This window comes from Alosa sapidissima, chromosome 11 (genome assembly GCF_018492685.1).
Source record: "Alosa sapidissima isolate fAloSap1 chromosome 11, fAloSap1.pri, whole genome shotgun sequence".
Taxonomy (NCBI): domain Eukaryota; kingdom Metazoa; phylum Chordata; class Actinopteri; order Clupeiformes; family Clupeidae; genus Alosa; species Alosa sapidissima.
In genome coordinates this window covers 25,944,513-26,088,691 of record NC_055967.1, presented here as the reverse complement: position 1 = coordinate 26,088,691, position 144,179 = coordinate 25,944,513, and the positions used below count along the sequence as shown (strand labels likewise).

The 144,179-nt window shown below is 40.4% G+C and overlaps 1 protein-coding gene across 3 annotated transcripts; it reads right to left on the bottom strand.

Moving 5' to 3' along the window:
* Window positions 1–48,819: 48,819 nt before the first annotated feature.
* Window positions 48,820–123,526, bottom strand: lingo1a (leucine rich repeat and Ig domain containing 1a). 3 transcript variants are annotated; one of them, XM_042111184.1, is made up of 3 exons: window positions 123,188–123,526; window positions 89,698–89,833; window positions 48,820–52,395 (listed from the first exon to the last, which is right to left on the bottom strand). In XM_042111184.1, exon 3 carries the CDS (start codon window positions 52,381–52,383, stop codon window positions 50,539–50,541), a length of 1,845 nt encoding a protein of 614 aa, XP_041967118.1. In that variant the 5' UTR covers window positions 52,384–52,395; window positions 89,698–89,833; window positions 123,188–123,526; the 3' UTR covers window positions 48,820–50,538. The 3 variants fall into 3 exon arrangements, with proteins under 3 accessions (XP_041967118.1, XP_041967119.1, XP_041967120.1); XM_042111185.1 differs by lacking the exons at window positions 89,698–89,833; window positions 123,188–123,526 and adding an exon at window positions 70,056–70,883; XM_042111186.1 differs by lacking the exons at window positions 89,698–89,833; window positions 123,188–123,526 and adding an exon at window positions 70,488–70,883.
* Between the last annotated feature and the right edge of the window lie 20,653 nt (window positions 123,527–144,179).

Genomic DNA, 144,179 nt, shown 5'->3' with positions numbered 1-144,179 from the left:
GCTGTTGGTAGCATCGGCTAACTAGCACCAGATTTTGGAGTGCAGGGGACAAGCCGAAATGGGCTATGAGACATACGTTCACACTCGGTATCATGTTTCAATACACTTTAGGTCAATATCACACCGGAATTCTCCTTTAACTAGTGGGCATTTGTGTCTTCACTAGTTAACTAGTGAGCAGTTCTGCCTTCACTAGTTTACAAGTTTACTAGTTAAAGTTCCTTTGGCCAGCATGTTAACCTGTGTCCCACATGCAAATGTTGTGGGTGGGATTTTGTGAAATTCTGCGCTGTGATTGGTTGTCATGTTCTATTTGGACATAGGGAGCCAATAGAAAGCCTCAATTTCCAGAGTTCTCCGCCTCCTAATTTTAATTCTGCGCCACTAGCTAACTAGTGTGAATTTAGGCTTCAACTAGTTTACTAGTATACATTTATGACCTCACTAGTTAACTAGTTTGGACAAAGGATGCATCAACTAGTTAACAAGTGAGCCTGCTGCCATCATAAGCCATTTATGGTTCACTAGCTAACTAGTGACATTGACCTACTCCAACTAGTTAACTAGTGAGGAGTTTTGCCTTCACTAGTAAACATGTGCACATTTTTGGCTGTCACTAGTTAACTAGTGAGACCCAAAAGCCTTCAACTAGCTGACTGGTATGCATTTTGGCCTTTACTAGTTAACTAGTGGACATTTTCTGGCTCACACTAGTTAACTAGTGAAGCTAATATGTGTTCACTAGTTAACTAGTGGGTATTTATGCTGTCACTAGTTAACTAGTTGACAAAAATGGCTTGCATGTTGGCCTGCTATCAAGATATCAGAATAAATGCTCAAGCGGCTGGCCAAATTACATAGAAGTTAACAAGTGGGAATTTGACATTCAGTAGTCAGCTAGTAAACATTTTTATACCTTACTAGTTGACTAGTAAAATATAGAAGTATTTAAACTAGTTAACTAGTGCACATTTCAGTGTCCACTAGTTAACTAGTGAACATGCCGAGCATTACTAGTTAACTAGTAAGATATGAAACATATGAACTAGTTAACTAGAGAGAATTTGGGCCTTATTAGTTAACTAGTTAGCATTTTGGCTGTCACTAGTTAACTAGTTCACACAGAAATGGCTCACTAGTTAACTAGTGGACAGAAATGGCTTGCATGTACATGACAATTATGCCTGATATCAAGATATCTGAATAAATGCTCAATCGGCTTGCCATACCGTAGGGCCTAGGAGGACCAACTTTCGTTCATGGGGGGCCATACAATAAATGAATTTATGTGTACATTTAGTGACGGTACACCAACAGTTTTCTGTGAATATCTTGAGAACCGTAGGGCCTAGGATAACCAATTTTTCGTGTATGTTTGCCTCCAGGGGTCATATTAACCCATTCCATATGCACACATGTGCATAAACAGATATTCACACACACACATACATTCACAGTAATCATACGTATGACACATACACACACAGTAGACATATGTACGCATGCATGCACATGCACACACATAGGCACACACACAAGCACATGCACGCACACACACACACACACACACACACATAAATACGTACACGCACACATTTCAAGAATTTCTCAGAATTATGAACAGGCAAGATGGGGGTGGGGTTGTATAAAATGTATTTTACATGTGAAATCTATGAACTATGTTTTGGTACTTGTTGTCTAGCAGATACCAGTGAGAATTGAGTGTGCATAATACAATTCAGTGAGACAGTTAGAATCATATATGCCTTTCACCTTTTGTTTTTAGCCAGCAGCCAGACCAGCAGATACCCTAACTGCTGAATTACTGAAGCTAAGCAGGCTTAGTTAGTACTTGGATAAGAAACCTCCTTGGAAGAGTAGGTTCCTGCTGGAAGTGGTGTTGGTGGCTGGCCAGTAGGTGGCACTCTTCCCTTCCCTTCCCAAACAAATATCAATCCCAATGTCCTATTGCAGTGGCAGGGACACTGTACTGCAGGAGATGTTTTCCTTTGCATGAATGTTAAATTGAGGTCCTGACTCACCATGGTTGTTAAAGATCCCATGGCACTTTGGTGTGATATATATATACATACATGAGAATGTGTGAATTGGGTCATAATTGTATCTTTCCAAGAAATCACTTAAAGCAACCCCAAAGAACTTTCCCTCTGTCACACGCACGCTATTTGTTTATCCAGCACCGGCTTTGCAAATAACAATGTCCACAGACAAGGTAGAATATGTTGCATGATTTATGAAAGTACGATGTATTGCGACATCAAACGCGAGTCAATTTTGTAGTGTAAACATATAATGCTGTAATGCTAAAATGCTAATGCTGTAATGCTATAATGCTAATGCTGAATATATATATATATATATATATATATATATATATATATATATATATATATATATATATTTAAAGCCATAACCTATAAAGACTATTACCTTGTGTCTTGACATGTCATAACATATAAAAGGCGAGCAGGTTGCAGCAGATGAGCGATTCAGTGAGCATGTCCCAGTTATCCATAGTCGTTGCCAGCAGCTGTCACTCATGTTTTTTCCTTTGCTCTAGAATCTGATATCTAGTTTAGACCCAGGCTGCCCGCAGTTGGCTTTGGATCCATGGAGCTGACAGGATGTTGACATGGGCAGCAGAAACAGCTGAGAAACCAACAGCCTGTGAAATGAGCATGGAACAAAGTGCCAATATTTATTTTTCAGTGATGGGAGAAGGGAAAAGGGGGAGGGTGACAGGGGCCCAGGTCTCGGGTGAAGTTAGAGTGTCAAAACTCAAAACAACACGTTGTGTTGGACCTGGTGATGGGCATGCCACTTTGTTTTTCCAGATGCTCAAAACATTTTGAATCACTGCCTTGGTCTCATCTGAACTGGATGGTCCTATTACCCTGAGGCCTTATCCTTTCCATACGTCTCAGAGTCTTTCTGTCAAAACAAGGTCTGAAGTAACAGTGAAAATCACTCTATTCACGTTATTTACATAATTTTGGCATGAAAAAATAACATATTTTCTGTTAGTAATTGTATAGATAGGCATAAAATGTCTCAAAATGTGTAATAGACCACCAATAACTTGTTGAGTAGGCTAATCTTTTTCTATGTAGTAGTAATAATGACAATTATAATAATATTAGCAATATTTGCATACTGATCACCTTGACGATATCTGTCACTGCAACGTAAAAAGCAAGGGGTCAGGTTAAATTCTATGTATCAGAGGAGACAGACATTGATTGTATTTACCCAGTCTATGATTATTGTCCTTACAAAAGCAATTTGGCCATCTGTTGTACAGCTTAATGGTTGATTGTAGAAGAGGACCCAGACCCAACTGGGCAGGAGAAGGACGGTGGGAGGGGAGCGAGAGAAGGAAAGCGAGATCAAGTGGCCAAGGCGAATGGAAGATAGTGAGAGAGAGAGAGAGAGCACAGCTCAGCATGCCTTATGAAGCCTGCGATTGGCACAGAGAACAGCCAAGCATGGCCAAATCACACTTCAAGGTGCAATAGGCCTCATGCCTGTTGGGAACAAAGATGTGAAAAGCCTCAATAAAAGTAAAAAGAAATGATAAGCATAAATCACTCTCTTAGATTGGGCAGCTTGCGATGTGAGCACAAATGACAAACACTGCACTTGTGCTTGAAAAGTTGAGATGTTTGGAATAGGCAAAAGCTTATTTCTAAAACTGATAGTCCCAATCCTTGATTGTGATTGGCTGAATCACGTTTAATGCCATTGTAAAATGCAGCATAAACATACACCTTGACCGCATTTCGTTCTATTTTACTGTGCTACCATAACTTGATACAAAAGTTAAAGTAGCTGCGTAAACTAAAGAGCTGTAAACTGTGTTGTAAGGCTGCGTATAGAAATCCGCTTGGAGGAGCTCCAGTGGAATTTTGATTTGCGACGAGAATTCTCGGTCTAACCGTTCATGTGCCGTGTGAAAGGGCAGAAATAGGCACGCGCCATCCCAGCACTAAACTCCGAGCATGGTAAACAAAATTGGATATTTCAGTCAGTAAAAGCCCCGGTAAGAACCAAACCAGATTTGGTTTAAATCTACACACCTATGGCTAGTGAAAAATGTAAGGTTAATTTATCAAATGTTATTTTGAAGTATTAAAAAACATCGTTGTTTTAGAATTTTCGAACGAAAGGGGCGGTAATTGGTGGTTTTACGGTAGCTAGCTTGAAGCCACTAGAGGACCTGTGGGAGACCAGCTGGGACAACCACTGGTCTGATTTCTCTGATAGTGTCGGTATGTGTAACTTGAGGCAGTTGCTTAAAATGGTCGATTCTGGATTTAAAGGTACATTATGCAAGATATTCACCTTAATATAACCTTTACGAAGCCAATTTGATGGTAAACAAACTTGTAATAGTCGAATCGTTTACCTAGCATAGCTATACAGCATAGACATAGCGAGTCGCTATTGAGAAAACCAGCCATGCAACTTCAAGAACGGTGGCCCAACAAATCTCATGAGAATCATGAAACATTACCTTGTCAGTAGATATAGCTCTTTGGAGAGTTTTTGCCTGTTTTACCTGCCAATATAGGGGGGACAAGTCACAAGACTATTTGCTATTTACAACAGCAGAGTAAAATATGAATATATTGTGACTCTAGAGGGAGCTGTACAGTAGCCAAAAATACCTAAACCTGCATAGTAGACCTTTAACAGCTTTCAGAAATAAACTGAGACTGAAATATATAGGCCTATAATTGTCAGGTTTAGCTGAAAGTCATACATATAAGTCTGTTATATACAGTAACTTACTTGAGTGCTTATTTGTAATTGTAAGGGACGGCACAAGCACTCTTCAGGATGAGAATTGCGTTGGCCATCAAAGGTATAAACGTGTATTAAACATGGACAGACTGGTGATGCAGTGGTAAATATTTCAAGAAACTATGATTAATCTGACTGAAATTAAGAACTTGACCTCAAAAAATTACCAAGTAGTTTATCAACCATAGCAGATAGTGACATGGCATATGAGAAGAAATATATAAATGGTGGGTGAATTAACAGTTTATTACCAGTTAATCACAAAGGTAGATGTGACCAATATTACTAAACATTTAATGTAAGGTAAAACTGAGATATACATTTCAAATATACTATTACAAAATGTGTTGTACTATAGATTTTGGGTTTTGGGTGTGCTCGTACAACCTATAACTAATGTAGAGTAATTCTTTGAGACCATGACAAACTCAAGAAACAACAATTTAGCACAGCGAGGAACAGCACAAGCAATGACATGCTAATTCAAATACTCTTTGGAGTGTGAACGTCTCTAACACAACCCTGCATATTTCAAATGTGTGAACTGAGTGGAATTAAACATTTCTGACACTGACAGCCCTGTATTCATAACACAAAAGAACTATTGGTAGGTTTGGAGGAAGATTCCGCTAACGTTTAAAGAAAGCCTGTACACTGTTGAGGTTATTTGTCATCAAATATCACCCCTATAAGGTTTACGCAAGGGAAATGGATTTGTGTGTTGAATGGGTTGTATTGATTACATATTAGGTTTAACAACTGGATGCTAGTTGTCAGCAGTCTTTTTTATTTCTGGAGAGCAGGCCTGTTGACATCGCCCTGTTTACAAACAGCCAAGGCCTTTTAAGCCAGGCGATGGCAGAAGAGAAGCTTTGATCCGGATATGTTGACTCTCTTTTAAATCCATGAACAGAACCTTTCTCACCAGCAGACATGCGAGATTGTGGCCCACCCACAATCTCAATGCCTGAAGGCTATACATCTGCAGCACAGTGATAAACACTATAATTTTCAACTAAATAAATATTGATAGGCCCATGGCACTAAACAAATGAGAGTGACAGAGGACGCTAGCTCACTCTTATGTTTATATATTTTTTTCATTCCATCTTTTTTTATTCCATTTTCCCCCAATCACCAGAATATGATTTGCTGTTCCAGTTTCAATTCAATATGATTTCCTGTTTCTGTTCAAATTTGAGGCTCATCAAGGCTTTCAAGGATGGGCATCCATCAATGACTTGTAATCCCTTGGGAAATAATCTCTGTGAAATGGTAAGTATTAGAAATAACTGAACAATCCCAAAATGTATTGAGCCTGCTAAAGTAATAAGCTGTAAATGTCTGTAAATAGTTGACAGCACTTCTTTTGTTAATCAACTGTATTCGCATTCTGAAAATGAAGATACTAAATTAAGAAATGCTACCCAACCAGCAGAAAAAAAACAACCACATTAATTTGTGAAAAGGGGAAGACATGTTGTACTCTTCCATATGTAAAAACGGCTCCACTGAATGGTGTTTCTGGTGTGTGATCTGTCTCTCTCCTTCCTCATGTTCTCTCCCTCTCTCTCTCTCGCTCTCTGACTGCTGGCTTGGCAGGTAGCCACAGGCTAGTCAGGTGCTGACCTCTTTTTCCTGTGGCCTATTTTCCTCGGAGGGACGGAGGCTTAAATCCCCGGGTTTGCACAATGCTGGCAACATAGTTCAGCTCAGTGCTTCGGCAGCACACGTTTTTCTGCAGATTTCGTCTATCCCCTGAGTCTGGCGAAGGGCTATTCTGAGGCATCTCGAGTCCCTGAGTACTCCGCAAAACTCCCAGGGGATTATGGCCAGATCTGATTTTATTGATATGAAAATTGGGTCCTTGATCTCTTCATGTCTCATCAACAACCAAGTGAGCCTCTCCTCAAATCTCACTCAGTGTCCGACAATAGAGACATATAGAGACAGATACTGAAAGTCCATCCGATGTATTGCACAGACAAATGAAAGAAGTGTGCATTTTGTAACTGTATTATTCAAATACTTCTGCCTCATTCAATGAAACACAGATGCAGGAAGGTGCCTGCTTGATAACTCCAGTGAAATGCTTTTGAAGGCTGCTCTGTTGATGATGCTGTTTTTTTTTTTTGCGCATGAAAGTTACTTTGTTGGTGATTTTGTTTTGATTGATTTGGTTCTTTGGTTGAGCATTCAGACCACTGGTAGCACATGTGGTAGAGTAAAGGGGTCAGTGAAGATAACACATTGCGCCAGCCAACTGTGCATTGTTGTTCTATCCTGCATCATGTTGTGTCATGTTAAATAGATTTGGTTGTTGATTGGCCACAATGGGAAATCCCCTACCTACACAAGAAAGTTAATCCACCTCCTGTGTGTTTCTATAGGTTTAGTCAGATTTTTTTTTAAAAATCTTTTTCACATGTCCAAATTTCCGTCATGGATTCCCGGGACACTGAAAGACCGGGGTACACGAAACTTGGTGGGCATGTAACCCCATATGGATAGCATGGAACCATCATTTTTCATTTTGATCTGTAGCCCCCCCGCTGGACTGCACCCCCCGAAAGGAGGGTAGGGCAGACACAGTTTTCTGTGAATATCTCGAGAACCGTAAGGTTTAGGAGGACCATTTTTTTTTTGTATGTTGATCTCAAGGGGCCATGTCAACCCATTCCATAACCACTCATTTCATGTATAACGCCACCTAGTTAAACACAAAAAAGTAAAAATGAGGTGTTGTAATCGCAGGTATCTGTGACCTAACATAGTCAAAACTGCACGAAATTGGAAGTGTAGGGTCATTATGACACCCTCTGAATGCACGCCAAGTTTCGTGGAATTCCGTTCATGGGGGGCCACACAATAAATTAATTTATGTTACTATACACCAACTGGCCTGTAGGTGGCCGGAGACAGTTTTCTGTGAATATCTCGAGAACCGTAGGGCCTAGGAGGTCCACCTTTTTTTTGTATGTTGGTCTTAAAGGGGGCATGTCAACCCATCCCATTACCACTTATTTAATGTATAGTGCCACCTAGTTAAAAATTAAAAAGCAAAAAATTAGGTGTTTTCATCACAATATCTCTGGCTGACATGGTCAAAACTGCCCAAAATTGAAAGTGTAGGATCATTATGACACCCTCCGAATGCATGCCAAGTTTTGTGAACTTTTGTTCATGGGGGGCCTTACAATAAAATAATTTATGTGTACATTTAGTGACCGTACACCAACAAGGATTTCCGGGACACTGAAAGACCGGGGTACACGAAACTTGGTGGGCATGTAACCCCACATGGATAGCATGGAACCATCGTTTTTTGTTTTGATCTGTAGCCCCCCCCGCTGTACTGGACCCCCCGAAAGGAGGGTAGGGCAGACACAGTTTTCTGTGAATATCTTGAGAACCGTAGGGCCTAGGATGACCAATTTTTTCCATATGTTTGCCTCCAGGGGTCATGTTAACCCATTCCATGTGCAAACATGTGCATAAACAGATACACATGCACACACATACATTCACAGTAATCATACGTATGACACATACTCACACAGTAGACATATGTACGCATGCATGCACATGCACAAACACACATACGCATGCAAACACACAAGCACGCACACACACACACACACACACACACACACACACACACACATAAACATAAACAAGTACACGCACACAATTCAAGAATTTCTCAGATTTATGAACAGGCAAGATTGGGGTGGGGTTGTATAAAATGAATTTTACATGTGAAATCTATGAACTAATCATGTTTTGGTACTTGTTGTCTAGCAGATACCAGTGAGAATTGAGTGTGGATAATGCAATTTAGTGAGACAGTTAGAATCATATAGGTCTTTCAGCGTGATTTATTTTTGTGGAAAAAATGTGCTGGACTGGGCGGCGGTCATATTTTGTACCGCTCTGCGGTACATCTAGTTATTATTATGTACTTTACCTTTTAAACAATGTGCTATATAAATAAACTTGACTTGGGCTCTATTGGGCTCAATCAATTAGGCTATACGTTCAGGATTCATATTCAGGAGGACATTTTAACTGTTTTGCTTTTGGTCTGCTTTAATATGTGTGTAGGAGACTGTAGGAGAGTTTGTTGTGGGTTACATCACTCCAATTGCATTTGCATAGCCGAGCATAAAAGCAAATCCAAATCCTCTGCCCAATTATAACCTTGTCATCCTACTTAAATCCTAATGATGTCACATTTACATTTGCTTTAAATTGGTGCATACATATTGTGTCTTCTCCGCCTACACACACTGCTGCATTCAACCAGCTCCTCCTTCCGGTATGTTCTCTACCTCCATCAGAGGAGTCCTGAGTAATTTCTAATTACGTGGAACATGCATGACCTATCACTGATGTTCTGCATTTCCGCGACATTTTTTTTGGCACATGCTGTGGAATCAGCCAACTGTAAAGAATCAGTGTGGGGTTAAGACTTCAGCAGTGGTTAAGGCTGTACCTGCTTGTCGTTAAAAGTGAGGAGGAAGGGTTGTCTTACAAATTTCTCAGTTTGCTATTTTTTTGTAACCTATTTTGCATAGAGCTTCACAAAATTTGTGTGGAGTAATTTCCACGGCAAACACCTACACATCCGCTCCAACTTCACATCTCTGTTGCCTTTGCATGATGTGGCTTGGAACATTCCAGGATTTGTTAGTTGTTTTCATGTCTTGAAAATCAAAATTGGTCTGAGTGTTAAGAAAGCTTAGAGGCAGGTCAGTACTTAGCAGTGTAAACCAATACCTCTCCACACACCTCAAAGGATAGCCTACCCATCAAGCTATCCATCACAGGCTTTTAGTCTTGTGGCAAGAGCATCCTGTTTCCGTGCCAAAGGTGCTGCGCTTGAGCCTCGGGGGTGAAGTTATGACATTAGTTACGTAGACGCCCAGAGAGGTTAAATGAGGTGAGGAACACAAGAGGCCAGTTGGGACAGGGCAGTCTGGTGTGTGTACACCCCGCGTCCTGACTCCTCCGTAGGCAGGCGGGCCAATGAGTGTCGTACAGGTCAGAGGTTTTAGTTCACGTGCTAGCACACTGCTGCCCTGCTGTCCTGACATTGTAGACTCAATCTCAGCGCGCAGGGTTGGTCTTTGTAAAAGGCACGTTGTATTGCTGTGATGCATCCAGGGAGTTGGTGTAACGGGGGGAGATTAAGGGAGGCCAGGAGGTCAAGGCAATGCCAAGTTAAAAACCCATGGGGGCACCTGTTTCAATAGAGTCGTACCTCTGGATTTGGAGAGAGATTCAGTGGAGTGATTTGGGTGTGTATACAATGAACTTAAACAAGAGAGCTACTGTACATGAGTTGTATGACAGTTAATTGAGTTGATTCTAAAAGGAAATTAATTATCTGCTGATATGCTGATATTATCTGCTGATGTTCATGAAATATCTTATACTATTATGGGAAATTCAGCATGAGTAGGAGGGGTAAGGCTGTTTTAACCTCCAATATTTGTTGGAAAATCAATCAGACATGAAACATCCTGCAGATGTACTGTAGTCAGTTCAATTACTCCTGTGTTCCAACTGCTGTACTGGACTGTTTGTGTTCAGATGAGCACTGACAGCCCTCTGTTTAGAACAAGATTCAGGCCCAGCAAAAATGGAATACGCTATGAATAGCTTTTGGAAAGTATTTCTGCCTATAGGGCTCGGAGTTTTCTTTAGATAATCCATAAATAATTATATTACCTGACATGTGTACTCCTTTGATGTGACTAGTGTGATCTTTCATCAGATTGTTGACTTTGAGTAGGTAAAAAGAAAAATACCCATTCAAACCAACTACTCTATATCTTATCCTATGGTAGAGGTACCCTATGGTACCTCTACACACACACACACACACACACACACGCACATACTGTATATAGTTCTAACAGGAAATGTTTATACCAAGATTTTCTTTTTTATCCGTTAGGCATTAGCTGTGGAGACCATACAGTATGTTACGTCCATGAAAAGCTACCTCTATCAGCATCTTATCCAGGGTAAAGATATTACTGTGGTCTTGGAGTGCTATATTTTCCTTTCTTTTTTCTCAGGGAAGTAAATAAAATTCACACTGGCTTGTCTGTTTTACTGGCATGGGGCAGAGATGTATTGATGGTGTTCCCTCTTTCATCACAGAGTGAATGCCTGCCTCTGATGGAATGTACTGATTGTATTATTGTCACAAATGCATTAAATCAATTTGCAATCTCTTTTTGCTCCAAGGAGAAATTTGTCATTCTTTCAGAAATGATGGAAGTTTAGTCAGAGTGTTAGAGAAATGGAAACCATATGTGTGTTGCCATACCAAACACCCTGACACCGTTTATACACTAAATGTCAGTTACCAGGAGGCAGGAAATTAATGTGTGTAGTTAGGAAAATAAAATAGATCTTTAAGAGATAGATTTACATAGATTTACAGAAATACTGGCCAGATTTCATGATCTTAGTTAATTTTGTTTGTCTGTTAAAGGTGTTGTCGACCATAAAACCATATGTATACGGCATGATGATGCACTTTTTTACGGTTTGTAAAAGTTTGTGTATATTTCACAGATGACTATTTTTTTGTTTTGATGCCAACATGAGCGCTGGCAAAAAGTGACAACTGCTATTGGAGTAAAACAGATCAGTAGAGCTCGATGTTAAGGCGAGTATGATGGCCCTGGGCTTCTCTGTCTTTTATCTTTTTCTCTGACGACACAAGGCAGTCTGCAGACGGGTCAGTTGAAGTTGGCTGGCACCTCTCTCTCCTGACTTCACTAAAGCAAATGATGAAAGGATGACATGAATTGTGACTGGCCTATGTGCTGCAAACTCCAAAAGCACATTTAGTAATCGGGATATATCTGGATAAGGAACATTTAAATATGCAATTTTATAACTGCCCACTAGTGACTATATTCACTGAAGAAAAGAAAAAAACACTACACAACATAATTACTGGAAAGTTAAAACGCTTAGGAAATCACCTCCTCATTCCATATAATCATCAAATAATATCTTCTTAATGATATCCTATCCTATGTGCAAACTACGTTGACGACTACAACTTCTGTTTTATGTTTAAGAGGATTACAATTTCTTATAAATCCAAATAAAACATCTGAAAACATGTCTAATTAGCTAGTCTGGATTAATACAAATGCATAGGGTCTTTTATAGGCAAACATGTTCAGAATCCTCCTTGGGGGTAAAAAGTTGTCAGTACATCAATGCTCATAGCCTTTCTACATCTGACAAAAATATCAGAAATATAGAAAATATATAGATGAACCAGTTTCGCCTAGTTACGTATACATTTTTTCAGGTCAACACATTTTTTAAATACGATGATTCAACAATCCAAGATGGCTGACAGCATATTAGCAGTGTGTACACAATCCACTATGCATCACCATGCCTGCTGCATTAGGTCAGAGGAGACGGCAAGGGATAATGGTCTCAGTGCAATATCAGGATGCGGATTGTTTACCTCCGGAGATGACAATCCGACTGAAGTCTTCCAAAAATACACTGAAGATGTGCGCGGCGATGGCAGGAGCTGATGGAGTGGGAGGTGTTGATGTATTCTGCGGGGAGCGGTCCGTGTCTGAGTGGGAGGAGGGTGTTTGCAGATCAATGTTCCCCCGGCTGCTCGCGAGGCCCCTGCGTGAGGAGGCACACGGTGGGACGTTAATGGGCACAACCCTCCACACACTCAGTGAGGATCTTACACACACACTCCAGCTCACACACACACTCCAGCTCACACATGTGTGTGTGTGTGTAAGCATGTGTGTGTGTGTAGGTCAGTGTGTGTGTATGTATGTGTGTGTGTGTGTGTGTGTGTGTGTGTGTGTGTGTGTGTGGGGGTGCCGGGCCTGTGCTGGGTTTAATTAAACCAGAGGCAGGGATGTGTGTATGGTGTGACTGGGTTATGATTAAGAATATGAGACTCTTCGTCCTCTTCTCTGTGGCTCTGCCTCCGTGCACCTCTCCTTAGCACTGTGAAATGCATTAGCATGCAAGATTATGCACCACAGGCACAGCTGGGGCAAATTCCCTGTAAATCTCCCAGATTAACAACACCTGTTGTAGTTTGTCTGTTGTGGTTCTGCATCTCCGCAACAGACAGACACCCATTTTTACAGACACCAGACCAGTTCATAATGTCTGCCTTTTGGTGTGATTTGTATAACAGTACAGAGATGCGTGCTGCGAGACAATGATCAGTTGACTCCTCTAAAATAGGTGTCGGATCAACCCGGCCTGCTGTGCCCAATTGGTTGAAAATCACAAGTCTCTTTCAAACTGATGAACAGCAAAGCGTAGAATAAAGCCTCATCAACATCCCATTTTATATTGTACTGCCTCAAATGTGTGTGTGTGTGTGTATAAGTATAGTATATATACTCTTTTGATCCCGTGAGGGAAATTTGTTCTCTGCATTTACCCCAATCCGTGAATTAGTGAAATACACTCAGCACACAGTAAGGTGAAGCACACACTAATCCCGGCGCAGTGAGCTGCCTGCAACAACAGCGGCGCTCGGGGAGCAGTGAGGGGTTAGGTGCCCCGTGTGTGTGTGTGTGTGTACATCTTGATCTTAACATCTGAACATAAAGGAGAGATTGCAGTACATGAATATCACCACAGGATATGACAGGGACCTGGTAAATGAATCTCTAAAGTGATGTAATGGTGTTCCATACACCTTTTCATACTCAATATGGTTAAAAAAGCTTGCATGTCAGGATGATTGGGCTGCTGTGATTGCCTTGATTTCTGCTTGATAAAGGTGACTACTTCTAATGCTAATCAATGTATGAATCACTGTTTTTGATTACATTACTCAATACACAAACAATGTTAAATGAAAAGCTATTAGGAATTCTCTGGTGTAAATGTAATAACCATCTAATCATTTATCATCTAATTAATTGGACCCTCCCTTTCATCTGGGCACTGTTTACCCTGCCAGTAGTCTTTTACTTTAAACACTAAATGCATTGTGGATCCTCGTTTAAACAGTTAAAATCAAAAATTATATTTGACAATGTATTGACCAGTGTGTCATTGTCTCTATTTTGTCTATTATATTTCTCCTAGACATAGGTGAGCTCAATTGAACACCAATTCTTGAACTAGAATAACTATTCTTATTGGTCCTTATTTCTCCTTAGGAGCAGCAGGTGAGATCTCAGTAAGAGCTGATTCGTTACTTAAGAAAACTTCTCTCAACCCTGCTCAAGTCGAGAACTACCGCCCTGTCTCACTTCTGCCTTTCCTATTCAAAGGCATTGAACGAGCAGTCTCCAAACAGGTCTCTGACTTCCTTTCACAGAACAACCTTCTGGACCCAAATCAGATAACATGGGAATCTCCGGTTCTGCTCTCTCCTGGTTTAAATCCTACCTCACAGGATGCTCGTTTAACGTATCATGGCTTGGTCAGCTATCTGCACCTCACTATCTCACCACAGGGATCCCCCAGGGCTCAGTGCTGGGCCCCCTTCTCTTTGCTATCTACACCTCCTTGGGACAGATTTTACGTTTGCATGGCTTCTCATACCACTGCTATGCAGACGACACACAGCTCTATCTGTCCTTTCCACCTGATGACCCCTTGGTTTCAGCACGGTTCTCGGATTGCCTCTCAGACATAGCTACATCGATGAATGCACACCACCTCCAGCTGAACCTCTCAAAGACTGAACTGCTGGTCCTCCCAGCTAAACCTACCATACACCACGACATCAACATCAAATTTGACTGTCTGTTTCACCTACCAGGACTGCAAGAAATCTACAGTAGGAGTTGTTCTCGACAACCAACTAACCTTCTCAGATCATGTTGCCTCAGTCGCCCGGTCATGCTGTTTCGCACTTTACAACATACGGAAAATCAGGACTTACTTGACTCAAGATGCTACTCAACTTCTGGTTCAGGCAATAGTGATCTCACGACTTGACTACTGCAATGCCCTCATGACAGGTCTCCCAGCCTGCGCAGTGAAACCCCTTCAGATGATCCAGAACGCGGCGGCGCGCCTGGTCTACAACCAACCCAAAAGGGCACATGTTACCCAGCTGCTCATCCAGCTACACTGGCTACCTATGGCGGCCCGCATCAAATTCAAGGCTCTTACGCTTGCCTACAAAGTAGTCTCCGGTTCTGCTCCCATCTACTTGAATGCCCTCATACAGACTTACGCTACCTCCAGACCGCTGCGCTCCTCAGACGAACGACGTCTAGCTCTACCACCGGTACGCTCAGGCCAATCCAAACTTTCTCATCTGTTGTACCTCGTTGGTGGAACACACTGCCAGTTCCTACAAGGGCAGGGGCATCCCTCTCCATTTTCAAAAAACTCCTGAAGACCCAGCTCTTTAGAGAACATCTCCTCTCATAGCACCACTTACAACAAGTCTTGCTGATGCTAGCACTTACCAGCCGTCTTGAACTGACACTCAACTGTTTAAAAACAGCACTCACTGATGCACTTATTCTTACTGTATCTACCGTTTTTAAATTGTCCTAATATTGTTGAGAGAATTGCTTTAAAACTGTTACCATGTTGTTAGTCGCTTTGGTTAAAAATGTGTCAGCCAAATGTAATGTAATGTAATGTTTCTAGTGAGACCATGAAACAACAGATTCGACTTTTGCTTTGTGAAGCTTCAAGTCTTGGTCCCTGAAGTTTCCTGGGTTTTAGTTCTAACCGTGTGATGCAGATGGACTGCAACCGCAGGGTGCTACACACACACAGATCAATGTCTTCCCTAAGGAGCCAAATACTGATGTTGTTTGGGTTTCCCCTGACTATAGTCTCAGTGGGAGCTTTACTCCTGTGGACACGGCACTGAAGCTCCCTGTGTAGAGTGCTCTATGTCCATCACAATGCCAGTTATCAGTTGGACACCCATGGATCGGAAGAGGAAACACTGGAAGTTCAGGTATTACAAAACACTGACAAGCATATGCCCCCCCCCGCACGCACACACACATACACACACACACACACACACACTCGCCCCAACCCCACTCTTCAAAGTTTAAAATTTAGTTTGGATTTAAATTCAATCTATGTTGAATTTAATATGTAGTGGTACTCCCTTCCCTCTAAAGCTGTGAATACAAATGTACAAATGTATGCTATTTTAAACTACTACTGTATGACACTAGCCCTAAAAACCAAAGGGATAGTTGTCGTTATATTTGGAAATGGACCACAGCTGGGGGATTGATACCTATATGAGGCACACAAAATGGAACATCTAGTCTAATTTGAGAGCATAACAATCCCTCTCTTCTCCAGGACTTACTCATAGGCCTGGTCTGTACAAATGGGACTAATTGGATCAACAAAGCAAACAGTTGCAGCTGGGAAGGTCTTAAAAGCATTTGTGCTGCAGGGAGTTTTCTTGTACAGGTTCTCTGTTCTTTAAACAGTGAAAGTCTTTGTCCTCATCGAGCACAAACACAAAAGTGAGTCAGTCACAGTACAAGTTCAGAGCGGTCTCTCTGTAATACACCTCTGGCGTGTTTGACATTTTAGCATTGCACATGTTGCCGTGAGCCTAAGGTACGGTACAGATGGTGAGTTCCTTATGCAACATTCTCGCCTCAGGTATGGGGGCTTTAGTGGTGATTAAGTCTCTGTGTCTCTCCTGTTGTCTTTCACATCTTTAACATGCGTTCAGATGTACCAAGGTTTCTCTCAGCGTGCGCCTCGGCTCCCGTGAGCGGATAAATTCATTTGGACTGAAATTCATTCTGGGGTGACATTTATGCGATAAGGCAGGAGTTCTCTTCAGAAGGCGCAATACTTTTTGTTTTTAAGCGTGAGAAGGCCTGGCACATTGATTTCTTTTATGCCTGACTTTCACATAGTATTAGTTTGATAGTTACAATTTGAGAGATTTATCAAAAGAACTGAAGCAAACGGCAGTTAAATTACAGACAAAAATCCTCTCACAATGTTGACAGAGACATACAATGACAATGTTAAAGTTGAATAAAAATGCACTAAAGGAAACAATCATTACTTGTACTCTCAGCTTAAAAAAAACCTCTCTCTCACACACACACACACACACACACACAGATATTGGAACATGAACATGATGGCGTTCAATTTAAATGTGCTTATTTCCTCTGTCTTCAATTCCATTGAATGCCCATGAAACATGTATTTGTGTAAGGCTAAACAAATTGGCAAATCTGAAAAATTTCCATGTTTTCATGTCTGTGACCTGATTCATATCTTTCATCATGGGGTGTCTGTCTAATGATGTGATAACGAAAAGTTACGATGTTTAAATGACTTGATTTTGCAGTTTGACAACTTTTTTTGATGACTTTGGCCATTGTCTTCAGCTGAGTGGCTCCAGATTGCATACAGGATAAACCTTCTTCTCCTTCTGGCTGCTTCACCAACTGTGAGGCATCTTGGCACTGCACAAACTTTCATCCATTGGATGAGATGTGAATATTAGTGGTCACATTATCATCAGCATTTGGTAGAGTTACATTAAAAGTCTGTGTTTAATATCCAAATATAAAACATACCAAAAATAGTAATTTAAAGCAACACTATGGAGTTTTTTTCAACCTTCATAATATATTTCCAAGACCCTTGTGATGGTATTACAATAGGTTGAATGACACATATGCCATAGCCTGACGGGGTCTGTATCGCTTTTACTGGCACTACGGAACTTCTGGTTGCGGGTAGTAACCCGAGCACAAAAAGAACTACAAAATTTGACTGCTCTACGGCATACCTCACCCCCCCCCCCCCCCCCCCCACCCCCATTTCCTCAAATTCGGACATGAGAGAACTAGCGTTTGTTTGCCAGCTGTCACGCATGTATGTTGTTGTCATGGTCGAAGCAGTAACGAAACCGAAGAAGGCATATGTTTTGTCGAAGGAAACTAGGAAGAGAAAGGGAGAGTAACAAAGGCCGGACGAGGATCAATATCAGCGTTTGCTCGCTGGCATGAGCTAAGGAGGAGGAGGCTCCTTAGAGACCTATCTGGTCCTCCATTTATCTTCATGAATCAAATGCTAGTAGACGAGCGAATTATTAATCTGGTAGATAGCATTCTCGTTCTGATTTGAGCATTGCAATCGATGACATGCAAATCGCAAATGTTTGATCTAAAATCGCTAGCATTCTCCTTGTGAATTGAGCATTGCAATCGATGACATGCAAATCGCAAATGTTTGATCTAAAATGTTGTATCCTACAGCCTAATGATGGAGTATTGTTTTATGATGAAGCCCCTTTTTTAGGACAAAAAAAGTCAGAAATAAGCCTATTTATTTTTCTGGTGCAAGTGTCTTGCCTCTGGCTATAATGCAAGCAATTTTTCAACTTTGCAGATTCAACTTTGCAGATTAATCTATGGTAGCTTGATATTATAATATTGACGATATATATATTACCTACCACACAAACATTGAATTGAATTAGCGTATCCATTCTGTAAAACAGTAGCCAATAGGCTACTATAATAATGCTGGCTTGTAAACGTGAGCTACGCGATTTTTTGGCGTTTGAAAAAAATAAAACCCATGAAATTATATTCATATAACATGCTGAAATATATGGCACTGTACCTGGGATGAAGACATTTCACACGCAACGCAGGCAGGGTATCGGCTTGTCAACAAATGCACGTGTATGCCCTGGTGTAACCGCGGCATTACGACAGTACTAGAAGACAATACTGTTTCCCGACTGTAGGGGGACCCCGAGAGCAAAACTTCCATAGTGTTGCTTTAAAGCAACACCAAAGAACCTTTCCTCTGCACGCACGCTATTTGTTTATCCAGCACCGGCTTTGCAAATAACGATGTCCACAGACAAGGTAGGCTTTATGTTGCATGATTTTACGAAAGTACGATGTATTGCGACATCGTGCAAGTCAAATTTGTAGTTTCTTATGTCTCATTCCATTGAACTACAGATCCGCTACCCAATCTGGCAAACTTACATAGTGCGGTTATAGCCGAAAGAGGGCCGCGAAGCGAATGCAGAAGTGCTGTTCACCCTATAACGAGTTGATGAACCACTGAAACAATTTTGGAAACATTATTTTAAGGTACAAAAAACTCTTTGGTGTTGCTTTAATGTTTGATTTACTGTAATAAAATTATTTTTTATTTTAAAGTTCATATTACTGTAATATGTAAGGTGTTTTGTGCCTCATCCAGAGTAGTTCAGTTTTCACTCTACAGGGCATCAAACAATGCTGCATAAACTGAGGTAAATGTATTCAACTCACGTATAGCTCACCACAGGTGTAAAGTTACATTAATGCACTCAATTTGAACTTCAGGCTGAATTAAAGTAGGTTATGGTAACTTCTATATGTATTCTCCAGGGCAGGCACAAAGGCTTGAATTTAAAACATCTGCAAAATACAAGATTATATAGAAGAAGAAAAAAAAGAAGATTCTTGCTTCTTGTCTCACTCTGCGCTCCATTTGTGCATCTCCTTTGGAATTCCACCCCAGGTCCTGTGTGCAGAGTGGTTAGCCATGAGTCTAGAACCAACCCACTGGCCATCACTGGCCCAATAATGAACCTATGGAAAAGCTTTTTAATTCATACCCAAACAGACATTAAAATCCAAATAGAAATACTGTAATATGTTACTGTGAATGGTGCCTCATTGATGACATGAGACAAGATTTGTTTTTTGGCAGTTGATTATTGACCTCAACAGCTTATCAATACAGCCCTCTTTTCTGTATGAAATTCAATCAGTTTGACAAAAAACAAAAATATTGGATTAGAATCACTGACTGTACCTTTAAAGGTTAAAATGGTTAAAAATGTGTCAGCCAAATGTAATGTAATGTAATGTAATGTAAAGGGAAATTAGATTATTTGCCATCTATCCCAGAGTTAGATAATATACTAGCTATAGGCCAGGCCCGGGGAATCGGGAGAATCGGGAGAATTCCCGGTGGGCCGCTTCACTTTTGGGCCGGTCGAAGGAAAAATATTGACATTTGCCACGTTAATCTATCTTCTCTTAAAGTTGGCTACACACGTTCGCATTCTATGCCTAACACTGCAGCCTCTGCATGGGTTGTTCCCTCCCAAGAGTTAATTGGTTGGGTCCATATAGCCCGTCTTTTCTAAAAAGTTTTCTCAGATACCAGCCGGGCCGGCCCTACCGTAGTGATAAGCGTCAGGGAGGATGGATGGTAGAAAGAGGCCATGAGGGACTGAAAAGGCCAGGTAAAAAAGATGAAAAGTATTGGAGGAAAATGCTGCCAAATGTGCCAAGCTTCCAGATTTTTTTTAAGAGGACAGGTGTGGCAACTGGTAAAGAGAGAAGAAGTTTTACTGATGAAACTAAACTCACACAAGATCAGTACATGATATACAGTAGGGATCCTGCACATGTGGAAATCTTTGGCTCAGTTTTACCATCAAATACCACAGAGAGAGAGAGAGATGGGTATGTGGAGGTGGTGAATAGGTGAATTTTCATGATAAAAATGCTCATAGGAAAAGGTTTACAGTTCTAGGTTGTTGGTCTGTGTTGTGTACATTATGTGTGGAGTTTCTTTGTACAGTAGTATCTTATCGCACATAGTGTTTTTCGATGAGAGTCACATTTAGATCTACAGTATATTAGCAGTGACTTTGACCACTCTGCATACTTCAACAAAGCTGAGGAAACCGTTTCAACAGATACTGACTCACATCCTCCATTTTGAATTTGTAAATATGAGCATAGTTTTGGACAAAGCGATAAGCAATGTTTCAGCATTTCCTTCTGCACACTTGGTTGTATATTTTATGATATTAAACACACTCTGTTTAGCATTTTCTAAACTTTGATGGCTGAGCTACAGTCTATGCCATTCAAATCATATGTACATTCCATGAAATATATGAAAAACAATTTCATGAAAAGATACATGCCCCCTGGCAAACTGCTGGTGTGTGTATCATTTTATCAGCGTGCACAAGCTTGCTCTGCCTGTGCCAACGCAAACATTTCTCCAGCAGAAGGAGGTTTGTCTAGCCCTCAGCTCTAAAATGATGCAATCAGGCAGCCAGGCTGTGGGTCTCTTTGAAAGCCCACCTTTCCCCCATGTTAGTTTCCAACAGAGACATATTCTGGCTTTTTCCATGAGCAATGATAGTGGTCAGAATACTGGACGCTGGAGATCCGGAGAGATTTAAACAGTCTGATAGGCTGCTGGAGGAGAAAACAGTGCACGTGTTGCAGTGCTGGTTTGACACAGGTTGTGAACAGCTTTTTGCTAATGCTTGGCTGAGCTGTATGAGAGCTCCATGATCATTTGTAACCAATCCTCACACCTAAAATTCTATTTTTAGTGTCTTTTTTCCCCCATACACACTTTATAATAGACCTACAAAGAGCTGCTGGTGGGCCTGTGGATATTTTTCTAGCTTTTAAGCACATGCGGCTGTCTCATCTGCGGCATATTTATTTTGTGCTAAGCCAGAAATCCTCAGGTATTATGATTTGGTATTAATTGAATTCAGTTCACTATTTCATGAAGACATGAAGTATTCCTGAATAATTCTTGACAGATATTTTGGACCCTGTTCTGTTACTTGATTACCCAAAACAAGACCAGCAGCAAACACAAACACACACAAACACAAACAAGCACAGGCACACACACACACACATATATTATATGTACTAACCTAGTTTTTACATTATCTGAGCTTAAATCACTAAAACACTAATTACTATTAGATTCAGAGCAATTTCACTGGTTAAACATATAATTAAAAAGGGATGTTGGAACTGTTGCATTGCGTGCTCTATTCTTGTGTGCCTCAGTTAATTAGATAATTGCTATTTACTACCTGTAACAGTAAATTAGATAGTTGCTATTTACTATCTGTAACAAGTTCTCAGTATGAGGAATAATGCACTGAACAACAGCAAACTGTCTCTATGGAAACCATACAAGTGGAAGCCACTTCTTCTTCTAACAGTGCCTATATGCATTAACCTCATTCTGCAAACTGCAACACATACCTGTCCTTTAGCTTGAATCAGCAAACCAATATATGCTAAGATATTACACAAACAGCATATTGATACTTCAGAAACTGTTATGTAGGCTAGTATATTATCTTCTGAACCCTCATGCAGGGCTTTGACTTAACTCTCTCTCTCTCTCTCTCTCTCTCCCCTATAGCCTACCACAAATTGTATTTTGAAGTCTCTTACATAAAATAAACAAATCAGTTTTCTGTGGTCATGCATTTCTGGCGTCTTGAGGCACAGCGAGTACATCTCTGTGCCGAGGCGCCATTCGGAAGCTGGAGGGAGGAGTCACGTCACCTACCCCGTCCTTTCCTCCTACCGCCCTGCCTGGCTTCTAAAAGAGCACATGGACGCGTTATTAAATGTAAAATATTGAAATCCAGAAATTTCTGTTTTTCATTCCACTCCTCCGCTCTTAAATTGATTTCACGCTCCACGGCTATCTGCATGGGAAATAATACACTGAATTATTAACTGCAGGGATGAGGAGGAAGAGGCAGAGAGGAGGAGGAGGAGGGCAGAGTTTCTTCTTCACATAATCAGAGATAAAAACCTCCTGTCCATTAAGGGACAGTAACAATAGAGTGCGTATTAAAGGTGGCCTAGTTCGTGGCCTGCAGCCTCGTTCGTGGCACTGCAGCCTCTGAGCTGACAATAGAAACATCAGATCTGCTCCTGTCATTCTGCTTACATAATTAAACCTGTCGGCTGCAGGCTCCGGCAGGCCATTTGGTTCTAATTCAAGCCCAAATGGAACGGCTGGAGTTTAGAGTGTGTCGAGCAACGCGACCGGGACAAAGCACTTCTCTTCCTATTTAAAATCACAACAGAGCTGTATTGCTTAAAAGGGCTATCATCATTTGTGCAACATTAGGATGTTATGTAATATTATCATGTTAAACTTTATCCCAGTTGTAAGTACAACACATACACTAGGAAAGTGAAAAAGTGTCATTTAAAATGATGTCTTTAATATGAAATGAAATCGAATACAACGAATACAACATTAGTGTTACCCTTGGGAGCAGTATATGCTACTGTGTCAGCCACTGTCTCGTGATCATGTCCTCATTTGTAATGTCATCATTACGTCATTACTTGCACTGTTTAGGACTTACTTGAAACATTTCAGTTCTGCGACAGTTCAACTACTGTATGAATATTTTTGGGGACTTTCTGTGTTTCAGCATTGATGATCTAAAGCCTCTCACACAAACAGCACTCACAAACAGACAGCGCAGAGGGATCACCGGCGCGGGGGTTAGTCATGACACAGAGAAGTGCTTTTTAATTTAATGGAGAGCGTTTTATCTCTGAATTAGCACGCTTGTGTAAAAGGCCCTTAATCCCTCCATGCAGTGCAGCGCGGCACAGTGCCACACGGCTCCCGGTAAGAGATGATGTGTCCTGCAGTACAACTCCGAGCAGCCACATCTCAGGAGGCCCCTTGAATTTCAGCAGACAGATGTAGTGTCCAGCTGTCCTCCCACACCGGCTCAGGCCAGCTCTCCCAGGAGGAGTGGGAGGCCCAAGAGTCAGGGCTGAGAGATAGTAGCCCTGACAGGTTCAGAGACAATATCCTTCTGGGATGACAGCCCTGTAATATCAGCCAGGCTTTGATACAGCTGAACACAAGTGCACACCACACACACACACATGGGCACACACACATACAGTACACACACATGCACTCGCACAAGCACCCACGCACACACCCACACACAAACATGCATGTGCGCACGCATGCACACACACACACACACACACACACACACACACACACACACACACACACACACACACGCACTAATGTTAACACCCTTATCAATATGCACACACATGCACAAATCCAGCCGCACCCAACAATAGGTAGATGTATAGGTACAGTAAAAATATAAGTATATACCAAACTGACATAAGATATAATATGAGCATGCATGCATTTATTTGATAATGAAATTAAAGGCCATAAGTAACATACACCATTAGGTGTGCAGGGGTTCTTAAAATGCATGAGAAAATGTTTTTTTGTAAATGACAAAAAAATATCAGCTTCCAATATGATTCCAAGCTTACCAGAGGGTATCATTGTTATGCAAAAGAAATGACAAGAATGAATGAAAGGCTGTAATTGATACCTGCAGCTAGTGAATTGCCATTTTCAGTCCCAGCCCTGATTTCGTAAAACACAATTCCAAGTGATTGGCCTTTAAGTCTATTAATAATTTATGCATTATGTTCATGATCATAATGTTTAAATGTTGAACATACTCACCGGAAATAAATACTGATCATAATTGTAATATTGTTATTTATTAAATTCATTCTGATAGCTTATGGTGTAGGATGTGTCATCCCTGCAAAAGCCTACCAGTGTGGAAAAAGCACTGACACTGAGCAGATGTGTCTGGTTGCCATGAGGACGTGTATTTGTACATAATGGGAAGCCTGCTGTATGATATCTGGCTTATTACACACTCACCAGTCACCATCCTAAGCAAGTCAGCAATCTGACAAAGAACATTAATTAGTTTTCTTTTTAGAAATGAATATCTATAAATTGACACCTGAACACGGTGCTTTGCGGCAGCAACCAGAATGGTGTTCTTTTCTCCAAGCACGTAATGAGACATATGAAGAAAATTGTTGTTGTTGTTGTTGTTGTTGGTGTTGCCAGGTATTGTTTCAGGTACCTCAAGCTACTGTACCGATGGTCATTAACAAAATGCATTTAAAAGGTCTTTGTTCAGTTAGTTTAGCCTTCCAAAACATGTTGACTTGACTATCATGTCCATGCACTAATGCAGCAATTCAACATTATTTTCAAAGTGCATTCATTTAGGATAAGGTTCACCATTCATGCTTTAAAGCCTGCCCATTTAAAGGTGGTGTTTTTAGTATTATTTGAGGGAATGTTTCTCATGACCTTTATGACAGATTGGAGAGTCCTGCCAGGTAAAATACTTTTTTGAGCATCCTGTATCCTAATATTACTTTGAGGCAGAGTGGTGAGACTTGCCTATAAGAACATTGATGGCCCTCATGCCACTCAGATTCGTAAAGCTGAAGTTGGAAATGGAGTGTACTGTAACAGTTAATCTGCCTCCACAAATTGAATTGAATGACAAATAATTTGTCTGATGATCTGAAATGCAGTCAGCCACTCAATCAAACCTTTCACTGATTATGTTACTCAAGGGAAGAAAGAGGAATAATAACTTCCATTAAAGACGAAAATGTAGATATAGACCCTTTCAACAATAACAACAAAAACAATGCTTGAACGTTCTATTTGGGCCCCAATCTACTTCCTCTGCATTAAGATAACATATGGAATGTTAAACCGGAAGTCTTGTGGGGCCAACTATGATGCTGATAATGGAACTCTCTTGAAAGGGTCCATAGGGCTCAGCTATGAAGTGTACACTGCAAAAAACTGCTTATCTAATAAAATCTAACCAAGATTATTAGTCTTATATCAAGATAAAAAATAACTAGTTTGTATTGTTTTCAGTATAAAGAGACTTACCTAGCGCTTTCTCGTGAAATCATTTGACTTAATTTAAGAAAAGTTTGACTTATTTTAAGACATCTCATCCTAAAAACAAGCAAATTTGTCTGCTAGTGCGTTAAGTAAATTTGTCTTGATAAGACTCCTTAAAATAAGTCAAAGTCTTCCTAAATTAAGTCAAAATGATCTTTCGAGAGGGCACTAGGTAAGTCTTTTAATACTAAAAACAATACCAAATAGATTTTTTGATTATATTATAAGATTAATAACACTTGGTTAGATTTCATTTTTTGCAGTGTAGTTTCCTGATAATGTTTTCCATTCTGAGTTCTGAGTTAGTTCTCTGGAGAAATCACACAGGTGCTTTACTGAGTGACTCATAATCTCATAACAACCTAAACTGCATTCTTCACATGCAATGGACAGCCTATTACCCAGCAACAATGGTAGTTGTCTCTTTGGAATGGCTATTGATGCAGGTAACTGATTCCATTGAATGCCCCTTAAAAGGAGTAGCCTATGAAAACCCTGAAAGTGGTTCTCAAGCAACCATTAGTATGTTCTAGCCTGGGGACCAGATAAATCTGAGAGCTCATGTCATTTGCACTGGCACATTTCTGCCGGGCCAATAACAATTGTTGATCTGATATAGGGCGTGCTTTATACAATGACAGACAGATGACCTGTACAATGCCTTCAATGATAAGATAAAAATATTTTTGCTGTATTTCTGACAAGACTCTGTATAAGTTTAATGTACCAACTTAAGTTTAATTTACCAGTTGGTAATGCCCCCTTTCGAAAATCGAAAATGGACTCCTATGGCCCAGAATCAATATCTCAATTGGTCTGGTGTTTTTTCTCCACAAAATTCCACTCTCTCCGGTTCAGTGGTATTTTATTGGTATAGCTGAGCGCTGCTACTTTTCTGTTAAGACAGAACGGACAGAATGCTATTCTTTCTTAGAATGTTTATGTCAGCCATACGACCATGTAACCGGTAGCTTTCTCACTTTAGACACTCCTGATCATACATTTTCACCAATGCCCAGGACACAGAAGCTCACAACAGATTTAGTGTAAAAATACAAAGTTGTATTATTTTAAAAAAATAGTTGCAATAATTAAAGTTAATTAAAAGAAGCACATTATAGTCCACAGTTTTCAAACTTAATCTGAGGTGATCTGGCGTGTGGTAGAGAAGGACAAGTACTGTAGTCTGTAGCTCCCATTTAAACTTCCTGGTAAGGAAACACAGTTGTTGTTACAGGGTTGTTATACAATGCCATTATAATAATGTGACACATATCTGAACATATTTCCCACGATAATGACTGGGAATAATAGTAGAGTGGTGGCTCTCATATAGCAGAAAGCCCCAAATAAAATTTTTACACACTGTATGCTCCATCGCGATGTGGTTGTGGCTAAAATAATTATTAGATTAGCTTAATGTATTTTTACATTTGCCGTAGTATTGTCGATGGGTTTAATTAATAAAACATCAAGGGGGTCCTTGGCCAGAACCTAGTGGTATTTGGGGGGCCTTGTCGTGGAAAAGTTTGGGAACCCCTGTACTAGCAAATACGTAGGAAAAAGATACAGTATCCGCACATTGCCTTTTATGCTCCCAGTTTAATGGTAGGCTAAGCAGTGGTCGAATTGTTGTAGCCTACCATTAAACTGGGAGCATACAAGGCAGTGTGCAGATTTTTTTCCCTAATTTTTCTTGTTTCGTTTTCCCTATCTGTACTTTCATTTCTGTATTAATTTCTGTCTCCTTTGTTGTGTCCTGTGCTTCCTGTTCCTGGTTTCCCCTGTCTCCACCCTTCACTTGATTTGAGTTCAACTCCCTGGTTATTGTTTCAGTGTCTTCACCTGTGTCTTGTTACCCTGTCTATTTAAACCCTCTGTCTTCCCGCAGTCTTTGTTGTGTGTTACACACAGTTTGGTTTGTATAGCTCGGTTTCTTGAACTGACTCACACCCCTGAGGAAGGCCATTTTGGCTGAAACATGTTGGCATAATTTTAATTGATAGCCAAGCTCAATAAAGGCTTTTTACTTACAAATATCCTCGAGTGCCTCAGACTCACTACTAAATTTGAAATTATATTGGATCTCCAAGCTGAAGACCACCAGAGGAGTAGGCCTACTAATTTCTCTACACACAAGCAGAACTCCTGGTGAAACTCGTTTGTGGATTGAAGCTCTGTTGATTACAAGTCTACTTTGTTTGTCCTGCATTTGGGTCCAAACTCATAAGCAAACCATTACAGAAAGACCAACTGTCACCGACACAGGCTCAGACAACAGAGAATCGGGTTCAATGGGTTTATTTCACAAACTGGCAGGGTTTAGTAAGTCCAATGGAAGGCAGGCAAAGGAGAAAACACTCAGGGGGAAAACACTACTGAAGCACTGGAGTTTCAAGGTACAGGAGATTACCAACAGCGAAGAGTCCAAACAATACTCACAAAAGGCCTACAGGAATCAACAAGGTCTCAACAAAGTTCGCATGTAACACTCAGGAGAGCTTCCAGGTAGGAGTCTGAGTCTCTGGGGAAAACTTTTTCACTCCGAACAGGAATGAGGGGTTGCCAAAGACTGAGGGGAGACTGGGGTTTAAGTAGGGAGTGAGGCTGATTGGGAACAGGTGCAGGTCATTAGTAGACTGGGGAGTGTGAATGAGTGAGGGGAGCTTCAGGAGAGTGAGCAGTGGGTGTGGCACCTGGTGTGGCTGTGACACCGACCTAACATGGACCCAGCAGGCAAGTGGTTTGATTTTAATAGTGCTTTGCCCATCCGATGCCCTGGCAGCTGTTTTGGGAGGAAGAGGAGGACGAAGGGGCCAGTGAGGACGACTGGTCTACCGAGGAGGAATGACCAGTTTCAGCTCCGGCTCTAGTCCTGACTCCAGTCCCAACTCTGGCTCCAATCCTGGCTCTGGTCTCAGAGGATGAATGGTCGATGGAGGACGAGGGTTCTCCAGTCCCAGCTCCGGTCCAGGCTCCTCAGCGCTTTCCTGTCTCGGCTCCCCAATGTTCCGCAGGTCAGTCTGCAGTCCTCTCTCCAGTCCTGGCTGCCCGACACTCTGCAGTTCCGTCTGCAATCCCTGCTCCAGTCTTGGCTGCCCGACGTTCCGCATTTCAGTCTGCAGTCCCTGCTCCAGTCTTGGCTGCCCGACGTTCCGCATTTCAGTCTGCAGTCCCGACTCCCTGACGCTCTGCAGTCTCCGATCCTCAGCGCTCTCCAGTTCTGACTCCAATTCTTTTTTCCAGTCTCAGCTCCTCAAAGCAATCCTGCACCAGTGCCTGCCCCGTCTTGGTCCGCCAAATCCGCGCTGGTCCCGGCTTCCACTGACATTTGGTCCCTTCCAGTTCCCCGGCTCCCTGTTCCCAGGGTTCCTTTGCCAGTCCCGGCACGTCCCGGCTCAACCTGCTCCTGTCCAAGCAGCCCAGTCGCCCGACGTGTTGTGTGTTACACGCAGTTTGGTTTGTAAAGCTCAGTTTCTTGACACACAGTGAACGCAATCATAATAAACACAGCGATCTATAGTCAAGTTAATTTGAGCGCTACAATCAGACATCACCCCAAACCAGTGCTTTTCCCACCACCATTCCCAGTAGGCTGACATCTACAGATCTTCTGTAGTCTATTGTTAAGTCCCTATTGAGATCAATATACATTTCATTTAATTTTTAGTCTCTTGCAATGCTAGTTACACATAAATATTTAATTTATTCAAGTGAACGACTTTTGAAAGGAACACTTTTGTAAGGGAATAAAACAACAACAACAATTAGGTAGCGAGGGAAACCCCAAGGTTAACGTTGTGCAACCCACCAAGTTAATAATGTAGTGGTCCCTGTAGTCATGTGTGGACTAGTAGCACATTACACTTCAAAAAAGATATAGCTGTTTATCTCATTAGACGCAATGCGCAGGCAAACGTAAACATTACAAAGGGAGAATGGATGGGGACTTGAGACATTGAAGGCCATTTATAATCTTTAACATGTTTTATTGTATACTTTTACATGTATTGTAAGTAACACCAATTAAATAGTTACTACTAATGTCTAATTTGAGAATTGTGTCTAACATTAGTCTTAAGCTTTTAAAGGCACCTTCACAAAAACAGAAGCCTTTGCATTACTATTACAGTTCAAATGACTGAATTGACCCTTTGGGAGTTTGGCTGAAGGATGTTTTCTGCATGTGAGGAAATACAGTAGCCTATATAGCCTCTAACTATATTCTTTCATTAAAGTGCATCCTGCTGATTGCGGAACAAGCCTGCATGTCGATTACATGTGAAGCATGAAAGTATTTACATACCATTCATTTTGTATGCACGTTTTCGCACCTGAAGCTATTTCTAAAGGCTACATCGCCACTGGTGAAGGTAATGAAAAGATCATGCATTTCTAATAATAAATGACACTAATGGTATTTACAGAACAAGCATATAGCCTAGCCTGTAGCAGCTCAATCTGAGATGAACATTTTTTGAAATTCCTTTACCAGTGATACAAATGCAAATATTAACACTGACAGTGTTGTATAAAGTACTAGAAAGCAATACTTGAGTAAAAGTACAAGTATCGTACTAGAAAAAGACTTTGGTAGAAGTGAAAGTTACCTTTTAGAATATTACTTAAGTAAAAGTCTTAAAGTATCTGATATATACTGTACTTAAGTATCAAAAGTAATTTTCTGATATTTAATGTACTTTGAAGTAAAAGTAAAAAGTAAAAAGCAAGCGGTTTTATTTTGAACTTTTGTGAACTTTATTTTGGCTTTCTTATAGTAAAGCATAAAGCATATTCAGGGTTCCCATATCTTCTTAATCTCACTCATCAAATCAAAATCACATTCTTTTCAAAGACTTTTCAGGCACAATTCTCTTAAGTTCAAAGAACAAACAGCATATTTTTTGAGCTGACATCAAAGAAAAAAACAGAAATGCCACTTTTGTATGAACTTCAGGTAAAAATGAAAAATAAATAACTTATCTAAAAAAAAAGACCTGCTGGTAGGGAGAACATTTTGGTCATGTGGTATGAGCATTTCTGGGGCTTACTCCCCAGGTCACCATCTCACTCTCACACACCCACACACACAGGCCACCTATGTCCAGCAGCTACTAATATGCCAGTCATAGTTGAAACTGAAAAGGTGTCTGTTCATCTTCAAAAGAAGTTTCAGGCACAAGACCGGCCAACGTTTTCCATAGTGGTGGAAATTGGATAAATGAAGCAACATTTCAGCTCTTACTATCCTGTAGTTTTTATTAGTACCATGGTTCAACAAATGTGTACAGTAAAGGTTATATAATAATTCACTTCAACTGAGAAGTTAACAAAAAATATTCCACTATTCCACAAGTTAACAAAGAAAGAAAGAAAGAAAGAAAGCCTTTGAAATGTAGCCTATCCCACGCTTCCACAAAGAGGCATATTGAACTAATATTTAGGCTACATGTTTTTTGCATTGGTAGGCTATATTGTTGTTTGGTGATTTAGCCTACTCCTTTACTACACCCTCTAGCAAACAAGGCATATTTATCATGTAGGGTAATTGCTCTTCCTTACATTAAATAACTTTAATTTATCCTCTCTACTTGTCCCTGTACTCATGGCCTCCTCATCACTAATTTCGGGCTCATCATTTTCAGTGGTCGACTGGTTGATCTGCTGCTCAGTCTTCTGGCCTCTTTCTACCATCCATCCTTCCTGATGCTTGTGTCTACTGTAGGGCCCGCTCGGCTATCCATATCTTTATCATATTTTTGGAAAAGACTGGCTATATGGACCCAACCAACTCTTTTTGGGAGGGGAGAACTCCCTCACGTAGGCTACAACCCATGCAGAGGCATTGCATTGGTGTCATGCACAGAATTCGGAGCGTGTTCTACTGAAAAGATAGACTAACGTGACAAATGTCAATATTTTTTTCTTCGACCGGCCCAAAAGTGAAGCGGCCACCGGAAATTCTCCCGATTACCCACCCCGGGCATGATTCAGTCTTACTCTTCTTGGACCGAAGACAAGTCCTGCGATGCTAAATAGCCTTTCACAGGCCACTGAGGCAGGTAACGGAGTGTTCAGCTCCACAGAATGTACAGAAACATGAAACAGAAACATTTCTTGCAAATAGGCCACGTTATCTTCACCACTACCCTGTTCACCGAGTTCACCACTATCGTCGGGGTGTTCGTCTATGACAGGGGTCGGCAACCTTTTTTGCCTGGAGAGCCACTTTTACCAAATTTAGTATTTTTTTAATCTCAGAAGAGCCACATAAAGACGGTTACAAGCATAAGCGGAGGGAGCAGGGGGGGCGGTCGCTCCGGGCCCACGACCGCAAAGGGGGCCCACTTTTGGCCAAATCTATCTTGATTAATTGTTATATTTACCGATGCTTATTTGTACTGATTGCTGGGGGAAAATAATAATGAAAAATGTTAGGCCTACTAAAGATGCCACTGCGCTCACAATGGGAGTTCGTCTGTCATGCTGCAAATTAAATAGCCCGCACTCTCCCTCTCGCTACACTGTTGCGTTTTAAAAGTGAAACTGATGCCACGACCGGTCTGGGTTTGCCGAAGTAGCCTATGCTACAGGCTGCATTTATTACAGAAAATCAGCGACATACTGTAGCATGTAGGTCTAGTCTACACTGTGCCTATTTAGAGACAGGCGCATAGGCCTAAGCTTGCCGCGACAACAGCAGTCACTATCAGGCACGCCAGTAGGAATGAATGTTAAGCGCACCATCTACCCCTCCACGCGCAACAAAATATTGAAAGGCTTAATAATATTTGTCCGTTTCCCGGTTTTGTTCGTGCATTGGTCACCTAAAAAGTAGCCTAGTACAAAATCCATATGCAATATACAACAACAACGCCTAATAACGACCTATTCATTTGGACAACTTTATACGGCCCTATAAAGGGTAAAGTTATCTTTAGTTTTGTTCTAGTTTACCGTTGTGCATGGCTTTAAACAGCGTTCGCGCTTTAACATCAGTAAACATTATTCAGTATAATCCAGATGTAATGCTAACGTTTTGACAAGCATTTTGCCTACCTTGTTCATCTGAAATAACTCCTCTAGTTTAGCTGCCTCCATCCTTTGCTACCTCCACCCTTTCATTGTTTCCAAAAAACGTTTTATATCCATGATAGCCTTGAAGTCTTGAGTTAGTGAATTAGCTTAACATGTGTGTTGATAACAGGCAACCATAGCAAAAGAAAGTAGCCTTTCCCACAACTTCTGTAATTGCTGCGTGCGTTTGTTAGGCTATTATTCCCTCTTCTGCTCAAACAAAAGGTGCGTACATTAAAGTTGATTTTGACAACGTGTTTACAAATTTTAAAGAAAATTGTAAATAGCCTATTGTCGAGCAGTTAATGGGATACTGCACAATTGTGAAGCAGTTGGGAAGTTATGGTGGGCTGAACTTTGTGTGAACACACACAGGGGAAATTCTCTCTCGTTGAGTTGCCTGATGGTACGCACAGTGCGTACGGCCGTAGGCCTACGCACTGACAACTGATCATGCAGTTCGCATCGTTGCAGGCCTAAGCTGCCCCGATGCACAGACTAAACGGTAGGCTAGGTCATCAGGACATAAACAAAATGCCTCAGCCTCTAATAAGCACAATATGAAGTGGACTAAATAAAAACATGATGTTGGGATAAACACCGACAGTATAGGGGCCCACTAAAGATCGTCGCACCCCCTATAGTGAACCATTAGCTCCGCCCCTGGTTACAAGAAAAAGTTTGGATGTTTAACGTACAGTTACTTTCATTCAACAGAGGATTTTTAAATAGCCTACATTTTCTACTAGTTTTAATGTGCAAGTAACTTGAAATGTAAAGTGGAATGACAGAAGTATCTTAGGCTTCCCATGTAGGCTAAACACCACCCCCTATTTTTCCAGTGTCCTTTGGTATGCAAACTAACATCATAGTAAACAACACAACACTCAATTTTCGTTGACATGTCATTGGCGAAATTGACATTTGGCCTACCAGAGATTAGATTTGGTGATGGCCTTGAAGTCTGGCTGGCTCATATTCAGTGAGGTGAAGTTTCATGCAAGAATTGAGGCTGTCACCATTCAAGGGCAACTCCACGCAAAACTGTCATATCCATAACGGCAACTAAATACCATGGCATTGTTGACAGTTTTGCGCGGAATTGCCCTTAAACGTGAGCGCAGGTTTGTCTTTATATTTTTCATATGTGAGAAAGATTTCTCACATGCAAGTGGAACCGAACAGGGTTAACACAGCAATAGCCTACTAACTCGTTGCAGTGTGCGATATATAACGGGCAGTTCATTTTGCGTTTTCAGAATCAGTCTTTGGATGGAAACTTTCCCATTTCAGCCTTGTGTTTTCACTCGCAAGCTGTGGTCGATGACGTTTCCTTTTTGACATTTTCCTTATCTAGCCTACAGCAAGCGCACACATCAACAATAACAATTAAAGTGTTCTCGTTGACTGAAATGGAGGGAAATCGGTGATTTTGTTTGATATTGACATGGCAACGAACCGCGAATGTAACAATATTGTGCAGTTACGGAGTCAAGTGAGGTGGAAAGTTATATAGGCTAAATTACTCAGATAGACTTGCAATATTACATTTTGAAAATGAACGAACTAAAATAAAATACATTTTTATTAAATACTCATTAATTAATTTCAAAAGCTGAGCCGCATCAGAGGGATCAAAGAGCCGCATGCGGCTCTGGAGCCGGTTTGCCGACCCCTGATCTATGATAAAGGGAGGTCCTCCAGTAGGTGCTCGTGCTTCCATGGCGGTTTCAGTTGTGCGTCCTCCTCCTTTAGCAACAAACAAGCGCTGAAATAGAGCGTGCAGCGTGCGTAATGCAATCTAGGAGCAGTGATTCGCCCCCCTTATTGCAGTCGCACACATTTCTTCTAATTTTATGTTTTAGTAACGAGTAACGAAGATGCTTAGTGGAAATATAACGAAGTAAAAGTATACATTTTATTTAGGAAATGTAGTGCAGTAAAAGTGAAAGTTGACATAAATTTAAATAGCGAAGTAAAGTACAGATACGTGAAATTTCTACTTAAGTACAGTAACGAAGTATTTGTACTCCGTTACATTACAACACTGAACACTGTTGTAGTTACTGAAGCGGTCTAAAATGCAATGCTGACTTCAATGACACAAGTAGCTGAAGAGATCAGCATATTGTTATATATAGGGCATAGTAAAACCTCACTGATCCATGCCATTGTCTGAACATTGGCCTAATCTTAGCTTCAAATCAGGTATTCCTTACACAGGGCTTTCCTTGCACAGGGCTCCTAATAACAAGGTCAGAGATAAAAACCAAGAGCATCTGAGCATTGTCTAATGTCTTGTAGAGGAAAAATTGTGATGAATCTTGATGCTGAATCTTTGTCCTTTAAAGACTGTTGTCTTTTAATGACCCAAAAGTTGAAAATCAATTTTGTTTTTCCTAAAATGACTGCAAGGAAAACATTTAATAAAGAAAAACAGAAAATAGTGACTCAATGGAATGATATCTTCATGTTCAGTTGGAATCTTTAAGGAATGTTATGTTCTTTCTGTATGCCCGAGGCATATCAAAATCAGAAGAATCCATGTTGGTTTGTCCATGTATGTTTACACACTCAAGGAATCTGGTCATGCAGATACTAACTCTTTTGTAAGTACTGTATTTTCTTTTCATTCTTCTCTGAATTTCTCCTGGCATGTGTGATGGTTCAACCTCCTGAAGGAATCTTCCTATTTTTCTACAGCAAATGTTCAGTCAGCACTCACTCAGGCAGAGTTATAGAGTATTCCGTCTAACTGTCAAACCTGGGGAGATGGTATGCATTCTCCACTTCCTGTTTCCTGTCTTGTACTGCGATGCAAGCAGGCTTTCAGGAATACATTTTGGTGAGGTGAGTTATATTAAAATGTATTATAAAAAGGGTCTAATGTGCCAGTTTAGTTAGATGAATGATGACTTCCCCTGAGATGACACAAGTTTGGCCAACAATAACACTTGCGAGGCAATAGATCACTGCTGCATAAAGGCCCTCACTTGATGGTTGAGCTGCTCTTGTGCATACTTTGGACAAACCCAACAAACAGTGTGTTTTTGTACGGGATGGGGTTATGTTGTTTAAATAGTCCCACTACAACCAAATACTGTATATGCTCAGATGTCCTATTTTTACAGTAATTTCCCACATTGTGTATAAACTACAAGGCAGTGTGTGATGCAAGCTAAAAAAACAAACAAACACATTCATATCATATTAACTTGCCCCGTATATAAACCTCATAGCTGAAGAAATTTAGCAAAATCAATGTATAAACCTCGGCTAATAGTTGGGAAATTATGGTACGTATGTCATACATACTGTATGAAAGTTATCACTAGCTGCCCCCTGTACATTCTGAAATGAAACATTCACCCATTATGACCACTGCGCAGCGAAGCAGCGGTGATATAGGTTTAGTCAGAGTTTTTTTTTCCGCATGTGTAATTTTCCGTCAAGGATTCCCAGAACACAAAACTTGGTATGTGTTTATGTTTATGTGTGTGTGTGTGTGTGTGTGTGTGTGTGTGTGTACGTGCATGTGCTTGTGTGTGTGCCTGTGTGTGCGCCTGCCTGTGTGTGTGTGCATGCATGCGTACATATGTCTACTGTGTGTGTATGTGTCATACGTATGATTACTGTGAATGTATGTGTGTGCGTGTGTATCTGTTCATGCATATGTGTGCATATGTAATGGGTTAACATGGCCCCTGGAGGCAAACATACGCAATAAATTGGTCATCCAAGCCCTACGGTTCTCAAGATATTCACAGAAAACTCTGTTGGTGTACAGTCACTAAATGTACACATAAATTAATTTATTGTATGGCTCCCCATGAACAGAAGTCCACGAAACTTGGCATGCATTCAGAGGGTGTCATAATGATCCTACACTTTAAATTTCCTACACTTGCAGTTTTGACCATGTCAGCCATTGTGAGATATTGTGATTACAACACCTAATTTTTGCTTTTTCATTTTTAACTAGGTGGCACTATACATGAAATGAATGGTTATGGGATGGGTTGACATGGCCCTTTAAGACCAACATACAAAAAAAGGTGGTCCTCCTAGGCCCTACGGTTCTCGAGATATTCACAGAAAACGGTGTCCGGCCACCTACAGGCCACTTGGTGTACAGTAACATAAATTAATTTATTGTATGGCACCCCATAAACGGAATTCCAAGAAACTTGGCATGCATGCAGAGGGTGTCATAATGATCCTACACTTCCAATTTTGTGCAGTTTTGACCATGTCAGGTCAGAGATACCTGTGATTACAACATCTCATTTTTGCTTTTTCATTTTTAACTAGATGGCGCTATACATGAAATGAGTGGTTATAGGATGGGTTGACATGGCCCCTTAAGACCAACATACAAAAAAGGTGGTCCTAGGCCCTACAATTCTTGAGATATTCACAGAAAACTGTGTCCGCCCTACACTCCATTTAGGGGGTCCAGTCCGGCGGGGGGTGGGGGGGTCGACAGATCAAAACGAAAAACAATGGTGCCATGCTATCCTTGTGGGGCTACATGCCCACCAAATTTTGTGCACCCTGGACTTTCAGTGTCCTGGGAATCCTTGACGTAAAATTACTCATGCAGAAAAAAACCAGATGAAAAAACACTCTGACTAAACCTGACAGCCCGCTTCGCTGCACAGCGGTCATAATAACATGCTAGTTAGGAAAAAAAATCATAACTCAAGAGTGTCTGATTTCTGGTGGCTGGCTGTATTGATCAAATCCCCCAAAACACATTTGGCAATCATAAAAAGGTTGTGTAATGTCAAACATTGTCCAGTAAAAGTGAAGAGCAGCGTGTGGTTCCAGCGTGTGGTTTATGCCCCAACCAGCCACCACTCTTCCACTCACAAGAGGGTAACTTGAAAATTCAATATTGAGGTGTAGGAGTTTAAAACTCCTTTCAGTCTGTCAGTACAGTGAACATTAAAGGTGTGTGTGTGTGTGTGTGTGTGTTCTTTTTAGCCCAGTTTTTAGGCATCACTGAACTACAACAGTCAAAACAAATCAGAGTCAGAAAAGGGAAGGGAATAGCCTAGCATCAAGTGACAGCAGACCCGTGTTTTGTGTTTGATGTTAATTAGTCCTTATGCTTATAGTTACAGTATGCTGTGAATTAATTATATAATAAACTTAAAAGAATCATCAAAATCATCGGAAAAAAATACAACCAACTTACTTGAAACTGTGCTCAAAAAGAACTACAAAGAAGTCGAAGTGGGCCTGTCAGTCAGTCACTAATGACGGCACCCAAAATAGTTATCCTCTATTCAAGGCAGAAATTAATACTCAGAGAGATGGATTCAATGCTGTATTTTGCATTATTTTGCGTGACAAGTGAGGCGTCCTGAGAGCTTTTCTGTCATGAATATTTTTTGAGAAAAATTAGGATTTACTCTTTTGCCTCTCTCTCTCTCTCTCTCTCTCTCTCTCTCTCTCTCTCTCTCTTCAACTCCACTCTAAGCAACTGAAAGCCCATTGAAGCTGTGCGATTGTTATGGCTCCTGATTGAAAGGGGAAATACTCAAGCCCTTGCTTATTGTTGGAAAAAAAACGTCAGGATACAAAATGAATGAGCTGCGCCGTGTCATATTTCTCTCCCTGTCACTTATCCCCAGAGTTTCACGACTGTGACGCTTTATTACATTTGTTCATTGCCATAATGTCTCTGATAAGCGAGGGCTTCTGTTCCATTATAATAGGTCCCTGTGTTACACTATTGTAAATGTGCTGAGAAAATAAGAATAAAAGAAATTATATTAGAATGTGTAAGATTTAGATTTTTACCTTCACCACTCCAAGGTTGGTTGGAAACTTCTCTTGACTGTTTAATAGAACACTTCATTAGAACACGAGCTAAGGCAAGGAAGAAATTGCGTAAAATTCACTCGTTGCTGTTTCTCTACCACAGAAAATAACTTTAGTATAGAAATATAGACATATAAAGAAACAGAGATTATAATATGCTCTTGTTTTTACCACAGTGCTCTTCAATCAAGTTTGGGCTGTCAGCTTCCTAAGAAAGAAAACAAAAAAAAAGAAAGACATAACTTGTCGAAAAGATGATTGCTCACGAAGAGGTATCCTCCTGAGGCAGACAGGCCTAACACGTGGGCATCTGATGAGTAAGCTGATGAGCGAATTTCATTAAATTATTAATACTGTGAAAACAGTAAGTGTGGCATTGACAAAGCAAACACAAGAGTTGTAATAAAGACAAACAATGTAAAACTTAGACTTGCTCTTAGAGTAGCTTTTCCAGAAAATATTAGCTCAGTGAAAAAGCTTACAAAACCCCTTTTTATAAATTAAAAACAATAGACCTCTGAAGTTCGCCTACCAAAAAGCTGCCATCTTTGAGATCCGGTATCTTGTGGATTATCCTATGGGAAAATAACATGGGGATTTTGAAGTATAACACCTGTTAAACTCTCAAAATCAACTTATCACTACCACTTCATTATAATGTATAAATTGTGAATATTTTGTGAAATGTGGCATATTCATGAAGGTGCCATATACTGTATACTCTGTTAAAGGACAATGTGGTATATATAACAAAACAGCTGTGCTTACACCTGCCAATTTTCTTCAGAACACTTAACCAGAGCATGTCAAAGAACAGATACAAAAGGATATATCAGCAGTGGAATTGTGAAAACCAGTGTTTGACAAATGGAGCAACCTTGCTGTGCTGTGTTCACTGAATCATGCCGTATATCAGCCATCGCCTCTGCCCGGGCTGCACCATCTCATTCCACCCGCCTGTTGTCCTTGAGGCGAGTGGGCCGAAGCCAAATAATTTTGAGTGTGGTAATCTACTTCAAGGTGAAACAATTGTCCTCTCAATTATTTCAGCGTGACATATTCAGGTCCCCACACAGAGGACCTGGAAATAGAAGCACATAATGGAGGGGGGTGTGCCTCGTGTTAGGGAGCCGACCTCATATTTACCCTGATGTGAACTGTCAAATAACAATGGGACTGCATCTGCGGAATGGCCATCTCAGGGCCACAAAAATAGACAGCATAGTAGAGAAAAAAGGAGACACACACACACACACACACACACACACACACACACGGGTACATCACAGGAGTGGGAGGCATCCTATTTGAGATATGGCCCAATGAGGAAGGTTTAATGACAGACAGATGCATGCTTTTAGCTGTCACATTTTTAGAATTGGGAGCTCATGATTCTTTCATTGGGCGTTAAATAAATGAACAGGGTGGATTGCACTGCCCGGAGAGATACAGAACGTGGCATATGTCCCAAAGAAATGGGCCCCGGCAAAGGGACTTTTGGACGGCATTCCAGCTCGGTGTTCAAGGCCCATCTGACTCTGACTTGGCACACAGCTTGCAAGGAGATTCACAGTACAGTGTGTGTGTGTGTGTGTGTGGATGTACGTATGTGTTTGTGTGTGTGTGTGTGTGCGCGCACAAGTGTATGTGTGTCTAGCCTTTGTTTTTGTTTCCATTTGGTTTATAATGAGCACTGGATGTGTTCAGCGATCATTTCAAAGTTTGAGGTGGAGGTCCCCAGAGAGCTGCACCAGACATAAGCCCATGGACTCGGAGAGATAAAAGACTCCGAAGGCTGCAGTCAGAGTCCTCCTGCACTGCTCACCGGCTCCTCTGAATACATCCATATTTTAATGTCTCAATATTAATGAGATGCTATCCAGTATCTACTGTCAACTTAGCAACATGCAATGATTAAGATGTTTCATAAACAACAACTTTATATTGATGAAGAAGTGTTCAGTATGCTTCTGATGCCTGCGCTCGGAGGTACATTGCTAAATTGTCTCCTAAGTTATATTTATTATATATATTATTTCATAAGGCCCTCAGTCGGTTTCTGCATCACAAAAGAGGAGAAAGAGGATTGCAATACATGATTTATGGAGCAGAGCAGAGTAGAGCAGAGCAGAGTAGGTCTAATGTGACCTTGTGAACTTCGGTTCTAAACAAAAAAAAGTGGAGTGTGCAGCTGTCTCACATAATGAATTCAAAGAAAGATCGATCAGCCAGTATCCAATCATGCTTTCATCCTTTCATCCATTGGTTTGCCCATGGTTTAATAAACATCACTGCAGATAGGTATGCTATATTCAGTTGCTATTTTTTTCCATTTCTGGGTAAAGTGCTGAACAGAGCGGGACAGTAACGGAGTACATTTACTTGAGTACAGTACTTGAGTACAATTTTGAGGGATCTGTACTTTACTCGAGTATCATTTTTGGGGAATACTCATGACTTTACTCAAGTACATTTGAGAGGCAAATATTGTACTCTTTACTCCACTACATTTCTATCCATAACCGTGAGTACCCGTTACTACTTCTAAAAAAAAAGGAAAAAAGAAAAATCTCGAAAACCCTCAATTTGTTGTTTCCCTCTCAAACGTGATTGGATTGTGCAGCCGCCACTCATTGGGACAACCTATCAGCAATCACCTTCAGCTTTCCACCAAAATCAACTCCATGGTCAGATTTAGATAAGAGACAAAACCATGGACAAAACAATGGATGAAGACACAGCAGGTCCATCCCGGGAATGTGCCAACCTGTGGCCCCACCTCGCCAGACTATTTCAATTTTCGCTGATAGTTTTCGCTTCAAGTGCTTCAATTACAAAATAGTATTTTGTATTTGAAATATGTATGATTGATTTTACTTCCAATTAAATTTACATTCTCCAAGGTATTAACATTAACATTTTTCATAACTCCATGTAGGACTTTTCTGTACATAAATGTAAGCACTGTGGCAGTAGTAATGCAATATTTAGAAAATGTAGGCTACTCTTGTACTCTTGATACTCAAGTACTTTTAAAAACAAGTACTTCAGTACTTTTACTTAAGTAGACATCTGACTGTTGTACTTTTACTTGTACTTGAGTAAAATTTAGCAAAGGGTATCTGTACTTTTACTCAAGTAATGAAGCTGTGTACTCTGTCCGCCTCTGGTGCTGAATGAACAACATCTCAAAGCAGCATATGTGAAGAAGACCAGCTTCTGTTTCCACCAGACCTCATGGTCACATATGTTTTCACCAGACTTCCCCAACAAGGAAGATGGCTAAGTATCTGATTATATGTTGAATATGTGATTATTTGTGATCATTCTGGCAAGCCAGACCATACAGCAATGGTTGTGGTGTGAGGGTACACTCGAAAAAATAATTGGTTCTTCAGAGAGATGCCACAGAAGAACCTTTTGTTGTGCTTCAAAGAGCCCTCAAGGCGGTAGTTCTGTAGTTTTTTGGGCTTTTCCTGCCTTTAATTGGACAGGACAGTGAAGAGAGTGACAGGATGCCAGCAGTAGAGAGAGATGGGGTGGGCCCGGGAAATGACCCTGGGTCGGACTCAAACCCAGGTCCCCGTGGGCATGGGGACCCGAATATGGTATGGATGCTTTGGCCAACTGCACTACAGGAATTATCAAAGTCAAAGTCAAAGTCAAAGTCAGCTTTATTGTCAATTTCTTCACATGTTCCAGACATACAAAGAGATCGAAATTACGTTTCTCACTATCCCACGGTGAAGACAAGACATATTTTAGCAATTTAGGTCCACAGACAAACATAACATTCAAGTAAACAAAAAAGTAAGTAAATAAGTAAGTAAGAGGGCACATATAATAATGAAAAAATAAGAGCAGCAAAATGTGGTTGAAATTGTGCATAGACAGTCAATAAAAATACTAGTGCAAATTCAGGCCAATAAAAGGCTTGGGTAGTTCTGTTTGACCTAAGTAAGAAGAAAGTGGCATAGTGGTGCAGTTATGTAAGAGCAGCAGAAGTGTTGTGTTTTCAGGACAACAACACCAGTTGTAAAGTGTACAAGTGTGCAAGTGTGCAAGTGTGCAAGTGGAGTAGTGCAGGCGGCCATTTTGGGTCCAATGTCCAGGATGCTATGTAGCTGAGGGTGGAGGGGGGAGAGGAGGGAGAGAGTTCAGCATCCTTACGGCTTGGTGTATGAAGCTGTTGGTGAGTCTGGTAGTGCGGGAGCGCAGGCTTCTGTACCTCTTCCCAGAGGGCAGTAGATCAAACAGATTGTGAGCGGGGTGACTTGCATCACTCACAATTTTGGTCGCCTTGCGGGTGAGGTGGGTGGTGTAAATGTCCTTCAGGGAGGGGAGTGAAGCACCAATAATCCTTCCAGCTGTGTTCACTATGCGCTGCAGGGCTTTCCTGTTGTATTCAGTGCAGCTTCCGCCCCACACAGCGATTATTATTATTATTATTATTAGTATTATTATTAATTATTAGCAAATAGAAGGAAGATAGAGGACCATATCAGGAGTAACAACACCAGACAGTGTGGCAGGGCGTCCAGCACATCACCAGCTACAAACCCAGCAACTCCTCGGCCGCCGCGGGGGACTCTTCTCTGGCAGAGGAGCTTAACATTTTCTTTGCCCGCTTTAAGGTGACACCTACATCAACCCCAGCACAGCCGCCTGCTCACAGCAGCCTCACACTTAAGGTATTGTGAGGTGAGGCGGGTGATGAGGGGGGTGAACCCGAGAAAGGCTGCAAAACCTGACGGAGTGGCTGGTCGGCTGCTGAAAGACTGTGCGGACCAACTGGCTGGAATTTTTACCAGAATTTTCAACCAGTCCCTGTCACAGGCCACTGTCCCGCCCTGTCTTAAATCCTCCACCATTGTCCCACTACCAAAAAAACCCTGCATTACCACCCTAAATGACTACCGCCCAGTGGAACTTACACCAGTCATCATGAAGTGCTTTGAGAAACTGGTGCGGAGTCATATCATCTCCTGCCTGCCAGCTGACCTGGACCCCTTTCAATTTGCTTACAAAGCAAAGAGAACCACTGAGGATGCTGTTTCCACAGCACTTCATGCTGCGCTGACCCACCTGGAACAACAAGGGAGATATGTAAGAATGCTCTTTGTGGACTTCAGCTCGGCGTTCAACACCATCCTTCCACAACGTCTGGTGTCTAAGCTGGCGGACCTTGGGCTCCCATCACTGACCTGCAGTTGGATATTGGACTTTTTAACAGGCCGCTCCCAGAGGGTCAGGCTGGGTTCCAACATCTTCACTGCTCTCAGCCTCAGCACCGGCTCGCCACAGGGCTGCGTGCTTAGCCCGCTCCTCTACACTCTCTACACGTATGATTGTGCCCCCACCCACATCAGCAACAACACTGTAAAGTTCGCAGATGACACGACGGTAGTTGGACTCATCTCAGCCAAGGTGGGTGAGCTAGCATACAGGGACGAGGTGGAGCGACTGGTAGAGTGGTGCTCAGTCAACAACCTGCTCCTCAACACCACAAAAACAAAGGAGCTGGTCATTGACTTTAAAAGGAACAAGTCTGACATTCAACCACTCTTCATCGGCGGGGCCTGTGTGGAGAGGGTTCCGGTGTTCAGGTTTCTGGGCATTGAGCTGGAGGACGACCTGACATGGAGCGCAAACACCAAGGAGCTACTGAAGAAGGCGCAGCAGAGATTGTACTTCCTGAGAACTCTCAGGAAGAGCGGTCTACCCCAGAATCTGCTTCTCGCCTTCTACCACTGCTCCGTGGAGAGTGTGCTCACGTATGGACTGTGTGTTTGGTACGGTAGCTGCACATCCTCAGAGAGGAAGGCGCTTCACAGGGTCGTCAGGGCAGCAGAGAAGACCATAGGCTGCCCTCTCCCCACGCTGGAAGAGATCTACGCCTCCAGATGCCGCAAGAAGGCAATAGACATTTCAAAGGACCCTTCACACCCAGGTCACTGTCACTTTCAGCTCTTGCCATCAGGCAGGAGATACAGAACAATGAAAACCAGGACAAACCGCTTAAAAAATAGCTTCTATCCGAAGGCAATCATGGCCCTTAACTCTTCAAATTTGAAATAGTCTGTTCTTGGCCCCTAACCCACTGTGCAAATTCTATGGTGGAGTAATGTTCTTTTTACGAGTGAAATCTGTACAGAACCATTCCTGTTCATAACCAGTGCAATATATGTACATTCTTTTTATATTTTTATATATGTGCATTTTTTTTAAACTATTTATTATTGTTCTTATGTATACCTCATGAGTTGACAGCACTTTCAATCTCGTTGTACCTTTGCACAAAGTGGCAATGACAATAAAGACTATCTATCTATCTATCTATCTATCTATCTATCTATCTATCTATCTATCTATCTATCTATGAGGAACCATTTCCAATGTGAAGAACCTTTCACTGGATGTAGTGGTTCAACACAAAATCATGTTTTTTTTTTTGCAAAAAGTGTGATGCTGATGATAATGTGCTTATAGTTGTGCATATCTGGGCTGATGTTTCGATCCTTGAGTGTAAGGTTTCAATAACTGTGGGATACCTTTGATTTTAGTGTTTAAGCAATGGTAAAAACTGTAAAAACATTTGTACCTTTGCTCAAAAACAATGTATTCATTGTTTACAATACAGTAAATGTATTTTGCATCCAAAAAATCTCAGTGGATCCAACATTTATTGAAAATCCAGTAAAAAATAAAGTATTGAGAATCGGGATTTGTGTTTACAGTTTTGAAAAAAAGGTTTCAAAAAATGTGTTGTAGCAATTGTGAACAACTGTATACCGGAAAAGACAGGCATTTCAGTACTGTAAATGAGAAGTACATTGCAGTCTACAGCTTACAATGTACTCTGAGTGCCTCATTGATAGTTTCTGTCCATTGCTGATATTATCCCGTACTGTTCAGCAACCTGTTTACACTCTAAACTAGCTTATATTGGTTATGTCACATCATTTGAAACAAGTGTGATAAATGTTGAGTCGTTGTGTTAAACATATGACATTTGTGCTTTCTTTGCGTCCTTTTTCCACTTGTGGTTACCATCAAAGATTCTAGAACAGAGCTCTGTTCTAGAATCTTTGGTTACCATTATGCATCATAAGTGCATCACAATGCAAAATGTGTTTTCATTCAATACTTCATTATGTTTGCTATAACCTTTGGGTACTCAAAGTTTTTTGATAGTCTATCTTGGAAAAATATATACCCTTATAATAGAGACAGACCTTATATATTTCCTTCTGAATGGCAGTAGCAGAAGTTTGTTTGATGGATTTAGTTTTCCGTTGCATAGCTTGGTAGGTTTGGCATTTGAAATCTTCATACATTCATTCATGTTCTTTTCAAGAGCAGAAATTAGTGTGTGACAGAAGACTGTTGTACACTCACACCGCCTGATTCCCCTGATTCTGCTTCTGAACACCTGTGGTATTGCTTGGGCCCTCACAACCACTGCAGTTAACATCACTGATGTAAATTGACCAAATAAAAAGGCTACTGATTAGTTGACCCCAATAAAAATGTAGCCATTAAAACACCTTAACAGATTAACACATCTGTTAATCACTATTTACACATTAATATCCAAGTGTAATCAATGTGCCGGAAAAACACCTGATTGGGGGTGACAAATTCCTGTGACCTGTAAACTGCTGTGGGTTAACATAGAACTGAAAATGTCTCTAAACCTCTATCGCCTCCTCTTAGTCCCATTCCTGTCTTTAATTCTCATGAGGCACTTGTAAGACAGAGTATGTCCTGGGGATTAATGTGTATTGATTATCTTTGTTCCTAAGTGAAACAAATCGCCAAATAGCCAGCTGGATGCTTGGTTCTAACCAGGAACTAGCATTAATCCTACACCCAGGGATCTTACTAGTTGCTTCATGCTATATGCCCACCTATTGCACCAGACTAATCAGAGTGATTGAAGGGGAAACAGTTTCTGTCCGCAACATCCACTGCTGTAATGACCCTGGTGATGGATAATCCTTTTATTTGAAATGTGTAGGCTTGGTGACTACATAAGAGCAATAGGTAACTAACTGTCATGAGTCTCATTGATGGATTCTTTTACCAAGATTTTTCAGGTTGGGTGGATTAATTTTAAAGATGGCTGGGTGGATATCTCCCATTTGGTGTCCGATGGCAACAGCTATACACCTTGCAATGATCTTGGTAAATGGATATTGTGAAAATAATCGGTTACACGTTACTTGAAGATATTTACATAAGAGTGACATGACACTGTCATGAATGTGTCATAAACATAAATAAGTCATAAACATTTATGACAACGCTTCTGTCATTAAGTGTCATTCAGTTTTTGTCATGACAAGTTAGGGTTAGGGTAAGGTTCAATGTGTCATGACAGTGTCATTCTTATGTAGATACCTTCAAGTTAAGTGTTACCAAATAATTTAAACGCTTTTGTTGCAGGTATGAACAAAGGGTAGAAACAATGCCATTAAAACCATCACATTAGTTGTTTTTAAATTGTGGAGGGGGGGTTGTTGTTGGGCTATATGAATAGGCTGATTGGACCGTGCCACTGTGAATAGGCTTTGTAACCAACAGCAAATGGAAATAACAGCTAGACCTGCATGTGACATTTTAATTTGACGAAATAGCAATCTAACTGATTTTGAACTCACTTTCAGCAATTATTTCATCTCACTCCCCACAGTAACATTAATGTAATTAGCTAGGTAGAACATGGGGGCTAATTACCTTAACATCACTGCCAATAGGCCGAATCACTGGGGCTCAGACAGTCTCTAGCACTCTGCATTATGTTGACTTATTGGAGACAAATACCAATTGGCAGAAATTATGGCAGTTATGGCTCATTGCAATCTGATGTAAGTAAACATAACAAGTACGTTTAGAACCTAGTGCACTTTCTAGTATGTCTAGAACCTAGTATCCTTACATCACTTTCTAGCATGTGTAGAACCTAGTATCCATACAAAATGTTCTAATATGTCTAGAACCGATCCTTACAGCACTTACTTGTATGTCTAGAACCTAGTATCCATACAGTACTATGTTGAAGTAAGTAAGGGATAATGTATAGAACGCCCTGAAGTGGCTTTTGCTGAGAAACAAATAGTTTGCAACAACATACACTGAATTTGAATCAAACATTTGATCAACCTTCTGCTTTTCACATTTGAATGAAGTTCCAGTAGTTGCAAAGTGATATGAAATACCTGAATTAGAAGCACAAACTGCCATTGACAGCGGTCATTATTTTTTTCAGAGGTCCTTTAGTCAAAAATAATGACCGCTAGATCTTTGGAAAATCCCATTCAAGTCAATGGAGCGTTCTACCTGCATTGTGAAGAGCCGTGTAATAAGAGTACTTATAATGCATCATCATATACTGGCACGAGTCTAAAATACTCATGAAAGCGCTCATAAACTATTGTGATGTTGCAGTACATGTAATATTATAACATCAAATTGAAATCATAATTGTGTATTATTACTCATATATATATCATATATTATTATTCATATACTGTAAGAAGTCACTCTCGACAAAAAAAAAAAAAAAATCTTAAACATAAACTTTAAACAAGCATAATCAAATTACTGGTGGGATGTAAGTTTTGCTGTAAGGAAGATACTTTGTGTCCACTCCACTAGTTCCTCCACTAGCTCCACTTGTTCAGATTTGCTATTGGAAATACATGTTGATGTAGTCTTTATGTGGCAGTACAAATAGATATAATGTTATGTCAATCATTTTGAGGCTTTATTATTACTTTATAACCTTTTATGAATGTGTTTACAGTTTATGGATACTGAAGAAGAAAAATAAAGGTTAATGCTCATTATGACACTAGTTGTAAGGGATTTCCCAAATATCTTATTATGAATGTCTGTCATTGTGAATATATTTACATGGAATATTTTGTGGAAAGGTGTCAAATATATGCATTTGCAACTCCTGTGTGAACATATTTAAATATGTAATGCACAGGTTGCTAGGAGCGGACTTTCAGGGGCCCCTGTTCTACTAACCTAATTTCCTCAAACGTTTGGTGGTGTATTCTCTGTTAGGATTGGCTTATTAATTATCACTGTCATTGCTGCTCGCTTCAACAATGATAGTTTCATTGTTACTTACCCCAGCTGTCCTTGTTCAATGCTTTTAAATGTATGGATGTCCAAAAGCACCAAATAGCATCTGTTGCAAAATGTATAATAGTTCCATAGAACCCAATTGTTGTATAATATACGCTTTATCAACCGTCTCTGGTAGAATTCTTTATATTGTGATAGAATGTTATTTAATCATAAGCACTGGTCTTTCATTAAGAGCTGAATACTGTTTGTTTTGAAACCTTAGGAACAATGTTGTATCCCTGTGGTTCTCTGTAAACAGCCTATAATGAGATAGGACTAGTGAAACTTTAGAAAAATCTCCATAGATTGTTTAATACAACATACCATATTTTCAACCATTTAACATCAAGAAAATTGTTAATAAAAAAAAAATCTGCATATTACCTTTATTGCACAGAACAACTGAACATATTTTTTATTTTGTATTTTTTTTTTTTTTCAGATATTTTAATACAAAATTGGCTTGGACTACATATTCACATAGTCCTGGGTTGAACTGAAAACAGAAAAAGAAGACATTTTCAGAGTTATCATTGAACTGATGAGGACCAAAAGGCTCAGCACGGTAGTCACATTGAAACAAAGAGAGCAGTTGTAATCATCGTCACGAGCCATATCTCTTGCTTCTGAAAAACAAATGACTTCAAAGCCTCAGCAGATCACGATGGGTAAAACCATCTGTGGCTCCATCTTCTGCATATTATATCCAGTCTACACTCACAGCCCATTACTGTATACTTTCTTATGTCATCCATCATAAATAGCTGAGGTTTTATCTGTAGTTTCACAAACCCCAGCTGTTCACACAGTGTACTTGAAAATGTAAGGTCATTGTACACACAACCACAATCATCATTAGAAATCTATATTGTTTTGCATGTCTCAATTACACATTTGATACCTCGAAATTCAGACCTGGTATGTGTGTTACAGGAAAAGTATTTCCTCTTTTTGGAATTTTGTTGGCAACATTTGACAATCAAACCCCCAGTGAGCAAATCTATTGGTCTGAATTCTTGCAGGGGTGTTGAGCACATTAACTGTTTGGCATGACTGACATTAGAGTCGCAAGACGTTTCTCCAGATGAAAATGACAAGATACAACATCCAGTCAATAGAATATGTGAGTAAGTAAAGCTCTTTGTCCAAAGCTAGTCAATGGTATTTTTTAAAAAAACAAAACAACAATGGACACAATATCTCTCCCACTGATGAGGTATTCAACCTAACTTCAACTCTATGGACAAAATGCAAATAAGACATCTTTAAACAGATTTTACATTCTGTTCATCACTCTATCAGTAAACTGGGGATTCCATGACGTGTTTCATATTCAACCCAAGAAATGAAGAGATGCTGCTTCATTTCGCTCCCAGATTTTCATATGCAACAAGTCGACCTTCAGGTCTTCATCAAATCATCTTTCCACGTGCTATTATGTTCATCAGACATGTTTAATGAGTTTGCATGATATACTGTACTTAACAGATTGGAAATCAAATGAATGCGGTAATATTATACAGATTAATGAACTAATGTGCTCATCATCCCTTTCACTCCTCTGTTTCTGAATGACAAAGCAATTGAACATATAATATACCCTAGAAAAGAAAACAATACAAAAATGCAGGCAAAAGGACAGCAAAGGAGAAGGATGATCCTGCCTTTTGCATTCCAGTGATTGATACGAACATTTAGAAGGGTTCAGGTTTGTTTTATATATACTTTTCTTTAGTTTCTTTTTTTTTTTATAAAAATCCACAAGAACTTGAATGTCTTAGGACAAATTTCACTTTTTTTCCAAAGTGTTGGTCCCTGTAGGCCAAGTTAATATCCATCACGTAGTGTTTCGGGTATTTTTTTTTTTCTCATAGTCAAAAGAAAGAACACGTCTCCTTCATATCTACCTTCAAAGTAACTGGGGGGGGGGGGGGGGGGGGTCAGATGCTGTACTACATTAACTCTGTATCCAGGGGAAGTCACCGGGGAATCCTCTTGCATCTTTTTTTGTGGGTTTATTTGTCATTAAGTCCCCTGAATGCGCTAAATCATTTTCATGTTAAATTTGCGAGGAGCATCTGTGGCACTGTTGCTTATGCCAGCGTCAGACTTGCGTGGGACATACTCGATCTCTATGTTGTGCTTGGTGTTCCCTTTACCCCTGCTCCACAGAAAAAGCAGCACAAGACAAAACAGAACGACACCAAGGAAAGAGATGAATCCCATGGTGGTGGCGATGATTAAGGTTTTGATGTCAAAGGGAAAGGGGACAGTGGGTTTCGTCCCATTGGCACCATTATCGGGCTGGTTAGATATGAAAGCAAAGGTTTTGTTGGGCTGATGAGGCCAATCGGGAGAGTAGCTGTGAACATGCAAGTGGGCCAATGCAGTGTCATTGCCGCCGGCGTTGCTGGCGATGCACACATACGTTCCGTTGTCCTGAATCTGCGCGTACCGCACTTCAAGGGTGCCGTCAGGGAACACTGTAAGACGCCCGATGGTCTTGGTGGTGATGAACTGCTTCTGTGGGGAAAGCCACATAATGACTGGTGCAGGGTCGCCGTCGGCTTGACATACAAAGTGGACAGTAGTCCCCTCATCAACGAATTTCTGCTGTGGCTTGCGGTCACGGATTCTGGACTTGCGGCAAGTGAAGTAGTTTGGCTGGAGGATGTCTGGGAAATCCTTGAATTCCTTGCCTTGTACAAATTCGGGAGAGGCGCAGATTGGCTGTTGCCTGTTGAAGTTGAGTCTCCACCGTCGACGGAAAATCCACAGAAGCCTACAGTCACAAGCCAGGGGGTTGTCATACAAAGCCAATGTCTCCAAGTTCCCCACGGAATGGAAAGCTGCTTCTTCCAATGTGGTCAGTGTGTTTCCAGACACGTTGAGGATCTTGAGATAGTTTAGGCCTCTGAAGGCGTAGGGCTCAATCACAGCAAGCCTTCCGCCCACCAGATGAAACTCTTGAAGCCTAAGGAGATCATGAAGCTTATTACCCTCAATGGTGAGGATGGGGTTGTAGGACATATTGAGGAAGCGCAAGTAGACAAGGTGTCTGAGCGCCACATAAGGAATGGACGTAAGATTACCACTAGTGATGGTGAGGGAGGTGAGGTTTAACCCATACAAGCTGTTTGTTGTCATGGTATCAAGGAAAGGCCAGTTGGCAATCTCGAGCACTTTGAGTCTGTAGAGCCTTTTGAAGGCGTAATCCTTGATGATGTTGATGTTGAGGTTGCGTAAGCGGAGTGCGATCAGGCTGGGAAGGTGGGTGAAGGCCTCTGTGGGGACGGCTGTCAGGTTGCACTTCTCCAGGGTGAGCTGCTCCAAGCTGCTGAGGCCGTGGAACGCTCTGTGGGAGATGAACACCAGGTCATTGTCTCCGACCTCCAGGGACCTGAGGTTGTACAGGTCTTGGAACATGTAGTCCAGCAGGATGACTATTTTGTTTTCACTGATGTCCAGCTGGGTGAGGTTGCTCAGACCTGTAAACACCCCCAGCTGGATGAGTTTGAGCTTGTTGCTCCGCAGCCCCAGAGTCCGTAAGTTGTAGAGGTTGTTGAAGGCCCCGGGCTCGATGACAGAGATAGTGTTCTCGTTCAGCTCCAGCTCCTCCAGTGTGGGGTAGTTGGCGAACTCATCCGAGTCGATGGTTTTGATGCGGTTCTTGCTGAGATCCAGCAGCCGCGTCTCGGCTGGGATCCCTTCTGGGACAGACATGAGCTTCTTGCGGTGGCACACGACTGCACGCTCCTGGACATTACACTCGCAGCGGGACGGGCAGCCTGTGGTGGATCCTGACAGCACAGTGCCAAGCATCAATATGAGAATGGGCTGCCAGCAAGCCACCAGGTAGCTGTGCCCACTCGCTTCCCCGGCCACCATCCTACTGGTTACCTGTGGAGACATAAAACAGAGGGACATGGTTCACTCACTGAGATGCTTGCAGAGGCAAATGCTAATTTAAAAAAATCTATTAATCCAATAGTTTAATAAGACTGCACTGAGTTTTGTGCCAAGAGGAATTTTAAACACATTTATATTGCCACACAAAAAGCAAGTCACTTTGAATAAAATGTAAATTATTGTATAGCTTATTATAAATACAAATATGTTTATTCTCAAGATGTAAATTAAGCTGTAAATGATTCATATAGACATGTCAGTCCTTTGTGTGTTTATTACTGCACATTATTCCATACATAATAATAATCTGCTGAACCAAAGCTGTGGCTATATCCTTTACCAACCCCACTCTCACTCATGCCTTATTGCTTAATTAAAAAATAACTGCAACAAATAGTTGCAGTGGTAAAGTGAGCGATGCTAGTGTGGAAATGTAAAAACACAATAAATATGTAAATAATAAATACAAAAAATATGTCAACCATACTGTAAATGGCATACGTTTATTTTTACATTATCTAGACCCAACATTTCCATCTTTCTCTACAGTCAGCATCAAAAGACTGCAAGGATATATTATTGTGTCTAGGCAGAGCTAACCGCTGGAAGCTAATGCAGCCATTACAACATCATCATTGCAACAGATTAATAGGAAACTGCTGTCGTACACTCAACAAGCGACAGCTACTGTTGAAAACATGCTTGCTCCTACCACACAGTTGCAGTGAAACAGAATGGGGTGGTGATGCAGACCTGCATTGTGCCATGCTCAACATCAATCATTTGAGGTGAGAGCCTAACACTAACTGATGGCTCTTCAAATTGGGCCAGGTGCGGTTGGAATTAAAAGCATTTTTCAGCGAGTAATCTAATTCACGCTGTGTCAGGTACCCGTATGCTCGGAACATCTGTGCGATATAAGGTTTGCATAAAATAATCTTTTCTCAGCTTTCTCTCCCCATTCTCTTGACAAAGATATGTGTTCAGGAAACATAATTTGCAGGAAGCATTTGTATATAATGACATGTATGATGTATCTTGTATGATTAACATTAATCTCTAAAAATGCCTAAGACACATAACCGTAGACATGATGAAATTTGTTTTAGAGCATGTTGTTTTAGAGCATGTTCAGTACAAGGGAAGCATAGTACACTCCAAGAGTAGACATAAAGACTGTCATTCTTTTTCCTGGCATTGTCATTGAAATATCGCATGAATTTGAAAATCTGAATACTAAAGAAGGTACGTGTTGTTCTGATCTGATTTATGTATCACTCACTGCACACACACACACACACACACATACACACACACACACGTACACACACACACACACACACACACACACACACAGTTGTACACACACACACACACACACACACACACACACACACACACACACTGAATGTACTCTGAAACTGATGCATGAAATGTGAGACCGCATCAGCCTATACCAACAGACTAAGACAACAGAGAGAAATTATTTATGAAAGGCTGAAAAGTTATTAAACACATCAGTCGGCAGGCAAGTTATGCCCTGTGAAGCACTCCTATCAAACTTGGATTACTGTAAAAGGGAGGCCAAAGAGCGATGGCTTGCTTGACTAAATCTACAAGAAATCATCCCCTGATAACTGAACAGTCAGTATTTTTCCACCATCTGCATTCTCTGGGGTATGAATGTCACTTTGTGATAATCAGAAATGTCTTGCCAATAATTCCCAGGGCTCTAAACTTTTTGACCTGCTTATTAATTTGTCACTCAAAACAAATGCCATGTAGGTTAGTTCGTGGCCATCGACTGCATGCCAACATCTTGGCAGGACCTGAAATATAAATGCTTGTCATCCCCAGAAAGAGTCAATGGTCAACACAACAGCACGGAAAGTAAACTCATTTTTTCAGTAAATTAATTTTTGTGTTACAGTTTTGACTGTGAACAGTCTTTACCACTTGAGAATTTATCAGATGATAATGCAGAAATCCTGTTCTGATTGCTGAAAACCAAACCCTCTCGTGGTTAGGGAGTGGTCTTGCCCAGCTTCTCATTTAGAATTTGTCTATGGAATCGGATTTGATGAGAGCTGTATGTGGTTTAGTGACTGCAACTGAAACCTTTTGGAACTTATCAAACGTCTGACACCTCTGATGAACCTTTAGTAATTTAAGCCTCTGCCGTAAGTATATCACAACACGCTCAGGCCACTGAAACAATTGCAATCATACCCTCCGTTTCAGAAAATAACACTCAGGACCTCTGTCGTTTTCTCACAAAACACATGGTACTGTTTTGTGTTTATACATATAAAACATTTAAATAGACTTATTCAGATGCTCCCTGTGTGTAATAACTGATCTAAGAGCTGATTTTAAGATGCAAGGCCACTGTAGCAAAGCTACAACTCTGACACATAGCTCTTAATTTTCTGTTTCTCACCTATTCACATAATTTCAGTTTCAAATATTTTGTTCAAATTGTGGTTGTGACAGCACAAAAATCCCTCAAAAGAAGACACTGACCTTCACCTAAACTCTAACAGCAAATTTTCTTAATTTCATGAGAAATCAAGTAGGACCTGGCAAAGACACAGTAAAGATATGTCTGCATCTATACCTGTCAGCATACGTCTGTGGCACTCCCAGCCTAAATGGCATCATGGTTAAATACCTGCGATCTGAGGTAAAATCCTTCTGACGTGGCTGTCAGGGCTGTTACTGGAAGTGTTAAACTCCTAAGCCTGTGCGGGGGACGAAACTGATGTCTCAGCACTGCAGGCTAATCCTTTGGGGAAAGGTTCTTCTGTTTTATTGCTATTCCATTACACATTAGTCTTTGAAAGTCTTCTCCATAATATGCAGTATGCATATGTCTGTTAAGTAAGATTGACAAACTAATTTTCAAATTCACCCCATCTATTTCACTTAAGATGATCATTTTTCTGCAACCAATTCCCACCACATTTGGCCCAAGAACTTTAATAAAAAAATATGGATCTATTTTTCATTTGATTAGATGTTAAGATGTTTTTGCTCCAGCTCGGCTGGTCTGATTCAGCCGGATCATCCACCCAGTTTCACTGCTCACCCGAGTACTCAAATGAAATGCAGTGGAAAGGTGACCCTCATGTCATTGTGATTGAAATCTGGATCAGCGCTGGTTGACCAGACCTTCCATGATAGGGCGCCGCTTAAATCAGAGTTGACGCCGGACAGATGGGTGGTAAAGCTCTAATCCTGGTGCAACAAGGTGCAAAATTCCAACTGTGACCAGCTGTTTCTCTCCAAATACCTGAGGATCACCTCCGTGAGGGTCAGACACAGACCGACTCACCGTGCCTCAAAACACAAAGCTCATATTTTCAACATAGACATTACAACCCAAAATCTTCCACTATTTTTTTTAACTCACTCTCCAAAAGCCAGTCAAAATAGGTATTTGACATCTGAAGATTAAAGGAATATTCTACAACCCCCCTCCCCTCCCCCTGCGACCTAATCTCAATCTGCCTGTAGTAGCTAAACGCTGATGATCACAGAGAATAACAATAACTAAATGGCCTGCCATTACGAGTAATGTAGGGAGGTCAGCAGTTCAGTAGGCACAGGCTTTTCACCAAAGCCAGATTTACTTTACCATTTAGCACTCAAGCAACAACAACATTAACATGACTAGATAATGTGCTGTACTTGTACGGTTAATGACATATGTATTGGGACCACAGAGATAAGGTCAGCATATAGCCCACGCTATAATTTGGTAGAACTACATTTGCAGACTGCATCACCTTCGGTTAACCCCGTGGATGTGCAGACCCATCCTCCCATCACAACTGACCAGGGCAGCTATTACGTAAAATCCTACCCACAGAGCGCTTACAGTTTTTGCCCATTGCTTACACAGTAAAAATTATTGCTTAGACCAAAGCCTCAATACCTAAACTTCTTGTAACATACCTTAAATACAGTGTACAGTAATTTCCTGTGTATTAGCCGCATTGTATATAAACCGCAGGACAGTGTTTTATGCAAGTTAAAAAAACAAAACCATATTAATACCATATGAACTGCTCCGGTATCAACCTCATAGCTGAAGAAATTGTACCGGTATAAGCCATGGCTAATAGTTGGGAAATTATGGTAACCATAGCTTAAACACATTTTCTATACATTATTTGCACATTATTTGCATTCTGCAACACACATTGTGAAACACTACACAAGTTTCTTACATTAGACACTTTGTTAAAAAATTAAATCTCCTGTTATCATTGAACCCTTCCATTCAAAATCCAAAACACATCTGGTAATACCCTCACACATACCTGAAAACACTTACAGTACAGAGAAAACTGAACACCAATCAGTCTGAGACTTAGCTCTACAAATAGACCATTGTGCACCTGTTCAATTGTCTACTTTTAAGTACCCGTGTACAGTTTTGTATTACTCCACATTTCTAAAACCTATTGAATAATTATTTTCAGTGTGCCAATGAAAAGACCCTGAGGTGGGGTCAGGTCTTGTGTTTTGCTCGCAAAAACTATAACAATGGTGCTGGACTTTACAAAAGCATCTCAGGGAATGTTCTGAAGCTATTAAGAGGTGTATGGCATGGTTCTTCTAAGGAGCCCATATTAAATTCAGACCTGACTTGTACTTTGTGATGGGTGGACTGTTCACTTTCAGTCTACACTGAATGCATTGAGTGCCAAATTGCTAAAGCCTGAGTGGTTGCAGATGTTAAAGCTAACTTGTCCTAATGCGCTCCTGAGGTAGCATTTCAGCACAGATTAGCTTAATCATTTCTGTCAAAATACTTGATTAGATCTTGCATCTGCTCCACACTAAATGCCATCGTCTCATTCGTGAGTGGGATGAATGGGCGGAACGGCCGGCCGGATGGTCCAGCGTTCCCTGCTGAGCTTTGGAGACGACCAATGGCACGCTCTCCCCAGGCCTCTCAACAACACGCTTGTACAGTATGTTTCGCACATATGAGGGCCCAGTCCAGTCCGAGACGCAGAAGCCAGAGTGGCGAAAGCCCCCACTGAGCTTACTCCTCACAGCAGTGGAGTGTCCTTCCAGCAGCTGTTCTACGCGGTGCGTGTCCCACAGGCGTCACCCCCGCCTCCACCCTCCCGAGCCACTGACCTTCAGACTTCCTCTAAGCCACGTGCTGTTTAACGGGTGAAAATGAAAACTACACACCATGAAGAAAATGTATAATGGAAAAATAATAATTGATTCAGGGGTGACTTTCCTTTCTTTATGTTTTAGTAACCTTAAGTGATCATTTGATCCTTGGTCTTGTATACAGTACAGTACAGTAGTTTTGCAATGAGGAGGATTCTGGTTCTTAGATGATTCTGTGATTTTCAGAGTCATGTTTAACCATGCAAAGGCAAGGGGAAATAACAGTCCCAGATTTTATTGAGAATGCAGTAAGCTGTCAGGATGTTTGCCTGGCAAAATTCTGATTTAAAATCCCTTGATCAATAAAACATTCATTTGAAAGAAGGCTACAATAATATGAAGGATGCATTCATGTAATGTAAAAGCATTGTTGGCTGCTGACTGTGCAAGTGGTGGGAAAAATATCTTATTTGAATGTTATGAAGAAATACCATATGTATGCCAGAATCACCCCCAATATCATTCAACAAAGAATGTGTCTAAGAGGTTTTTTAAATATGTCTATTCTCAAGCTATTTCAGTCGGCATAGATTATAAATGTAGTCTGAGATATGTCATGTTTTTTTGTGAACCTTTGTTCAGTCATTGCCTCTAACCACCTCGTCAAGATCTCACTGCAACAACTACTTCATTGCTCACTCACTCACTCACTCACTGAGGAAGCTGAGGTGTGCTACGGCGCACAGAGCATAATCTTTTACCTATTGTTGCAGAGTAGTGTACAGCAAACAGACACTTTGTGAAGCTGCAGGGGTTGTGACTGCCATTATATACACAATGGCATTCACTCAATGCCTGTTACATAGAGTGCATCTTGATGTGTAAATATCCCTCAACTATACAATACATCCATTTGCTGTTTAACAACTGTAAATATTCAACAGAGTATCTATCGGTACTCTTGTAGAATTTCTTTCATATTTTGCCATTGGTTATGATCTTATCTGATTTGTATAGTCTTTGAAGTGAAAGTAAATTGTGTGAATATTGTAAGCCTGTGTGTATATACTGCATATTTGTGTGCATATATAATTAACACAAAATCAAAACAATGAATCTACTGGCATTGACAAAACAGTGGATCTATAGCTTCAATTAAATGTCCTATGGTAATAAAATCTAGGGCCAGGGGCCACTCTTCACGGTAAACATATTCTGTTTACTAAACGGCATTTGTGTGATTACCCAGAATCAAAGAGGCAGGCTCCGTCCAGCATTGTGAATGAGTAGAAAAGATTGATATTTTCCCATGTTTCAAATACTATCACTATTTCACACTGCATACCCTAAATCCTTATTTGCCTGAAGGAACCCATGACAGGTACATAGAGTATCTATCCTTACACTCCAGAATATTTTATTTTCTAGCCTGATCACATGGTCTGATAATTTCATCCATAATACAAACCTTCTTGCCGAAGATGTGAACCAAAATAAAATGGCCTAGAACTTCTCTTTTCTACACATTGTGCAGTACGGCAGACCTTTTCAGTGAAAGTTAGTTGGTCTGCCCTGTAATTTCATGTGGACTGTTTTATGTTGTATTGGCCCCATGTGGAACAGGATGAGGAGGAGGAAGAGAAGCATGTGGGGGATGATGGTGTTGGGGAGTTACATGTGTTTTTCTCAGCCACTGCTGTGGCTAACTCCCCACTTAATGAAATGAGCGGTGTACCTACTAAAGCTACACTGTGAAAAATGTATATTCCTAGATGCAGTATTAAGTGTTAAAGAGGTGTTAAAGGAATGCCAGTCCGGAGCTGAACTATAACTCGCCTCACCAATATGGTTTCTGTGAATACATGAATAAAGACATTTGGTGACGGTGGTGACTCACTGGGCTGCGAACGGGACGCCGGCCATAGCTTCTCCCTCCCTGACACACTAGCACACACCGTCAGACAGACGCTTTGATGTACGCACGTTACACAATGCGCCATTCTCACACTGTGATGCAGGGAAAAAAGAGCCCCCTCTAACGATGAATAATTAAGCCGTTGCCTATTATGCACATGGGCATGCGTGCGGTGCATGGTTTTGCAGAGCGATATTGACTTAATAACAGCTGGCATTTAAAGACTTCCTCCCACTGCAGAGAATGCCTCAGTGTTTTTGCTGGGGCCCAGAGGTCCGTACAGAGACATTTTAAGAAAATGAACGGTAATTGGAGCTCACTGAAAGCCAAGTGAACCTTCACTAAAGGAGGAAGTGAACCTCAAAGCTCAGCACAACCCGATGCCTACTCGCTACTATCGCTGCGGCGCAAACCGGAAGCCACCGAGGGACACTCGGGACAGAAGACAAGCCGAGGACGCCGGCCCAGAGTCCTGTTAGACTTGGCCACATGGCCACTTCTATTAGCCAGAAACGGCTGGGTTTACTTTCCAGCATCCTACTTCATATGCTAAAACTGACACGCTCCATTAACCAACCCCTCCATCAAAAACAGGAAGGCAGCTCGGAGAAAAAAAAGTGAAATGCCACTGCCTGACCGATTACCGTCCTCATACTGGCTTTCATTCATTAACACAATGACACACACATTTCAATGCTTTGCTTTGTTAACTGTTATTTCTAAGCAGCATCAAAATAAAGGGTTGGTTGCAATCAATGCATGACCAGTTACACATGGCCGGACAGACGAGTCCATTAACAGAAAGATGTACATATAATCACCATGGCAACAGCACTGTTTACTCATTTAAAATGTATCCTATCCAATGCAACGGCTTCGAAACTATTTCACATGAATGCTTTCTAAAAATAAGAGTTGAATTCTAATGACTGCTTGTAAAACAACACATGCTGAGACTGCATCACAGTGCTGATAAAAAAGAAAAACTATAATTCCCCTACAACTTCCCCAACAATTCAAGCTGAATGAGACCCTAAGTCAAAGCCACAAGACTAACAGTGCATTATGAAGCTACAACATGGCCTCCCTGCCTACACAGTATTACAAATCTTATAATGGGTTTTTTAAAGGCTTTTAACATCAGGTTGTTGTATTTTGAATATGGCAAATGTTGCTGGATTCTCTATGGGTAAGAAGGCTGTTTGAAATTCAGAATGTTTCTGACAGTGAGTCAGTGGTAATGGTGTAACTACAATGAATCATCTGTTGATAAAGGCCTCAAAGCATGGGAATAGGGCTGAATGTGCGTCACTAATTATCAATGGCTTACTGCACTTTGATGAGTTAGGCTACATGCTTTCATGTCTTAAACTCCTTCAGGTGAATCTGCATGTCATAAAGAACATCTAAAATGGTCTAACATTTGTTAAGTAGTTTGTCTTGCTGGCTATTAGCATTGAACCCCTGAAATACTCATACCATTGAAATGACTAAGCATAATTTCCATTGAAATCACGGGCACCATCTTTCCAAGGCTACATGTATACGTTGGATGTGCTGATTACAGTTTGAGCTTAGGTCTTAAGTTTGTGATTCTTTGCACTCCTCTCATCTTTTTTCTTTTTTTCTTCTTACAAACACGGCAAAGCTGCAGCAGCTCTATCTCTGTGATAGGATGGCCTAATCCATGTCCTCTGAGAGATCTCAGGCGAAGATGGGGTCTTAATTAGTCAGATGAAAAGACCTCTGAATGGGGTTATTGATACAGCCGGGAACTGAGCACTAAGCAAAATTGAAACACTGCTATTGGGGAGAGACAGAGCGAGAGAGAGAAAGAGAGAGAGAGAGAGAGATGCCTCTGAGGTCCAGAAAAAGCAGGTCAGTCATGACTATCTTTTCAGCCAAGGTCCTTCTTGATCTTTTCACCTGTGTGAAATACTAAGAGGCTTATGAAAGACAGCTGACCCTTGTATTTTTAATAGAAGATTATGAACAGTAGGAAAACAACAACAATTTTCAGAGTGTTGAACACAATGCACGAGGGAATTCTGGGTAATTAAAGACTAAATGACTTGACTAAGCTGTCCTCACGTCCCCACTTTCTTGTCTCCATGGCACTATTGTGGAAGCTCAGGTCAGAGAGATGGCAAGAGGCTAGTTTGCACGCTGGCAGTGTCTTGTCTTTTAATCCCTGCTGTTCTTCAAGAGACCGAGTTTCACCATTGACAAGGGAAATCTATTTCACACGTTTCATGTGTATCAGTGACAAGGTGACCCTGCACGGCTATACACATGGCTGAGGCTCTGATATGGCAAATCCCCTTGTAGCCCTTATGAGATGCAAGGCACAACACACATGGAGAATCATAATGTGTAAAAGCAGATACCAGTCAGGCAATATGTATTCATGCCCATGAACACACAAACACACATACAGACACAAACACACACACACACACACACACACACACACACACACACACACACACACACACACACACACACACACACACACACACACACACACACAAGATAACAGTCAAGAAAACATTATGAAAACTACATATTGAAAGTACATGCCTTTCACTTTTGTAAAAGGTATTGCTAGGGCTGACTGCATTCCACATTCAATAACTGCAGAAAATGCTCACATAGCTTTAAAGATGTGCTTTCCAAAGTGTTCCAGTTCAAAAGCATTGAAGCAGCATTTATTTGCAACACTTACAAAAAAAAACAGTTTCTGAGCAGAAATGGTTCTTAGTAGCTGGGTAGCCTGCCTGAAGCAAAGGTTCCCAACCTGCCTATTCCTGTGAGTTATGGGTGTTTGGAGCAGCAAAGGTGAGAGGCAGTGACTTGCTGCTTTCCTTATCGATGGTTTGCTACTTATTAAAGACATATCTAGAGACAGCCCAGAGTAATGCACATGAGCAGAATTATTTATTTGATATTAGCATATCTGCCAAGGGCTCAGGCCAGGGGAAATTGTATTAGGGAAGATTAATTCTCAGGCTCCTTTCTTAGGCATAGCACAAGCTTCACCAACTTACCAAGCTCATTACGTGTCATCTTAAGCAAAAAACTGTAATGTATAAAAATGGGAAGCACATTACAGTTCGATATGAGACTTGCCAGCCAGGAAAAAAATAATTTATTCACGTCTGATAGTCTGCTAATGTTTCACTCGGTGCTTGTGACTTCTCTCCTTCTTCCGGAGGCCCGATAAGGTTCACCTGCTGGATGGTTAATGAGGCAGGATGAATATGACAGCTCTGTTCTCACCCTAACCCCTGCTCTGAAAACCTGTACGGAAACCTCGCCAGGCAAGGCTGGCCCATCTTGACAGACACCTTTGCACTTCTGTTGTTCACACAGAGCCTCAGAGGAAGACGAGGTCAAATGGCATTTCATTTCCTGGGCTTTGATCACCTCCTCTTTCATCACAACATCACTACCCTTCTCATGCTGCGGATTAACCCGTTTCAATTGACCAATTTGAAACGATAGCCAACATTGTTGCAGAGGTTTTGCAGCCTTCAGGCTTTATCTTGATTTATTTTAGACAGTACTGTAAACTAGCTTAAACATATATGACTCACCAACTTCCAATAATCTGATCATTGAAAGAAGCTTGAATTATTCACTTTACGGTAATTCACTTGATGACTAATTTCTGCAGTGCATTATGATGACAATGAATATGTAGTCTAGCATTTTCTATTACTACTTTCAGAGTAACCATATCCAGCATTTTAACCTCTAACCATCTATGCTGAATCTGACCCTTGTTCTGCAAATCTGCATTTAAACTGTATTTATTTTAAATTAAATGTTCTCTCATATGAATTCCTCTCACATACACATCAACTTGTAGCTGGCTTTTTTCACTGATTAAGAAGATCTTCTAGGAAAGATTTTCCTGAAGGGCAATCACCAAACTGTGGGGAGTCTTTATGATGACAATGAAAGGAAAGTGTGGTCATTTCAAATATTACATTTGGAATGACTATGCTGGGAAAAAGAAGAAAACATTGGAACATTTTTGGATACATTTTTTTTTTACCAAATTGCATGGATAAAATCAACAACCTGACAACCAGACAACCTGAGCAACATATCATATCAGCCTGTCTCCAGAGACAAATATAATTGCTCCATGGTCAACTGAGCATGGTTGATTTGTGGATATTCAGGCAGCCCCTTTAAATCTAACGTTATCCGTTTTCTCTATGAACAAATCCATTCACTGTCAATAAATGTTTTGTCCAGCTTCCACTACTGATAGCTTTAACCCAATCAAAATCCAATGGCAAGTCTCCAGAGCACAATGGACGCGGTGAGAATTCATGAGTTTGCCATTAACAATGAACCATTCAGCCTTCTGGTATCGGGTCAGTCTGTGTTACAAATTCCTCTCAGAAAAACACACCCAGGTAAACATTCATTTCCAGTTATTCCACTGCTGGTCAGGGACAACCTGAATGGATTATTCCCCTCCTACACCTTGTGTGTCAGCTTGCCCTCATCTACAATTGTGTACATGTCAACCAATGCAACACGTGACTCATTCTCCAATCTTCCATGTTGTCAGCTCTTTGCAGAGCTTTTGAGGGCTTTTTCTTATGCTGGGCAACAGGGCTGATGCTAACATAGTTACCATGCACAATGGTTCTGAACCTCTGAGGATTACTGATGCTATCGTAGCTAGCGCGCGCAATGGTTCTAAGCCTCTGAGGATTACTGTTGCTAACGTGGCTAGCGCACACAATGGTTCTGAAACTCAGGATTACTGATGCTAACGTAGTTAGCGGGCACAATGGTTCTGTCTGTGCCTGTGCACAACTACTTAGGCATACTAGGACACCTAACGATTTGCCTGCGTTGAAACACTTGATGGCCAAGCTGATCAACTGGCAGTTAATGTATGCAGTTCACAGTGACAGTCTGTGTATAAAAACATTTAAATTAAGACAATTAAGTGCTTGTTGTTACCGCTCCGTATGTGCAGAACGGATCAGGCAGGCGGTAGGCCAACAACGGGTCGGGTCCCGACAGGTTCTGAATCTCTGAGGATTACTGATCTGATGAGATATGGTACCATCAGTCGAGGCTCAGCTAATCTCAGCGCAGCTCGATATTCGCCCTTTCCACTGTCATCTGACTCCCAAGGACTGACCGTGATGCATTGATGCGTCTGGGAGTGAGAGCATCATCACTGGTCAACGCTCCCCTCTCCAATAACTAAGTGGGTATTGGACTCTTTCTTAGATACCGTGCCATTAGCCTCCACTGGATATATGACACCTCACTTCCTTATTTGCTCCCTCTCAGTAGACTTTGTAAGCTAGCAATGTGTATGTTTGCATGTATGTGTGTGTGTGTGTGTGTGTGTGTGTGTGTGTGTGTGTGTGTGTGTGTGTTTGTGTGTGCGTGTGTGTGTTTGTGTGAGTGAGTGTGACTTTACATTTCTCATGTTTCTTTGAAATTGACAGAACAGAGGTAGCTCAGATGTGCTTCTATTTTTGCACCTGGTAACTGGGTATAACTGGCTACTTACACATCCCTGTGTCACAGCAGCAATTATTGAATAGCACTGACATAGGGGATCCTAGGGAAAAAAATAAAGATGCAGGAAAGGATACCATCTGAACACATAGCACAGTGGTTGACAGTGTTAGGCAAACTACACGTTTTATAATAAAAAAAAATATATAAAAATAAATACATTTTTAAAAAAAAAAGTCAGTCTAACAGGTTTAGTGTGAGTATGTATGTGTGAGAAGATCTAGAAGAAGTCAGCTTGATGTGCAGTAATAAAAGACCGTAATATTCTCTTCTGGGGCTATTTAAAACAGGCACTGGGAAAGAATTAAAAGCCTAGTGTATTGTTCCGTAAAAGGCCACATTTTGGCCATCTATGAATGCTTGGGATGTTGCTGTTAACAAACAGATTAAAAGCAAGCACGCTGGACAGCTGAAAGGATGAGAAAAAAGCGGCTTCCAGAGCATTAAAATATTATAATTATCTGACAGGCTGTAATTCAAGTATCAGGAAAAGACCCCTCCGCATGCATAGGAGGCAAGAAAAACAGAGAGTGTGTCTATCCTTAATGCACTCTGAAATGATTAGCTGACATTAATGGCTTTTCTTAATGGGCAACAACACAATGTCTTCCATAAAGCTTTATGGAACCATTTAGATGTTCTCACTTGGTGCTGGCATTAAGGACAGGTGAAACAACCACGCATTAGAAAATAACACAGCTTAAGGAAGTGGCATACTCCTCCGTGCACATAAATGCGCATTAAAGACGAGCGCCATTGACGCGCGGTCACATATGTTGGGGGGCACACAACACGACACCCCACCACGCATGGCATGTTGATGATGCAATTCTCATCACGTGCTCTCGTCACGTCGTTATCTGCTGTAAATCATTACAGGTTTAAAACAATGGCAACAACGTCATACTTGACATCAGCAGCTCAATAATGTACAAATATTTAGCCTGGCCATTGTTTCATCTGTCACTCAGGAGTGAACTGTGAGGACCTGAAGTGGCCATTCAGCGGGGTAATCACCACAGCGAAGGTCTCTCAGTGACAGCAGTCACGGAGGCCATCATAACGGGGGTAAATGGACACATTAATGGCCCTCTGAGCTCACTCCACTACGGCATCTACAGTAGATGCTTTCTCCGTGGGCTTTTGTTTTAGACCACAGCAAATGAAGGCTCTAATCTACTCTGCTGACAGAATCTGGCCATCATATGCATCAACAACAGCCCAATTGTGCCATCTTCTTCAGCAATAACAGCATCCTCTGCAATGAGAGTGCCTTCCACTGGAGTAGGCCTACCACAGGGAATCCAAATATGGGCCATCTGATTTCTATTTCCGTTTATTTACCATATTCGCACAAATCAAATGTTGGATAATATAATGAATATTGATGCTTTCACTGTGATATATTTACTGCTGGGGCCATATCAATATGGCCACCACAGACAAATAAACAAATCCAATTAGGGGCCTGCATTTGCAGGACACTGCTTACCTCAGCTATACTTCCCCCTCCAGATGCTGACAGGCTCGCCTAGCACCAGATTCTGCCTTATAAGCCCCTGCTGGGCTGTTATCCACCCCCACCTAATGTGATTTGCAGCCCCCCTGATCAGTCGCTGACATGCATGTCAATCATCACATCTACCAAATGATGGGTGTGTCCTTTTAATTCATCATAGCAACAGGAGCAGAGGCAGTGGCATTGATTCACCCACAACCGTGGAATACTGATTTGGCTTCCTGGATGAGCAAGAGACACTTTGTAAGCATAATCACACCATTCAAAGCCTCGAACCCTGACCCTCCCAGTGACCGGGTGCTTTGCAAGGCTGCTTTGAAAATGGGGCTGGTGGAGAGAGGAGGGAAAAAAGAAGGGGGAAAACAGAAACCCAAACTAAAAGACGACCTTGTTTTCAAAACACAGTAAGGTCTATTTTGCCATCTAATCTGTTAAAAGCGGCTTATAAATGGTAGTTTTAAGAAGCGCTGTCTGACTTGAGAACGCCACAAATGGAGATTAGTAGCTCCATGTTTTAACCACTGAGAGAATAGAGTATAAAGAAAGGACCTTCTGGAAATAGCATTGCCGAGGACATCATCTTGCTCCAGTGCCTGCTGCCTACTGCCCTTTTACGGGCCATGTTGTTTCTCAGGCCTTGGGCAGTCTGGGTGCATACTCAAGCTTTGTAAATGTTTTTAAAAGGTGATATAGCTCTTCTGGGTATGGTACCATGACCAAACCACATGCAAAGATTAATCCTGTGTGTGTGTGTGTGTGTGTGTGTGTGTGTGTGTGTGTGTGTGTACGAATGTCACAGTTCTTCAAGTGATTGCCCATTGTCCATCTGATTTCTTTAGGCCAGTATGTCTGGTTGCCATGTATACTGCCTGTCCCCAACATCTCGTGACATTTCCCTGGGATGCAATCAGTAGACCCATCTTAATGACCATTTTAAGGTTGAACACAATCACAAATTTACAGCAAGTAGTGGATTATGAATGTACTAAATGCCACTAGGACAAAAATTATGTTGCTCATATGTGATTATGGGGTAGATGAGGGAGGGGTGAGTGTGTGTCTGTATATTTTTGTGTGAGTGCACGCATGTATGTCAATCTCCATGCCTGTGTGTATTTGTATGATCTTGGAATGACCACAGAATAGGTAGGCATTTCATTTTGACATTTCAGTTTGGTATCAATTTGATTCAGCTTTACTAAAAAGAGTGAATGTTGCCTTTTTCTCTGGGGCTGTGCAATTTATTTTAAGATAAGGTGAATGCCATTGTTTGTTTCACCAACCAACCTAAACTCCATCTCTAAATTAACAGCACAATGGTCTGTAACAATTTTTCTCACTAAACAAAAAAACACCCTTTTGGACTGACATGCCTGAAAATGGTTAATTTTACCTCTACTGCAACATATCTATGTTGAGGTATCATATTGACATCCCTTTGGTTTCCTTTCTACACACAGAAGTAAACAAAAAACATCTTTACAGTAGCTTAATCTTGAGTGAGTGGCAAGAGAGACATAGAGGAATAAACAGCAGTCCCAGAGAAGCAAACCCGGAGACAAACAATCCACATCAATCTGGGTGCTCAGGTTTCACTGTGAGAGAGCCACACAGCTCACAGCTGGAGCCCAGCATACCGCCAAGAAACACGACATTCTCCAAATTATACCACAGCCAGCCAGAGACGCGTACCACTGCACATGTCCATGTTGAAAATGTCTCCCTGTGTGGATGGATTTGCTACGATTCAAGCAGGGCCACCAAGGACAAAACTACAAAACCGTGGGAGTACAGTGAGCTTCCAAATGAACTGAGAGAAGAACAATAACAAGAACTAAGTAATAGCACGCTCCTCCTGACAGCACATTAGCCCAGGGATCTGGTGAAACAGCTGAATTAATATCTAACTGGCATTGCACAATAACAGCAGGCCTTTAAGCAGCCTTTCAAAAAGGAAAACAAGACCAAAAAAAAAAAACATGCTATGTCATCACGGAATTTTAAATGAAGACCTTACACATTAGGGAGTTGTCAGGAGAGCGAGAGGTGTTAACTCTACCCCACCACACCACAGCATGAACCTGTAGGACACAAAACCAACCTCTGCTCCATCATTGCTTGGTTTCAGGGGAGCCAGGCCCATCTAAGATTGGTGAGCACCACTGGGATAATGGCGTGTAGCACTGGGATGAGAATGCATGAAGTACACCTTCCAAATGTCAAAACCTTTGACAAAAGAAATACTCCAAAATACTCTACAACACAAACATTGCTATTTAAGACAATAGGTTATGTACCTTTGACATAATTGCACCAACAAAAAGCACCACAACTAATAAATCACCAATACAAGTATTCAGCTGTTAACATGTATAAGTAATAGAACATGGGAATGGCCATGGGAATGACCATAATTAACTGAAAGTATAGATGAACAAATTCAAAATATTGTGGCTGGATAACCTAAATGAGCTATTCCCGATGCCACTTAAATAAATGCACAGATGTGCAAAGCCATAGCAAGGTCACTAAAGATAAAGATATTATATAAAGTCTAATACATTTAACAAAGCAATAATGTTAAAAATATGTGGCCAGGACATTGCAGTGTTTTAATGGTTAAGAATAGAATAATTAAAGCATTTTGCATAAAGGCTGGCGATTTCTTTACTCTGACAGATGGGAACATGCAAGCGCGTACACACACACACACACACACACACACACACACACACACACACACACACACACACTCTCTCTCTCTCTCTCTCTCTCTCTCTCTCTCTTTCTCTCTCTCTCACACACACACACACACACAGACACACAAGCCAAGCAAGAATATCAGAGAAAACAGCAAACAACTGCCACACCCTGTCAGGTCTGTATGTGAAATGAAATATTTAAGCTTTCATTACAGTATTTTAAGTTACAAAAATGTTGGCTTGAGACAGTAAGTAGGTAGGCTTTTATAAAGTGTAGCCAGCATTACTGATCACATAAGAACAAAATGCTTAGCTATTCACATGAGCATAGATAAAAAATGTAAAAATCTGTTCATTGCATACACATAAAGAATATGCCAGCTATGTTATTACTGATAGGTCCTGCACTACTTTAGATTGGACAGTATTGAATTATTCGGCTCTTAAATGTGCTGCTAGATGTGAGAGGGGGGGGGGGGGGTCATCAAACATCACCAAACAATAACAGTCTATTATACATCCCTCTCAATAATCAAAGTGTTTGCAATATAAGAAAGAGAAGCTGGTGTATAGGGAAAGAAGTCACGACCATAAGAACTGGGCGTTAATAGCTCTCAGAACATGCACAGCAATATTTCATTTCTGATTTAAGCACATAGGAGCGCGCGCGCACACGCGAACACACACACACAAACACGCACACAAACACACACACATTGTTAGATTTACATTTGTTCATTTGACTATACAATTCTTAGGTTCACTCCTCTGAAATAAAAAGGGTATATTCGTCATCCGGTTCGACATTGTAGCCTACCTGAAGAGGACGCACGGACTCACATAAATGTGAAAGCACCACTCTTCCACAGCGGGCTGCCAATAATTCCTTCACTTAGTAACTTGAGGTATCCAGCCAAACAAGGTAAAAAAGATTGCATCCTATGTTGTTTTTTTATTCCAAAAACGTTGTGTTAGGCTACGCAATAGGCGCGGTGAAAATCTACGATGCAAACTGCCTTTGCGCCAATATGCTGTAGCCTGTCAAAACACTCTAGAATTTATCTTTACGGTGCAGCGTCTCCATTTCAAGAAAACAGTATTTGAATTCATGCTACAGCAATGTATGTGAACCACACCTTGGCTTACTTTAGGCTACTGCAAAGCTCCGTTGGCTTAATGTTTATAGAAAGCCGATAATGACTGGTGCTAGTCTACCTGCCGCAGTCGAGCGTGTGGTATTACGACTCACCTACTGAGCCTTGCAAGCATCCTCACTCATCTCCTCAAACAGCGAGTCCCACCGCAAAAGACGAACTGACAGTCACTATCTCAAGTCCATTGCATCTGGTCAGCAATTAAAGAATTCATTTGGTTTCTGTCAGATCCCCGATTGTTTTGTATTCAACGAATAGTCCAGTGGATCTGCAAAGTCATTCTAAGGTATTTGAGTCTGTTCCTGCGATCAGGATCCTGTCCTTCTAAGGGAGAGTTCTCCAGCGTCTGATAGTGCTAGTCATCAAAAGAGGGTGGGTGTGCGAAGACAGAAAGACAGTGTCTCCTACACATTAGCCTCAAAGATGACCGTTCGTTCAGCTTCAGTCTAATCTGTACAGCTCGAAAGAATTCTCTGTGGCTGTATTGCATCGACGGGAGGGTGGGAGGAGGTGAGAATTAGAACTGTAATGTGTTGTAGCCCTCAAAGTAGTCCTACATCAAGTGGTCATAAAGGGTGTATACAGGCAACCGGAAAAACTCTCAAATATTACTATAATATAATATAATATAATATAATATAATATAATTTAGGTCGTAGTAGAATTTTTTTTCACATGTGATTAATCACATCTCAATTGACTACACTGTTATTTTCTTCTGCCTGTAGCCTATGTTTGTGAGATTTGAGAGCCTGGAAATTGAAGCTTCTTGAAAAGAGAGTTGGTGCCCATGTTTGGCTGATTTAATCACGACTCAAAGCCTCGTCTGTGAAACAATATTATAGCCATTTCGTTCACAATCACATGGTTTTCAAATAAAAATGTATTTTTGATCCTTAATGTATTTTGGTACTGTGCTGTTGTAGAGGGAAGACCAGTATAGCCATGTTCCCTTTAGTAAGGTCCTGATGTAGTAGTACCCATACTTGAGGGGTTGGGGGCGCTGTGGGCTTCACACAGACAAGATCCTCTCACTCAAGTCATGAATACAGACATTCAGCCTGGGAGTAAAATAGCGTTCTTTTTTCCATCTAAGAGAGCACTCAGCATGAGAATCACAGTAACTAACTGGCCATCTGGAAATAAATTAAAAACAATGTCAACAAACACTTATGTGAATGCAAAAATGTATACTGTACATGGATATTCCTCTAAAGTAGACATGCCTCCCCAAAAGGCAGTGAAGCATCAAGAAAGATACATGTGAATTTCATTATCATCGGCTCACGCTTGGGTAGGACAGCACTGGGTTTAAAGGAAGAGTTCCCTTCTCAAAGGGTATTTGCTTGAACCTGAGTGTTAAAGCCCACTAAGTGGGAAATATGACTGCAAACACAGACTGTGCTTAATAGCACAGTCAGGCCAACAGCTCTCTTACAGCCTCAGCACTCTAAAAAACACTGAGCAGGAGCAAAGCGGGACATTTTGTGCTCTGACAGGCTATCAAGGAATGCTTTTACAGGCACGATTATGTTATTATACTACTACTGATTTGCAGCCATGTCCCAGTGTGTTTTTGTCACTTTTAATGCCATTATAAGAAAGAAAATGGTCTTCAGTAATCAAACACATTATGACTGTTAGAAGAGAGGGGGCTTATGATGAGAAGGCGCTGTACTGTATGGATCTGAGGGGCTTTCAAACCCCAAGATACAAAGAGAAATACAGATGTTTGGAACTTAATCCAACAACCTCCATCCCTAAATCACAAAGTCATTTTGTATGTATTTCACTGAAAACAAATAACAGCCCAATATGTGCAGTATTTAGCCTGTAGCCACATATTTGTTTAATTGACCAGATGGGAAAATAACAGATAGTCCAATAATTACATTTACATTTATTGGCAGCCATGTTTTAGTAATTTCTTCATAAGCAAATTGGCCATGAATCTTAACTACTTCCGGGTCATGTCATATCACGTGTGTGCTCTGTTCTGTCATTTAATGTAGTTGTCATTTAGTGTCCAAACAACATCATCACTTAGATCACCAAACTTTTCCACGACAAGGCCCCCCAAATACCACTAGGTTCTGGCCAAGGACCCCCTTGATGTGTTATTAAACCCATCGACAATACTACGGCAAATGTAAAATACATTAAGCTAATCCTAATAATTATTTTAGCAACAAGCACTTCGCGATGGAGCATACAGTGTATACAAAATTGCATTTGGGGCTTTCTGCTATATGAGAGTTATCACTCTACTATTATTCCCAGTCATTATCATGGAAAATATAATGTACAGATATTTGACAAATTATTATAATGGCATTGTATAACAACCCTCATAGTAATAGGTATATTTTAAATTCTTCAAATGTATTTGCTGCTTTTCTTTTTCCTTCCAACTTGCTGGGGCCCCCCTGACACCCCCTCGCGGCCCCCACTTTGAAAACCACTGACTTAGATCATATCTGATAACCAAATTATGTCTACTGAAATTTATTCCAACCATACTAGTTGGCAATACATAGTATTGTTTTCTTTGTTGGACATCCTCTGCCTTCAGCTTACTGATCTGTGAAAAAGGTCATGGTGACCATTACAATTTACAGTAGTGGAGGGTTGCAATAATGACACTAGTCTTGTATCCAAGGGCTCCTATAAGGTTCCTGAGGAAGCTAAGAAACAAGGGGCTGTGTGTGTGTGTGTGTGTTTGTGTGTGTGTGTGTGTGTGTGTGTGTGTGTGTGTATGCTGGTGGCCTGGGAAGCAGAGGCTCTTTTTATGTTTTTTTCCCTTGGCATGGTACAATTCATTGCCCTGCTGTGGCTGTCAGCATATTGCCAAGACAATAGCGTCCTGACACTTCTGCCTCCTGTAAAAGATGTTGCTGGCTGGATTGTGCTACAGCACTCATCTAATCTCGCCCAAATCAAATCTCATTCCTTCATTTTCCAAACGGGGGCTCAGTTGGTGAGCACACCCCCATTAACCAGTGGGGAGTAATCTCTGTTTCAGAGGGAAACAAGGTAATAAACTAAATAAAATCCTCAAGGGCACAGAAATTATATGGTCTTTATAGAGGCTGTTGCCACTGTAGATTATGGTCAGCGGAATTTGAATTTACAGTCCTGATGCAATTTGCACTGTGGCTGCTTTGTACACACAGGCATGTATATTCGAGGTAAACTGATAAATCGAAGCTATTTGAATTTAAAGTCTCTGGACATTCTTTCCTTAAATCTTTAGCTTGTCTGGCTGAATTTTTGAAGGTGGTAGATCTACCACACATGAACCCCCCTGGTATGTGGCAGAATGAAACATGTCTACATGTGCAAATATTCATGAAGCGCTGAGCCTGCTTGGGTTGTGTTTACATGCACTGCACTGACATGCTTAGAGAGTCCTTTTAAATCTTATTTCTCCAAGACTTTAGATTGCCAAAAGGTATACATGTAAGAGGAGAGAACATCTGTCAAACGTATTGAAATGTGACTATAAAAATCTGAATTTTCATGGATTACTAAAATGTAAGCTGGGTGTGTTCCCCCTTTTCAGATATCACAATTCACAGATAAACCTTTAAGAAGCCCTTAGCTAGCACCAATGGAGTCTGTATTTTTTGAGCATGCTAACTTGCAGAAATGTATAGACCATCTGGTCTGGCTAATATTGGATGCATCATGACATTTTGTTAATGCCATGGCATTGCAGATTATTATGGGACATAAACCTTCATGGTGAAATATTTAACCCTGTCATTGATATCATACCATCAAACCATATCACCGACAACAGATATTTTGTCTAAATTCCACCATTCAATCAAACAATAATGGAAATATGTATTTGTTAGTTATTTGTCAAAAGCACTCAAACTCCATAACATGCAGACATGAGAAACAATCCAAGGTTTTTCATGCAAAAATGAGAAACAATCCAAGATTTATTATCTTTCTAGGCATATATCAGTTGTTGGTATGCAGCATATTGTGTGCTCCAGTGGCATTCTTACGTGGTGGACATAATTAGCCGTCTTTATGCATGTCCAGCCTTGGATTGACCAGAGATAAAGGAGGTGAAGAAGACATGGAACCCTGTCAGCTAGCATGCGGCCGTCTCCTCGGTGATGGCCTTATCAGCATCTATTTAAATCGCAGACAGTTCAAGCAGGCCAAATGGTCAAAATGACATGTCTGCTCTGTGGTCTGTTTAGCCATGAAGAGAAGACTCCTACCATTTACATCGTATGCTATGCTGGGTTTTAACACAACAGTGCAAACTGAACCAAATATGTCTGTGAGTCAGCTGTTATTAATGAATTGGATTTATTTAGCAAACTGACCTTTTCATGCATTTTGGAGATTAAACACTGTATATCTCCCTGAATTTTATTTGCTGAACAGAAGAAGAACAGAAGAAAATATTGTTTACTAAGATACTGATTACTAAGACACTCACATATATTAAACTATTTTGATGTTTGATCGTTTCATTTTCATAACCTCATTTCAGAAACTAAAAAAAAAGATGAATGGGAAATGAGTAGAGAGACCTGATCCATCGAGACCTGATCCATCGCGGGGGGAAAAAGTATTGAATAGCGGGGGCAAATAGAAGACGTAGAAATAGCCAAGTCGACATATAAATCAAATGGCAAGCCTCTGAGGAGACGCACAGTATGCTGAAACCGGTCATGGCCACTTCCATTCAGGTATTCTATGATGTGCTCATTAGTGGTTCTGGGGATGCCCTGTGGGTCACCCAGCATGAGGCTCAGGCAAACAACATGGCAAACCAGCGGCCCCCCAGAAATACCAAAGCCAATCATTTCCACAGGTCCCACTAGGATACCCACACAAGGTTGATAGAGCTACCACATCCCTGCTTTGTCTATCTTTAGTAAAGCTGAAGCTGAATAATCGGGACAATAACGTACATCTATTAGCGTCCCTATTCTACACAGTTTGTTTGATTAGCAAAAACAAAACTATTACATACTAGGTGAAGCGAAGGGAGAGAGCAGTTACCTAAGCCGGCTTCAAACCCAGGGCTCCGGGCCACCAAACCTGTAGCTTGACCACAACGTCACAGAGTTAAGCTTGTTGGTATGGCAGTCACAGCATATACTCAACTGTAGTGACGGCACTCCATCAAAATAGGTAATACAGCTTATGTTTTTTTTTTTTTTGTCTAAATTCCATTCATTTTGGTCAGAGGTCTCTACTCTGTCTGCGGTTGGTCTGTATTGCTGGCACTCCAGAAAAGAAAAGGCAATTGACTCCTCTTTACATAACTTGTTCAGTGCTTTCTTTGTCTGCAATTGACTCATGTTTGGTCCTTTGCACTTGCTGTTGAAACACACTTCCTGCCCCTGACTGTGACCACCACTGTGCCATTCTAAGCTGTGTTTTACGGATTTATTTATTAATTTCTTTGTCCATTGTTCTGACGTTTTTCTGCATTTTCTGTGTGTTGGTCTGATTGTGTTTTTGTGTTTATATATGGTTTGTTTATTTGCAATCCAGTGAATACATTCTTTCTTTGAACATAATTGCAACCTTTCCTCACGAAGCAGCTGTGCTACCGCCCACCCACTCACCACAATCTCCTTTCATTTAGATAGCGCTCACAGGAAAGAGCTGCATTATACTATAGTATTCTCCGAAGGGTCCACTGTGCCGTTTCCTGTTTGCGTAGTGGTGTAGTACACCTAATTCTTGATTTTCTTTTTTTAGGCATTTGGTTTTTGTGAGAGAAATGTTCAGCTGCAGCATCTGTTGTTGTGGTAAGTCAGTACTCTACACTTCCCCTTATCATGAGCAAGACTCTTTTTCCTGCGGTGAAACAGAATAATTTTACAGCCATTACTACACAGAGCAAATTTTGTTGTTTCAATTTTGTTTCTGTTAGTAGTGTTTCCTTTCTGGTATTATACTTAATGACTTTCTACCCTGTTTTACATTCTTTGAAGCACTGCCTCTACTATGTTTAACAAGCTCATAGGAGTGAGTCAACCTACGCAACCTATTTCCGATGGCTGCAATTCCCAAGCTGGTCTAGAAGTTTATGAGTCTGTAAAAAAGGGCTCAAAAAAGCCCTTACATTATTCTATAAAAGAATGCCCCCCCCCCCCCATCCAGGCACTCCAATTTATTTGATACCAGTTGGGACTTAAACAGCAACACTGACCTCTCCATGACATGGTCAAAGAAGAACAAATATGAACAAATCCCAATTCCATCAAACACTCTTCCTTTCAAGGGTAAACACTTGGTACAACCATAACCTTACTCTGATGTGTTCTCTTTCTCTGGCCCACAGATATTCCCTTGTGCAAGCTAGCCGATAAAAGGTGCCTGAGCTCACCAAGCAGAGCAAAACTGCACCAAGGCATCTCTTATACAAATGATTACATGCACATGTTCCTCTCCATAATCCTCTTAAGAGATCATTAATGCTCCAGAATGTCTGTCCCGAATGACTCAAAAACACCATCTCGGTATTGTATAATTTATGCTTCAAACCCACTGGAAAAACACTGGGAAACTGACAGTCACCGCCATGTATATTTAATTCACATTAAACATCACGTTTCACGTGGGATAAAAACCCATTCGTTATTGTCACTCTCCATGTCAGCTCTACACCAGAGAATGTCTACATGGGCTTTTATCCATTCCTAAACAAAAGCACATGACAAATACTGTCAGCCAAAGAGGCCATTTCCAGAATTAATAATGGGCCTTCACTGGCTAAGGGTTACATGAAGGTAGTCATTGTGATGATGCCGAGCTGTCACTCATTTAGCTGACCCTCCTAACCCCCCCCCCACCCCCCCAATCATCCAACCTTTTCACTCTTCCATACTTCCCCACTGTTCGGTCGCCCTAAGCCCAGCAATACACCTGATGAATTATCCATGGGGCTGGTACTCGTGCCTGGGAGGGGAGAGGCAGTCGCATTGTTCTTTATGTTGGATAGTCCACCCAGTGAGCCGCAGAGGCTATTACTTGGGCCTTCTGTCCCATCAGCCTTAACTCAACCTGCTAGAGCCCCCCATGCCTCTACGCCTCAGCAACACACACACACACACACACACACACACACACACACACACACACACACACACACAAAAGCTCTGTAATTGGCGGTATCCATTATAAGTGTGCTCGCTGTCACACTCTCATACTCCATCGCTCACTCCACCCTTTTCCTCCGATGATCTCTGCATGATGGAGGACCACACCTGTGCTTGAGCCATCATCACGTCGGCATATGGCAGCCATGATGAATCTCACGTATGCCACGACGCACATGGCGTGTGACATGCAAAAGGATTCACCACGATGAAGGAAGATGCCGTAAATTGTCACAGCTGCCAAAAAGAAGGTAGACACCCCCTTCTCCTCCCCACGCCTGTGATCAGTGAGGGATGTTCATTTGAATGGCTGCTGTTGCCATTGTGATGGTTTCATTCAGTCTGAACATTCTTTCACCCTGATCATCATCTTTAGCTCATTCATACAGTACATTTGAGTCAGACAGTCAGCATTGTAATGCTAATTGGTGTATCTTTTGTACTGTCACACAAACCACATATTTTATTTCAGTAGGATATCCTGTAATTAAGACAGAAAAAGCCTTCTGTTTGGTAATGTCTAGGAAGTAAATGAACACTTAGGAATTTGAATAACGCAATTAAAACAATTTAAATAATTAATACTTTCTTTGTGCTCTGAAGGGAGTTTTAAGACAACTGCATGTTCACGTTTCCAAAAATGCGACAACTGAAATTAGCACTTGAGGCTGATGTGAACTGATCCTATGGAGGGATTCATTTTCCTCACAATTATAAATAGGCACTTTGTCACATTCTCTCTCTCTCTCTCTCTCTCTCTCTCTCTCTCTCTCTCTCTCACACACACACACACACACACACACACACACACACAGCACATCATCCTACCACCCAAATGCCTTCAAGCAACAGCCTGAACCCATATTAGGAGACATAGAAACAGGCAGCAAAGATAAGCCTGTCAGCCTTTTTGAGAAGCGACTGCAGTTTCTTGTAGAAAAGCAAATGGACGGAAAAAAAATGTAACTTGTGATGTATGCCAAGAGACGAACAAAGCTGTTACAAAGGTGTGCATAATCTTATGGATATCTGCACCACATGCACGCACGCAGGCTGAAATCTTAAAAAAGGAGACAAAAACCCTGCCAACTAAGAAGATGGTTATTCAGCTAAAACCTGACGTGGACTTATACAGTACAAGGACTAGTATCCTAGTAGAAAGAAACCAGCGGCGAAGACATAATGTGATTTATTATAACACCTTCACGCAAGCTTCATCAGTGCTAATGGTTCAAATCCCATAGACACTTCATGTGCGAAAGAGGATGAATCCTATGATCCGTCACAGACAGAATATCTGTGTGCCATGGTATTTACCTGACCTAGGGTGGGTTTAATAGTTGGATTTCACAGAAATAAATGACATTCACACACACAAAAAAAAACACACACAACCCATTTGCTTATTTCAGTTGGCAGGAGCATGTCATACTGTAGTTTTTCCATTAGGTTGACAACCTAAAGGCAATACAATTAAGTGAAGTGGACGGTCTCTCAGTCCATAATCCCTTAACTCCCAAGATGATTAAAGTACCATGCTACATTTCATAAATATGATAAATGCTTTGTGGCCCACTAAATCATTCATGAATGGATAATTACCTAAAGACGGAGCATTTTGCCACCACACAGATTTGGGCCAAAATTGAAAATCAAAATGAAGAATAAAACACATTTCTTATACTCAAGTATATTTGTGCTGCAGTATTACTCCCTACTAATTAGTGTCCATAAATAAAAAAGAAAGGACACTAGACGTATAGTAGTAATAATGGTATAATATTGTTCATTAGCACAAACTGCTACTTTGGAGTTGCACTCTGTGCATCAAAAAGCACTATATACAAATAACATTTTACTTAATTACTGTCCATTCCAAAGAGCTCTATAACTCTATAATATGTGAAGGTTGTAAATTGTACATGTTGTACACCCTAGGCTATCTATAACCACACAGTGAGTTGCATAGCAGAATGCTTAAATAACCCTTGGTAGTAAAAATAATGTTTATTAAAGACTGCCTGTTGCATATGATAATATAAGGCTGGTGGACAACGCTTGCTGATGTGAAAAAAATTAGAAATCTACTAAAAAAGAATCCTCTCAGCTGTGACTTTTTAATGTGGGGGCTCTCGTACCCCGCTATGGATTTCCCATCTCAGGTGGAACTGCGGTGAACAAGGTCAGAGTCAATCTGGGCCAGAAGAGAGTTAGGGGGAGTGGTGGCATGACTGACTCCCACGCCCAGGCGGTGGACTGCGGAGTGCCTCGGCGGGTTAAAACCACCGATCAAGACAACACAGAAACCTGCTGGGCAGGCAGAGGTGGTGGGATCAGTTCCAAGTGCATGCTTATTCCTGCATGTGGTGTGGGCTTATCCCAGGGATGTGTGTGTGTTTGGGGGGGGGGGGGGGGGGGCGGTTCCCCATAAGCATTCCGTTCTCATGTCCTCTCTGTAAGGAGAGTCTGACCTTCATTCCTGCTCTCTGCTCTCAAACTAAGATAAGAGAAAATCTTTTTAAACACATTTTAGTTCGAAAGCTCCATTTAGATATACAGAACAGTGCACTTTTTCAAAACAAGAATGATGGAAGTTTTACATGTAGCTACATAAAAAATGTGGGCACACTTTACCTGGATAGTCAGCCCATCAACTATCTACAGTACACATATTCAGATTATCAGCGACCAACAATAATCAACAATAATCAACAAATCTGTTGACACTAGGTTAATGACAAGTTATGATTAAGTTTAAGGTTAGGGGTTGGATTTGGTTAGTATGTTTTTTTTCAACACCAGTCAACAAAAATTTCACATACTGAACTTCAATGTTAATCAATGATCTGTTAGTCTCTGTAAGAGGACTATCCAAGTAAAGTGTTACCAAAAACGCAAACTACTCCTGAGTGATCCTTTACAGGATCACTGCATTTTTAAAGCATGTCCTTTGGGTGGTCATTGTAGAAGATTTGTGTAGCCTATTAATAATCTGGCATTATGGCAAATATGAAAAAATAATATCAAGATGCCGACTGAGTTCAATGCAAGTCCATAATTCGATCCTGTACTAATATATTAAGTCTATAATAAATATGTTCCATCTAAGACAATCCTTATAGTTTAAGTAAAATATAGTATAAATAGTAAAATATATTTTGTCTAAATCTGTTTGTGATGAACTATGAACACCACATTTGAGCACTGTCACAGCACATTTACCTTGAGTGACCTTTTTACCCATCTGTAGTTCTGACAACCTGAAGGCCAACAGCTTGCATGCTACTGCTTGTTACAATGAATGATATGCAACATGCATCTGTTGTACAAGTAAGGGCAAGCAATTGTAGCACAAGTATAATCCAAAAACCATGGCATGTACATGCATATTCTCAGTGGTGTAGTCTACGTCAGTGGTTCTCAAATGGGGGTACGTGAAGGCACTCCAGGGGGTATGTGAGATTTTAAAATATACATATATTTAAAAAGTAGAATAATTTGTAATAAATTTAGTCATGGATTATTCAAATTTAAAATGTTCAAAATATTTTTTTTTCAAAATGTTTGAATTTTGTATGTGTTTATCAGTTCCAAAGTTTAATAAATTAGACACTGATGGCACAGTGCTCTGTTTTAAGTCTTTTTTTTTCTCAACTAAAAATGCTTTGTGCTGGTTAGGGGGTACTTGGCTGAAAAAATATTTGACAGGGGGTACAGTACATCACTGAAAAATGGTTGAGAACCACTGGTCTACGTGATACGCAGGACTACACAGTATATCCACTTAAAAAGCACCATCTCAGTATACCCACTTAAAAAAGGCAAGGATACATATTACGTAACATTTGGGGTTGATCACAGTATACCCACTACAGCTAACAAGACTACATCACAGTAGCCTATACTCACTACAGCTAACTAGACCACACCACTGCATATTCTGATATAAAATTGGCAATGCATCAGGCAAAAAAAAACAAACAATTGTAACAAACAATTAATGACTGAAATAGCCTTGTGAGATAGGTGTCTAACACAGGACAACAGCTTGTTCTGTATTACAGGCTGTGCACACAAAAAGATCACAGCACTTGTGTCATACTGTAGCTGTGTTCAGTCTCATTTTCAGCCTCAAGTACCACTGTAGAGCACATGAGAGTGGCAGATGCTATAGTCATTCAAAACAGGGAAAGTGCAGGTCTGATTCGAACAGAAAAAGGCTTGTTTGTGAAAATAAATGAATGTTTTTAAGTTTGAAATGCTGTGCTGTGAACACATGCTTAGTGCTTCATTAATTTCTTGACCATCTCCTATCTGCAATTAATCCAAGTTTGTGTCTGAGAACCCTCTGTAAGGTCAATTAACCATTATTTCCTCATCAAATCATGATTATTTATTCTAATCATCTGGAAACTCTATTTATACTGTACTATTTACAGGAACAGTTAGAACCGTGAGCTTAACATTTTTGTTGTGAAGTGTTGATTCACTTGGTAGGTGGTTTCATATGAGCAAAGATGCTTTGGAAATATATTAAGGACTTTCCATTGATGTCGTAACACATTTTAAAACCACAAATTACGGCACGTCGAGGACAAGCTCAGTCTAGGGGTCCATACTTCAGTTGCAAGAGTGCTCAGCTTGTCAACCCAGGGCTATGAGTTCAAACCACACTGGCACCTTAATGTCAGCTGACTCATGTTGAGTCTTTCCAGCATCCTCCTACTAAAAGGTTCCACAACATGCATCACATCACTTCACCTGGAGTTATGAGAAGCAGTCTGGGAAAGTGGGCTGTTGAGTTATGCCTCCACAAGGGAGTAGTACACACTGCAATGTTCTGCTTTTGCTTAGACCCTCACACACAAGCAATTTAGCCACCAACAGAACAGACTGCCTGTGTGGATGCAGTGTATGTATGCATGTATGTATGTATGTACAGTATGGATGTATGGATGTATGGATGGATGGATGCAGTGTTTGTGCTGTCTATGCAGTGCCTTCAGTTATCTTCACTGGCAGATAAGGTTGTGCTTTTGGCATGCTTGGATGTCTCAAGGCGACTGTCAAGGCCCTAATGTAGCTTTGAGTGTTATTTCAGTAAAAGACAATACAAGGAAGTATCCCTGCCACCTTGCAAAAGTATCAACCCGTATCAAACAGTGGACAATACCAAGAGGGCATCATTTTAATCAGTGCCCATACAATTAACCACAACAAATAAAAAAAATTGAGACAATGTTTGAACCTGTTGCACTAATAGCTTTTAGGTAGCATTTGATGACCCCTCTCACAGAATGGTTTCACAACCGATTATACGTTAGCTTATGAATTCTTGCATCCATTTGAAAGTATGCCTCCTTTTATAATCCGACTCAACTGAAGACACTCTTAGGCACAAGAGAAGGTGGCCATCTCCTTACGGACACTCACTCTGAGTGGGAGTACTTGAGAAATAGTAATTATGACCGCCGCGCAGCGAAGCGGCGGTCATATAGGTTTAGTCAGATTTTTTTTTTTTTTTCTTTTTTTTTTTTTTTTCTTTTTCTTTTTTTTTTTTTTTTTCTTTTTCGCATGCCCAAATTTCCGTCAATGATTCCCGGGACACTGAAAGACCGGGGTACACGAAACTTGGTGGACATGTAACCCCACATGGATAGCATGGAACCATCATTTTTCGTTTTGATCTGTAGCCCCCCCCGCTGAATTGGACCCCCCGAAAGGAGGGTAGGGCAGACACAGTTTTCTGTGAATATCTCGAAAACCGTAGGGTTTAGGAGGACCATTTTTTTTTTGTATGTTGATCTCAAGGGGCCATGTCAACCCATTCCATAACCACTCATTTCATGTATAGCGCCACCTAGTTAAACACAAAAAAGTAAAAATGAGGTGGTGTAATTGAAGGTATTTGTGACCTAACATAGTCAAAACTGCACGAAATTGGAAGTGTAGGATCATTATGACACCCTCTGTATGCACGCCAAGTTTTGTGGAATTCCGTTCATGGGGGGCCACACAATAAATTAATTTATGTTACTATACACCAACTGGCCTGTAGGTGGCCGGAGACAGTTTTCTGTGAATATCTCGAGAACCGTAGGGCCTAGGAGGTCCACCTTTTTTTGTATGTTGGTCTTAAGGGGGCATGTCAACCCATCCCATTACCACTTATTTAATGTATAGCGCCACCTAGTTAAAAATTAAAAAGCAAAAAATTAGGTGTTTTCATCTCAATATCTCTGGCTGACAAGGTTAAAACTGCACGAAATTAAAAGTGTAGGATCATTATGACACCCTCTGAATGCATGCCAAGTTTTGTGTACTTTCGTTCATGGGGGGCCTTACAATAAAATAATTTATGTGTACATTTAGTGACGTACACCAACAAGGATTCCCGGGACACTGAAAGACCGGGGTACACAAAACTTGGTGGGCATGTACCCCCACATGGATAGCATGGAACTGTCATTTTTCGTTTTCATCTGCAGCCCCCCCGCTGGACTGGACCCCCCGAAAGGAGGGTAGGGCAGACACAGTTCTCTGTGAATCTTTTATGGTATGTTGGTCTCAAGGGCCCACATCAACCTGGCTCATAATCACTCATTTGTGATTTGCCCCCCCCCGCCCCGGTCAATAATGAAAATGCAATATTATTCTGCTTTAATCGCCCCTATCTTCAGTTAAGATGTTCAGAACTGCACCAAATTTTATGTGTATGATTGACCTGGCATTCTCTGGGGGTCTGGGGGTATGCCAAGTTTCGTAGAATTTCATCCATGGGGGGGGCTAAAAAAATTAGGTTATGTGTACATTTAGTGACTGTACACTCATTGGCCTGTAAATGGCGGTGCACACATATAAACATGCACACACACAGGCACCCACATACTATCGGTATTAGAACGGCCGATACATAATTACAAATTCAATAGGATCAAAAGAAAGCCAAAATATTCATCATCATCATCATGGCTGCATTTTCAGTATTGGCGATAAGTAGTCGTTTGTCCACTAGATGGCGCATCGTTGCAGTGAGATGTAATTTTTTTGAAAGTTAAAAGTGTGTTGAAAAAATAATGGACACTTCCTACAAGGACTGTAATTTACCGCAGCGAACATCTAATAAGGACAGGACGATGTTCACATGAAGTGTAAGTGAGGATGAAGTGAGGATGTTTATCGGACATGCTTGGTCTTTACTGCAGGTACGTTAATCTTGTAATATCAATAAGGACCTAGGTAATGTTACCGTTAGCGTTGGTTGAGTGATGGAGGCCCATTTGATTGATTGCATTTGTAGAAAACTATAAATGCGGTTATACCAAGCAAATTGATAGCAGCACTGTTTGTATCTTTCGACTGTCATTTATTGCACGTGCTACAAAATCATTCTGTGCTGCTGAAGATTTACCAACGTTTCACCGGTCTGATACAGTTTTGCCTATACATGCGTGAGACTGAGACGCCTGTTTATTTTGTTTTAAGTGCGTGCAGGGTGTGAGAGGGGAATCGATGTGCTTTGATTCCAGCTTGGTAGTTGTAGTCTGTGAAATTAAAAAGCACGTGTGTGTGAAGTATCCAAACAATGACACCTTCATTTCATTATGGCTGCTTTAGCAACACACCTTAAGCTACTGTGTAGTGGGTCCCATTTAGAAGTGGCTACTTCAGTCGCGCTTTCCTTGACTCATGGAACTGCGTGAATGTTATTACAACTTTTCGCCACGATATGGCAGTTTAAGTCCGCTTGATACTGTAAGTCGTAAGCCATTGGTTTCCAAAGGAGATTTTATTTGTGTCGCCAGCATAGCCTATTGACAATTTATGTTGTAAATAGGCCTACCTTATAATCCTACCTGTAGCTTAGGGAAGCTAACAGCTTTCTATTAGGATCTAGTTTGTTAGTTACAGTTTTGTCATAACTCCCTAATGCATTTTTGCATTTAGAATAGCCAGAGCGTGTATATCTCAATCTGAAAATTAAACAATATCGGGTGCCTATGGACTAGGCTGGGTGAACCCAGCCTGATCTGCCCGCTATTTATTTTTTGATTTCTTAAAAGATTGAGCTTGGTCTGATGAAAGCCAGACTAGCCATGGACCTCAGTTACACAATGCAAGGGAACATGAATCAGCCTATATTTGCACGAACAATAACGGACAAAAGCTCTTCAACTTTGGCCCGTTAAAATGTGTATGAACAGTCTAGCGACGCATTTCATCAAGGCCCATTTGGACATGTCAGTTATTTGCACCACTGGTTAGATGTAAAACAGCATTTCGTTTCAGACTACTGTTACTTAATTTGTGCATTAACAATAACGTTTCAGACTACTACTTAATTTGTGCATTGACAATAAAGTATTACATGAACTAAAGATGACTAAAATCTTATGTAGAAGAAGAAATATTCACAAAAAATCCATCCATCCAAAAATGACCTTTGTTTTTGATAGCTGTTGAAAACGGCATGGAACTGACAGAGATGTTTTTGTTTATAAATACATTAAAAATAAATAAATAAATAAATAACATTATGCTGATACCTTTTGCTTTTCCCAAATACAATGTAGCCTACAGGTGTAAGTGACCTTTCATCAATCCAGTTGCAATGGATGAACTGTGATGACCTGCCCTACTTGTGATTGTTTAGAGATTTTAAAGGTTTTATAACAATGCTACATCTTCTTTGGCTATTCTACAATCTATTCACCTTTTCAGCACAAGTAGGCTACTTTCTGTGCAGCCGCACACACACACTCAGGCATGCCAAACAAGCATACACAAAAGTTTCAAGAGTGGGGGATGGAGTAAAATATGGAGACAAATTGAAGTGTGATTTATTTTCGCGGAATGGATGTACAGGACTGAGCGGCGGTCATATTTTGTACCGCTATGCGGTACATCTAGTTATATTAACTCTTATGAGATAACATGTAAATTATACAGAGAAGAGAAATGTTTGCCTGTCTAAATGAACAGCAAACCCTAATCCAATTCCTAATGTAGAAAAAGAAGTGAGTTTTGGAAATTATCAATGTCACCTACAAAATGTTCAATATTGAAAGACCACAAAAGACGCAATAGTTACAGTAATTTCAATATAGTATGACATTATATTGTTTCAATTTCAGATAATAATATAAATATTTGTTTCTTCAAGCGAGTAACATAGCCTTTTTCCAAATGTCTAATTATTTCCAATTCCACATGCATCACCTAGAAGTAGAACACAGAATCTTTCTGCAGCTTATTGGCAGGCTATCACACATTTCTTTCCATTGCCTTTGAACATTATGTTGAGCTGTCGAAAATGTGTGCAGGGTCCTGTTTAATGAAAGCCTCGTGTCATGGCTTCTCATGCCATACAAGGAATGATACACAAAGAAATAACAACAGTAGACTCCACGGAGTAAAATATGTAAATCAACAAACATCAGCCAAACCAATAATAAACATATCCTAAATATACTGTTACCTTCTTTTGTTTTAAGATGACCCATCATGATTTGCACAAAATGCAATGTCAAAGAAAGGTGCTTCTGCAATGCTAATGAGTACCTGATCAACCAGATCCAGGTGTTTTGTTTATTGTGTGTGTTTGTGTGTGTGTGTGTGTGTGTGTGTGTGTGTGTAGGGCATTATTTTTTAGAAGTTACATGGATGTCTACTCTGTGTGTTCCAAACTATGTTAAAATCACATGCCTCAGAAGGTTTTAAAGGCTTCATCAAAAACAAATTCTTACAAATGCTGACAAGGCGACACATCTCTCTCTCTCTCTCTCTCTTAATGCTGCAAAACCAGTCAAGATTGTCATGAGATGAAGTCAGTCATAAAATCCCATTGAAAAATGAAAGCATGGTCACATCAATACAGTTCCCTGTGGTCAGTGTAGAGAAGAGCCCAACCACTTCTCTGGGAAAACAGCAAGGTCATCAATTATTACGCAGCTGAACAGGCAACTTCCATAGTCATGCTTAAACTCATTTGAGGCTATGTCCACATCATTAAACAGTTTAAATTTTTTGTCTCTCTCATCATAGGCAAACTGTACATAAAAAGGACACTATTGTTAATGGGACATGAATGACAAAGCCCTGTGGGGGCACTTTCCTCTTTGGACACACTCTAAATAAATACATTCACAAACACAGCCTGGTCAAAGAGCATTGGAATATACAATAATTGATTACTTGCATTATAATTAATTAATCAATGCATGTTAAACCTTTGATTGGCACATCTGAAGGTTTAATGCAAATCTTTAATCCACATCCACACTTTTGTCAATGTAATGATCACCAAAAGCGTTTCATATTAATGAAGTCCCAGAGTTCAGTCCACATGGGGGGCTATTTAAAATCCATTACATGCATTGCACACATTAAAGAATAATGCAGGCACTGTCTAGACAGATGTTTTTTTTTTGTCATCTAGTAGAATATCTACAATTTAAACAAACAAAAATTCACAGATGCTGCATGTAACTCAGAATAAACAAACAAAATCTGTCTTTTTCACGTCTGGTAGCAAGATAATGTTTGTGAGAAATCTCTTACCTTGAATATATTTTAAGGTTTCACACTGGGGTTTTCAATTCTCTTCATAGCAATCACCGTAAAAGCTTTTAATGTAATCAACACCAGCTTGGCTTTAAATTCCCTCACTAACTATATGTTAGAGTTCATGACCGCATTAAAAATGTCTGAGGGCATCATGATGCTCCCCTCGCTGTCTGGGTTTTCATCAATATTAACACAGGCACCGGCACATTTAAAGTAATTAACAATAGCCACTTGTATATCCCCTACACTGCTGGTCTGGGCTGTGACTACTGCCATTTTGTGCTGATTTCTGTCTGTGTTCAGTGCACAGGTCTCCTCCTCAGCACAGTAGCACTGAGTTATGGACATAGTTCCTCCAAATAGTTCTAGTGGGCACGATGAATTCTGTATGTGTAAACCTCAGAGCTGGATGAAAAACGGGCTGCTTTGGATGCACTTGAAAGGAGGCAGCAGACCATATATATCTGCTTGTCATTCCACATTTTCTTACATGTAGGCTGGTGCTGTTGTGTTAATTCTGAATTCTTCCTTTAACTATTGACAATATTTATTAAGGGAAGGAAGCAAAAATTAGATTGTCATTTTCGTGTAGATAATACAAGGCCCCTTGCAATTTGGGAACTCTTTTAACAGATAACTGTTCAGCTAAGCAAATTCAGCACTAGAACGACAACAACAACAACAACAACACACACACACACACACACACACACACACACTATCAATACACTATCAAAAATACCTTGTCGACAGGGTCAGCTAATCTAGACCTTTCACAAAGTTACTGTGTAACCCATGAAAATAGGCCAGACTCCACACACAACCAAAGAGGAATTCTATTACAGCTTACTGCATTCTGTGATAGCAATCCCTGATAAACACTGTGGCTAAGTGTGACCAAAGATACCACCACATTATCTAATCTCTAGAACATAGTCTATCAACCCCATGCTTGAATAAGGTGCATGTACCTTTAACAAAATAATATGTCTGCAATAAATCTTTGGTGTTGGACATCAGCTTATAACCCAGGCCAGGGCACAGTAGTGTCTAAGCACGTAAGCATGAAGGCATAAAGTACTTCATGAACACTTTCAATATGTCATGCCAAAAAGATCAATAATTGGGACCCACTTTTTTGATGGGACCTTTATTACAATGTTACTCATTCATTCTTTTGGAAAACATTATACAAAAGCTACTTTTCTCAACCGCTCAGGCCAAAACACTTCTCACAGGAATCGAAACCAGGACGAGATTGCTGCTAACCAACAAACTGACGGTTGTATGTATTCACTGAACAAATCTTATGAAAATAAAATACAACTTTTACACCAGAAAATTCATCAAAACAGATATTAGTGCCGAAACCTTTCTGAATTCTTGTCTTTCTGCTGACGAAAAAACAAATGCCATGTTTTTTGTTCATGTGCAACGCATTTTTTTGTCACACATCATACAGGGTGCGACCCAGCTGTGTGGCCAAGGCTAATTGTACGTGGGGTGCAAATAGTCACTCTGTTTATAAAAAACAGAAGCCAGAAAAAAAGAAAGAAAAAAACAAACTCTGTTTGTGTGTGTGTGTAATACTTACAGACAGTTAGCGCTTGCCTGTGGTTTGGAACAGGGACCTGCTCACAGAGAGGGAGCGAGTAGATGAGAGTGAGACTGGCACCTTCTCTCCTCCGGCCACATTCTCACATTCCCCTCACCACTTCCTCAGGATCCCTCTGCAATACAGGAGAGAGGAAGTGGGTTAGCATCAGATCTTTTTCTGATCAGAGCTGCTTTTCATACATTAATTACATATTAATTAACATGTAATTCATTGCTATTCATTTCAAACGTTTTACTTTTCAGTGTCCCAAAAATACACATTTAGTGTATTTGAAGGCTTACAGATTTTACGTGATGTTGGCAGCAATTACTACAAACTCTCCTGCACACATTTGAACTTGAAAGTATGCCTTTGAACACTTTGAACCCAATTTGAAAGCAAAGGGGTGACCCTTGCATTGGCACACCAAACTCACAACAGCAGCACTATGCTGAAGGTCAAAGGTTATGCTTACTTGCTATGTGCATTTATGTGCTCATCGTACACCAGAGTGCCACAACGTCTGTTTGGCACAAGTGAAACTCCAGATTTCAGGGTGTGTCACTGAAATTGTGTTCTCTGAGCTAATAGCACCAATCGAAATTCTGGCGTGCACTGTGATGACAAGCACATTTCATTTGTGATTTTTAATGGTTCAAATGCAACAGACTCTAATGTTTGCTATGAAAACATCAAATTGCTATTATGAAATAACTGAATATTTTGGATTGGACTGACATTAGCCCATCACAGTTCAAATCACGATAGCAGACATGCACAACTTCAAGTGTAAACATTGATATGGTGGCAAACAAGCAACAATACTCATAGACAGACTCATTGTCTTGACAACCATTAATTTGCAAATGTACATGACCAGGATATAAATTCCAGTGGTGCCAGGGTAACGTCACTTCAGTTGACGTTCAAACAAAACAGAGAGCTAGTTCGCTACTCCCTCCCCCTCCCTCCCGTACAATTGAAACTCTCCTGAACGCACATCTCGTTAGTTATTGGTTGGAACACTTTATTTTGCCTTTAAGGTGGTTGGCAACACTTGTTGGTAGCAAATGTTTTTGTGTGCAGATCTCAGAGCCTAGGCTGCTTACAGAGACACGTTTTTTTGACGGCCTGCTTATGGGGCGGGCAGCTAGCGGATCGTTAGGAAAGATTAGATGAATGTGATCATTTATGTTTGGGCCTTTTTTGGGCCTGCAATCCCTGATACAACCTTTAAGGTTAGGGTTAGGGTTAGGGTTACGGTTAAGGTTAGGATTAGGTGCCTTGAAGTCAACGGTGATAGTCAACCGCTGCCTTGAAGTAGACAATGGGGGCCCAAAAGCTTTCAGCTTTAAAACATGGAATTCCCATGTTTTTGACTGAGCACGCCTAAGCAAGTTGTTCTGCTTCTGATGGTGATGAAAATGAACAGATTCTTAGATAAATATAGCTCTGCCTGCAAGTGAAGTGTCATATCATAATGTGGGATGTTCAAGACAACAGATGGCTGATCTCTCGTGTGTTAGATCTCCACCCACTAAACTATGGCAACGACTACTCAAGAGAGTTTGTGATATTATTAGTGGCAATGATACTTTGTAGCAGCAGTTCTTTGGAGGTGATGGAGGTGGCCAATCCATGTACAAGGATGTTTGAATGCAGAGCATATGATAGCTTGACAACAAGACACCTTGTGTAATACATTCTAAAATCTTTAAACATTTCTAAAATACGAGATCAATTTCACATAGACTGCTCCTGTCGGCTGAGTATAGTTTCACAGTAGCTAAATTACCAAACCCTAAAAATACAACAAAAACTTTGATAGAAAGTGCTTATTCAAAACAATTGACAACTTTTGAACTTTTGTCATGTCAAAAAGTTATTTAATGACATGCAAAACAGTCATGTAATTGTTCTGGATAAAAGTACTTAAGTTCTTTGACCCATTTGTGTGGTAAGTATTCAAGTATGCAAGTTTGAATAAAATAGCCCTACACATTATCCACTGAGGAGAAGGCTGGAAAAACCTAGTGATGCTCAACAGCAAAAAGATAGAGAAAATGCTATAACCTTGTTATGATTATAGTATAAGGAGAACATAATCCTGAAGTACATTCAAACAACTAGTTTGAGTCCAGTCATTGTATTGTTGCATAGCTGTTCCACAATTATAGACATTTTGTGAAGTAGCTTGTTTACGACGGAGTATTAGGGTCACACATAAAAAACAAATATTTTTGCCATGACAACATTAAACTCGAAATGTTGAGAATAAAGTTGAAATATCATGTTAACTTTAATTTTGACGTGTCGACATTAAACTTGACATTTCGAGAATAAAGTTGACATATCATATTGACTTTAATCTCAACATTTCATCTTGACATGTCCATCAAAGTTAGGGTGGAGAGAGAACGACCGCTCCAAAGTACCAGCTACTGAATCGGACAGTCAGTCTCATACTCAATCAGTTGGCCGACGACTCAACAAAATGCCTTGTGTAGCATAGATGATTTGGTGAAATTGTAGCCTACTTCAGAATCAGGTTTAGCAACAACTATACTAACTAGTTTTGAATGTCAAGAATAAAGACGGAATGTCGAAATTAAAGTCGACCTGATATTTCAACTTTATTCCCGAAATTTCAAGTTTAATCTCGACATGTTGACTCGACATGTCGAGTTTAATTTCGTCATGGCAAAAGTATTTTTTTTCTTCATGTGTGGCCGTAATACTCCTTCATACTTATTTAGAACACATTAGAGATCAGTGAAATTAATTTTCCCGCATTTGTATTGCAGCCTTGACCCACAATATTGGTTGAAAAGTACCAAATGCTAAAAATGTTTTTTAAGCAAAGGCATGGCATGGCTGTATTAGTACAACAGCATGTTTTGGCATACAGCAAAAAAGAGAGCTCATTCATTTGAACTGGAAATACTTTTTAATGAAGAATGACATTTGCAGATGAAATATTTAAGGACAGTCGTGGTCTGGTTGAAATGTGAAATGGCTGAACAATGGGTTTGCTTCAAAAATGGAGGCAGGCTTTATGGAGTACAGTGAGAGCAGATGTCAGAGTGTGTGTGTGAGAGTAATGAGCATTCAATAGCCTTGCTGAAAATAATTGTGTTTAGTCTATCAACAAAACTACAGCCACCATTTTCTATGCCAGATGAGGCGGTACTTCCACACTGTGATTTCAGCTGACTGCCCTGCTGTTAGTTTGTGCAGTGCCTGGCTCATTCTTACAGGCAACGACCTTCTTAGCACTTCATCCAGCTATTATGCACAGACAGACAGCATGAACCACATGGACGAATAATGTTGCTCTTTTAATCTCAGACACCTTGTTAATTTTCAGTCCTCTATGTGTAGCGCTTCTAAGCTATGCCAACGTGTTGTTAAATATAATTTCCCAAAGACAGACAGTGTCTACCCACACTAGTGAAAACACTCGTGGTCATGTTTGAGACATACTTGAGACAAGTGAATAAATGTTGTACTCTCAAAATAAGTGTAAACAATACTTTGTATGTAAGCAAAACAAAATGTGTTGTACAGTGTTCAAACAAACTAAATTTATGGGGGGATAATACCATCAAGAATTAGCATGTCACTGAGGACAGGCATGCACGTCAATCAATCCTGATCTGTGTTAAGAGTTAAGATTTCATAACCAATAATCTATTGTAAAAATGAGAGATGAATATTGTCTGTCCTTTCTGGCCACACCAATTTGCACAGGCTACAGTTTGATACATACAGTGTGTTGCACTTGTTATGGTTATGGTTATGGTTATGGGTGTGGGAATGGGAATGGTTATTTGTATGGTGATGGGTATAGGTATGGTTATGGTTATGGTTATGGTTATGGGTAGGGTTATGTTTATGGTTGTGGGTATGGGTATGGTTATGTTTATCGTTGTGGCCATGGGTATGGGTATGGTTATGTTTATGGTTGTGGTCATGGGTATGGGTATGGTTGTGGTCATGGGTATGGTTATGTTTATGGTTGTGGTCATGGGTATGGGTATGGGTATGGGTTTGGTTATGGTTATGGTTGTGGTTATGGGTATGGGTATGGGTATGGGTGTGGTTGTGGTTGTGGTTGTGGTTATGGGTATGGGTGTGGTTGTGGTTATGGGTATGGGTTTGGTTATGGTTATGGTTATGGTTGTGGTTGTGGTTATGGGTATGGGTTTGGTCATGGGTATGGTTGTGGTTGTGGTTATGGGTATGGGTTTGGTTATGGTTGTGGTCATTGGTATGGGTATGGGAGATGGTTAAAGTGGAGCTAGTAATCAAGGATCTTTGGTTATAGTACTTGCCAGATGCTTTTGTCCAAAGTAAAATAGAGCAATAACTATACACATTAAATATGGAAATATTAAATATGGAAATATTAAATATGGAAATGATTAAAGTAGTGTTCATAACTATAGTTCAGCTGGATGTTCTGTTAGGCAGCATTAAAAAACGGGGTTTAAGCATAACTAACAGATAGTAGGCCTATAGCCTATATTGTAATTTACGTGGGTTCAATTTGTTCCAGCTGCTCATTGTCAAAACTCGAAATCGAAAGCATTACAGAGGAAGAGGGCACCAGACTAGGCCTACTTCAGTTGTTAGCCTACATTCAGAACCAAGAAACTGACATCTGGATTCTTTCTCAGGTGTGTGTGCTCCTTTCGTGAGACAGAAAAAAAAACTGAATAGGCTATCCCTCCTGCATGCGGGCTTTAGCGTGAGGGAGCGGGACATCATGTTACAGATGCGGGCGGGAGCGGGACTAAAAATGACACATTAATGCGGGAGCGGGACAGAATATTGCGGGAGCGGGGGGGCAGACCTCTAGTCCAGCCTGAACCACGAAACATAACAAACTGTTCCAGCCAATCACCGACAAGATGCAAGAGTTTCAGTTGTATGGGAGGGAGGGGCGAGCTAGCTCTCTGTTTTGTTTGAATGTCAACAGAAGTGATATTACCAAACATGGCTTAGAGCACTTTTAATAAATTATTTGCAACACTAAATACTTTACTGACATGACTGGCTAAGCCATTTTAACGACATGACTGGCTTAGCCATTTTAACGACATGACTGGCTTAGCCATTTTGACAAGATGAATCAGGTGTGTGGCACACTCTCTGAGATCCTACAGATTTGACGTATTTGTGTTGGAAAGTCACTGTACTTGTTAGGTTTGTCAAAGCATCAAACACTAACATTCATTTGCAAAAAACACATGTTTAAATGGTGAACTGTCATTATTTACCACAGTAACATCAGTAACATATTGTGTACTCTCTCTCTCTTTCTTTCTCTCTCTCTCTCTCTCTCTCTTTCTCTCTCTCTCTCTCTCTCACACACACACACACACACACACATACACACACACACACACACACACACACACACAAAATGTGATCCATGACCAGACCAAGGTCACTGCAGATTCATAGTGCTAATGTGACATAATAAAAAACCATGAGCCATTACAGTAAATAATTAGCAATAACCAATTACAACTTATTGATTTCCTGACAGGCACAGCCTGTTTGTAAATTTGGCCCAATTATGGTCTCTCACAGCAAGGAGTCCTCCACCCCTTGAGGTCAGATGTAATGACTATCCTAGAACACCTGCCTGGAGGTTGTACTTATGAATGATGCAACAACAACATATTGCTATGCACTATTGATTCAAACACAATGCTGATGTGAATTATTCTGGAGAGATAACAACCCGATTATGTATGAGGTAGAGTGTGACTGTATGTGCTTCCCAAGTCATATCTGCCCATACTTGAAAACACTTGATTTATGGCTAATGTAAAATGGTTAAAGCGATAGCAAGGCAGAGGTTAATTCTGTAAATACTAAATAAATGAAGAGCTAATTGACTTCATTATGATGTATGGACTAAGGAGGATGACAGTGGTGAGCTAAGAGCAATGCAGCTTATCTTCTTACACGAGGTCTTTACTTCTCTCCTCCTGCCATACTTGTTGTGGATAAGCGTTGCACAGAGAAAATGTGCTTTCAGAGGAGTGAAATCAAAGCAAGTCAAATTGCGGACTTGAATGCAAGATGGCTGACTCCAAGCTGGCAAGATTCCTTCTTTCAGTGAAGCAGAAGTATCTAGTGAGAGGGAGCGCAGTGGATTTAATTCCGTCATTCTCATCACTATCGCAACTGGCACTTTGTCATTCATCTGGATATGAGAATTACTCTATTCATCTGGTGCTATGGTCATCTATCAGTCTTGGAGTAATTATTCTTGAGACTCCATCATGCTAACAGGACGACTGTTGGTGCTCCCCCCTCTGATAGCGTGTACAAAAGTCACTAATCCCTTTCACTTTGGAGGGTGGCGCTGAGAGGAGGATTACTCAAACAATGCCAGGCAGCGAGAGCTCAAACGACCGGGCAGAGTGGCATGGGTTGGGCATCTTTCCAGACGCGCTCTGGAGACATGACAATTGAGAGACAATGCCACACCTGGTCTTCTTGGCAGAACGCTGCGAAAGAAAATTATACATTCTACCTACACACTGGCCTGAAGGAAGGGAAACGTGATCAGACCAATACTTGGTATATACCTGGTAAACAATCAGGCTAATGACAAGCTGCATTGAAAATAGTATTACATGTATTTTTTCACGTTTTAGAGTGTCATGTGATTTGAAGTACCTGCTGTTACTGTCAGATAGCGTGCTGCCCTTGGTAAGATCAGGCTATCTCTCTTTGCACATGAATGACCGGCTCTTCAAGGCTCATACCTACGCACTATCCCCCATCTTTCATGTGACAGGCTCGACAAACATGATTTCAACAGAATTCCCTTCCTTACTGGCCACCTGACACCTGAAAGCAAAATTCCCAGAATACACATTTCTAAGACCACACAGAGAACTGGTGTGTCTCCAACACTTATCATTGTTTCTAGATCTACTGAACAAAAAGATGTCTTCATGAGTTGAAGTAAAATGTCTAGAACTTCTATGGAGAAAAGGGTTTATTTGTTGACAAATTTGGAAAAATCAGTGTTAGTGAGCATCTCATCGCTTTCACATTCGGAACTTAATGGGCAACAACAACTATGGTGGGTGTTCCTGCAGTCAGCATTGCAGTTGCATACTCCCTCAAAACTTGCTGTGCGATAAAACTGCACATTTTACTGTGGCCTTACATTTGTGCAATAATTGTGCATTTTGAACCAGCATTTCTTTATATTTCTTGCTCACTGACACAGATTTAAACACATTTGTGAACATAATTTGAGGGAGCTAAGCCTTTTTTATGCATTAAAGAAATGTTATATATGTTTGCTTTTGTTTATGTAAAGTACATCTGTGTATGAAATGCACTATATAAATAAACTTGAAATCAACTTGACTTGAAATCAACTTGACTTGATTTGACTTTTATGTCAGCTCATGAAAAATGGGAGTGAAAACAAAAATGTGTTGTTTGACTAAAAATGTTTCTTCAGTAGTCACACGTCATAAAGAAAACAAACAGCAAATTTAGAAGGGAGTGGTGAGAGTGGTGTTCAATAAAAACTATGCAATTCTCCAAAAGACAGTCACACATTTGGTTAACTATTGCATTTAGACATACACCTAGTCAAACAATCTGATTTAGCTCTGTCACTGTACTTTTTGCATCACCACATACTGTACAGTATGTACATGGCTTGTGCCAACAAATCAAGCACTAGGTGTAGACACATTAAACAATAAAAAGCTTGGGATCACAATTGGATTCACTAAATTGTGAGCTGCAAATTGTAAACCCAGAAAATTACTTTGGGTAAACTTAGTCAAACTTATGCCATGACATACAGTATAACCTCACACTTTGCCTTGAAAATGGGGGTAACACTTTGTTGTCAAGTACAATGTGCACCCTTACTATTTCGGGTTGGTTGGATACAGGATTACAAATGAATAAATACATGTACAATACTTTTAAACATAGATGGAAACATTTCTCATATGCCTTTGAACATCAGACACATGTCAAATATGTCATACACAGATACCCGCTGTGCCACACAAACTCTGCCATCTGAAATTGTGCCATGTAGCATGAACTGATGCTGCAAAGGGTAAAAAGTGGCCTGATATTCTTGTTTGCGTGTGTGTGTGTGTGTGTGTGTGTGTGTGTGTGTGTGTGAGAGACTTTTAAATTATCAACCATGAAAGTTTGACTGAATGGCAGTGCATCGGATATTGGATGGCTGTTGACTATGACCTACCACAGAACAAAAGCATATCAACTGACATACTCCAAGCCAAATTCCTTGGCAGACATATTGTGATTAAATGCAGCAAAAGTAAAATGCCCTCCACCCTTTTTCTCATGACCGGAGAAATCCAATTGAAAATAAAGGCTGTTAAAAAAAAGTAAAATTGTTTAATTTTAAGGCACGAAACAATCTCACTAATTAAACAGAGCCTCATCAAGCCTAGGAGACTGAATGGCCAAAATCTGCAGCTTAGTCTTCAGGCTCAAAGCATTAGTTACATCTCTAATCAGGAAACAGCACTTTTAATGGACCAACACTACAACATCAGGGGACACATGCACATCCACTTTAATTAGAGGAGCAACAATTAGGCTAATCAATTACTGATTTGTTGACAGCAAAGGTAATTAATCAGACTTTGCCAAATTTAATTTCCACATTTTAGTTACTACTTTTAAAAAACACACTTTGAGGCTTTTGATATTTCACAAAAGCTGTAGACGAGGTTCACTCGGGGGAATACAAAAATAAATACATGTAATTTGGAGTCCAGGGGCCGTATTCACAAAGCCTTTTATCTTACCACTAGGAGTACTCCTAAATCGCACTAAAAGATTTTAGCTAGGAGTTTTCTCTTAAAAGTTATTCACAAAGCCTTTCAGACCTACTCTTAGTAAGGAAAAATGACAACTCCTAAACTAAGAGTAAGTCTTCGTTGCTATGGATGACGTCATTACTCATGCACGAGCTTGCCTGAAGTGACCACCTTGATTGGCTGATGATTGTAACACGGGAATGATTCCAAACACCTCCCTTACGATGATGAGTGACAGGTGACAGGTCCGAGAATGCATGCGCTACACAAGTAGTGCGAAGGACGGAAGATGATGAATAACTGAATAAAAAGGCCTTTGCCTTACTCTCTGAATAAAGAGTAAGGCAAAACAAATAGCCTAGTAGCCTAATGAAACATAGGCCTACGGATTGATGCAGTAGGCTAGGCTATCTTTGCAACATTATTAAATTAATCTGTCACCATATGCCTACGTTTGCAAAGAGGAGAACATTTTAATTTGATTCACAATCAAACATTACATTTAATTTACATGTTGACAATGAGTAGTTGTGGTTGTTGTTGGTGGCGTTATAGCATCCCTTTTATGCCTACAATGCAAAATTGTTCCCTCGCTCCTGTTGCCGCATACCCATTTCAAAACATCGCAACGTGAAATGCCACAAAAAGCTGTTTGTGAATAGGTCTTAGTGAGTTAGGAGTCCTCTTGACTTCTTTTAAGCTGTCCCAGACTTAGGTGCTACTTTTAGGTCTAAAATGCTTCGTGAATTACTTTTAGTGAAAAAAATTAGGAGTCCTAAAGTTAGGAGTGACACGCCCATTATTTTTAGGAGTTGCTCCTAAATTCGCCACTTAGGAGCTACTTTTAGCCTTAAAATTCTTTGTGAATACGGCCTCTGGGCTGAAGGGCAGCACCTAGCCATTTAGCATTTAATAACTACAGAGCAAAGAGCCTACCATGCACCTATTCCATTCACAAATCAACCGGATGTCCATAGGCAGGCTCGGACTGGGAGCAAAATTCGGCCCTGGCAATTTTCTCCTGGACCGGCCCACCACTGGACAGATGACCCCCCCCCCAAAAAAAAAAAATCCCCCCAATAAATAACACACAGTAATTATGCTGTAGCAACACTTCATAAACTGAACCCAAACATTTAGATTTGGACCTATAGGTTATTATAATCACAATAACACGGGGGTCCGGGGGTGTCTCTCGGGGATTTTTAAAAACAATTCTGGTTGCTAATCACACCGTTTTAAAGTGATTTGAAATTGAGAGGCACAGGATTCAGCGATAGGCTACTAAAGACAGGCTCATCTTCTGTCTGTCTCACGTCATGTTACCCCATGCATTAAACTACATGTCACTGCTTGACTGTGAATGAAAAATATAGGCTACTGAACATGGACATCGTCAGAAATTACGTTTTGTGCCAACATGTTGTAGAAACACAAACAGCCTTTATTTGGTGCAAATCTTCTCCTTTACTTTGGTTATAGTCCGTGATTCACATTAACTGTAGGCTATCACCACAAGTGTATACTAAACGTTTTTGCCCTAGTTTGTGTGCCGTCATGACATTTTGCAATACCTTCGTTACTAACCTACCAGTTGATAGCCTACTTTTTACCTGCATCGACTCGCGATTGATTGTGCATCTAATGTAACACTCGGTGGAGAGACCACTTTCCAAGTTTCACCTTCACTGTCGTTGTGAGCTAAAAGGATAGGCCTACTATATGGGAAATACTTTGAAGTTCCTTTTGAGTAGGACCAGCTCCAAAAATGAATGGGTTTTCTTTAACCTGTGCTACACTTTTCCACCAAGTTGTGCGAAAATTGTAGGCTACCCGTTTTTTTTATGTTGACAGAACCGCACTACAGTAGCCTACATGGTGCAGTAAATGAGCTCTTGGTAGCGCGTGCAACTAACGTCTATAAAAACAATATATTTATGGAATAAAACTAGACCTCTGATTGCTGTTTACGGTTAAACTGCAATAATGTGAACACCAGCCAGCGGAGGGCACTTATACAGCCTAGGCCAGTGGTTTTCAAAATGGGGGCCGCGAGGGGGTGCCAGGGGGGCCTCAGCAAGTTGGAAGGAAAAATAAAAGCAACAAATAAATACATTTGAAAAATGTAAAATATACCTATTACTATGAGGGTTGTTATACAATGCCATTATAATAATTTCTCACATTATCTGAACATTATATTTTCCATGATTATGACTGGGAATAATAGTAGAGTGATAACTCTCATATAGCAAAAAGCCCCAAATGCAATTTTTACACATTGTATGCTCCATCGCGAAGTGCTTGTGGCTAAAATAATTATTAGGATTAGCTTAATGTATTTTTACATTTGCCGTAGTATTGTCGATGGGTTTAATAACACATCAAGGGGGTCCTTGGCCAGAACCTAGTGGTATTTCGGGGGCCTTGTCATGGAAAAGTTTGGGAACCCCTGGCCTAGGCTACCATGCACTTGAACTAGCGGCTGCTTGGACAAATCCACTTGAGGGGTGGGGCAGGGGGGCACGATTGTAACACACATTGAACCTGTCATGAAGAGGCCAAAATGATTGACCTGTCACCCCCCCAAGCCAAATTGATGCAACTGCATTTATAGGCTAGGCCTATTTTATAAATAACTAAAAAAAATTTAGCATTTGCCCGGTTGTACAGATTACCAGTCCGAGCCTGTCCATAGGTCTTTTCTATGGCAGTAATGGCTTTTAAGCAGGTAGACCTTTCACAGGTCTGTTGTGTGGCATTGGGAGAAAAAAAATAGCTTTCAACATAACATAAATTAATATAAAATGTTTCAGGTACAATGTTCAAGACACAATGTTCTAGTTCCAAATTTGACCCTGACTATGTTTGCAATTTAATGTCAAGAGGTAGCATGACATTGCTGTGGGAGTAACTACTCAATGACATCTCTGCAGAAATGTCACAGCTGACACTTCTCTTTGTATACCGGGTTTATTGAATGGTATGTGGTTGCTTTCATTTGAAGCTACTTAATTACATTGCTACATACAGGGCCTCCACAGCCCTGCTTATATGAGTCCTTGCCCTAACCTTGACATTCAACTATGGATGAGCAAAGATGCACATTATCTGCTGACTAAGGACAACGTGAGCCCCATTTAAATCACAGATACTGTCAGCCCACCAACATCAAACACCAACATACTTAACAGCAATGACATTCTTGTAGGCGAGGAAGCAAAACGATATGTCCTTGAAAAGTGCATATCTAAATGAATGGACAAACAATTAATTAAATACATATTCCCCTGACATCCACATCTTTTTATAATATGCAACATAATATATTTTTTAATAAATGTTTCGTGGAGCTGTATATACAGTAACAGACACTCAGACACAAAGAGGTCATGCCTACTAACTTTAACAACATTTTTCTCTTGCTGCTTTGGCATGGAAAAGGAGGAATTTGATAGTAACAGGTTAAGGGCAAAACTAGATACAGTAGTGTTAACACATTTCTGAATGGGTATCTAGCTTAATGTGAGGGAAAACAAGAAGTGGCAAGATCCCATGAATGAAGTTAGAAAATAAGCATGTGTGTAAATAAGTAAGAAGAATTTATTCATATCGTGCATTTTTCATGCTCAAAGTCCAACACAAAGCACTTTACACACACCAATGCAGTCATAACAAACAATTTAAAAAATACTTTAGTTAAATGATTACTTAAATTCTGACCATTTGAATTAGACACCCCTCTGTGGCTTACATTCCCTGTGGAGGGTGGATAATCATCTCCTGGACAACTGTCAAGTCAGCAGTCTTGGACAGGTACACTTTGTTATGTGTTGTATGCATAGAAATGTACTCAAACTCAAAATTAAACATTCTAATATTCTGAGATACATTATTTTTTAAGCTGTAGGCTGTACAAATAGGAATTAACATAGAAAATAATCAACTTCAAACAGCAGAACTCTGATGCATTTTCAATGGTGTGTCCTCAAGATAAGCAGTTAATGAACAAACAGCTGAAGACCTGACAGGAGAGATGGGGTTTAGGGTTCATCTGTACTGCTGAAAGATAAGGGGTGTCAGTCAGCGTGATCGACTCATGAGAATACAGGTCCATCCATTGTGGAGGGCTGACCCGACTCTCAATAGACTCTCATTTATCAACCTCAGCATTCACCATGGCAATTATCTAGAGAAGAATCCAGCCATGAATGCAGAGTGAGGGCTCTCTTGCTAGCCCCCAAAACCCTCATAAACGCAAAATCCTTAGAGCTTTTTTTAAAAAAAATTTTTTTAAGGCAGCCATGCTCTCCTTAACTATACTGGCAAATATCTTTCTATTCCCTGTTATTTGAAAGATGATTAACTGTCCTCCACTAATGGTGGTGTTGTAGAGATTTAGCCTGAGGACATATTAGCAAACAAGATGGAAGTAGCCCACCTAGTGATGGGGAAGAGACCTAAGCGGAGCACTATAATGTGCCTGTAACTGCTTCAGTAACTGCTTGTCTTTAATCACTACAGTCGTTCAGAATATTGCTTTAGGACATGTTCTGTTCGATGTGTCTTGAGTAAATTAACACTAGTTCATTGAGATAAAGACGTGAAAGGAAAAGACAGTCCACTTTCCGTGTTTAATTAGCTCACGAAAATAATGGAGACCGTAATAGTATACCGTATGTAAAATATTTAAAAAAATAAAATCCAGGTAGCCGTGACTGAGGGTGAAATCATTGATTGTAGCTGAGAGAAGCGCTATCATCAATAGCTAACTTTTCAATACATCACAAAACTTAAAGTATAAAAATTCAAGAAAGAAATTGCATACATATTGCAAGAGCATTGATATTGGTTAGAGCACAGAAAATAGTCAGTGGCTCTTCAGGACATCAGTATGAGAAATCATAGAGGAATATTTTGCATTTGCCTTGAAGTCCTATGAATTTAAACAGAGTGCTTAACACTGTCTAGGGCAGCAGCCTAAGATGACTGCTCAAAATCTCAGCCCTCATGGATATGATGGCGAACATACATGTAGACAGCACTGCTTAGTCTCCTCAGCAGGGACATAAACATATCACATAAAATAGACAAAAGTGCAGGTAAACATGCAACGTTTACTTAGTGTCTGTGTGTGAAAAGAGAAACTGCTTTTGTTCCCATAATATAATATAATATGATATAATATAATACAGTATAATATAATATAATATATTGTACAGTATAATATAATATATGGTTAATATATAATATATATTAACCATACCCATTATGTAGACATAATAAGAATAGCATAATTTTTACTAAATATATTGTTAGTATATAACATTTGTAACGTGTCAAATGTGAATATGCTCAGAAACCAAAAATTAATCCTTATGAAATCAGTCTTCTGTGACAGCTGGAGAGGCACATATTTATGGTATCTGCATTTATTTCAATAACACAATGGCTTTTTCGAAAGCCTACAAATGGTATACTGTGTCATTCACATAACAGACAGGTGGCATTATATTATGAATATCAATGTGTACTCCTTGTATGAAAGCACCATGGGGCTGCCAGTCAGTTCAGCAGCATGCCAGGCACTGAACTGCATGTTGTTCAATTAGCCTCAAGCAAAACTCAGACACGTACCAGACAGAACCAAAAATAGCCAGGAAACAGAAGCATGACGCAGATGAATTTGTCAGTAATATATGTGATTTATGTCTACTGTGCACACAAAGACTCTAACATCATGTGTAAATCCTTCCAAAATGAAGGTAGCATTGAATGGATTGACACTACTAGAGTTGGACAAGACATGGAGCAGAATTCATGTTGTTTACTAAAAATGCTTGAATTGAGCTTGTGTTTACAATTGTGTCATAAGCTACAAATGCAATCATCCATTTAGCAAAGATACAGGTTCTCCAGGAACTCAACCTGTAGTTAACAAAGATAATAATTATTTGAAAAGACACATTTGCATGCACGCAACAGAGGGCTATGTCCAAACTTAAAGAGAGTTGCACTAATCCTGCAGACATATTTTTTTTCTAATATATGGCTGTCAACATATGCAGCAACTCAAAGGTTCTCACAATGATGTGGACCTACAAGAGTTTATTCAATTTATTAAGAATCTGTCCATAGCATGGGCTGTTTGTTTGCCTAAATTCCAATTTCAGCCTGAACTCTAGATGTCATACTCTAACATAAACAAACCGTCCCATAGGGATAACTGCTAGTGTATTTGAGCAGAAGTACTGTAGCAACAAGGCAAACAGTCCATGCATGCAAATTATATTTGGACATCAGAAACATTGGCCAGTCAGTCACCCAAGTCTATAGTGATGCAGAGCTCTGGCAGCTTGATTCACATCTTCATCATGGCTATGGGGTATTGCTATATGTGTCTCAGACCTACTTGAGACATTTAATTAATTAATTAAACTAAAGATACTGTTACATTAAGGTATTTTATATCGTCGGTGAGAGGGATGCCCAGATTTTTAGTTTGAGCACCTGAGATGGCTACAGGTAGAGTATATGGCCAGCTGAGACAGACCTAAATGTTTCCTAAATGTTCGACCACCTCAAGGCATAGTTTTTACAAAACTATGTAATTACATAACACATCAAACCACATTTGTTTAGACAAAGCACATCAAATCACATTTGCTAAGATGTTATTAGAGTTATGCTTTCAGCTGAGGGCGTTCATTTTCACTCACACACAGTGAACAAAACAGTTTAACAGTTTATTAAAGCCATATATTTTCATATGCATGTTGAAAGAACACAATTTTGTTTTGCTTTTTTCGCCTTAGAATAATGGTTTCAAACCTGTTAAGAAGCCCTACTGACTAACAAAAAGCTGAATGGAGCATTTGACATTGCTGATACACATTTGGAATGCCTGATATTGTTCTTTGTAATGTTGTTGTTGTCGTGGGAAGTAGCATGACCCTATTTGATGATTGTAAACAAATTGGATACCCCTTTAGCACCACGGGTGTCCTCAGAATGTTGAAAACTAACGGATAGAGGAAATTCCATCATGTTACTTTAATGTGTAAACTGGGTTGGATGGAAAAAGATATTAGTGACATCAACACCTTTCTTTAGTCATTTGCAGTTCAGTTTGCTTACACAAACCCTTTACAAATTAAAAGGAGTGGAGTTGACATTGTTCATTATGTTGTCCTGCAGATGAGAGGTGATGTATTGTATTTAATATCTAACAAAGGAAAAGTTACACCTCCACATCTCAGTATCTATCTGTGGAAGCGATGAACCAGAATAAAACCCTGACTACTGGGTTCCTTGTGTGAGGCGGTGAACCCTGGAGAAAAAACTGAAACATCAGTTCTATAAATAAAGCCACCAGATAACACTGAAACTCCAACTTAATGCATTAACTTGTTTTTGCAATGCTGGGTGAAATGGGCCCTCTCTACTGTAGCTCTTTAAATCAGGGTCTTTCTACTGTACATAGCATGCAATTTCATCATTAATGTACACAGACCTGTCAAAAATAAAATGTTGATTATTTCCAACCTAATGCAAACCAAAAGAAGATCAAAATAGCATGAGATGGTAATTTGTTTGGGGGGGGGGGGGGGGGGGTTACAAAATAAGGCCAATATCTGTCACCTATGATCAGGAAATGCCCTGCTTGAAGTCATGCTCAACTGCTTGTCAGTTATAATTTGCACTGCTGTCTTTTCAAGCATCCTCTAATCAATGTCAAATGTCAAGTGCCATCTCTAATCAAGTGAACTAATTATAAATGGTATACCATAGGTTGATATGAGTGGCAAATTATTGAAAATTATGCTGTCAACATCATGTGTATTTATTGTTGTATTTATCCTTTATTATGTATTTATTATTGTATTTGGACACTTCTTTCTACCATCATCACAACTAAATGAACATTTCAGTTAAATAAGGTGTTATTCCTAATCCATCTCAGTGGAAGATAATTGTGATATCATTAACTAATATAGTTAAAGCTATGCAAACCTTCCTAATGAAGACAGCTCTAGACACTGATTGGACAGTGCACTTGTGTGCTAGGCTACTGTTTGTCCTCTATCCCTAAGCTTCTCCCAGCCAATCACCTGCATCCTACAGTACTGTATGTCTTACTGAAATTCCACAGGACTGATTCCAGCTTCTCTTAGTATCACCGTTATACAGATATACTGTAGGAGCCACAGAATAGCAATATTCAGCCTTAGATGAGATGCCCTGAGTTGTAATGCACAACATGTACACATTTCCCTGTTTTCACTGCTCTGAGGAAAATCTAAAAAGAAACAAAAATGGTGATATGTGATCATATTGTATTGATCTGGTATAAAGATGATAATTGTGTGTTATGGTGTAAAAAATAAAAAGGAACATTCACTTGACACAAGGGATTCACTGTGAAAGAAAACAGAAGAGGCTGCCAGCTCAAAGCCATTATCTACACCAAGAATATACAATAATACAACAAAATAAAGTAGCTTAACCTCACAACTGACTGACTCCTGACTTTGATGCATTTTCAGTCTCCAATAAAACCAAGTTCCAGCATAAGAAAAATATAGAGACTAATGTGAAACCATCAACTTGTAAGACAATGACACTGAGTTTCTAGGTATGGTATGAAGTTGGTAGATAAACAACAACAACAACAACAACAACAACAACAACAACAAGAAAAACAAACTTTTTCTACACGTTTATTTGTAAATTTTTTTGTAACTTGATGGTGTCAGGTGGTGCACTTTTGTACTTGGCTCCCTCAGTTCCTCAGGCTTCTGCACATAAATACACTAGCAGCTGTTTTTCATTTTAGAATTAGAGCACATTCCTTTAACAAACATGGACATGGACTCCAACCAATTCCAATTACTGAAAAAGCTCTCTGTTCTCAGGGACCAGTAGCCAACAAGAGCAAGCCCAGGGGAATAACGACAAGCAATCTGGATTAGACTTCTCAGTGTGGCATTCTCAGCAGACCTTTACTCGCGTAAACAACCATCTCTTCTCCTTTTAAGAGCAGAAGGAAACTAAAGTGAGTTGTAGAGGCTACTGGGCAGCACCATTTCTTTTCTCCGAGGAGCCGGTCTATGTATGTGTACTTCCTTGAACATCATCAGTTCAGTGAGAGACTTCAGAGCCAATAGTCCGTCCTTCATCTCCGCTGTGTTGCCATGGAAACAAGGCAGAAGCAGAGGCGAACACGGGAAGTGAATTTATATTTTCAAGCTTCACAAACTGACTGGATATTCAAGGTAGCAAGATTGGTGTGATTGCCCTCTTAAAATATATTTTTTCATCATGTGGTAGGCACCTCCGGTTATGATAAGTAAAGGTGAAGGGAGGTTAAAGCCATAAACCACGGAACACTGTACGCTCCCATTGATATCTTAGAGGAGCCAAGCTGAGGCTTATGTACCAGTATTTTTCACTATGATTTACTAAATTCTCAAAGTGAGTGAGTGTATTCAGACATTTCTTGCGTGACAACTGACCTTGAAAAGAGCTTTGAGAAAGCAATTAGCAAAAGTTCATTGAATTATGATGCAGGAAATAGTAATATGGATGCAGCGTATACTGTGTGCTAGAAAGTATAATAGAATGGTATTAGTTTAATTAAAGTACACAATGTGTAAAATGGAATCACATGAGGTTTGGCACCCCAGATCCCCATTTTTGAAGTCAGGTGGGGTGACTGCCCTCTCCCTTCACTACATGTGTCAGAAGTGCGATGGCTGCCGTTCGGCCATTAGATGTGGGCAACGTGGGCAACCTCCAGGATAGATGGACCCCTGTGTGAGAGACCCCAGAGATGGGTGAGGCACTAGTGTGAGGGGTGCGCTGAGATGGGAGAAGTATGGCTGGTAGCTGTGTGAGGGACACCAGTGTGCATTAAGCGCGTGGGCATGCTCACACAAGTAGCAAACTTTACAGGCATATTTCACAACGGTAGCAAACTTTACAGGCATATTTCTGCATTTCTGACTTGTTGTGACATGTACAATCACACCACTTTGTCCTTCATGAAAAACCTAGCAACTGGTTTCACCATGGAGGGCCACATATGTTTTGGGCTTTCAGACAGCCATGTAGAAGATATTCTGAAACACCATAAAAGGTCACATAAAGTAGCTCCACTGGCTGAATATGCTGACATCTCAGCTTTGCAGAGATAATCATCTTGCTTATTTCATGCCAAGAAGAAGATGAGTGCTTTAATAACTTCCTCCAGCAGACTGGGGGCTTCAAATCTCCTCTAAAGGTTATGTTAAAGGAGTATATTTGTCATAGTCTTAGAGTAAGACCCTGAAGCACATTGGTCTTGTTGCCCTGCCTTGTTGTAAGCCAGAGGAAGGCTGAAGGTGAAAGACGAAGTTAAGGGTTGCGAGTGGGTGCCAAAGCACATGCTGCAATGGAGGAAGTTAGCTGTGAATATGTTATGTGTAGCCTGGGGGGCTTAGATAGGTACAAGAGGAGTGACACATATATCACTCTGCTCAGCCATTCAGAGTGCCAGCTAATCCTGATAAAATGGCCACTTACCATTAATCACACAGAAAATGGAGGCACCACTAATTGAAATTGAATTAAATGTATTGGGACCTATATTTATGCCTAAATCTGCATCTTTTTTGCAGATATAGCTTGCAGTCTCTTACAGCTACTGAGATATTAATACAACAATAAGCACCTGAATAGACATAGATTAAGTGTAGTAATGCAGTTGATACAGATATATTCACATCTCGTTGTTTTAAAGACTGATGCTTAATAGAGAGGATAGTCTCTGCTAAACGCTCTGGGCCAGTCACATCTATTTTCACCAAAGTTTGATAGAATCCTAGATCATTATCTAACAGACACTCCCACACATAATGCACATTAGTGTAACCAGGATTTTAGGGGCTTGTTTTAACATCCCCCTGTGGCAAATCATTTTATGTTTCAAGGACTAGGCTGAGTGTTGGACCATGGGTTTGCTTTCAAGACAATTGTGTTGCAATGTGAATTATGTTAATATTCTGTTACAGAAAATGGGCCCTCTGTGCATGCAAACAAAGGTATTCCTTTGGGGACTGCCACTTTGCTGTTGCATTGTTTTCCAAACGGACTGCACAGATAAATTATTGATGGGCTGTTCTTGTTTGGTGTTCTTGCAACCCCTTGTTTTTAATTAACAGCCAGTAGACCCGCTAATCATGTTTGTGTACCTGGGAAGGAATAAAGTTAGACTGGACAAAGAAAGTTTGTTCAAATCAAATCAAACTAATGTTCAAGTTCAAAACAAACCAGCATCTATGGACATCTACAGCTCACAAAACATTGTTTTGTAATACTTGTTTGAACACTTCAAGTCAAACGCCACCATTTTATGATTGTCACTGATTGTGATGACTGATAACTCTGATATGACACAGTCCACTCAATTCCTTTAGCTTTTCATCACCGTCAAAATCAGCCAGGCAGTAATCAGCTCCTCAAGCCATTTCCCTGCCCTGCACTCCTGCTGCGTCTGCTGGGTTGGCCTCAGCTGCTCACCATTAGCCATTGTAAAACCTTTGCTGGACCACAACAATAAGTGAGGTGACCTTCAAGAACAGGAATGAACCCCGGCATTCATGGCCGCTGTACGGTGTTTTTAAAGATCACCCCATTTCGAGCTGTCCTTTTGAAACTTTTACAGGCAGAATAATCCATATAGACGTATCCATCGATTTCCCCCATTAAACAGCATTGACCTGATAAACAACAAATAGCATCCACACCAGCCACAGACATACATCCATGAAGGAAACACACCTATACCTCTACCTTGACCATGCACAGATATACTCTATGCCAGAAAGCCTGTTAAAGTTGCCATTAATGCAACATTTTGCACAGCACTACAAAGCAAAGTAGTCACCCACCTTACTCTTTTCCCCTGTAACATTTTGAACATTTTTAAATCCCTAGGATATAATTGTTGTCATCAAACATTCATATTTGTCTCTCACCTGCTGAGTAGCCTATGTTAAAGGTTTAATAAGGTTTAATGAAACGTGTGGGTCCCTGTGCACACTGGATAGAGTTTATCATCATTTATAAACCATAATTTAGGGGTTCTTGAGTTTTTTGTAACTCAAGGGTATGCTTTCTAATGAGCAATTCCATTATGGTGTGAAGTTGTGAACATGTCCAGTAATTTCTGACAAAAATGATAACTCTGGACTCACCAGGAGGGAGTTTGAGACACACTGTAGTCTGATGTTGAAAGGCAGTAAATGAGTCTGTCTCTGTAAGCCACTTTTTCTGGTCCCAAATGCGATTATGTAAGTAACGTGCTCATAACCTAGTCAGAATGAGATGGATGGGCAGCGGAGGTTTTCCCATTATGGCCCATCTGCCGGGACCTAAAAGATTGCCTGTTGGCAAGCCGGTAAACAAAATTACCAATGTAGCAGGCATACTGTACCATGAACACACCTACACAAGGACCGATCTTTTGTGGTAGCTCACATTGTCGGAATATCTACCCTGGTTTACTCTAGCTGATGGAGAGAAGGATGCCGTCATAATTCTATTTAGCTGATGGGGCCATGGCCAAGTGTAACTATAATATGGAAAACTCTTACATGAATGAGCCTAAATGGAGTCGATAGAATATGCATGCATCTTTGGGTGGTCCTGTGGTGCAAGTGACCACAACGAACGTACTGTACCACATTCAGATCCAAGTACCCACGGGGACCCGGGTGCCAGTCCGGACTGGGTCATCTCCCGATCCCATCCCACCTCTCTCCCATCCCCCTCCTGTCTCCCTTCTTCATACTATCCTGTCTGATTAAAGGCATAAAAGCCCAAATAATAAACTTAAAAAGAAAAGAAAAGGCATCTTTGCCACATTAGAATAAGGCTGCTGCTATGGAACACCAGCATCCATCCAAGACACCGTTCATCACCTTGCATTGGGGCTCAGACTTGAGTATGTTCTTGAACATATCCTTTCTGATTATGTCTCACTAACTGTTTTTTTTCAGTAAGCCATTTAATTTGTGACAAATGGAAAGGCCATTGGCATAAAAACATGAATCATATGGGAGCAAAAGCACAAAAGAACAAGAGCAAAATGGCACTTTACAGAAATGAATGTCTTTAATGGAAACCCCGGCAGGAAGTGACTGCCCCAACACTTTCAAGGCAATAAGCAGCACTTTTATTATAGACTGCACCAGGGGCGGAGTGGGGCACTAAAATCCACCGGGAAAATTCTGACGGCACTGGCGCCCCCTCCCCCCAAACATGCACACACATCAATAGCACAAACAAAATATATAGTGCTAATGCAATACAATATATATATATACTCTTTTGATCCCGTGAGGGAAATTTGGTCTCTGCATTTATCCCAATCCATGAACAACAACGGTGCTCAAGGAGCAGTGAGGGGTTAGGTGCCTTGCTCAAGGGCACTTCAGCCGCTTCCTACTGGTCGGGGTTCGAACCGGCAACCCTCCGGTTACAAGTCCGAAGCGCTAACCAGTAGGCCACGGCTGCCCTCCTCCCACTTCCTTCTCTGATGCAGGACTAGTTTGTCCGAAACGTCAGGAGTTTCCCAAGGGGTAACACGGTATCTATGCTTTTATCTTTACTAGTTAATCTAATTGTTTTTAAATTGTTTGAAATAAAGATTGGCTTTTAAATTTAACAAACACTGTAAGAGGACTACCCTATCCACCTGCCTGACCACATGGACTAGCATGCTAGCACATTATCTGTACTGTCTGCTATACACCTTGCTGTCAAGACTGTGCTCTTTTCCATGAACTTGGACTACAACTTAAATGTGTAAGGAACTAGATATGCAACAGTGCAGTATAAAAACATATCTGTATCATAGCACTCCAATAGTTGCCTGTATAAATTTAAAAAAGGCCTAGCCTATAGACAATGTCAACCTAATAACACAGGTAATTAAATAATTGGGAAAAAAACAGGCACTTTGAATAGGTTTGTACGAGAACGATTAAAGTAAGCCTATATACTGGCTTACATATAGACAGTTCCAACGAGTTCCACAAACCATTTATCAGCCTGAGTGGCCCACTAATTAGTCATTAGGCTAGGCCTAGGCTACATATCAACATAAGACTAGCTTGTGCTAGTTTCAATAACGTCAATGCTTTAGCTTCGCTAACCTTTCTCTCTGCCTTCCATCCATATGTAAAACAGCAAACAACCACACAAATCCGTCGACTGTCAAAACTCCTGTAGCTTTCCTCGAACTTGATCGTTTGTAGGGTCATGCCTTTAGACGAGGAGCCGCTCATTTATCCCCCTACATTTCTGTAAATAGACTTGACCTGCAATCGGTTCATTGGATAAACCCGAAACACATTCCCCATTCCCAGGAGGCTTTGCTCCATTCTAGCTTAGGCTTACGTTAATTTAAGTACAAACAAACAAATTACATTGTCATTTTTTATTTGTCATGAAAGTTCAGTAACGCCTGAATAAGACAAAAATGAATTAAGATAAAAAACTAAGGCTAGCCTACACAAAAATCAGCATGGGAGAGATGAGTGTGCAGGGTAACCATGAATGACATATAGACAGTGAGCAAGTGGTATAATTATTGGTTGGACTTCCTATACATTAGATTTTCGCGGAAAATTCTTAGTGCAATTGCAAGGTCGATGGCCGCGGACGACTCACGGCCGCTATAATAGCTCTATGGGCCGGCCCGCACCACGCAGATTCATCGGCCGGCCCACCGGGAAAACTCCCGATCGTCCCGATTGCCACTGCACACGTGTGAGCATGTGTGTGTGTGTGTGTGTGTGTGTTTGTGTGTGGAGACATGGAATGTCAAAAAACACATTAATATTCCATAGTAATGTTCAATTCAAATTAAAATAGCAAGATCACATTGTTCATGTGGGATTTAAAGAGGCCCTATGCAACAATTTTAGCAAAAATGACCTTAATTATGCAGGTTGAGAGTCGTTGTGATGGTTCTACAACACTTTTTGGGTCGTTTGATGGGTGCTTTGTCTCCCCCTAGTGCTTCTCTGCGGAAAAACCGAATATGCAACTTTCTGGTCGCGGTCGGTCGCGGTCCGAACAAATCCGGATGTAACTTGGAGGAAATACTCGAAAATGTAGTCAGATTGTAGTTTCTAAGAAGACTGCAAAACGGACTCCAACTTGGCTTTTTTGCTGTTGAAATTGTAAGTAGCCTACCCTTGGGTGAACTTTGTTTTTGTAATGTGATTTGATAGTCTCTTGAACAATGTGTTTGCTCGACCGTTTTATTGTGAGCCCTATGTGTTTAGCTTGGTTTATTGATGGCTAGCTCGCTAGCTAGTGGGGGTTTAGCGTAGCAGTCACTTGCTACCGAAGCTGCAGGGGGAGCTATGTCCTGAAAAATGCGAGCCCAAATCAGCCGAAAACCCAGAAACAGCGAAGGAATAACCAGACCTGCATAGGGCTTCTTTAATTTTAACTAACACACAGGCACACGTTTAATCAGGAAATGTTAATAAGAAATGTGCGGCATGTACTCTTAGATCTACAGTGTCACACAGTCATGCTGACAGCCATGTGCACTGTCAAATCTTTATGCCCGTGATCTCTTCTGCGTCTCATCTCTCATGGTCACGGCAGAGGAAAACTAAACCATGCAGGTATTCCATTCTCATTAACAACTATTTGGAAGCCAATTAGGAATCATTCAAATATGTTATTGTGAGAAGTTGCATTATTTTTCTTTTGGTAAGTAACTGTTTAATGAGTAGAATAAGTGTGTGACATGTACTACCCCACTGCATGTCAGGGATTCCTTTTCCGATACTGAACAGCAAACTTCACATCGTCCCTGACGCACAACGTTCTATTCTTAAAAGTGGTGTGCTTGCTCTGTGTGGTCCTCTAAATATCATTCTGTGATACAAAAAAGTACTCCAGCCAATCCACACCTTGCTTCAAGCGCACAGAGGAGGGTAATCTGATTGGCTGTTGCGTTCAACAACAATACAACAGCTTTTAACCAGTAACATGGACTGTACCTTTCAAAAAACAATATGGATTCTGGCCTCGTGCCTACAGCAAAATCTAAATATCCTTCACAGGCGCCACTCTCACTCGTGCCATATTGCTGAAACAGTGTTTTTATGTGAGGAAAGAGAGCAAATTGAATGTACAAATCTATGTACAACGTGAGTAGTTTATCCTACTCAACGTGGATGCAGAGTGACAGTAGTTAAAAATAGATAACAAAAGAAAGCCATTTTAAACAACTGAAATAGCCGTTGATTAAGACTATAGGAATGTTCTGATAGGCTTTCTTTAAATGTAATCCTTTAAAAATGAAAGAAATAGAGGTCCCACACAGAGATCATAGCAATTATTGACTGAAAGCTGGAAAGCATGCAAGTAAATGACCTCTTTTGGAAAGATATAACCTCAATTTGGTGACAAATATCAGCTCATGGTTTAGAGAGACAAACAGATAGGCCTAATCCTTGTTTTGCATACCAACTTTTGTATCAATGTTTCTTCTGCAATAGAGCATTACTCTCAATCCTCCTTCAGCACCAGTTACTACAAAGAGAAGGATCATGAAGCCTCACAGTCTTTAGAGATTATGCTGAGGTGAAATGCGTTGGTTACTTCTATTTCACATTGAAATCCACCACAATTTTCTCTCTCTCTTCTACTCTTAACAGTGTAATCTCTGAATTCACATCACTTTCAAACTAGAATGGCACTCAGTATACTATAGAGTGCATACCTTTGCCAGACATCTCATATCTGTAACAGATCATCTGCCAATGAAAGGATGTTTTCACCCTCTGTTGTGTGTGTGGTTCGTCATCTGCAAAGATTCTACAGCACTACGCAATTGACCAAGGAAAACCCATGCAAATGGCCTGCTTGTCTGACTCGCAGGACACCAAAGGACTAGATGTTGTATCATAGGCTACACAACGGTGTAAAGTGAATCAGAGAGGTGTAGGCTATACTGTATGAGATGCATTTAAACTCTTAAAACGAATGTGTTGAAAACAACACAACTTGTTGTTTTTAAACATATCTCTGTGACCAGATAGGGACAACACACTTTGTGTTGTTTCCTTTTTTATTTGTTGCACAATATGTTTTGAAAATAACACAACTTGCGTTGAAAACAACACAACTTTCATTGTTTTTTTTTTTAACACATCTCTGTGTCCAGATAGGGACAACTGATTCGTTTTAAGAGTGTGGATGCATGTTTTCAGTCTAGGGCATGATTGTGTCCGGTGCTACTCTGCAGTAGAATACGGTGAGTGTAGGAAGTGAAGGGGAGTTGCAGCTAGTTTATTCGTCAAACTTATGGAAAACAGTAGGAGAAAAATAAGCAGGTCATCTTACAATCACTCACAAATGAAGTAGCATAGTTAGCCCAAAGTTGTACGCACATCAAGATGAGTGATTTGGTGGAACTGGGTTTTATTATGATCTAATTACAGTCATTGTAATCAGTAAACAGTAAACAAGATGTTCTGATGGATTTCTATTTCATGATAATTGTAGACATATTTTCCACTCTTTCCTACTAGATGCATGAATAAGATGAGAGGAGTAAATTGATATGCCATTCGTAATGGGTTTGTCCTTGTAGGCCATTTACAACACATTTTTTTAGCCAGCTTCATGAAAATCAGGCCAATTATTTTGGGATATCCTGCTAACAAACAAACCAACAGACCAACCAACAGATGGATGAAAACGTGGGACCAAGTCGGACCAAGAGTCCATGCTTGATAAATTTGTTGATGCGGATGGTCCAAAAATAGCTATCTTACACCCTCTTAAAAATCATTACGCCACTGACCAAGAAAAACCTGGTCTATAGCGAAAGGTGCATATAAAGCACAGCTGAAGACACAAGATGTAAGCAGCAACTCCTCCAGGGGGCTTGAATTTCCCCTGGGGATCAATAAAGTATATATCTATCTATCTATCTATCTAGGGGATAAATATAATTTTGTATTCAATCATTCGAACTTTATTGGGGTAAGTGTTGCTTTTTTCAGGCTATGTTCTCGATGGTAACCCCTTGTCAGTCAATAGAAGAATTTTACCTCCTCCTCATCATCATCATCATATTACATTTGTCACCAAAAAAAGCCATCTGAGAGTCAACCTTTTATGAAGGTATCAGCAGCCCAAAGATCTTGTAAAATGTATTCATGTTTCAGATTCACAAAACACTGTCACATTACAAAACAACCTAAAGCGTGAAAACACACCTAGTTTTGTTGTTACTGTGTTTAAACAATGGCATATATTATACATACTGTACATATATGAAGAAACGCCTGAGTCTATTAAACCCTTGTCCACTGAGCCAAACAGTCTCTCTTTACTCTGAATATGAAATATTTATAAGTTGTTGTAAAATTCATGTAAAATAGTAAGGTGCATAAAATCCTCCATGGCATGCTGTTTTAGAAACATTTCGGTAACACTTTATAATTACTACACACAATTTATCATTTGTTAAGCATTTGTAAACAATTAGTAAATTGTTTGTTCATCATATGTAAAGTTTTGTTTCTACATTACTGTAATTCACATCAGTAAAGCATTTGTACACACAAATGAATGGTTTGTTCATAGTGAATAAGCCTATACCTAAAATATGTTTATAATTAAGCAATAAGCCCCGAGAGGCCGTAGGTTACACTGATTCTACAACAGCTAAGGGCCGTTGTTAGGCACGACGCGCTAGTGGAAAATCACTCTTCCGCCAAGAAATATATTTCCTCTATCTGAAGGATTGCCATGCAACGTTGAGGCGCAGCTACTTTAACTTTTGTATCAATTTATGGTAGTGCAGTAATGAATGAAATGAATGAAATGCGGTCAAGGTGTATGTTTATGCTGCATTTTACAACGGCATTGAATGCGATTCAGCCAATTACAATCAAGGACCAAAAATATCAGTTTTAGAAATTGCTTTTAAGACTTAATTAATGATGCAATAATAATTTGTCTATGGTTTATAAGATCAGTTAAAATGGGTGTGTTAATGATTAAGAAACTAGTATTTACACCTACATGTAGGCATGCCTTTAGGAAAATAATGATTAAACACATCCACTAATGATTAGTTAGAGTGTGGATAAATGTTTTAGTTTTTTTTTTTATTAATTTCTCTCCTCGGGCTGTTTTCTAAGAGCAATGTATGTTTGAGTGACTACCTGTGTCTCCAGAATCATCCTTACCACATACAGGACCAACCAGGTAATAGTATGTCATTGAATGCCGTAAGGGAAATATGAAAAGACATATTCAATGCTGAGTTTGGCTAATGTGCTCTGGCTGTGTAAAGGTTTAGAAAATAAGATTGTAATCCAATTTAACCACAATAATTAAATAATTTAATCAATTGTTAATTGTTCTACTATTGATTCCAATTGTCCCTGACAGTTAACACACGGTTAAGTATTACTTAAAAGTTACTGAAAAGCAATACACTTTAACTAGATAATCCTTGTATTCTTACTGATATCTGATTAACCCTCCGTTGCAGTCATTGCAGTTGTTGCAGTCAGCTCCCACTGTTTAGGCCATGGGTGAAAGTTTGGATCATTATCATTTGGAGCAATATGGTGCATTCTGACCCAAGCATGGAGTGGGTCAGAAAGCTGTCCCTGTTTGTACTCAGTCACTGCAGGCTTATTAATATCCCAACAAACTTTAATGACTAAAGTCCCTAAATAAAATGATGGCCTTATAAACATGTCACATGTCACAAGTTTTTTTTTTCTCTTCAGAATAACTGACCAATCAACAGTCCACACAACCAACGAGGTCACTCTAATTGGTTCTGCAACTACACATGGCAAGCGACAAATGACGAAGCAGCAGTATACATCATCCTTGTGGAGACTGTCACAAAACAGATAGAATAACTGAGGTAGAGGATGAACTATGGGTGAAATTGAAAACATACATTTTCATTAGGGTACATGACAATATCCTAATAGGATCCAATGCCAGGGGCCAGACCTAAATAAATCAGTTTGTGTAAATAAGTGTCGTCCACTGCAATGCCGGGGGTGTTCATTGTTACTTCTAATGAAAGCAAAAGCACCAAGAGGTATTCTTCATGGTAACTATGAACACTGGCACATGAATTATCATGAATTCATGCATTAATTAATTCATGATTTATGCAGTATTTTATTCCTTTATATTTATGAATCATCATGATTACATGAATGTAAAGTTAATTGCTCATGAGCTCATCATGTTTGTGGTCCCTGAACTAAAGTGTTTTATAGCATGTGTTTATAAATCGTAAATCATAATGATGTGCCCACCATACTTAATGCCTTAGTTGATGTGTTGTTCATGTATGAGGTCACGAATGACAAAAATATGAACTCATGTAAGATGATTCATAAATAGTAATACATAAATCATGCATGCATAAATCATGCATGCATCATGCATGAATTCATGATACGGTAATTCATGTACCCTTACCGTAAAGTGTTACCAAGAATAGTATACATATATGCAGAACATTTGCTAATCTAGAAAAACACACACATGAATGCACTTATTACTCCAGAATGTAGTGACTAGAATAAAGAGCAATAGATTTGTTTATTTACAAAAAGCTATATTTTGATAACAAGCAGCACATACTAAGACCTAAAATCTTTACAAAGTAAATGAAGCAGGTGTGGTCCCGGGTTCGACTCCCAAATCTGCCATTTCTAGTCTGAGCTGCTTTGAATAAAAACATCTGCTGCATATCAGCCATCTTTGCAAATGTGCAGTCCTGTTCTGTCCTGTACTGCTTCCAGTAACTGATCTGTGTTGTGTTAGTGTTTGTGGCTGGTGTTGGTGTTTGTGTGTGGGCTACTCAATTGCACACTACTATCTGGGGAAAAATAAACTAACAAGACATGAGACGATAAGTTGCAATATCACAGCGCACTGCAATCCACACCAAGCTCTAGCCGCTGTGTTTCTTTACCACATCATCCACACCAACCTCTAGGTGTCCTTGCACCACATCAGCTTTTGAATGGTGTTGCTGTTGTCCCTTTACCAGATCAGCTTTTGGGTGGTGCTGTCCCTTTGCCACATCAGCTTTTGGGTGGTGCTGTCCCTTTACCAGATTAGCTTTTGGGTGGTGCTGTGCCTTTACCATATCAGCTTTTGGGTGGTGCTGTGCCTTTACCAGATCAGCGTTTGGGTGGTGCTGTGCCTTTACCAGATCAGCTTTTGGGTGGTGCTGCTGTCCTTTTACCATATCAGCTTTTGGGTGGTGCTGTGCCTTTAACATATCAGCTTTTGGGTGGTGCTGTCCCTTTACTAGATTAGCTTTTGGGTGGTGCTGTGCCTTTACCAGATTAGCTTTTGTGTGGTGCTGCTGTCCCTTTACCATATCAGCTTTTGGGTGGTGCTGATGTGTCCTGTTGCCACTCAGCATTAGGGTGGAGCTGTGTTGGTGGCTCATCAGCTGGGCAGGGACTCATATGTATCCTAGCAATCAGTGTTTACAAAAGGGAGACACTATGTTTATTTTAGAAACTTCAATGGAATGCATATACTGTAGATGCACAGTTACTGGATAAAATATAATAATGTGTCAAATCGCAATCCATCTAATCTTGCTGCCTAACCTGTCACTTAAACATGAAAACCAAAACATTTTCTGTGCAGTGGTAATGTCATCCTCTCATCCTCAGTTGTGGAGAGCTCACATGATTCAGGGGGGAAAGTACCTATTCAGTTTAATAAACTTACTGGAGTCTACCCTAGACTGGCTCAGTCTAGTGATGTTCTCCTTAATGATTATAGCCTTGTACATGTGAATATATCTTAAATGAGTCTGCTGCAAGTTTTCAATTCAGCATTTATGTGCCATTTAGTCTTACTGCTTACTGATTAAATGGCAGTTGAGGATAGTGAAGACGAATTTGCTTGATTGAACCTATACAGTTTTTCCTTAATGGTTTGCCTTGAATTTGAGTGGCCAAACCACAGCCCTTTCTGAAAAGGAAGTACTCTCTGAGTATCACAAAGACTAGGAGCGAGCTATCGTCATTGGACACCAGCTCATATATATATATATATATATATATATATATATAAATATTCCAGAAAAGCAAACACTGGCTACTGGTCTATAGTTTACATGTGTTCCATTGTACACAAGTCTGGCCCAGCTCTGGTGATTTGTGGCATGGCGACGGGTACTGGCCTTCACAGGATTTAAAGAGAGCCTTCAACCATTCAAAGGTCTAACACTTGAACATGTACTTTGGGAAAGATAACACAAGCTTTGGTATCTTACAGTGCCATCCTAGCTGGATATAGTAGTCAGCCTTCCGTCATTCAAGATTTATTGTACAGAGGCGAAACATTACACTCACTGACAATTCATTTCACACAGAGATCACGTTACACCTCCAGAGCCAGCTACATACTACCATGTGACTTATGCCTCCGAGCTACAAGGTGAGATGTACGATAAGATGATTACAGATAGATAGATAGATCACTTTATTCATCCCTAAAGGGAAATTATGGGATATCTTACCATTGGTAAGATTACTGTTAATTCACTGTGTGTACCAGTGTTGTCCCCATTTCCCCAAAGTTACTTTAATTAAATGGACTAATCTGTTATCATTAGTTACAGATCTGAGACAGAAGTGTCATGTTGTCACGTAGAACTATTAAGAAACCCCTGCACTACTTCAGGTAGCCAAGTCTATTGATTTCAGCTTGGCTACATATATCAAAGAGATGCAGTGTCACTCTGTAGATCTTCCTCTCCTTCTCTCTCCCAATTTCCGTATGACAGATTTTACATGGATCTGTCTGTAAACCTGGCAGCGGTGACACATTTCCAAATGTATTCTTATTTTGGATGTCAGCAACAAAAGTCTACATGGGCCCCTCCCCTCCGGTTGCTGATTGGTGTGCTAAGTAAAATGCCAGTCGCTGTGGGCTTTCTATAAAAAAAAAAAAACGGAAAAACTGACCATGGAACAACACACCGAGGGAGTTAGGGAAGAAGTTATCCTCACTTGACATTCTGATCTCCTAACATCATAAGTGCACAGGTTCTTTCAAAACACTCAGTTGGAGGTGTTACCTCTTCATTAGCAAGGTCAAGTGATCTGCTATTAGCACCTCGAAACTTCTGTCCAAGTGGATGTAAGCTTACGCCTAATGTCAAATGTCAAATGTCCTGTTGTGTAATAGCTGTGTGCTACATTTAAATCTAACATTGAGATTTGATATTAGCAAAAACACTCAATGAGCTTGCCAGACAAATCGGGAAAGGACTGCAACATTTAAAATGAACAGTCCGTTGGAAATTATGATATAGACATAAACTCCTTCTCCCAAAATGCTGAAAATATTTTGCACACTGCTCAACTAAGAAGAAAATCAATGGTTAACAGTAGATATCTTAAAATACTCATTTGTCTAAAATGCTTATCACTGTAAAATTATTTGTTCAGCATTCCTTTATTTCGCATGAGGATCTGTATTTTCAGAGGCAGTCTTTTAATATGTAATCACTCTATCTAGAAGAATTCTAAATGAAACAGAGAGAAATCCCTCCCCACACTGTTACGCAACTTTATTTATCTTTTATTACTTTTCTGGCCTACACTGTGTTATTGTGGTCCCACCTCTGACATGGGAAATGTGATAAATATTGATGTTCTGAGTAGAGGCAGTAGAAATTGCACTCTGAGCCTTGTTTCCTTGTATCCTTGTTTTTCCTTCCGGTTCCTCTCTATCTCTCCTTTTCCTCTTTCATTCCCTCTCTCTCTCACTCTGTGTTTGTGTAGGTGTGTTTGTGTGTGTGTGTGTCTGTTTATGTATCTGCATTTCATTCCTCTCCAAATATTGGCACAGAGTGATACATTCCCAGTGATTCCCAGTGACTGAAAGCTATTCTGCTTTTCCGCACATTTGTTGCCGCATACTCTTTTTAATTCCTTTTTAGGATTGTGCTATGCAACCTATTTGTATACAACTCATTTCCAACTTGCCTATAGCTCCATCTGTCTAAACTGTTTGTGTGTCTGTGTCTGTGTGTGTGTGTGTGTGTGTGTGTGTGTGTGTGTGTGTGTGTGTGTGTGTTAACTGAATAAGTGCTGAACGTAGGTTTTTTTGCTGTCTCAGTGATGAATTGGACATTGACAGTTATCTTTTATGAACCGCAGAAATAGAATGTACGCAAATGTCTTCTTGCTTCATGCTTGGTTCTGAATCCCCTGAATCCTGAGTCCTCTGGGCCAACCATAGTGAGCCCCACAGTGTGTTCTGGAAGCTGGAGGCTGAAACTGCCCATCCTCCATACATTGCCCTGGATGTACACAATGCATGAAGTTTCCTCAAAGGGACTGAACTAAAAATAACTCCAGATCAAAGTGAGATAGCAACACAAAAGGTTGCATTACAAAAGCCTTATCAGTCTGACTCATAATCTGATATGCTGAGGAACAGCCCTCTCAGTTTCTCTTCCTATCTTTAGAATAACCCCAGAGCCCAAGTAACACCATCACACAAAAAGTATGCAGAAAGGGAGCACTTACCCGAGCTGTGCGCAGAATTCTGATTATGGAGATGTCTCTTTCAATCCGCACGGCTAGTCATTAAATCCAGATTGCTGAAGTGAAGATGGAAGATGCCATCAAAGTGACATGCGGGCACAAAAATATGGTTCTTGCTATATCATGGAAAACACGGTCCATTCAGTCGGAGGAGATGGCGCGGGTGGTAAGGTGTACAAAATCCATGTCCTAGATACTTTAAAAGCCTACAGTACCTCCAGACTTCGGCTTGCTGAAACACAAATTTAGATCAGCCAGCCAAACAGAAGCAAGGGGACCTCCGGCAGCAGACAGTGTCGGGGGGGAACAGGGACGGAGAGAGGAGAGGATAGGAGAGTGAGGCAGAGAGAATGAGGAAGCGAGGACGGCACAAGGTGGAGAGAGGGAGGAGCCGCAGTGAGGAGAGAGAAAGAGGGAGGGAGGGAGGGAGGGAGACAGAGAGAGAGAGAGAGAGAGAGATTGGGGCTAGCCAGCAAAAGGAATCAGGGAGAAAGAAAGCTTCTGCATGATCTATGCAAATGTGGGAGATGCAACTAATAAAATTCAATTGGCACGTTTTGATCCAAGTGCCTGAGCAGCAGGAGAGCACCGAGCCGCTTGGCAGCTGAATGCCGAACACAAGCGCGGGGACGAGGCCAGAGCTCTGCAAAGCGCTCAGATCCTCTCACTGCCCCTCCTGCGCGGACCCGCTCCTCAGCTGCGCCTTGCGTCTCCAGCTCTCCTCCTTTTCTGGCAATAATGATTAATGTGTCGCACTCTGGCAAAGCAGGCTGATGATTATGGAAGAAGCCCAAAGTTGCAATGTGACAACAGTAAAGGCTGGGTACAGGAGTGAGGTTTCCAGTTTTATGGGGTACTTTAGGGGTGGCCTGGGCACCACTGATCCAAACAGAGTGCTGTGTAATAAAACAAAGAATGATGACTGGGTGAGATGAGGGCAGTGGAGGAGAGTATCCTGAAGATGCCTTGAACTCTGTCCATGCTGCTCTATTTGAGCATCCCATAACAAGAAAGGAATTCTCCAAAAGTCAAGAAAATAGTTCAAGAGTTTGAGGCAATTCGGCTGAAATATGTCACAGCTAATAAAGCCCTCATGCAGGGCAAGCAAACTGGGAGTGACATAGGTGCATGTCAAGTGGCATGCCCTAGAGGAAAACCCTGCACACTCAGACTCTGAAACCTGGATCCTCTTCTCTGTCACGACTTTATATCCCAAACAGAAGCGTGCTCACATCCTCATCCAGACATTACAGGGAGGAGAGAATTAACAGGGTCGTTGAGACAGCAAAAGCATTCTACATCACTATTATCCAGTAGTGTATTTTTGCATGCATGTGTTACAATATTTAGAGGGCTGGTTTTAAAAGTCTCATGACCCTGGCTGCTGTGGGATAAAAGTAGACTCATGAATTGAGGCAGGTTGCACATGCAGCTGGTCTCGCAATGAAAACAGATGCTTTTTCTCAATGCCGCAGAGAGCTGGATGCCTAGAGCAAATCATACATAGCCCATGAATTATTTAATATCACCTCTAGCTGTGCCTGATCATCTTGTCCACTGACCCAGGGCATTTCACTTTTGTTATTATTAAATCCAGACTCTTTTTGTCATTCTTCAGTAGTTACTTGTTTTTAGAATATCATGTGAATTTGCGGATACAATTTATCAGTTCTAAATCTCAGTTGTTTGTAGATCTGTGTCTGTCCACTGCACATTGACTCTTGGATGTCTTCTATGGCCAAAACCCAGTCGTTAGATCTGTAGGCATCAGATCTCATTGTACAGACACCATATTCCATTATTCTACTCAGCTCATCTTTGTAAAACTCGGAAGCACACACATAACCAAATACACTGTATAACAACAGAATTGACCTATGTCTCAAGGGGGAGCGCTACTTGTGTGCTGCTTCTGCAGTGTGTAATTACAGTAGAAGTAGTATAATTATAAAGCACTACAATGTATCGCCTCATTGTTTTACCACATTTAATGCATATGCTGGATAGTAGCCTACCAGCTGACTTCTGTATGCTGCTGTATCTCCGGCTTCTACTCGTTAGCCTGACCTCTCACCTAGTAGTTTTATTCCTCCCTAGTAAAGCAGCCCTCAGTGACCCATACATATGTATAAAGCCCTCATTATGTCATCATTCAAAGCAATCATTATCAGGGGGACCATTACAGCTGGGTGTTGCCTCCATGCACTGACATTGAAGATTTTTGAGGTGGACGCAACATAAATGAATATGCCTCTTAGGAGTGTTGTTTTCTTTTTCTGTTTCTAGAGTGTGTTGTATAACAGCATCACTCCAACCTGTTGTACACGGGGAAAAAATGCACGTCTCTTGTAATGGTGTATATTATTTATATATTACAATACCACACATCGTACATTATACATGGAGGTTGTGGAGGTGAACCTAATGGGGAAGTGTGTGGAGTAAAACTGATTTTCCCTCTCTATTTTGTAAATCAAGGTCAGACACCAAATATTTATTTTTCAAAGCACCCCTCATGTTTGTGGAGTCAGCAGAGAGAATGCCCCAGAAAGAATATTCCCTTTTAATGCCTCAACATGGTGTCCTTTCTGAAACACCCACTTGCAGTAAGACAGCAGCAGAAATTCATATGAGTTTGTGCAACAGTGACATTAGCCCATTGGGCCTTAGCATTCACATAACCGGCTCTTTGATGCAAGTCAGTACAACTGAATGATCTTTGGGTTAGCCTACATACCCTAAATTAGCCTTCTTGTCAATGTAGCCGCTCCAAGATAGCATAATACATCAAACACAAACTCTACTACTGAAGTCCCCTTCACTTAGAGCCCGCTAGGGGCTTGAGTCTGAATTTGGCTGTCATTCCTGTTTTGTTTTTGTAAACTCCACTAACCTATTGTCAGACTGTCACTGTGCAATCACATGCCAATTGCTTATGGGAACGGTCACTCTGTTGATTTCATGGTCTTGCACATAGGTCTTGCAACACGACGAGTGAGAGTAGCTGAGGCAAAGATCGCAAGGCATAATTCACTCCCAAACATGTAACATAAAGATAAAATTACTCACACTTTTGCATTCGCCTGATATGATACTTTTTCCATTGCTATATGGAATTCCATGAATATAATCATCTAATCTATGCACTAGAAAAAAAATGGTAATGGCTTATGTGATCGTTTGATCACTTTTAAACCTGCAGGAAACCACAACAACAGTTGGATTACATACAATGTGAGACCGAAATGAGACATACAGTATGTAACGCGATTGCAGTCATTCACTCAGTAGCCGATCTCCTTGTTCCATTTACATAGTGTGTAGGCCCAATTGCTTTATTAAACTAGCCTAGAAATCTAGATGCACCCTAGCAAATTACATTTGCTGCCAGGGCTAGTCTAGCAACTCTTTGTTGGCTTGTGTGCTGGAAAAATGTTACTTCTATCAAGCCAATCAAATCGTGTATAGAGACATTAGGCGGGCTTAACATAATGATTGATGGCAGAGTTGCAACGGTTTGGCTTGAATTCCCTGCTACTTGAAAACAAAGAAGATGGATGTTGCTGTTGGTGAACAGCGTGACACGAGTTAAGCTTTTTTTAAGTAGGCAAAAGTTTGAACTAGCCAACTAGCTCCGGTGGGAAAACGCATGGGACTCATAGCACTGTCCTATTGCGTGCAGAGGAAATTTGAAAGACAACCGATTATCCCGCCCCTCGGACTGAGCACTGCCAACAGTGAGTGCCCAGACCCTACATTTTAATGTGGGTCTGACTCGTCAGGCTAATATTAAACAGTTTACATGCACAAAAGACTGCTCAAGTGTCATTGTGCAAATGAGGAAGTTCTCTGAAACTTCATAAGGACTCCTTTTAAATGTAAAGTCAACTATCATCATTTTCCTCTATGTTAAAAGGTGCTACTAATTAGTAAACATTTATGCTTGATTGTTCCCTGCGCTATGTCAAAAATTGGACAAATATCAGTATCACCGCTTGGGTATTACGGTTTCAAATTAGGGCTCATTGTATTTAGTGCCTTGACCCAACCAAATCTACCGCCATTTGTCTGTGTGGCATGATAAAATATGGCTTGAGCTCTTCCTCGCCACCATTAAAGACTGAAGGTACCTGGGCTAGTACCCTCAGTATGATGACACAGAAGACATGCTATAAGTGCCTGCTACTGTAAGTGTTACTATGATGAGCCTACAGCAGATAATGCACTTGCTAGATGATGTTCTTGAGCAGCATCAATTTTGAACTCTGTGTTTTGCATGGAGGCAGAGACTTCTCTCTATTCTAGAACTCCCCTATTGCTTAGGTCAGGTCTGGAATGTGCTCATTTTAACTGCAGCATATGGAGTCCCTAGGGGACATATGCAAAACAAAATTTTAAAGTTTCTGGCGCAAACATGAATGTTCAGGTGAGGACGAGAACGTTTCTGATGCACATACAAAAGTATCGGTTTCACTTTACTTGACAGTATCGACATAAGAGTGACATGACACTGTCATGAACGTGTCATAAACAAGTCATAAACGTTAATGACATAACACTTCTGTCATTATGTGTCATTCGGTTTTTGTCATAACAAGTTAGGGTTAGGGTTAGGATTAGGGGTTAGGTTTAGGGTTAGGGTTAGAGTTAGGGTTAGGATTAGGGTTAGAGGTTAAGATTAGGATTAGGGTTAGAGTTCATGTGTCATGACAGTGTCATGTGTTCATGACAGTGTCATGTAACTCTTATGTCGATACAGTCAAAAATCATATCAAAGTATCTGGTGCGCATGTGAACATTTCTGGTGAGACTCATGTCCCTTAGGAGTTCTGTAGCAGCAGCCCTGACATTAGTCTCCTAAACTTAAACCCTACAAACAATGAAGCCATAGGAGAGCCCAACCCTGTCTTGCAGTGTTGTCCACTGTTGAAAAAGTATTTATTTATTTATTTATTTATTTATTTATTTATTTATGTTGTGAATCTACAATGCATCTTTCACTCAACTGGTGTATAAAATATTGTAATAACATCATATCATAAAAATGTTGACATCATGTCATTGCTGAGGGCTGGAGCTCTCCTCTTTTAGAGTTACAAAACAATGGACACAGGCTGATGTTGGATCCATGAGCAAACTTTTCTAGTATGACTATAGACCCTTTCAAGAGAGTTCCATTATCAGCATCATAGTTGGCCCCACAAGGCTTCCGTTTTAACATTCCATATGTTATCTTAATGCAGAGGAAGTAGATTGGGAACCAAATAGAACGTTCAAGCATTGTTTTTGTTTTTATTGTTGAAAGGGTCTATAGATGTCCACTGACTGACATCCATCCCCTTGACATGCATACAGTAATATCACACCATTTTTTGTCTCTCAGATGACTGACAAGTAAGACTCGTCCATTTGTTTTCCACTTCATTACCACAGACAGGCTTGCAAAAGATGATTAACTGAAATCCTGCTGATATTTGCAAAAGACATGGTCATGAACAGTAGTCTTCAACCATGTTGGAACTTTAATATTTTAAACTTAGAAGATTTTTACACCAGTACTCTCAAGTGAGTGACTCAGAAAAACAGTGAAAATTACTATTGCATGAGTTATTGTTCGGAGAGTAGATTCCTGACAGGCAATAGATGAACAACCTGCAGCCTATATACACAAGGTCCACAAGCTACCTCCCCATTTTCCAGCTCTTTCCTTCTCACTGTCTAGTGTTGTCTTCTGCTTTATCCATGTACCTGTGTGTTTTTTCTCTGTTTATGTAACCTTGTCCATGTACCCTGTGTGTTGTTTGTATTTATGTACAGTGTCTTTGTGAAAACTGTACAGTGCCTTTGAGTGTCTTGAAAAGCGCTATACAAATGAAATTACCTCCTCCACCATCTACCTGACCCCCAGTGCCACGGAGTCGCATGAACAAAGTTGTCTTGAATTACAGTATGTCACACAATGCACACTCAACACTTTCTTGTTGTTTGTCTAAGTTTGGTTGAGTGTACTCCAACCTTAGAGCACTTCAGATGGAGAGAGCGCTGGAGAAGGAAATGGAGAGTAGCTTGTATTCAGTTGCCAAATCAACTGAACAAAAAAAAAAACAGTTTGTTACAGGTTTCAATTGAATTTGTCTTTTGGTACTTTTACTAAGCAAAGTGCTGGTAGGCCTAAGAAGAGAGCACATTGCAAGTAAGCAAATATATAGTCACTCAAGACAAGAAAGAACTCATTTGCCCCCCTGATGAGTGGAACCTGTCTCCACCTAACTTCTCTTTTCAGGAGGTTAGCCATTGCCACTGTAGATTTGCAAGGTGTTATGCATCAGGCTGTTCGGGGATGGGTCGTTTATTCTATGGCCATTACAGGCAGGGAAGGGAACTGTCCAATGCCCCGTACTGTGAAATAGTAAAAAGCCACATGTGTCCCACATAGGTGCTCTTAAACATATATATTCAAAAAATAGAAGCCTCTCAAACCAAGGTTTATAATTTATATATATATTTGTTCATGAGTTGTTCTCAAATATTGCTGTTAACGTCTTTATTAGGACAGTGGTTAATGGAACAAAATGCACCAAAAAAGAAAGCACTACAAAAGGGAGTTTTTCCTCTGTCATCTGTTAAGTTTTGTAATGCTTATTTTGGATCTCTGCCTCACTTTTCCACTACGGTTGTTTTGCCAGACAGCCTCCTTTTTGGAAACAGTGAGGCCTTCGTTGACTGAAAAACCCCATCTTCTAAATGCAGCATGCCTCTGCCGAGCGTATTGCTGTCAAGAGAACTGTCAGCATCGAGATAAACAACGCTTATTTTTAAAGGCAACAACATATCATAGCTTTCAGAGGTAAGTGAAGGTTAGCACATGGATGGAGCAGTAAGGATAATTGACATTTACCTAAATGACTCGTACTTTAAATGAAACACCAGGAATTAATTATTGCCTGCTCAGGTGTCACCAGTCACCTCTCCTGTTTTAAATGTCACTTTCAAATTGAGAAGGGGGAGGCGAGACTCTCGCTCTGGTATTTTGGGATACATTATACTTGTCTCCTGAATTAGCAAATGGACTACATTCAACTACAGGGCTACGAGTTTTACTCCTGATGTAAAAGAACACAAAATTCTCTGTGTGTATTCTGCATTAGATCTCTGTGAAATATTGATTCCAATGGGTCTATTGCTTGTGTAAGCCAAAGGGCCTCTGCTAACCCAAGTTTCAGCATACCCATATCAAGGTCAGACTGTTTCAGTCATGTAAACTTGTTGTCTTAAGGTAGAGCTGCATGCATGTTCAACAGAGTTTGATGCATGACTGATGAACATGCAACATCATGATGTTGTCCAAACACATCAGCCGTGGATGTTAACATTATTGGGATGACGCCACAAGTCCTTGTTAACCTGGCAGATTATAGTATAATTACAGGGGCACATAATCGGTTTAAATGGGCTATGACTTGCCTTATTATGAAGTACAGTAAAATGTGTATATATATATAATATTGGTGCTCTTTTCTGAAGTGCTTTGCAAAGGGTTTCATTTTTCTGTGGTGCTCTATTAGGTCAAGGACAAACATTGACCCACTGGACCATGTGATTAGCCTTTTTGCACGTCTGAGGTTTAAAATACCTAAAGTATTGGTTCTTACTCATCTTATGGGAGTGTGGCGAGCTCTGGCAGCCATATTCCATGGGCTTGGTGCTGCAAAGATGCCTGATATTTGTAATCTTATGCATTATTCATGCTGTAGCTCCAAAAACAGGTGAGCTAGAATGATCTTAGGAGAAAATGCAAAGAAAGAAAATAAGACATTGTGTTTTGTATGATTCGTCTGTGGGTCTGTGGGTCTGTGGGTGAGGGTCCCATGGGGAAATCTCTAAGATCTTTTTACAGACTGTAATTACCACTGTTTTGATAAATGATATGACACATCAATGAGATTTTTGATTCATCAAGACAACCATTAAAGTTAGCCTATGCCAAACTAGCCCACGACTTCCCAAACGATCGCACTACCTATGGATTTTGCCTGCAATTAGGAAATGTAGACTGTTTCCTAGATCAGGGTTTATGGGACGCCAATCAATACTGATTGGGACAGGTTCAGGAAAGCAAAGATGGTGACTCTACTCCACCCCTCTCCACTCCACTCCAATCCAGTGAAGATGGTACCAAAAGATCCTTAATATACTTATATAATATTATCAACCGTCTCTGATATTACTATTGCTTCAGAGTTAATCTCGGGTGGAAACACATTCCCATAGAGCAACTGCAGGCCACAGAAAATGAGCGTTTATGAGAAGTAGTAGTAATGTCAGTGGTGGTGGACATTTTCAGGAGGCAAATGACACATAAATGTACAGTGTGTCACAGCAATGTGACATGTGGGACTTCATGTGACCTTGACCTTTGACCTCACAACCTTGAGTAACTAAACTGTTCATCTGGCTTCCACAGTGATTAACTGTGCCAATACAGACAGAAAAAAAAAACAGTTCAAGGCATAATAAATCTACAGCATCACCATTGTAAAGAAATGGAATAATTGAACCAGAGATATAGTATTGAGGATGATCAATACATGCTCAGGCAATAAATTATGGCACATTTTGAAGCAAAACAACATACACATCCTAAATTCTGTTAGTATCTGAAGACAGCAAGTACAATGAATACATAGTAAAACCATTTGACAATACTGATAGGAAACAATGTATTTATTTTGGCTGTATATACAGTTTTTATACATTCTTCTGCCTTTTATTTTTGCAGGTGTTGCTACTACCGTTTGGCGCAGCCACTTTCGATTTAAAAAGTAACATCACCCCCTCTCGATTGGCCCTCAATCCTGGTGGTTGAGGGAAACATAAACACATTGAAAGGAACCAGACTAGCATCACATGTAAATGAGCAGAGGTGCCAGGTGGATGGGGTCAGGTTACCATCTTTTTTCCCTTTCTCTTTGGGCTTAGAGAGAGAGAGAGAGAGAGAGAGAGAGAGAGAGAGAGAGAGAGAGAGAGAGAGAGAGAGAGAGAGAGATTTCCTGGCACCATTTTAAGTTGCTGACCACTGTCTCATCATTGTTGGCAATCATGCCAGCTGCTTTTGCGTCGTCTGCAAACTTTATAACCACGTTGGGCCTGTATAAGGCCACACAGTCATGAATGCACAGGAAGAACAGCAGTGAACCCCTGAGGTGTTCCTGTACTGATGCATCATTCTTTCCCTTTTCCAGTGTAACTTATTTTAATTATAAGATGACACCTGCATAGATGACTCATAAAGAACATGTTACCTACTGTATATTATTATATTAGGACAGTGGTTAATTTAAATGCATATGCATTGTACAATGCAAATATTGTGTTGTAAAACATTCCCTATTTTACATTATTGCACAGTTATTCATTTGGGCTTTGCATATGCCTTGCTTGAATTTGATCAGTGACCTCCTTGTGTTAACCATGCAATGTAGCAGCAACCAGCAGTATGTCAATAACATAATGAATGAGGCCCATCAGGTATTTAATCATTCACTTTTAGCTGTCTATTTCGGTAATAAGGGGATTCATACCAATTAACATTGAATTAGACTGAAACACCCAACTCAATTTTCTTATCTAATTCTGTGTCATGAGATGGCTAAATTAGATCTATGGTGTTAATTTAGACTGCAAGACATTGTTTACTAGCAAAATGTCTTCATTAATTCCATCAGTAGACAGCCAACATAGACTGTGTTTAGTACGGGAAAGTCATCAATTATTTCTTTCTTGTTAGAGCGCTAAATGCCTGAACTGAATTCTTGTTCAGGGCATAAACCTAGAGTCAACTCTTTGTAAGGTCAGTCGGTGGGATCCAGGTTCTTTTTAGCCAAACTTAATGCCACAGGGCACTACAGTGTGTGAAACTCATTATCACTGCAGCAGGAGGGGCATTGCCAATTCAACCTTTTGACATGGTTTAGGGCTAATTAGAATGGCACAGCAATCTGTGAAGGAAAAAAAAGAAAAAAACTTGAAATGTCAGGGTTCATTACTGTGGATGCAGCATGTGTTTACCTTGTCTTTCGGCCATTATTTCTTAATATTAATGCCCTTTTCAGTTCTACACACTGGAACAAAATGACAGTAAAATATTTTTTATCCCTTACTATTTATGTAAATAATAGATGTTAGTGTAACTTGTCTTAGTTCATTGTGTTTATTGTAGTGTAGATTGTGTTTTGTGTTTAATGTCTTTAAAAACAGCTGCTATTGTTTTATTATTACTTCATGTATCACACTCAACTAAGCAATGGAACTGATGTGATTGTTTAAAGATTCAAAAAGTGTTGTCTGAAAGGGACATTGTAATCTGCAGTGTGTATTAAAATATATCAAATGAACAAGAGAAAAAAAGGAATGCTGGGATTGATTATGTCCAAGTATCCAAGTCATCATTTAATAATTTGAAAATCATTAATGACATGGATCATTAACCATATTAGAGTTTTTAGTTTCCTATTCTTTTACACTTTTCTTATCACTTTGTTTTGAACTCCACTCTCTCCACCCACTCACATCACAAATCAGTTTAGCATTTCAACAGATTAAGACACAAAACACTCAAACCATGGCAGACACCTACAGTACCTGCCACAGAAGTGTATGCTGGTGGCGTTGGCACGAGTTTATGGTCTCCAGGTAGGAACGCAGGGTGGAACTAGGGCACTGAGATTGGCATTAGCTGTGCCAGCAGCAGAGTTAGTCACGACCACAGTAGCCTAACTTGATGAGTCCATATGGTACTGCTAGCTTCAAGCAGACATTTGTTTATAACACCAGGAGTGCTTAGACAAGACACTTACCATCACATCCTGTAGCAGTTGACTGAAGCATTCTTGGCAGCTGCTTGCTGGGTCAGCATAGACCTGCACAGGCCAGTGACAGTAAGAATGTGATTTTAGCAAATATGCAGATGTTTGTAGTCATCTTTAGTATTTTATCTCAATAACAGTAGTTATTTTTATAGTTTGTTATTTTGTATTTTGTGTTTTCTATTGCGCTTCTACAGTTCAACTAATACTCCATCCCTTGTGTTATGACAGGGAGTTCATTGCCAGCTAATTTCAAGTTCATTTCTGTTACAACTGAATGGTTTACTTGCACAATAATATACAAGATGTGAATCAGTATCACAAAACCTGATGCTGATGGTCATTATTAATTTTCAATGGTCAAGAATTACTGGACTTTCTATTATTCTGAGATAGTCTTGAGATAATACTGTAGACAATTATCATTATTTCAAGTATTAGATTATATTAAGATAATGTTTGAGAAGGCACTTAGTTATTTTAGGTCATTTTCTACTTGAACACAGTCATGTGACCTTTATCACCCCAACACCTTCTCTTTGGGTTCCTGAGTCTGTTCCATAAATTAAATACTAATAAATTCACTTCAAGGCTCCTTTCAATCAAGCACCAGGTCATGACCACAGAACTAGCACATAGAACAGAGCTTTGCAGAGGATTAATTATTTACAACATCAAATGATCTCATCTACCCCTGCTGTGAATTACGAGGGAGGAGAAAATCTGTGTAAATTAGAGCGTGCACTACCCGGCTATGATCCAGGGGCATCAAGCACACCAAGAGTAGAGAAATTTTAACATCAAAATCCAAACCCTTATTCAGCCCTGTTCTCATATCCTAGGACATCATTAGACTTCAGTATCGGTTCTCAGATATCAGACAAAATGGCTAACTGAGAGGCTTTGGGTCTTGGTTGGGGGTGGGCATGGGGGTGACTGTCGGTCTCAATGCATCACACAGTTATATAGACAGCACACAGAATAGTCAAGTTACAAAATCACTTTGGACAAAACTACATCAGCCAAACCAGCCACAGACAAAATGACTTCATTTCTCAGATTAAGTCTTCATGTTTCCGAAAAAAAACGTTTGGTCTGTCTTGGTCTCTAAGGTGCCCGCCAGCTGGACATCAGACAGAATGGCATAGATAAATTGTCAAAATGGCAAAATTCCCTCAGAGAGACAGGCTTCAGAATAAAGACTGAAAGTCATGTCCTTGTCCATTAGGGTCTGAAGTCTAAGTACAACCTGATAGCCCAGCCACACACAGACAAGATGGCCTCGACCATAAACGCTGTTGGACAGAAAGGCGTCAAGTAAAAAAGATACAGCATGGGAAGAAAAAATGATGAAAGTTTTCGCTCCAACGACCCTAGACCTTAATTTATTTTGAATAGTTCTCGACAGTTAACATTGACTTTACCAGTTACCACTGAAATGTATACTATTATTATCGAGAAATAGCAGATCATGGAAAGTTCATACAACATGCTAGTTCTGCATTGCCAGTGTTGTGACTGAGATAGAGTGGATTTGTCACTCTCTACTTTGTTTTCCAATTTCTACACATTGTCATGCATATTCTCTCTTGATTTTGCTATCTTTAGTGTGCCTTATATCAATAATGGATTATTCCATAGGCATACTTAGTTGAAGCACAGTACAAAAGAGATCAGCTACTGAATGATTTTGACAGAATGGAATAAATTTTATTTTGCCACAATACTTTCTTATCCCCATTGTTTTGAAGTGAACTATAATCTTCTGTTTCTATTCTCTCTCAAATGACGGCTTAGTAATTAACACTCAGTATTTGGCACTAACTCCTTCAGTTGAGATGACAAAAGGCTGGGAAAGGGTTGTCTCCAAGGAAATAAGACATCTCTAGCAGTCACAAAGAGCTTGGAGTAATTCTGGGGAAGATGAATTGTATCTCAAAATTATATTTATGTACAGTATGTTATTGAAAAGGAAAGTTGTGTGTTACCCAATATTTGCACTCACATCGCAATCCAAAGTCCTATTTTGGTGCATTGTTAGCCTAGCACATGACTATGCGTGCCAGCACACATTTTGTGCAGATACATGAATGGCAAACAGAAGGACTTGATCCAACAGTGGATTCTCCAGGTATTAGAAAACTGTCTAGCTGCCTGCTGTCTGAATAATAAAAACACGGACAAACACAAAAACATCTGCTGTGCCAGCCGCTGCTTCCTAAACTACTCCTGTCAATCAGTCAGCAGCCACAACATTAACGCTTTTAAAAAGTAGATATTAAATGTCATTCACGGCCAGTCTAATGCTTTCTGAAACACTGGGGTGGCCAACTTACATCAAGTCTGCCATCAGTGGTCTGTCATTCAGCTGTTTACTCTCAACCACTGTAGTGAAATGTCAAAATTATTCAGTTACACATACATCACTATGTTACACCAGAGCTGGGATTTACAGGTCAAAAAGACTACTGAGGGTAGCTATTTCATTTAAAGAAAAATAACAGTAGCATTCCTCGGCTAGTAAGGCTTGTGAGGCCATTTTTCCAGGACCCAAGTAACCTTTTCATAATACATCCTGCCCCATACAGTTGTCACATGCAATAACTAAACCATCATGCTTTGTTTGTTGAAAACACACAGAGAAACCCAGGGCTACAAGGTCAGTTAAGTGACTTAAGCAGGGGCTATGCTGGAAGCAAAAACTGCCTGACAAGTTGACTTTTTGTGGCCTTGGGGGTGCATTTTGTTGAGTTGTTTTTCTATCTCTTATGTCATTTTGACATTCAGGAAATATGTGTACCTGACAGAAATACCTAAAATAATACATATCCATCTTGACTATACCTGCAGTCCACTGATATTACCAAGCTGAGATCCCAATGGTATATTTAAGATGATGCATATAGTTCTTCATTTTTGTGTGATGTGATTATTTATTTTTATTGCATGCATATGCAGGCACAACGTTGAGAGCATCAACGTTGAGTGCAATAATATAACTTCATACATTTGGTAACTTCATGAGTATTACAGTTAATGTTGTTATCACACAATACTACAACAATACTACACTCTTAAAACAAATATGTTGTCCCTATCTGGACACAGAGAACAACCGTTTTCAACGTACAGTAAGTGAAATAAAGAAAGGAAACAACACAAACTGTGTTGTCCCTATCTGGACACAGAGATGTGTTAAAAAGAACACAAGTTTCAACACATTCGTTTTAAGATGAGCAACTGGCAAACTGGAGGATGAGCAACTGGCCTGAGCGAAGCAATAATATAATGTCAGTTTGGTTGCACATATTGCACCTTTCTACTTTTGCAGACTCGTCAGTTTAAGAAGGCATATAATAGCATATAATAGTTTTAACTCTATAACTAACTAGTTTAAGCATCTTCTGGAAATACATTAGCCAGCTTTTAATAAATAATATGATGCAGGGACATAGACCTGGATGTGGAAGCTTCTTGTTTAACTTCCTGCATGGATTTGATCAAATAACATCACTGCATTCTCATATCAGGTCCATAATCATGGAAAAAGAGGTATATCGAGTTTGAATGTCAAGTGACTTTGCTGTCTTATTTGAGGGCAGTTTTGTTTTGCTGAATGGGATTAACAAAGATACCTGTCTACTCTGCCTGGGTTCCTTTCGCAGACAGCCCCAATAGGAAGTGAAGTCCTGTCTCATCCAACTTCTGTTGGACTGCTTAGTTCAATTTGCTATGGTAGGATTCAGTGCCGGGGCACACGCCTCAGCTGCTTTTATGCAAGGTTCAGTTAAAATGGTCGGGCTAAAATATGCAGTTGTCACCCTGATATATCTACAAGCATAATCATGATGCATTTCACATTAAAATACATTTCCATTTGGTGAACCTTAACAAATTGGAGTGTGCATATTTATCCTCACTTTTTTGTTATGTGGCTTTGTTATGTTGTTATTGCTGAGATAATCAGTTTTTTTTGTGTGGCACATACAGGAAGATATATACTCATAATGCATTTGGTACTCATGCACTTCAGATGAGATACTCTGTATGTAAGATATGTTTATGTTTCACCATTTAAAATAATGCAGTAACAATAATTCTTCACATTAAAAATGAAGGAAAATGGTTGATCAAATCATTGTGCATTGTTGTGTCTCAGCAGGAGAATGTATCTGGGGCCTGTTGCACAAAAGCAGAATTAAGACATCCGGGATAAGTTACTGAGCTGCGCTCAATGAATCCAAAACAAGAGCGCACAGGCTTAATTGGTTGCACAACGAGCAAGCCAGGATGAGCAGACACGGATTCATCAAGCCAGGTGAAACCTATCCTGGATAAGTGCGCGCTCACGGCTCCCTCAAATAGACCCCGCCACCGATCACAGATTCACTGATTCACCATGGCAACTAGAGTGGCTTCATTGCTTCTTCTACAGTGTGAAGTAGGTAGCGAATAGCCTTTTCACAACAGCAACAAACAGCAACACCTCTGTTTAGGAGAATATTGCAACTAGTGCCGCGACCACCACGCGCAAAATGGTTAGGCACTCCTGTGACGTCACATTGTCGCATGACAGGTCGGGAATGGCGATATGTAAAAGTTAATTAATGATCACAAACGTTTAAATAATGACAGTGGGTCTAGTTATATGTGATAACAATGTGTAGTGGGCAGTGGAATAACTATTGGTGTCCGTTTGTGGTGACTGCTGACTGAGATAAGGGATGAGATTAAATAGATCCTGGAACTTAGCCTGGTCTGGAGCAGGCTAGCTCCACAGAATAAATCGCCATGGTGATTTATACCATAACATATCCTGCTGCCCCCTATCCCGCTTTTGTGCAACTGGATCACAGATCAATTGAGCCAGGATAACCTAGATATCCCGGCTTAATCCCTTATCCTAGTTTTGTGCAATAGGCCCCTGTTCTTTGTGCTTGAATGACTCGCCTAAACAAAAGCAACAACACTGTACAGGTTAGTACAACATCACTCATGTGTACTAATTGTCAAACAATGCTCACAATGGAAGTTTAAGTTGTACAAGGTAGGATCATTTACTTAAACCTAATTGTTTGACAGAGGAGTAAATAAAGGATGTGTCATTGAGGGAGGTGAGTATGTGTGTGTGTGAGAGAGAGAGAGTGTGTGTGTGTGTGTGTGTGTGTGTGCATGCGTGCGTGCGTGCGTGTGTGTGTGTGTGTGTGTCTGGGTTTCCATTCAACTCATTTGCATATTTTGGTGCATTAGTGAACATTATGCTAAAGAAAAGCACATCATCGTGTGTGTTCCCATTCACTGTGTTACAATGTGATTAGAAAATGGACATTTTCCTAATCAAGTAAAGAGTTCAGCTGTGGCATCACAACATAATGTCGTCAGGGCAACGTTCACAGTTATGCAGGTAGAAATGCAACAAATCCGAATAAACTCTTTCCATCAACTTTAATCACATTATTTATGCAAATTGAGAGTTTTTCCATCCCCAACTAACACATTTTTATGTGCATTAGAAGATTGTATGCACATTTCAAGTGTTTCCTGTCAGAATTTCTTATTCAAGTAGTTAAAATGAAATTAAAATTAAAATAGTAACCCAGCCTTGTCTGTATTTGTCTCTATGTGTTTGTGTGTTGTGAAGGTCAGGGTTGCTATCAGCTGTCTTTTTGTTTTCCTGCAGGAGGTTCTTCATTTCATGGCACCTGCACGTATTTTGAATCACCACAGAGCCGGAGTGTTGTCAGGATGAGTTGTCTGAACGGTTCTCTCATGTGACTTGAGATGGACCTTCATTTAATTTGGCCTGGCAGGTAATGCCATCCTGTTGTGGACTGATACTGAGGTGTCGTAGACTGCTATTGTTGTGCTGTGGACTAACATTACAGAGGCTTCACTTGATATCACAGTGTTGTAAGTAGTTGATTGTTTTCTCCAACAGACCAGCTTTTTGATGTAGTGGGGTATTATGGTGGGGTGATTCCTGAGCAGGACTATTGTTATGTAGAATCATTCCATTGATTTGTACACCTGGGCCAACATAGGTAGCTAATCAAGTCCACACATGAGGCAGGGGCATACCGAGAATTGGAAACTCCAGAGATGTTGGTACAATGCAGAGCAAAGCAGGGTGAATGGAGGAAGACGTGCATAAAGGCATTGAATCAACTCTGGATGAGACGGGGCGTGCTGTCCCGGAGGGTCTGTCTCCCTCCCAAGAGAGAGAACCACACTGGGAAGTCAGGTTGTCTTGCTACTGGCAAACAGATCTATTTCTGTTCCAAATCATCTGTAGCCTGGCTGTGTTTTGGTGCAAGCCAACGGGAAACGGTGTGAATCAGAAATTCACTTGACATTTCCTGCCGTCTTGGGAAAGACAAAAGCCCTAAACACTGAGCCCTGCAGCCACACAGCGCTCTTGAGAGCGGGGCGAAGGGAAAACAACCAACATCCAGTGTCCAGGCCCGCGAGGGTGCTGCTGTGTTGTTACTTAGTTAGCATGCTGCCGGGCAGTCTTCAAATGGTCAATCCCGTGGCAGCTCGGACAGTAGTCATATGCTTTGGGGTTTGTCAGTGTCCGCTCCAGGCTGCCAAGGCAAGTGGGCCACTGTAAGTCTGGCTGACCTTTTCCTGTGCATGTAACATTACTTGTGTGTGCATAGGATAATGGACATAAATGTGTACTGTTATAGAGTATAAGCCAAGGAACAGAGAGCTCCATGATTCAATAGCCTATTGTATATACCTTGCATGCTATCCTTACCACATAGCTGTGTGGTCCTTTCAAGGTTTTTAGTTGTTGTTTTTCCCCCTCAAATGTTCACTCCAAAATGGACTTTAATGTAATGTTTTCATCTATATTTTTGTAATGTATGTGTAATACCAGTCTTATACTTGCAGACAAGCACAATCCCACAAGACTCTGCACTCACAACCTCAGGCATGGGAGGTGGGTGTGTTACCAAGAAAGCTAAAACCCAAGGGCTAATATCTGAAGGGTTCTGATGTAACCCAGATGCATTTGTGATGAATATACAGACATATCTTTTTATAATTATTTTTAAACTTAATATCAGTCACATTGTTATTAGGTTGTGCACTCAATATGGTATATGTGCACAGATAATGTTATCTGTGGTTATACATATTGCTATAAAGTATCTTACTTTTGCAAGTCAAAATATCAATTTGTTAATTAAATAATATGTCTTGAAACTGTATGTCTTTGACATGACTTACCACGGTCCTCTCAATTGCTCAGACAGGCTTAATTACTTTGGTGAGGAATCAGAGCAGTCACAAAGACATTCCTCCAGAGACACACTGATAAGGGCATATCACTTCCCAATGTAAAGAGAATACTGTCTATTATGCATTTTAATGAAATCGTTTGTCCTTTCTGCCATTTCCCTCAGAGTCCACTGACTACAACGTGCTTCCTTTCCAATAGCCTGTGGTTTTAATATGTCTTCATGTTTTTGTAGTGTTTAGTATGGTGTGCAAGCTCTGTGATGCTGGGCACAAGACCGCCTTGTCTTGACACACTATTATCTGTAGAGAAGCCCACGTTCACAGCAACTTGCAGACCCCTTTAATCTAGAAACAATGATTAATAAGCCTCATCAGGGTCTGATTATTGTTCATTACACATTTCCTGTAAAGAGGTTGTTTATCACATGAGCGATATGAGGGTGGCTAGGAAATAGGGGAATGGGTGTGATAAATCTAGCGGCGAGAGATTTTTTATCCGCTCCTGTTAATCTGGTAGAATTTAATTGTATTCATTGAGAGACAATTCCCTGAATGAACTGGAATTAGATTGGCATTCATGGGCCCTATTTGTGTGAAACTGCGGCTGAAGATCAATCTTGCAGGAGCTTCTTTCTAATAGGTATGTGCATTCAACCTAGGCCGTATTCTTATCGCTATGGTGACAAAGAGGCCTAGAATATTGCCTTCAGTGTTTATCCTACTAGTCTATTTTACCGACCACTATGGCAAGCCGATTGAGCATTTATTCAGATATCTTGATATCAGGCATAATTGTCATGTACATGCAAGCCATTTCTGTCCACTAGTTAACTAGTGAGCCATTTCTGTGTGAATTGCTCACTAGTTAACTAGTAAGGCCCAAATTCTCTCTAGTTAACTAGTTCATATGTTTCATATCTTACTAGTTAACTAGTAATGCTCAGCATGTTCACTAGTTAACTAGTGGACACTGAAATGTGCACTAGTTAACTAGTTTAAAGACTTCTATATTTTACTAGTCAACTAGTAAGGTACAAAAATGTTTACTAGCTGACTACTGAATGTCAAATTCCCACTTGTTAACTTCTATGTAATTTGGCCAGCCGCTTGAGCATTTATTCTGATATCTTAATATCAGGCCAACATGCAAGCCATTTTTGTCAACTAGTTAACTAGTGAGCCATGTTTGTGCACACTAGTTAACTAGTGACAGCATAAATGCCCACTAGTTAACTAGTGAACACATATTAGCTTCACTAGTTAACTAGTGAGAGCCAGAAAATGTCCACTAGTTAACTAGTAAAGGCCAAAATGCATACCAGTCAGCTAGTTGAAGGCTTTTGGGACTCACTAGGTAACTAGTGACAGCCAAAAATGTGCACATTTTTACTAGTGAAGGCGAAACTCCTCACTAGTTAACTAGTTGGAGTAGGTCAATGTCACTATTTAACTAGTGAACCATAAATGGCTTATAGCTAGCTAGGTGATGGCAGCAGGCTCACTAGTTAACTAGTTGATGCATCCTTTGTCCAAACTAGTTAACTAGTGAGGTCATAAATGTATACTAGTAAACTAGTTGAAGCCTAAATTAGACTAAAACAGACTAATAACTGAAAAACGAAAGATTGTAGACATTAACTGAACGAAGATTACAGCAATACACCACAACTTTGTCACTAGACATGTTATCAAAACATATTTTTATGATCAAACGATCTTAGTTTATAAAAGTTTGCTCTTAGAACAGCCTGGACGAAGTCAGCCATGTCTTTTAGGTTTCTGAGTCCTAAATGGACCAATCAAAATCCTTGTTCCGCCTTCTTCATTTGCATGCAAGTGCGACATAGAGCTGCACAGTCCCGCCCACAGCCGATGCCGGATGTAAAAATTCAATGCAATTTCTCCATTGACAATTGCGGTATAAGCCATAAAAACTTAACTGCACGTGGTAGACTTAAAACCAGCTACGGCTGTACTAAGCGATTGTATATGCTCCTATAGACACCAAGAGTTCATGGGGCACTAACCTTGTTTTGAGATAAATGCCTTTTATTCGCGATCTCTTGGATAAGTACTTCATTACCCACAATTCTGAACAATCCCACCATTCCACAGTGATGCCTCTGATTGGTGGAAAGGCCGTTATGGTCATAGTTTGAAACTTTCTCAGCAAAAAATATTGACAAAGATGGTGGAGTCTTTTACTTTATGGCGAAAATCTTAATGTGATTAAAAACTTTCTTGACGAATATTGGTACTTGTATCAACAAGGATTGGGGTTTATACATCACACGAACTTAGTCAGGGCCAATACACTATCAAATAGACCACTGTAAATGTTAGTTTAAACACTTAAACTCTTCAGGTAGCCGACAGGCTAACCTTTAGCATTTCTGACATTGCATGTCATTACATAATGCAGCTAACATTAGCCTACATGCTGCAACACAGGTATGAAATATATTATGTTTTAGTGAGTGTCCAAAGGGGTGAAAGCCACTTTAAATCGGGTCACATTATTGACTGGTGTGTGTCCGAGAGTCAGTTTGTGGGTTTTGTAAGGGCCAGCATGAGGGACAAGACCTACAAAGTTGTGGTGAGTTAAGCAGGGAGGTTGGTAACGTTAATGCTGCTAGCAGTGCTAGTTAACATAGGACTGTAGCCTTTATACTGTATGATTCATATCAATCATTATCCTAAGAATACTTTGTGCATTTAATGAACATTTTTTGTAATAATTCACGGCAAATTAATAAACTGAATATGTTGGTCCAAGAGCAGACCATGCACCAGTCCATGCATCAGCCCGACTGAGCAGTGATGACAGCATAGGATGAGTCAGGTAACGTTACGAAGCACTG

Bases quoted from the DNA above. Each gene is read 5' to 3' on its own strand.
- lingo1a (XM_042111184.1), bottom strand. From the start codon at position 52,383: ATGGTGGCCGGGGAAGCGAGTGGGCACAGCTACCTGGTGGCTTGCTGG.